The 142016-nt window shown below is 48.3% G+C and overlaps 3 protein-coding genes across 9 annotated transcripts; 1 reads left to right on the forward strand and 2 right to left on the reverse strand.

Moving 5' to 3' along the window:
* The first annotated feature begins 13752 nt into the window (after positions 1-13752).
* ZNF362 (zinc finger protein 362) lies at positions 13753-50890 on the forward strand. Of its 4 annotated transcripts, none has more exons than XM_036885152.2 (8): positions 13753-13916; positions 32677-32740; positions 32851-33097; positions 35998-36319; positions 37062-37286; positions 45626-45704; positions 45839-45997; positions 49133-50890. In XM_036885152.2, the coding sequence occupies exons 2-8, from the start codon at positions 32678-32680 to the stop codon at positions 49247-49249; spliced, it is 1212 nt and encodes a 403-aa protein (XP_036741047.1). In that variant the 5' UTR covers positions 13753-13916; position 32677; the 3' UTR covers positions 49250-50890. The 4 variants fall into 4 exon arrangements, with proteins under 4 accessions (XP_036741047.1, XP_057355956.1, XP_036741048.1 ...); XM_036885153.2 differs by lacking the exon at positions 13753-13916 and adding an exon at positions 14024-14116; XM_057499972.1 differs by lacking the exon at positions 13753-13916 and adding an exon at positions 32207-32225.
* Positions 50891-54213: 3323 nt separating this feature from the next.
* On the reverse strand, positions 54214-68189 carry A3GALT2 (alpha 1,3-galactosyltransferase 2). Of its 3 annotated transcripts, none has more exons than XM_036885326.2 (5): positions 67074-68189; positions 58636-58719; positions 58351-58440; positions 57928-58065; positions 54214-55505 (listed from the first exon to the last, which is right to left on the reverse strand). In XM_036885326.2, the coding sequence occupies exons 1-5, from the start codon at positions 67094-67096 to the stop codon at positions 54818-54820; spliced, it is 1023 nt and encodes a 340-aa protein (XP_036741221.1). In that variant the 5' UTR covers positions 67097-68189; the 3' UTR covers positions 54214-54817. The 3 variants fall into 3 exon arrangements, with proteins under 3 accessions (XP_036741221.1, XP_057355957.1, XP_036741222.1); XM_057499974.1 differs by having other exon boundaries at positions 67333-68188; XM_036885327.2 differs by lacking the exon at positions 58636-58719.
* A 1442-nt stretch (positions 68190-69631) lies between these two features.
* Positions 69632-117163, reverse strand: PHC2 (polyhomeotic homolog 2). 2 transcript variants are annotated; one of them, XM_036885329.2, is made up of 14 exons: positions 116960-117163; positions 114415-114573; positions 113261-113338; positions 112684-112848; positions 110743-110829; positions 109282-109594; positions 96898-97289; positions 96463-96628; positions 79104-79306; positions 77374-77503; positions 76442-76556; positions 75150-75291; positions 74214-74490; positions 69632-71046 (listed from the first exon to the last, which is right to left on the reverse strand). In XM_036885329.2, exons 1-14 carry the CDS (start codon positions 117107-117109, stop codon positions 70892-70894), a joined length of 2532 nt encoding a protein of 843 aa, XP_036741224.1. In that variant the 5' UTR covers positions 117110-117163; the 3' UTR covers positions 69632-70891. The 2 variants fall into 2 exon arrangements, with proteins under 2 accessions (XP_036741224.1, XP_036741223.1); XM_036885328.2 differs by lacking the exons at positions 96463-96628; positions 96898-97289; positions 109282-109594; ... (3 more) ...; positions 114415-114573; positions 116960-117163 and adding an exon at positions 92125-92414.
* Positions 117164-142016: the final 24853 nt, after the last annotated feature.

Below are 142016 nucleotides of genomic sequence, written 5' to 3' on the forward strand. Positions count from 1 at the left end.
CTGGCTACATTTTCTATTGAACATGAGCATACAAATAAGATCAATTCTGATGAAGTCAAGAGAAACTTACAGTTGTGAAGGCACAAAATCAGAAACTGTGAGGTTATTTCTGTGACAGAGCAATATGGAGGTTGCATTTTTCTTCCCCTCCTAAAGCTGTACTAATGTAATTAAAATCATTAATCCATTGATTTTTTTCCTTTTGTGTCCTATAATATTTTATTTTTTCATATTTTCACTGGCATGTCTTTGTTTAGTTTCTGAGCCATTATTATCATTCACATAGTTTCATGATTATTTCTGAAAATAACTTTCTATTCTATAGAGGGAGTGTTAATTTAAAAGAGATCTGTTCTGGGGGTCAAATGCCCTGGGTAAAACACTGGGAAGGATACAACCTTCAATGGTAAGCTTACAAAAAATGTATAGTCTGATTCTCATTATGAGGAAACAACAGACAAAGTAAAATTGTAAGACATTTTATAAAATAACTAGCCCATTGAATCTTCAAAAATGTTAGGGTCAAAAAAGACAAAGAAAGGCTCAGAAATTGTTTTGGGTTAAAGGAGACTAAAGAGATATGACAATTAAGTGCAATGTGTCATCCAGCATTGGATGCTGGATTGGGGAAAAAATAGTTATAAAGGACATTTCTGGAACAATTGGCAAAAATTTGAACATGGACTGTGGATTAGACAACAGAACTGTATTAGTGCTAAATGTCCTATATTGGTTGATTGTATTATTGTTCTTTAAGAGACTTCTTTTGTTCTTAGGAAATTACTCTGAAATATTTAGTGGAGCAGGGACACAATGTCACCATATAAATGTATGTGTGTGTGAGGATACAGATAGATAAACAGATAGGGAATAACCAAGTCAATGAATCAAAATGTAAACAACTGGTGAATCAGGATAAAGAGTATTTGGGAGTTCTTGTACTATTGCTGCAACTTTTCTGTAAATTTGAAATTATTTCAAAGTGAATATTTACCAACCCCCCCGCCTCAAGCCAAAAAACCTCCAAACAGGTTAAGCTGGACCTAGTGGTGTGTGGGGTAAAGGAGGACAGATGACACCAGGCCATCTATAGTAGGTGAATGGAGAGACTGACAGAGGATGCATCAGTTCAGCAAGAAGAATTTGGGGAAAGGTGATAAAGAGGCTGTGGACAAGTGGAATCTCAGATTCCTGAGGGATAATCAGGGTGCGCCACTGGGTGTATGGTTCTGGGGCTGGAGGGACAGCGCAGGGTGGGAGAATTAACCTTACAAGTCATGGGAGGGATGGAAGAAATTACGTTGGGAAGAGAGAACCACAGATGAATCCCATGGAGACCAAGATTTAATAGCTGGCCTGGGAAGAGAAGTCAAACTAAACAGAACCAGAGCGATCAGAGAGGCAAAGGGAGAGTTAAATGACAACCATTTCATAGAAATGAAGGAGGATGAGAATTTTAAGCAGAAGGAAGTGATCACTGGGGATAAATGCCATGAAGTCTATAAATAGGATAAACACAAACTTTGAAAGAGGATTCCAGCGAGCAGTTAGTGATATATCCACAAACATACCTATGAAGACTCAGAAAAAGTCATGAAGTGAAAAGACAAAAAATCATTAAGACATCGAAATCCAGGGTTGAAAATCAATCCATGGACAAGAACTGAGAGTTCCCACTGATTAGAAAGTGATAGAGTTGGGTTAAGAATGGAATTAGCCAGACACCTGTGATATTTGATATGAAAATGCAAGTTGTAAATATCTCATCCTCACTCTTTGCCCCTGGGTCAGAAAAATGAGGTAGTTGCAACCAGAAAAATGGGCAGCTGTCTCTTAGGCAAAGGTGTGATTCTGGGGGAAGCCAGCGTGATTCTCTCCTCTTCCACATCAATCTAAACAAAAAATCCATGTAAAAACTGCAAATCCTAGAAAATGACTGAGCAGGAGGTGGAGGGAGGGACCTGGGTGTACACTGTTACTGAATTGGGAGATTCTGGCTAGTATTTCTTTCCCTTTTTCTTCATGTACTAATTTTATTCATGTATTATAATTTAAAAAGAAAGCTATTCAAAGTAATTACATATAAGTTTGTGTATTCCCAAATGATCACATCTGGTAAAAATGCCTAGCAAAGAAAAGATTGGCAGAGAATATATCACAATATTATTAGCACTAGGCGAGAGGCCCAAAGGAGACTTTTCCCCTTTTCCTTTGACTTTTGCATATTTTTCAATGTTTCTGTCATGAGTATGCATTACTTTTATATGAAAAATAACTGCATTTGTTTTTTTTAAAGGAAAAGAAAAATGAAAAAGTATCCATGGACTTGGAGATTGGTGGAAGAATTGTCAGTCGGAGGATGGGATGGAGGGGGAGCAAGTTACTATGACTAATCGCTGAAGTTTCTAGAGCACTTTGTGTTTTGTAAGGTGCTTTTATAAACGTTACCTCACTCTGCAGACTTTGCCGGCTGGATGGGACCTGGGGTCATGAACTCCAACACCATAGTACATGGGAGACATCTCTGCTCCCCGAAGCTCTAAGCCTCAGGGAGGCCTGCATCCCAGCATCCTCTGGGCCCCCACACCTCCAACCCCTCTGGGCAGTGCTCTGCTCACTGGGTGCACAGTCGTAGCCCTGAGGTTGTCTCAGGTGGGTCTGCCTGCAGAGCACCAGGGACCCAGGATGCACACGAGCCTCAGTTCTCAGGTCCCAAGATCCCTCTGGGGTTCTCTTGTCAGGGCCCTTCGGCATTCTAAGCTTAGCTTTTGCTTCCCCACTGATTCTCCTTCTCCCTCCCCTCATTCCCAGGGTGATGGTTGTCTTTTCCAGTCTCAGGTTTAATCACATTTTCCTAAATCTTTGGTCTTATGTCTGGGCCTAGGATTTTGGCACTCAGAAGTCCAGAATGTGAGCCCTACGTTATCTGTGTTACTGTGTCATCCCTTCCGTGAGGCACTAACCACAGGAAAGCCCTTGTTAACTCAATTACTTCACTCAACAAATATTTACTGAGTGCCACCTCTGTGCCTGGCACTGTTTTAGCCACTGGGCATACAATTGTGTTGGACAGCTGATGGAGAAAGGACTGAGGGTATAGCGCATTTTGGGGGCAGGCGAACCCCTCAGTTAACCTTTCAGAATGCTCCCGTGCCGCTGTGTGTGGGGAGGAGACACTCAGGGGCCAGTTAGCCTGCTGAGGTGCCGGGGTGGAGGAGATGGACACAGTACATGGAGGAGACAGACACAGTACATGGAGTCTGACCAGGTTTCACAGTTCACTTGCTGTGTGGCCTTGAGCCACTGACTTCATCTCTTGGAGCCTCAGCAATGTTGTTTGTAAAACGGGAATCGCCACAGCTGCCCCACAGGTTTAAAGTGGGGTCAAGGGCTGAGTGTGGGGCCTGGCACCGAGTGTGGAGGAAGCACTAGTGGGGAATAGCTATCCATATTGTGTTTTCTTTACCTTTGGAATTCTTCCAAGTGGCCGTGAACCTCATTTTGTCAACCTTCAGATTCCCATCCTTTTACAGGGCTCTAGCCAGTAGCTCTGCAGAAGCAAAAATTTGCTTTTGTTGGGTCCAGAGGGTCACTCTCTCATGAACCCACTGAATGAACCATAAGTCACGTGGCCGCTCCATTGCAATGATCTGAGTGCTCCGTCCACCACCAGAGCTGAAAAGACAGGCTCAGATGGAGTGTGGACTCAGGGACTCGGTCCTAGGCAGGATACTGCACTTAATCCACTCAGCAGCCCTGCGGACAGGTGCCATTTGCCCTATGTTTACAGGGAGAAGACAGAACCTGAGGCCCAAAGAGAATGTGCATTCCCAGAAAGGAGTTGGAATTAGTTTTCCAAATGTTGCTCACAGTCCAGGACCAGAACAAGGAGGAGAGGACAGATCCATGCCTAACCCTGACACATGGCTGAGTGAGGAATCTTTTGGTTACAAGAATGTAGGCCTATTGTAGTGGGTAAAATGGGAGCCCTCCAGAAGATATGTTAGGTCCTATGCCCTGAACCTGTGAATGAAATCTGACTTGGAGAAAGGGTCTTGGCAGATGTAATTAAGTTAAGAATCTTGAGATGTGCATTTGTGGAGTGTAACAACGAAGCAAAACTGAATGAACAAAACAGCAGCAGACTCACAGACTCCAAGAAGGCACTAGCAGTTACCAAAGGGGAGAGGGGTGGGGGAGGGTAGGTGGGGAGGGAGGGCGAAGGGGATTGAGGGGTATTATGATTAGTTCACAATGGAGGGTCACAGGGAAGACAGTGTAGCACAGAGAAGACAAGTAGTGACTCTGTGCATCTTACTCACTCATAGACAGTGACTGCAATGGGGTGTGGGGTGACACGATAATATGGGTGAATGTAGCAACCAAATTGTTTTTCTTGTGAAACCTTCATAGGAATGTATATCAATGATACCTTAATACAAAAAGAAACACCCCAGAATCTTGAGATGAGATCATTCTGGAGTATCTGGGTGGCCCTAAACCCAATGAGAAGTGTCCCTGTAAGAGACGGAGGAGAAGATGGCTGTGTGAAGACACAGGCAAAGATAGGAGTGGTGCAGCCACCAGCCAAGGGATGCCAGGAGCTGCCAGAGGTTGTGAGAGGCAAGGAAGGAGTCTCCCCTCAAGCCTCAGGAGCGAGTGTGGCCCTGACTACATCTTGATTTGAGACTTCTGACCCCCCAGAGCTGTGAGAAAAGCGATTTGTCCTGTCCACAAATAAGCCAGCACATTTGTGGTAACTTATTACAATAACCCTACGAAACTAATACACCTGCCCAAAAGGAATTTGGCTCATTGTAGCCAAACCACGAAAGGGGCTGGCCTTAGGTCACACTCTGGGGTGACCCAGTCAGGCATGGGGATGCTGCCAGGACCTTCTTCTCTGGACTCTGCCCCTCTCAGCTTGGGATTTCTCCTCTCCTGGATGGTTTCTTCAGGGGCCATGGTCTTAGGTGCCCAAGGAAAGGCCAGGAGGATTCTGATTGGCTTGGCTTGGGTCCATCTAGTCCCCACTAGAACCACCTGGTTGGAATAAGAGGTGCAGCAATTCCCCCAGAAGGGGGCTGATGCTGCCCCTAGAAGGAGGGGCCCGGTCAATGTCCACTCACAGAGTATTTCCCCCAGGCCACGAGAAGCCTGGAAACTACTTCTCCCCATGCTGGGGAAACATACAGAGGGGATGCTCAAATAGGACTGGGCCCCAGCTCAGCAGGCTGGGGTCAGAGGCCAAGCTTGTCTAGCTCTCTCCTTCCCCCTCCCAGGCAAGCCTCTAGTATTTCTGCATTCCTGGTGACTCATACCACTGCTCTGATTTTATGACATTGCCCTTTCACTCATCTAAGGCCATGTGTGCGGATTTTGTTTTAGTGAATCATTATTATTTTGCCTGCCTAGTGCCCCCTACCTCTTCTGGGTCCTGCCCCTTCTCTTCCTCCATCCCTAACAGTCCCCTTATAGATATTACAGACCCTGCCTTGCTGGCTGCAGTTGACTGGTCCAAGGGTGGCCACCTGGCTCGAGTAGGGCCAGTGAGATCTTCCTTAGGTGGCTGAAACTCTGGACCGCAGGTTAGGGGAGCTGTTGGTGCCCTGGTACTCCGGAGGAAGGTGGAGAAAGAGTAAAGTTCATATTTGAGGGAGGTGGGAGGAGGGAGGCCTGAGATATCCTAGTCTTTGGTGTGATTGTTCCCAAGACCCCTGCTTTTGCACAGCTTGGCTGTTCAATCCTTTCTTGGATTCTGTGAGCCAGGAACCCCTTTTCCTGCTTATTTGCTAGCTTGAGATGGATTTCTATCTTGTGCAACCCAAAGTGTGCAGAAAGAATCACTCGGTGTAGTGCATGAATGGAATAAAACCTAGAACAACAGACTCATGTCAGGTCAAGTGTTAGCTCCCTTTCATTTTACATACAGGAAAACTGAAGCCCAGAGAAGGAAACAAACCACCCATAGCTACACAGCATGTGAGGAATGGGGCTGGGACCTAAAACACAGGCCCCCAACTGTCTGCCACTCTGAGTTACTTCTTTAAGGGTTGGTTAATGACTCTGGCACCCTGATGTGTGTATGACTTAGGGTCGCTAGCCTTATTCCTTTCTTTGCCTCAATTTCTCCATCTCATCCCTGTGGCCATGCAATTCCTGGTGGAAGAGAAGGGAACCAGATGTTATGCATGTGGGCTGCTTTGAGTTCTCAGGCCCTACAAAAGGCTATTATTATTTAATTACTGCAAATGGTAATTATAAGGGAAGGTAACTGTCTTCCCCTTCATTATGGCACTTCTCCCGTTTCCTCTGGCAGCCTCCAGGCCAATCACAAAAAAGAGTTTGGTCCAGATCTGTGGTGACAGCCCAGCACTGGAGGCCTGTGGAGACCCGGCAGGGTAAAGGCTGTAATAGTCACTGCCACCACTTTCTGAAGGTGATTTGCGGGTGATGATGCTCTTCCCTGCCCATGTGCTCCTCAGATCCTGTAGGAATAGGGGAACGAACGCTCCTGGAGCACTGGCAGCTCTGGGCACTCTGCTGGGCACTCTCCGTTCTCCAGGTGAGTTGATGCCCATGAAAAGCCCAGCAAGACGCCTCACTTAGAGTAAATCCTTGGTAAATGGTGGTATATGCAATTTCTGATTCTGACACACTTTCCTGTGAAATAAGGATTTTTCTTCGCACTTCGTGCATAAGAAGACTGAGATGCCCTCAGGTCCTAAACCAGCACGTGAACCCTGTGTATCTGAGCTCCATGCACTTTTGTTTTTCACTTGCAACTTGCCACAGGTACTGTTGGCCCACGTCACAGGCCCAGGGATGCGAGGTGGCTTGTTGAACCCCTGCTCACGGAGGGATTTAACAGTCAGGACCCGGATCCACATGGCCTGCCTGCCTGGGTGGGGCTCTGACTTGCTGCTGGCTCTGTTCTGCCCCCACCCTGCCCTCTGCCACCTCACTCCACCCCACTAGCCCCAGGTCACCACGAACGGTAGAGACACAAAAGATGACTAAGACGTAGTCTTGACCCTCTGGCTGAGTGAACACTAAGCTAAATTGCAGACCTGGGAGCCCCTGAACAGGGCTGGCCTAGGTAACCAGCTGTCACTGCTCATGCTGGACACTACTGATCAGTCACAACATCCTTCTTGTTTAAAACCCAGATTCCTAGTCCTTTGAGATTTAAATATAAATTGACTGGATTGTCCTATCTTACATTTTGCAGAAATCCAGTGATGTCCCCAAGATTTCTTCAATGATGTACGAAGGTCTGGTCACTTCCTGCTCTGCCTTTATATTCCCCATACACCTTCACTTTCTTTCCTGTGTCCATCTTTCTTCTCTGCTCAGTGCCAACCCAGGCAACCAGTGCCAAGCCAACATTCGGCACGTAGCTCATTTTACTACACGTTGAAGGAAGCAGAGCGGGGCTGTATCATAGGAGTGCAAGGGTGGAAAGTTGACAGGCTAATCCCTGTTTTTCTAAGTCCTGCAGCCACCTGTGCACTGGCCACCGCTCTGCTCAGGCTCTCATTTTACTGGTCACACCCACATTTCAAGAGAGTGCCCACCTCTTTCAGTTTATTCATTTTCTGAGCCCCCTCACCTTCAAAAATTCTATCCCCATCATTTTTTAGTGGATGAATGAGTGACCAACTACGTATTGAGTACCTAGTTTATAGACTGATGTCAAATCATGGGATTAGAAATCTGAATGCAGAATTACAGCTGGGATAAATGTGCAAAAAGGAAGAGGTCATGGAGCTGTGAGAGCCTCCTGAAGAGAACAGAAAGCCACCCTGAGGATGTGGCTATGAGCCAATGACGTGCCAGGTGAGTAGGAGTCAGTTAGGTGATGGGAGCAGGTAGGGGAGCAGACGGTAAGGGGAGGTACTGCAGAGGATGAGTGATGGGAGGGATCAGCATGCCTTCCATGAACTCACAGGAGGCCTGCATAGCTGGAACACAGTGGCCCCAGGGGAACAATGGTCCTGGCTGAGGATGGAGGGTTTTGGCAGGGGCTAGACCATGTAGAGACTTGGGAGTCACAGCCCCATCATTTTATCATGTAGAGCAGTTTCAGGTTTCATCTCCTGCTCAGCTAATGGACAACCTTGGTATAAGCCCAAACTACATTAATATCTCTGCTTACAGATGGCCAAATATGCAGTATTTCCAGAGAAACTGGTAGAAAATTTTTCTTCTCTGCCCTACCCCTCAAAAAGTGGAGAGTACAGACAGATGCAGCTTCACACTGATATGAATTACACCACCACCTTAAGAAGGTAATGTGGCCAGTTTGGGATTTCCATGACACTTCCTCCGCTTTAGAACTTGGGTGGTGCAGGTGAGAAGGGCTTGGCTGGCTGGGGCAGGGAAGTGCGGGCTGGTGTTCTAAGGGAAGATTTTCCAGGGGAGGCGGAGGGAGGTGGGAGTGGGTCCCTGCAGGGCAGGTAGCCACATTGCTATGGCCCAGCACATGATCTCATTTAGTGCTCACCCTAAGAAGTAGGTGTTATCATGCTCAGTTTGCCCAGGAGAGACTGAGTCCCAGGGAGAAGGAGAAACTTGCCTGAACCATCAGCCTATAAGTGACAAAGTGAGGGTCCAATTCCAGCTCTGTTGGACTCTTAAACCCAATCTATTAACTTAAACTCTATAGTCTGCTCGAGGGAAAGAAGATGAGCATAGTTGAAGAAGGTGGGAGGCCAAGAGCTCACATGCTAATTCATTCTCTCTCTCTCAGCGATGCCACACAGAGCCCACCATGCACCAGGTGCCTCAGTGAGAGGAGCTCTTGGCCAGGAGTCAGGAGACCTCATCTGGTGCCTGGCTCCAAGATCTAGCTAAGCATTCACCTTTTTGGGGCCTCAGTTTTCCCACTGTGAAGTGGGAGATGACATCTCTGCCAGCCCCCTTCCCAGGACTCTAACTCTCTGATTAGGAAATATATGTGTGTTGGTGCTTGAGGGTGTTTTACTGCTGATAGGTGGTAAGACGGATGATGAGGGGGCTAGCTTGAGTTGAGGGCAAGGAGAGGAAGATGGAAATTTGGGAGCATCAATGTCCCTCTGTGAACAGGCTGGGGATGCAGTGCTAGGAAGCCAGTCTGGGCTTGGCATCAGGGGAGCTGCAGAGCCTGGGACTCACCTGGACACCTGCTTTCTCACTGCCCACATCTATCAGTCACCAAATTCTGGTGACCCCAGTCCTTAAGATGTCCCACATTTATCCACTTCTTTCCATCCTGCTAATGCCACCATGTTCACCTGGAAGACTTTGAAAGTCTCCTGCTGGCCTCCCTGCTTTTCTACTTTGTCCCCATTCCAGTCCATTCTTTCCCCAGCAGCCACACGGACCTTTTGAAAGGAAATCTGATCCCTTCACTCCTCTGCTTAAAGCCCACTGCCCCCTGACTTCCTATTGCTCTCAAGCTAAAACCCTAAATCCTTACCAGGGATGGCTGGGATGCCTCGCCCCCAGTGTCATTTCACACTTCCCCTCACTCCATTCCTCCTCCGTTGTCCTCTGGCCCTGCCACACGCCGGGCTCCTCCTAGCCCCTTCACACACTGTTCTCTCATCTCTTCCCTGGTCTCAGCTTAAATGTTGCTTCCTCTGGGAAGCTCTCCCTGATCTCCTACCCACTCCCCAGATACCTCAAACCTCTCCTGGGCAGTTTTTATGACTAACTAAGTAATTATTTGAGTGATTATTTGTTAAATTCTGTCTCAGGGAACACTGTGGGCAAGCTCACCAATGTCTGCTTCTCCTCTCCTTCCAGAGGAACACTGTACTCCCCAGCTTCCCTTGCAGTTGGGCAGGACCATGTGACTAATCTTGGCCAATGGATGGTGAGAAGTAATGCATGTACCTGTCCGGCTGAAGGAGTGCAAACCCATGCATGATCCTCCAGTCTCTCTTTTCCTGTTGTGGTAACTACGAAGGTCCATATGTTCCAGAGGAGGCAGCTTCAAGATGGTAAGGATTCCTCAGCCTGGGTTTTTGAGTGACTAGAGCAGGGGATGCATGATGGGCATGTGACACAAGTGAGAAATAAACTACTTTTGTGCTATGTCACTGAGGTTTCAGAGTTCTTTGTTACTGCAGCATAATCTGGTTTCTCCTAATTATTTATCCTAATTAGAGCAGGGCCTGGGTCTTACTCACTGCCTCTCCAGTGCTTGGGACCCGAGCTGCTGTGTAGAAGTAGGTGCTTTGTCAATATTTGATGAATGAGTGAATGAGTGAGTATGAAAAAAACAGTATGTAAGACATGGTTCCTTCTTCAAAGAATTTACACTAATCCAAGGGACAGATGCTTATACACACAACAGTTAGAATATAATCAGGAGCTAAGTTGTAAGAGTTAAAGAAGAGGGAGGAAGGTTAGTGGGTTGGAGCAGTCCTAGAGGGCTTCCTGGAAGACAGTAAGGAGGATTTGAAGAATTGGAGATGATGAGAGCGGGCTTGCTGTCCACCCCATCACTTGTCCATCCATTCAGAAACATTTCTTCTAGTGCATCATGGTAAGTGCTTCACCAGCAGTGGGGCTAGAGGACCACAGCCCGAGGAAAGCATGAGGAAAGTGCCTTTTCCTGTGCAGAGGCTGTAGAATAGCTTCATGAGAAGGTGAAGTCTGAGCTGAGCCTTGATATGTAGGTGTCTGATAAAAAGATATAAGATGGGGAGAAAAAGACGAAGGATCCCAGGCAGAGGGAAAGCATGGGCAGAGGCTGGGAGGCATGAAGGTGTATGGTGTGTTCAGGAAAGGGGCAGCATCTAGTGTGGCTGGATTTGGGGGGAGAGGGAAATGGGTACCAGTGGCAAAGAGATGAGTTCAGTCTCTCCATCTTTGGCTTCTTGCACCTCAGCACACAAAGGCTCCATTTAGACCACATTAACAGTATCTTAGAAGGGCTGACAAGGCTTTTCAGAGAATGTCTAAGATAAAGCTGAAGGATGAGTTGAAGGTGACCAAGAAAGGTGGGGTGAAAGGGCAAGGGAGAGTGTTCCAGGCAGAGGGAACAACACGTGCAAAGTCCATAGAAGGGATAGCAAAGAGAGAGGGCAGCTTATTGTCTGCCTGGAGCACAGTGTTCCTGGTGGTTAGGCAGGAAGTTGGTGAGGCAGAGATGGGCTACAGCCTGTAACCTTCCCCCAGAAATCCCTTATAAAGACCCTAGCTCAGCCTTCAGGATTCTGTTTCCCATCTCCCTTTCCACCCTAAACTCCAGTGCCTTTGCATGTGCTAAGTGTCTAGACTTACAATGATGATGATAAAAACACAACATTTGTTGTGCTCTTAGAACTTGTTCAGTGCTGTGCCAAGCATTATTTCATTGAACAACAATGACATCAACGATGACAAGGGTTAGTACACTTTTTTAGGATATTTTTTCTTATTTGTAGACTTCACTGGAATGGTTTCATATTTACAGAAAAATTGAGAAGGTATTACAAAGAGTTCTCAAATATCCCCCACCCAGTTTTTCCTATTGGTAACATCTTACGGTAGCATATTTGCATAATTTGTTACAGTTATGGATAAGTACTTTTATTGGTGTATCATTATTAACTAAAACCCATAGTTTAAGATGTCCTTAGTTTTTACTTAATGTCTTTTTTTTTGTTCCAGGATCCCATCTAAGGAACCGCATTACACTTATTTATGTCTTTTTAGGCTCCTCTGGGCTGTGACAGTTTCTCAGACTTCCTTTGTTTTTGATGACCTTGACAGTTTTGAGGAGCACTGATCAGATACTTTTTAGGGTGTCCCACTATTTGAGTTGGTCTGATGTTTTTCTGCAACAAGATGGGGAGGAAGACCACAGAGGTAAACTGCCACTTTCCTCACATAATATCAGATGTACATAACTGTCAACATGGCATGTGACTGTTGATGTCAACCTTGATCACCTGGCTGTTAGAGTTGTCAGGTTTTTCCACTATGAAGTGGCTCTTACCCCTCTCCCTTCCCAACTGTACATTTGGAAAGGAAGTCATTACGCGTAGCGCACACCTAAGGAATGGAGAGCCGTGCTCCCCCTCCTTGAGTATCTACATCAATTATTTTGAGTTCTTCAGCATAAAAGATTTGGCTCCTCTCCCACTTACTAATTTATTACCACACTGAATGTCTCAACAAGGGCTTGATGCTTTTATCACCCCCACTTTCCTGGAAACTGGAAGGCCCTCCCCTCTTCTCCACCTGGCTCACCCCAGATCTCATTTCTGAAGAATTTCTCCACCGCTCTGAGCGAAAGAGTGACCTCCTCTGCGTTCTCCCCCCTGCCATGATTTGTAATTCCAACTATTCCCGCTACACAAGTGTGTTGTGTCCCACTCTGCGCCAGATACTGTGCTTGGGGCTTGACAACACATGGCCATTGTGGGCCCTGCTCTCCACGTGCTCGTACAGGCGCCTTGACAGTGTGTTAGCCTGGAAGCTCCACGAGGGCAGGGACTTGGTCCAACTTGTTCATAGCTGTGTTTCCAGCCAACCAGCAGGGGCGTCTGGTAGTAGATCCTCCATCACTATTTACCCAATTGGGGAATGCTTCCTCGAGGATCCCAAACTCTGGCTGGTGATTGTTTATGTCTGTGTCCTGCCCTGGGGCCTGGATGCTCCCTGAAGGCAGGGCCAGCTTTCATTCACCCTGGCCGAGAGGCTGGGGGCCAGTGAAAGTCACAGAAATTGAGCCCGTGAAAGGACCCAGGGGACTGGTTGCCTCCACAGGTCGAAGTGAAGTTCGGACGCTCACTCAGCCCGGGAGGCCGAATCCGAAGGACTTGGTGACTGATTGGCTGGGGAGGGTGAGGCTGGAGGAGGAGTCACACACAGATGGCTCGGAGGTCCGGAGCTGGGGGACAGCCGGTGCCACCTCTGAGAGACTCTGCGGGGAGAGCCGCTGACAGCCTCGGGCGGCCCCACCCTCTGGGGGCGCGGGCCTAGGGCTAGGGAGGGCCGGAGCCTACGGAGGGGGAGGTGGCCTGGCCTGTACAAACTTCTGCCCCCTACTCCCCTGTCCTCATCTTAAAAAAAAAAATCTCAGCCTGGATTTTGAGCACCATCGTTGGTTATCAGGTGTGGAGGACCACTCTAGGGGTCCTCTCCTGCGTGCCGTCCGCGAAGGAGACCCCCGGGGGCAGCCTGGCCCCGCGCGCGCCCGGCCTGGTCTGGGCTGTGGCCCGGCGGGCCCAGGGCCCCAGTCCGCCTTCACCGGGGAGGGGGCGGCGAGGGGGCGGCCCGGCCTGGGCGGGACAATGGCCACGGCCGCCAGGGCCCCGGGAGCCCCCGCGCTGGGGAAGGGGCTGGCCTAGGGCCGGGCGCCGGTGCCCTCCCCGCGCGGCTCGGGCGAGCGGAGGGGGGCGAGGAGTTCCTTTGTGGCTCTGCCTCCGGCGCGGCGCGGGCGGGGGGCGCGGCGCAACTTTGCGCGGCGGCGGCGGCGGCGGCGAGCGCGAGACGAGGCCCCGGGGCCCGAGGTGGGCCCCCAGCGCGCGGCCCGCCCCCGCCCCCCGCCCGGCCCCCTCCTCTCGCGCGCCGTCGCCAGCGCCCGGCGCTGCCCACTCGCGGGAGCCCCCGGGGCCGGACGGGCTGCGCAGCCGGAGAGGCGGGGGCCCGACGCGGCCCCCCCGGAGCCGGGCGCCTGGCGCGGGGGCTCGCCAAGCGCACGGGGGGCCGCGCGGCGCTGCAGACCCAGCCTCCCGCTGCCGCCGCCGCCGCCGCCGCCGCCTCGGTGCTTGCAGAACCCAGAAGTGAACAGCAGGCGACCCGGAAGGTTTGCGCGCGGCTCCGCACCGAGCCGGAGCCGGAGCCGAAGCCGGAGCCCGGAGCCCCAGCCCGGCCCTGCTCGGGCCGCCGGGCGCGGGGCTGCGGCCGCGTCCCGGAGCCGCCGCCAGCACAGCCAGGTCCGTGCGGGTCCGCGGCGCGAGGAGCGGGGCCGGCGGCGGCGGGAGCCCGCTGGGGCGCCCGCCCGCGGGAAAGTTGCGCCGAGTTGCGGGCGGGGGCGCGGGTGCTGTCAGCGCGGGCTGGGCGCTCCGAGGGCCCGGGGCCGCCTGCGCCTCGGGCCCGGCCCGGAGCGGCAGCGGCGGCGGCGGCGGCGCGCGGGGTAGGAAGTGTGTCCGCGGCGTGTCTGTGTCTGCTCTCCGAGTGTGTGCGTGTGTGTGCGCGCGCGTGTGTGTGTGTGTTTTCTTAAGCCGGGCTATTCAAACCTGCTGCAATTCTCCGGTAAACAATGATTCATGGGGCTTAATGCAAATAAACGGATTGCAAACGGCGCGGTTCGCGCACTTTGCAGCCGGCCCGGTGGAGCGGCCAGTGCCGGATTTCTCCCCTTTTTTGCAGATCTGCAGAATATGGCGTCCCTGTCCTGTTTTAAAAATAAGCCAGGCTGCCATTTTTGTTTTTCTTTTGTCTGAAAATTTTAATAAAACTGTCTGAGAATGTGGGAGAGGCGGCTGGAAGCAGAGGGGGCACCCGAAGGGTTGGCTTTTTTTCCTTTTCTTTGGCGAGAGCCGCGAGCCTTTCGGGGAGGTGAGACACAATGCAATTGCACTTTAAAGGAAAAAAAAAAAAAGGAAGCCGCTGGGCGATTTGGGGGGGAGGGCTAGGAATTTAAAGTTAACTCCGAAAGTTTTCTTTTTTTTTTTAAGCGCTTTTTTTTTTTTTGGAAGGCAGTGAAATGCCGCGAAAGGATCTCAGGGCCCATTTCTACCCCCAGCCAGCTGCCTTTGCAGGATTTTTGGGAAAAAGTTAACTGCTGGTTTCCTCAGAGCTACAGGAGGGATGTGGAGGGTTGGAGATGTGGGTGTGCGGGGACCAGGAAGCGTCTTTTGGAAGAGGCTCTATAAAAATGGCATTGTAAGGACCTGTATCACGAGGTTTGGAGGAGAGGACTGGCAGTAGAGGATCTGAATGAGCCCAGGGTCCCCAGTTAAGACCCCCCTGGCATGGGGAAAGAATCCAGCTGGCCCCCTCCCTGCCTTGGAGCTGTGTGTGTTGGGTGGCCTGTCTCCTTCATGGGTGGCCAGGTGCTTGTAGGCAGGAATCCCTGCCCTGGGCTCTGGAGTGGCTCCTGGAGCCCTCCGCAGGTGTGATTGGCGGTTGGCAGTGGGAGAACCTCTTCTCGCACCTGGTGGGCCCCCTGGCCCCAGAAAGGTGGCATCTAGTGGTGAATGCCCCTGGGTGGTGGGCTCTTGGCTGGGTGCAGGAGGGCAGCCCCGGTGAGCCCTATCTGAGGGGAGGGGCAGCAGAGGTTGTGTGGTGGGAAGGGGAGCTGGTTTGCTAGCAAGAGTGTTAGTCTAAGCCTCTTACCCCTTTCTGATACCCCTGTTGGCATCCTGAAGGCTCCTATGTTAGGACGCAGTTCGAACTTTGGTGAAGTTCCCGAAGTATCTGGCTGGACAGGTCAGGGCCTGCTGGCTTTGCAGGCTGCAAGGGTTTCTGAAGGCCAGGCCTACAGGGTCTGGAGTAGTTGGCGCTGTCCAAGGCACCAGGGTAGGCCTGGTCTCTCCCCTTTGTGCTGGGAGGTTCAGATAGCCCCCAGTCTGTCTAACCCCTGCCCCAGCATCTCCTGGAGGGGAGACCTCTCTAGTTTCCTGGCTGGTCTGTGTCCTGGCTCCGCCAGGTGGTGTGAGCTCCCCAAAGGCAGAGTCAGGGTTGAAGGCTGTGGTTTAGGGGTTCAGGGATGCAGAACTTGGCATGCCCGGGCCAGAGAGTACCAAGGTAGGCATTTTTTGAATGGCGAAGCTAAGATCCAGAGAGGGGAAGTGACTTGCCTGAAGTGACACTGCCGGTTAGAAGGAGAGGCGAGGCAGGGACCTAGACTTCTGAGCTCTTGCCACTGTTCTCTCTTGGGTGCCCTGACCCCTGGAAGGGTCCCTGGGATAGGACTGGAATGGGGCAGCATAGTCCCCTTCACTCCCCACACCCCACCTTCATAATCCTTCCTGAATGAATGGAACTTTACACTTTGCACGATGTAGTGCATGGTTATCAATCAGTCTCCCCCAGATACTCAGCTGGGTGAAATTGTTAAGATGGGGATAGTTTACAAATTCAAATTTGTTTTTCATTTCAAAATTTAATCAGTTACTAAAATCAGTTAAGTAACTGAGACTTGAAGAAGTTGAGCGGTAGCAGGCGAGGTCTTACATGCAAGCCTTCAGACTCCTTGTCTGAGCCCTTTCCTAGCTGGACCTTGGTGCGTGTGGACAGGATGTTTCCCACCTTCTTCTTTTGGGTTTCTCAACTTTTTCTGCTGCCCCAGAGAGTGTGTAAAAATCTAGAGGTCCAACTCTACAGAATGTCAGAGCTGAAAAGGCCCTGAGAGGTCATCTAGGTTCAGAATGGGTAAGACACTGGCTTAAAGTCACCCAGCAATTCAGGTCCCACCTAGGACCAGAGCCCTGGTGTCCTGTCTCCTTTCCGTTGTGAGATACTCAGAGCAAGAGTGAACCACTCTACCCACTGCCAGGCTCCCAGAGGGCAGTGATTGCTGCTGGTGGCAGTGGTGATGGGGCTGTGGGTACTGTAATGGTCAGCACGTGGCAGAGACATGGTTTGCCCCTGGGGCTGAAGAATAGGCTCTCTGTGGTCTTGGGGCCCCAGGTGGACAGGAAGCTGGTGTGTGGGTGAGGTGTGGGCTGGTTTGAAGCTAGCCTGGCCCCAGCGTTTCTCTGCCTTGCTTCTCTGTAAAGTGGGAGTCGTTTGTTCCTTCCTTCTGTCATTCATTCATTTGCCACTTGTTAGTATGCTCATTCATTGGTTTGCTAGATCATTCTTTTATTCTTTCATTGTACATTCATTAGTTTATTGGTTAGTCATCTCAGTAGTCCATCTATGCACCCATTCCATCCACCCACCTACCCACCCATTCATCCATCCACCCACCCACCCATCCATCCATCTATCTATCCATCCATCCATCCATCCATTCCCTGGCTCAGGTGGGATAGCCTTGTGAGATCCAAACAGTCCTCTGGGACTCTTAAGACAGCAGGGAAGAAAGTATGAGACCACAGGTGCGGAAAGCACTGGCGGCGGGGCAGTGTTCTTGGGAAGGTCTCTCAGATGAGAGGAGGCTTGAAAATACCAAGAGTCCCGCAGACCATCACCATGGTGGATCTGTGTCCTGGGACCAAGTCCCACCTGTGAAGTGGACTTTATAATTTGCACGGTGTGGTGCCTGGCTTGTCAGTTTGGACACATTCTTTCCCTCTCTGAGCCTCAGTTTCTTTATCTTTAAAACAGGGTATTCTCTGTGAGTCAGGGGTTTTGGGGAGTGATAGTAAGTGCCTGTGATGTCTCCCAGTCATGGCCAGGAATGTGGTAGGAGCTCAGTATATACACCAACTGAATTAAAAGGATTGTTGATCACCAACCTAAGTCCCACCTTGATTTTGAAAACCATTGTGGTATTTGCAGGATGGGCCTAATGATCTGGGGACCCTGAAAACTCTGCGTGCCTTGTCATTTCCCTGCTGAAGCTCTTCTGATGTTTCCTAGGCATTTTGAAGAACAAAAATTTGCAGGCCTACAAGGCCCTTCATGGTCCAGTCCCACCCACCCCTCCAACCCCAGCTGCCTCCTCCTCCCCACCTCCAGCCATACTGGCATCTTTCTGCACTTCAAATTTTCAAAGCCTGTTGGCTGCACCTTTGCACAGCCCCTACCTGGAATGCTTTTCCTTTAATGTTTGCATGGCTGGCACCTTCTTGTTTCACAGGTTTGACTCAGTGGTCACCTCAGAGGGCCTTCCCCGACCACCTTCTGTGTAATAGCTTCCCACTGTACTCTTGGTCACATCAGCCCCTGTGCATGGTCTCTTGCGGCTCTTACCAGTATCCAAAACTGTTTCATTTATTTGTTTTTTTGCACTCTTGCCTGTCTCCACTACTAGAATGTGCTTAAATCCTCTGCAGGTGAATGGGCAGGTGATTCCAGCATGGTGTGGCTAGGGCTTTAGTGGAGGTGAGGAAATGCTGGGGAGCCCAGGTGTGGCGGTGGCTGGGTTTCGAGGAGGCTCCTGGGAGATGAAGTGACACCAAGCTCTCTCCCCTGTTCCCCTGGGAGGCTCTGCACTGTTGTTTGGAAATAATGAGATGATCAAATTATAGGATCTAAGAATCCCAGTCTCTTCCAATCTCAGAGCCTTAGCATCTGAGAAACTTTCTGCCTCAGAACCATTGACACTGAATCTTCCAGTGATCCAGTCTGGGATTTAGACTCTCACAGGGGGGCCCCTCACTGCCTTACTTATTTAGGGGCATAAAGCTCTTACTTTGTGCTGGGCCATGTTCCAAAAGGCTTATAAATGTTAATGTATTCAGTCCTCACTGTGATTACCCCCATTTACAGGTGAAGAAATCAAGGCACAGAGAGATTAGGTAATGTGCCTGAGTCCATGGAGCTCATCAGGGGTGTGTGGGATTTGAACTCAGCACTCAGGGACCCCTTAGAATCCCACAGCTGTTTAGGGGAAGCCCAGCCTCACCTGAGCACTGCACAGAGCAGGAATCCCCTTGACAGCCTTAACAAAAGGGTCTCTGGTCTCTGCTAGAGTGGTGGAGAGCTCCCTCCTCGCCATGCCCCGCAGTCCCCTCTTGTCAGTCGCTTGTCATTGCTGGGAAGATTTTCTTAACAAAGGATGAAGTGCTGTACCTTCCTTGTGAATAACACTTGGGAAGTTATGTTAGTGTTGTGGTTTCTCAGTACTTTTGACCCTGTGCCTTCATGATTTCAATAGCCTCCTTCTCCCCACTGGGTCATGAGTTCCTATAGGGCAGGCAGCTTTCATGCATGATGTTGAATGAATGAATGAATGAATGAATGAATGTGTGTACACAGCATGCATCCTGAGCTGCTGCCTCTGTAGCACTATGCTGGGCACTGGACAGGCTTGGTATACTCGGGGAAAGGGGAGTTCTTTCTCCATGCAGCCCCAAGAAAGTCTGCCTCTGATGATGTTTATATACCCAATTCTTGGTGAACCATCTGAGGTCTGAAGTCCTGCACTAATTGGAGTGAGGTAGACTTCACAGATTATCCAGTCAAACCTCATTCTGTCCATTGAGGAAACTGCAGTGGGTAGGGAGAAGAGCAGGCCTTGTCCAAGGCCATGTACACCTCCCTGGGCTTTGCCTGGTGGGCCTTCTGCTCCCCAAGTTCCAACAGGCTGTCACTGTCTGTGCCTTGGGATCAGTGGCAGGAGCAGCCCTCACTGGGGGAGCTGCTGCCTCCAAAACACTGTCTCCTCAACCTCTGCAATGGGGATAACATTCCTGGATGCGCAGGGCTGTGCGAGAGCCCAGTGATGCACCTGGGCTTGGGTGGGATTGAGGAAGAAGTGGGCATGGTGGACGCGGGTTGGGGTTGTGGAGATGGCTCCCAGGAACCTGGGCTGGGGCTGGGCTTTGGAGGCTGGTGACGATTTGCAGAGGGGGCCAAGTGGTGTCTTTAGTGGTAAGGTGTGTGGGGAAGGCCAAGAGATTTGTCCTGCCTTGTCCCCCACTCATCCCTGTGGTCACAGGATATCCTCTCAGGGCTCCACACCATCTGGGTCCTTCTCTGAGCTTTGGGCAAAGGCTTCATGCTCCTTGAGGGGACAGTCTAGCCATTTCACATTTTGGGGGCTAATGGGGAGACACCTGGCTAGGGTGGGCACATCCCCCAGACACACTCAAACACACACACTCATACATAGTCACGCTATCAGCCAGCCCACTACCACCTTTGGCCCTGCTCCCTGTGTACCACTTTTGCAAATTTGGGGTGCTCACCTGCTATTTCAGGAACACCACCAGAGATACCCCTAGCTGGGCCTGCAGGAGCCAGGATTTGAGGAGGCATGGCAGCTAGAGTGAGCATCCACATATATGGTATATATGGTACACACATATCACATAGGAACACATGCAGACACATGGCCACCTATGGGATTACACACACCTGCATGTACCCATGTGCACCCTCTAAGGAAATGACACACAGATGCATGCCTGCCTTTCCTCTATTTTCACACTCATGGTATACACCATGTTTATCATCTGCATACAGCCATGCTCGTGTACATGTCATGTGTGTTTCATACCTTGTATGTGAAGATTCACTTATACCCCTGAGGATGTAGCCTCACATTCTGGGCCTTGCACATTACACAAGATGTATTTTACACCTTGTATGTGAAGATTTATTTACATGTATTCTGGGCCTCATGTACAATCCCTCATGCACATGTTTGCACTCACGTATGTGCCCACACCCTACTTGGATCTTTCTGCCGTCAGTGGTGGAGCAGGCTGCTTATTTCCATTTCCTACTTTCATTAAGCAGTATTTCTTGAGCAAATACTATATACCAGGCTGTGTACTAGATGCTGGAAATAGAGGTGAGAATGTAGTCTCTGGTCTGGTGGGGAGACAGACATTATGCAAAAGATCACACAAGTGATGATGTGATTACAGATTTTGGCAAATTCTAGGAAGGAGATGCTTTTCTATGAGGAGGGCTTCCCTATGGCTTTGTGCTTTTAGATTTACATTAATGAGTGGTGATAAAGGTGTGTGTTGGGGAGAGATGCTTCTAGGAGGAACTGAACTGTGACCTGAAGTTTCCAGGTGAGGGGCATTCCAGGCAGTGGAAATGGTCTGGGCAAAGGCCAAGAGGTGGGCAATCAGAGAACATGGAGAAGGTGGCAGCCCTGAGACCTGGGGAGGGGAGGGTATAAGAGCTGAGGTGGACAGGCTGGTTTGGCAGGGCCTAGAGTAGTCTCCCTGGCCTGGTTACTCCCACCCACAGGTCCACCCCAGGTCCTCCCCTTCCATCTCTCTGGCCAGCCCAACTCTCCCTTTGCTGACCTGCCCTGCTCAGGGCCCGCTGTCTGCTGGCCTCTGTCCCTGGCCTGAGCCCTCTCTGAGCAGCCCCCCAGCTGAGATATGGTATGAGAACAAGCTTTGACCACTTGCCAGGGGTTCCCAGCCCAGAACCCCAGGCTAGTCCAGAAAGCTTCTGCGGGCCAGGCCAGAGCCAGGGTTCCGCAGCCGGCTCTCCTGCTTTGAGTTAATCCCAGACTTGGCTTTCCACCAGTCAGTGGAGCAGCACCTGCGGGTCCTGAAAGGCCCCCCCAGAGCTGCTGCACCCCCAGCCCCCCAGCCCAGTTAACATTGCTGGTTGGTCAGATTTCCACATGGGCCTTTGGAATGCTGGGAAAGGCGCGCTTATGTCTTAGAGAACCTAGTAACGAAACAGCAACAGCTAAGCACTTGCAGAGTCTTTCCTGCATACCAGGCACTGTTCTAAATGCATTGATAGGTATTAGCTCCCTTAAGCCTTAGGACGACGCTGGGAAGATACCATTATCATCCCCAGTCTGGTAACAATCCCAGGGGCCTGAACTGGGGCTTCCACCCAGGTTGTCTTGTTCCAGAATCCATACTTTGAATCCCTGAGTTGCCACATTGCCCTTTAGAGGGTCCAGGAACTCAGGCTGTGATTTAGCCGAAACTGTGTTTTACAGAGGAAGGAACGAAGGCCCAGAGAGGAAATGGACTTGTTAAAAGGTCACATACAAGCTGATGGCAGAGGGTTCTAACTCCCTGTGCCCTCACCAGTTGCATGATCTTGGGGCAGGTTCCATACTTCTCTGAGCCTAATTCTTGACCCCAAACAAGTATGAGATTACCATAGAGGCCAGGAGGGTGGGAGAAGGGGCTTCTTGTGTACCCTGGCTCTGCATTTTATAATAAGTCATTAAGCCACTCATTTATGTTCTAAGCATCTTTCTGAATGTGTGCTGTATTTCAAAATGTTGACAGCATCTACTTCACAGGGTCATTAGGCGCCTGAGTGAGAAATGCTTGTAAAACATCTCACAGTGCCCAGCCTGGAAGAAAATGCTCTGCAACTTAGGAGGAGGAGGAGGAGGAGGAGGAGGAGGAGTATTTTTTCATTTCATGGCAGCAGAAGGAATTCCCTGTAGGGATGGGAGCTGGGGTCCCCAGGGAAATGGAAGTAGAAAACAACGTGTGTTCAAAGCCTGCAGAACACTGTCTCAGCCTGAGAAAGGGTGTCATGGCCCCTTCCCTACATGAGGGCACCGAGGCGCCCAGAGGTCATTACCCTGAGTGTCTCTGCTGGCTGGCGGTGGGGGGAGGGGGGACAGGGAAGGCGAAGGGCAGCTTCCCAGCTCCCACTGACCCCGGCACAGACCGCAGCTCTCCACCTCTGATCAGCCCCATGTCACAATGAACACAGCCCTTTCCAACCCCAAGGGCTGCGGAAACCCAGCCTAATTGGATCCAGGACCCTCGGTAGCCTCGGTCCTCACAGGAAGTTCCCAGGAGCAGGTTTCTGAGGCTGGCCTGGCTCTCAGGGATTGGTGTGAGTCTCAGCAGCTGCGGTTCAGAGCTCTGGGCTGTGTGGGGTGGGGGCACATGGAGGGCAGAGGGGCCGTGGGAGGCAAACTTCGAGCACATGGTGGTCTCAAGGATTTGGGAAGATGGGGAACCCCAGCTTCTCTTTCCTGGACCATCTCTTGCTTGTTGCCTCCAAGCCATCCTTCTGGCCCATTAATCACCTGTCCTTTGAAAACTTTGACCATGAACTTGCCCGGCTCAGGGACCTCCCAGGTCCTTGCATCCAGGCACCTTAGCCTGGGACTCTGGCCCTTTATGAACTGCCTGCCCCCCTTTCCCTGTGAATTCCTGCTCTAAACCCACCCCAGGCCAAATGTGATGCTGCGGGCTTTCCTCTGGGCCTTTGCACATGCAGGTCCTTCCATATAGCCTACCCTTTCCTGGCATCTCCCTACTGACATCTCCCCTTTACCATCAGTCAGTGTCAGCATCATGAAATCTCAGTGGGCTGAGCTCGTCTTCCCAGGAACCCCTCATCCCCCAACCAAGCTGTACACCAGCAGAAGCTTACCACCACTCTTGGGACAGGGAATGTGGAACCTTTGCTGTCATAGGAAGCGAGCAGCTTCCATATCTTTGCACACACTGCCCCTGCTGGGAATACCCTCTCCACCTCCCTCTCCTGGCAAACTTCTCAGTCTTCAAGGCCAGCTGGAACAGACCCTTTTCTCTCACGGATACTTTCAGTGAATATTTATGGGGCACCTAGTGAGATGGAGGCACTCGAGTGCCCCCCTTGTGTCCAGCACTTGGTGGCCCTGTCCCTGTGGGTCATGCTGGAGGGAGTATTGAGGGTATATAGAGGTGGGTTAGGGAGAATGCAGTAGGCCATGGGCGTGTGTAACACGCCGGCCTAGTCCCTGGGGGAGAGGGTCAGAGAGTGACCTTTAGCTGAGACCTGAAGAAGAGCCAGGTGAGCTGTGGGGCTGAGTTGGGTTATAGGGTTGTAACCAAGAGCCAGACCCAAGCCCTGATCGCAGGAAGCTCACAGCTACTTGAGGGGTTGGGTGGATAAGTAACCAGCCAACTGGTGGGATCAGTGCTGTGGTGGGGGAGGCCCAGAGAGCTGTGGGAGCTCAGGCGAGAGGCTGCAGATAGAGTCATGGGTGGGGGTGGCACTCAGGAAGGTTGCCCTAAGGTGGTGACAGCTGAGCTGACTAGTGGTTGATGGGAACCTGGAGGGTTCCAGCTGGGTGATGGCTCCCAGATAGAAGGGCACAGCCTGTGCAAAGGCATGGTGGCACGAGAGAGCAACTGGTATGGGGGGACTTGCAGGTGGTGTAGTGAGGCTGTTGGGATGTACCCACTGGGATGCAAGTGGACAGCAGAACCTCCTTGGCAGGGGCCCCTGGGTGCTGCACTGGGGTGTTTGAACTGTACCCTAAAGTGGTGGGAACTCAAGAGGGATTTTAATCAGGAGAGTAAGTGACCTGGGCAGCCTCTGGCCTGGTTCTTCCCTCCAAAGCCCACAGATAGGAGGGCAGGTGCCTTCCTGACTGCACTCCCGGCTGGGGGCTGGGGTGGGGCTCAAGGCTCACTGTTGGACTTTGAGCAAGCCCCTGCCCTTCTCTGAACCTTCTCTCTTGGGTAAACCTTGCAGGGCCTGAGGCCAGATCCTAGTGGGCCATGGGTAGGGGTTGGGTTGTCTTGCTTAGCCAAAGCTTGCTGAACATTTAATTTTATTAAGAATATTCCTTAAAAGTATCAAGTATCATATAACCACCCTGCAGAAAAGTCAGAGAATAGGGATATGAAATAAACCAAAACCTAACCATTTCTGCCCTTACCCCAAGCCTGAAACATATACCCCTATTAGCATTTCCGTATTTCCTTCCCCTTTTCTCTTAGAACCTGTTGTCATTGCTCTGTTTATACAATTTAAAAAACCTACCCCCCCATGTTATATCATGATTTTTTTCTGAACAAGTGCAGGGTGTTTTTAATTCTTCTTTGTAACAGACCCAGTGTCAGAGGAGAAAGCATGGGCTCTGGAGCCCAACTTTCTGGATTCAAATTGTATATTCACTGCTTGATTTGGGGCAAGTTACCTAATCTCTCTGTGCCTCAGTTCAGTGTAAAGTTGATATGAGTGTTAACTGAGTCATTACAATGCCAGTAAACATTGGCTATTATTGACAACTGTAGACTATGTCACTATGTAATATAATTTACAGAGCCATCCCCCTATTGTTTAAAATTTGGCTGGTCCAGATTTTTGCTATTGTTAAAAAACCATTGAAGCAAACAGCTTTGTGCATAAAACTTTGTCTATATTTGGGTTATTTTCTAGGGACAGATGATCAAGAATGGGATCACTGGGCCAGGATGTCTGAAAAAAAATTTTAAGCTCTTGACACATTATTGTCAAATTGTTTTCAGAAATGATTGTTCCAATTTACACTCCCACCAATAATGCGTGGAGTGCCAATTTTACCATACCCTCGCCATCTAGGGGTGCTTCATTTTTTTCTCTTTGCTATTTTAAGAAGTGTAGCTCATTTAATTTTCACTGCTAGGGGAGCAGAACCATTTTCTGTGTTTATTAGCTGTTAACATCCTTTTTGGTCTGCTAGTCTTCACAGAGCACACAGCCCCTTCTCAGATCAGTCAGGAAGATAGGACTTAGATAAAGGAAATACAGAATAGTGGAACTGGGGACAATACAGTATGGGGGTGGGGCCGAGGGAGGGATGGCTTTCCTCTGTGCAGGCCATGACTCAGTTCCCTCCACAAAAGTAGCCATCCATTCATTCATTGAAACATTTTTCAGGTACTGTGCAGGGCTTTAAAGGTAAATGACTCAGCCTTGATTCTGGCCTGATGGAGTGCATGTCCAACAGCGGAGATGGACAAGAAAACCAACAGAAAATAGAGTGATGAGTGCTGTGACGGTGGAAATGCAGGACACAGAGGAGTCAAGAGGAGAGGCACCCAGCACAGCTGAGGGTGGAGGTGGGACAGTCCCAGAAGGCTTTCAGGAGGAAGTGACCTATAAGCTGGGGCAGAGGGCTCCAGGGAGAGGAGGTGGCCTGAATGGAGGGAGGGGGGAAAGCTGAGCACTGGGGGAACTCAGTGTGGCTGGGCAGAGTATAAAGTGAGACCCATCAGTGAGGCCAGAGAGGTCAGTAGGGGCTGGATGGGTAAGGCCTAAGGAATCCATACTTTGAGGGAAGTAGGGAGCCATGGAAAGTTCTAAGTAGGGGAATGCTGTGATCTGATTTGTATTTTGGAAATATCACAGTGACTGCAGTAGAAGAATGAACTGGGGACTGTGGGTAGAAGTGGGGAAACCTGTGTGGAGACTTGCCATAGCTGAAGGAGCCTGGACCAGGGCGGGGAAGATAGGGGAGACCCTCTTCTTTCTCCACCCTGTGGAATCCTAACCAGCTTCAAAGTGCACACTGAATGTCACCTTGCTGACACTCTCCACCCCCTACCCAGATCTTAGGTGCCTGGAAGATGGGATCTGTGCAGGGCCTGGCATGCGCTGGTCAACAGAATGCCCTCCATCAACTTACCTTGACGTCTTTCTGTCCTCCATGTCTCCAAACCCTCTATCTGTTCCTCCTCTAGCCTTGGGCTACCAACTGCTTGCTTGCTTTTTTTTAAGAGTAAATTTATTGTTTTCATTATAAAAGCAACAGAACATTACAGAGAATCTGGAAGTCAGAGAAACAAAGACAGAACTCCCGATGAGCTCCAGCTGCCTCTCCCAGCTCTCCTAGCTGCCCTCTGGGTGGGGTGCCCAGCAGCTTCCTTTTTCTGACCCAGGTTTTTATTTTTGCCTCCTTCTAATCATAGTGTCCTACAGTTTTGGACTCTGCTCTGTCCCACTTGCTTTGTTGGGAGCTGGCTTCCCTGTGGCATGGGGTCTGGGCAAATCTCCATTTTTAATGTCTGGACCGGCTGGGAATGGGGGGTGGGACATAAGTTGCTTTACTGCAGCCCCCTGCCCTGCAGTAGGCAAGGCTAGTCTCATTCCACCTGAGCTGCCTCCGTCTATCTAGGCTGGAACTTCGCAGGTGGGAGGGCCTGGCACCTGTTCTTCCCCTTCCTCAGTATCCTCTTTCTCCCCTTCTCCTTTGTGGAGTTTGCAAGACTGGCCTCAAAGGCCACACACCTGAGAAAGGGCAATGGACAGACCTGATTTCAAATCTAGACTTGGCTTTGTGACCTCAGGCAAGTTACTTAACTTCTCTGGACCTCAGTTTCCTAAACTGTATATTGAGTCTATTGCAACAGTAAAATAATTGCTATAAGGTGCTCTGACATAGTTCCTGGCCCACTGTAAATGCTCACACGAAGATAGTTGATATTATTGCACTTTTCATTCTACTAAGAGTTTCTGAGACTACCTTGGGTTAGATGCTGGAATGGCAGAGGTGAATGAGCATCAACTCTACCTGTGAGGAGCTCTCAGTCTCATGGGGAAGTCACCCAGAGAAACAGATAACTGATTGGCCCTGTTGTGCTGCCAGTTTAGGTGGCGTCCTAACTCCATCATGTGCCAGCTGTGTGACTTTGCGCAAGTTGGTCAACCTCTCTGAGCTGCAGTTTCCTTGTCTGTTAAATGTACATCTCACAGATTATTGGGCAGTTTCAATGACATGATGCATATGACCTACTCAGCACAGTGCCTGGTACATAGTAGGTATGGAAATCAGTGGTAGCTGCCACTTTATTATTACTGTTATTGTTATTCCCATATAAAAGGTGCTGTTGGGAACACAGAGGAAGTGACTGACTGGGGGTTCAGGGAAAGCTCCGTAGAAGAGGGAACACTTATGCTGGGTCTTGAAGGATGAGTAGAAGTTCACCAAGTGGGAAAGGACACTCTAGGTAAGGAGCCTCTCATTCCAGGTTGCAATCTGTCAATGAGGGGTTTGTTCTTTGGGGGAGTGAGGCATTGTGTTCATTCCAACTTCACGGAGTGCCCCTCACTGCCTCCATCTGGGTCTACTCCCTCTCCTGTAACAGCATCCATTTGTGACCCTGTGTCCTGGTGGCTCTGGCTTCCTGCTCCCAGGAATTGTTGTGTCCCTGTCTGTCTACGTGTAGGACCACAGGTCTGTGTCTGTCATATGTGTCTGAGTTTAGTGCTGTCTGCTGTCTGCATGTTCCTGTGACCTTGTCTGGATGCATGGATATCCAGACGACCTCCCAGGTCACACAGTGGGGGGCAACCTGCAAGCTTCCTTGGCCTTTGGCCCTCACCAAGAAGCCCAGCCTCCTTGGTCACTCTGCTCCCTGGCCAGGAGAGCCCCATTCGTTCCCCAGGGGCTCTCATGGGTGACCTGCTGCCTCCTCTCCCAGCACCTCCAGTCCCAACACTCAGCAGTCAGAGGGGTCTTTCTAAGCCACAGATACTGCCCCATCACCCACTGATTCAAGTCCAGACTCCAGGCCTAGGATTCAGGAGTCAGCCTTCTAGGCCTGGCCCTGGCTGATGGCTACAGCCTCATCCCCATCTCCTAGTCCACATGGAACACTTTAGCTCCCTTCACTGTGTTGCTTCTCCCCTCTGGGCCTTTGCTCAGGTCTCTGCTTTTGCCAGGAATGTGCCCCACTCCTTCTTTGCCTGGCTAACTCCCACTCATCCTTTAAGACCCAAAGCAGGCATCACATCCACTGGGAAGACCTCCCAGACCCTTTCTCTCCATCCTGGGTCAGGTCCCTGGCTCTGGACTGCTCAGCCCTTACTTGGGGGACAGGAGCAAGTGACTTGCCCAAGATCACATAGCTGGTGAGTTGGAAGCCAAGATTTGAAGCTGGGTGTGTTGGGCTCTAAACAAAGCAGGCTGTTCCATGGTCCTGGTGAGACGAAAGAAGCTAGGACTCATGGAGAGGAGTGAGTGGATTTGAGAGAGATTTTAGAAATGAAATCCTGAGGACATGGCTGGTGGTGGATCTGAGTTGGGAGGGCAGGGGGGACGTGTTGTGGATCAGTGTGTGTCTGTGGCAGGGATTTATGGGCAGATGGGGCTGCCCTGCTCAGAATCGGGGATGGCTGGAGGAGGTGCACATTTTAAGGACAGACCAAGTCCAGTTTAGGCCTTCTGAGTCCAAGCAGACTATGATATGGCAACAGGCATGGCAGGGAGGGAGTTGGAAAGGTGGGCCTGGGGATCTAGTGGGAGGCCTGGTCTGGGGGTGGAGACTTGGAGATGGGCTGGTATTTGAAGTCCTAGAGGGGATGGGCCACCCAAGGTCTGAGGCCAGTGGGAGAGGAGGCTCAGCCCCACCCTGAGGAGCCCTGCCTGTGGGCAGGAAGCTGTGAAGGAGACAGAAGATGAGGAGCCTGGGTCACAGCACACACATCTCAAGGGGCCCAGGTGGCAAGAGGCCATGAAGGATGGCCCGGAAGGTGGCTTGCAGCTTTGACTACATGGAGGTCCTTGGTGGCGTGTAGCAGGTTTCATAAGCAGAAGTTCTTTTTTGTGGAAGCTTGTGGGTCATGTGTCTCCTTCCTTCTCTCAGCTTGGGGCCCCCAGAGGGCAGGGCTCCTCCGTTTGCCTCAGATTTCCCAGCACTGGACCCCGGTGCCCAGAGGACGTATCCAGAATGAGTGGCCGGACAGATGGGTGACTGGGTGGCTGGGCTGGCTGCCGTCAGGATGCTGTTTTTCAAGGCAGCTCTAGGAGGTAGTTCGTTCATCACCCATCCAGCTTCTCTCCCCTTTTAGAGCAAGAAAAATGAAATGATAGCTCAGAGCACAGGGTCTTGACCTCTCTCTGGGGCTTGAAGCCCAGGCTTCATGTCCTGCCTGACCACCAGCACGTCTCCTCTGCCCTTCCCAGCAGGCATGCTCAGCCGCAGCCCACCTAGCCCCTCTGCCCCAGGCACCGCCTGCAGGCTTCTCCTTCTGACCTCAGTCCCCTTAGCTCCACTGCTCCCCTGGCCCAGCACACTCTCAGATAGGCCCTGCCCCCGGCCCTCCATCCCCACACCTTGGCCTGGCATTCAAGGCCCTGCCGACTGGCCTCTGTCTCTCACCCTCCCACCACTCTTCAGAGCTCTTTCTTGGGTGCTGGTGGGCGGCCAATCACTGTCCCAAACCTGCCTTGGACTTTAATACCTCCATGCCTCTGCTCAATTCATTGCCTCTGCTGAAGGTGCCCTTCTGCCTCATCCACCAGTGCTAAACACACATCTGACCAGTCTTTCTCCTGCTTAAAGTCCCTCCCTCAAGACAAGGTCTGAGCAGCTTAGTCCAGCCTGGCCACCTTCCCCCTCACCTCTTGCCATGGCCCTCCGTGTCACGCAGGTCCCAGCATTTGCACAGGGGGACACCCACCTTGCAGGCTTGTTGGGGGGGCTCACATGAGATACTCGATGCACACCCAGCAGTGTGCCTGACACTCAGTAGGAGCTCAGCAAATGTTCACCCCCATCTGCCTTCCCTGCACCTGACACAGAGGGTGTATACCAGGGCCAGAGGCACTAACCGAATCATTAAATCAGTTAAGACTAGTCAGAGAAAGATGCAGAGAATTAGGCAGAGGCTGTGTGGATCAGATTAAATGACCCAGGGTAGACCCTTCCCTTTTGTGAGCCTGTTTCCCCCGCCAGGGTGAGGGTTGGGCCCTGCTTGACCAGTGGCAGAGAGGATGCTCTATCCCTGCTCTGGGCCCTAGGCAAGCCACCCTCTTCCCCATACCTCCCTGACCAGGGTGGGGCTTTAAGAAGCCTAGACTTGGCATTGAACTGAAGAGGAGGAAGAGAGGACAGCTCACCAGAACGGTCTGGGGAATAGCTGGGTGCAGTGGGCAGAGCCCTGGGCCACAGTGGGAACAAGGCAAAACAGCCTGTTTCACCCCATTTTATAGACAAGGAAAAATGAGGCTCAGAGAGCTGATGCCCCACGTGCTCCCTTCTGTTCACCAGCCCTGTGGCCTGGAGCCGGGTGCTCCCCTTCTGGTGCCCTTGCATCTTTCTCTGTGAAGTGGCGGGGACCACGTTCCCTGCTTCCGCCGGCTCTGATAATGCCAGTGGGCGCAGAAAACCTTTGTAAGTGGTCAGCGGTGCTGGGTAATTGTGTGGGGTTGTCTTTAAAATAATTCTGATTATTATTCCTTTATTTATTCCTTCTGCATTGAAACTCATGTTGTTGATAACCTCTGGGTCTGGGTGCGGCGGATACTGAGATGAACAAGACAGGTGTCTCAACTTCCCAGGCTTCTCTGAGGCAGCCTAATCCTGTCACCCAGCTTCCCATCCCCCAGCCCTGGAGCCTCCTCACCTTGACTTCACAGCTCAGTCCAGGGCCCTTCACGTTTTCCAGGTGACCAAAAGCAGGAGAGGGACAGGTCCTGAGGCTGCTGGATGAGTACATGCCTGCCCTTGCGGCCATGGCCACGTCATCCTAAGACAGCGTATATTCACAAGCCTGCAGTCAGGGTGCCTTTTCCTTTCTCTGAACAGGGAAGGGGACTTGTGAGTTAGATTTAGGAGTCAGGCACGTTAGAGTAGGAGTGTCAGCTCTCTGCTTGCTTGCTGTGTGACTGACCTTGACCACGTCACTCTGTCTCTTTGAACTTCAGTTTCCTTGGTTGTAAAATAGGGATGATGAGAGTACCTGCCTTTTAAGTGTCAGTGTGCCTGATACAAGGTGGGCAGTCAGTAAGTGGCAGCCTCCTCACCATTACTATTGCATTGAGGTCTTTCTGAGAAAGGTGGCTTGCCACCTTTCAGAAAGGTTCCAGGGGTCTGGAGCAGTCAGGGAGGACTGCAGGCAGGTAGTGCACTTGTGTTGGGCTGTGAGGGATGGGCAGGGTTGGCTGGGGGGAGGGAAGGGCCACAGGGGCGTTTGTGGGGAGGGAAGAAGCAGGAGGGCTCTTTGAGGACAGGGTCTGTCCTGGACACCCCTGAAGAGGATACCCTGACCCCTAGCCTGGTCAGGCTCAGACCCAAACTGGCCCGCAGACTGGGACTGAGAGGCAGGGATTGCTGTGTATAGGTATTGAGCCATTTGCATGTGGTTATCTGCTCAAACAAGGACGGGTTTGCAAAGCAAATTCCTCAGAGGAACCAGCTTGAGCAAATCTGATTTCTAGTCTTGACTTTGGCACCCTAGCCCTGTGGTCTTGGACAGGTCTCTTCCCTCGCAGAATGGAGTAATAGTATCTCCTGTGCCTACTTCTCAAATAAAGATCACAGAGATACTTCAAAGAGTTTTCTTAAAGTGTTGAGATTAGATTATATCCTTATTGAGGGTTTTCTCCTGAAACCTGCCTGCAACTCCAGTAGGGCTTCTCAAGCTTGACCTGAGACCAAGAAAAGAAGTTGAAGACACTTCATTTTGGTTTTGCCTGTCAAAATAAACAATTTCATTCAAGCAACAATACCAGTAGGTATTTAGTTAGTGATTTCTGTAGAGGAGACATAAGAGAAATTTGATTGGCAGCCAGACTTAATGGACTACTTCTGCTGGACATGGTCCCTCTAAGTCACTTCTAGACTTACTCTAGGGCTGCAGGGCTGGTTGAAAAGGCCTAACTGCACAGACCTGCCATGGAACTTGGCAGAGGTGATGGCCACCAGACAGATGGTCACACACTTCTGCTGAAGAGCCCCAGACTGCCCTCACCTGAGGCCTCCTCACCTCCCTCCTTAAGCACAGTGTTCTGACACATCCTTGCAGGTCAGATGTTGCACACATCCATGCTTGTTTCTTGAGGGTTACTTTCCAGAGGTACAATTTCTTGGGTCAAAGGGCAGTAATCCTCCGGGTCTCCGTCAGTCATCCTGCCACACTGCCCTACGGAAGGGCTGTATCTGATGCCCCTCGCTGCCCCCTGTGTTCTGGTGAGGATGCCTGCATTCAAGAGCTGGGATCTGGGTGGGCAGTTGCCTCTGCTCTGTGGCCATTTACACAGTTACCCCAAGACTCCCCAGTTTGTCTCCAGATGTGGGGGGTTTCTGTGTGGAATTCACAGCTCCATGGGGTGGATGCTGCTGCCTGGGGCCCTTCTCAGGAATGGGGGTTGGTTTGCTGGCATCGGGGTGATGGAGGTTGCTGGGAGCACTCTGGTCTAGATGTGACCTTTGCCCTTGAGCCCACTGAATTCCAGACTTTTCAGCCTGGAGATGGGGTTCCCTGGGCCGGGTAGGAGGCCTCCTCTGCTTGGGAGTGAGGGTCCCTCGGGGGCAGGGATCTCATACACTGGCCCAGACCTGAGAGGGTATAGCTGACGGGGACTCTCCGCAGCGGGCGGGCAGGGCCATCTTCCCTGTAACAGTCGCGCTCTCCTTGCAGGATGGCCGAGCCTCGATTTAACAACCCCTACTTCTGGCCCCCTCCTCCCACCATGCCCAGCCAGGTAAGACCCAGCACGCCCTTCACCGCCTGGAGCTGCTTTGCTCTGCCGCCGGAGGGATGAGGGGCTCGGGGCCCAACCCGCCCTCAGGCCCTCTGCGCTCCCGCCCGCAGCTGGACAACCTGGTGCTGATTAACAAGATCAAGGAGCAGCTGATGGCCGAGAAGATCCGGCCGCCTCACCTGCCGCCCACGTCGGCCTCGTCGCAGCAGCCGCTGCTAGTGCCGCCGGCGCCGGCCGAGAGCAGCCAGGCCGTCATGTCGCTGCCGAAGCTGCAGCAGGTGCCGGGGCTGCACCCGCAGGCCGTGCCGCAGCCCGACGTGGCGCTGCACGCGCGGCCGGCCACCAGCACCGTGACGGGTACGGCGGCCCGCGGGGACGCTCGGGGTGAGGGCGGGGGCTCGGGGTGCCCGGGCTGGGCCCACCAGCGTAGCCACCAGACTTTCTCCCACCCCGCTACATCACCCAGTGTAGGGCGAGTCACTCCCCACTGGGGGCTCAGCGGGGAAACCAGGTCAATGTCGACAACTTCAAGAATCCAGGGAAGAACCCTGAGCCGACTAGGGGTGAGGGAAGGAAAGGTGGGCAGCTAACCAGGGAACTGGAACAGGAAGAGGGAACAGAGTGTGCAAAGTGAGTATGTGTGTGGAAAGCACGAGTAGGGCAGTCTGGATGGAGAAGGCCAAACGACCCTGTAACAGTAACTATCATAATGTGGCAGCCGACTCCAGCTGGCCCTTGGGTATGTTTACCAATACTCATTGATTACTCCCAGCAGCCCTCTGAGGTGGGTAACATTAGGTTGCCTGTTTTTGACTAAGGAATACAGCAGTTTCATGTCTCCTTTGAGCAGATGAGGAAACTGAGGCAGTTTCACAGTAAGGTGGAGGCAGGCAGTATGGTTCCAGACCCCATGTGCTGCTTGCTCTACCCGGTTCTGCAGAGTCGCGAGAGGAGCAGGGCCAGGTTGTGAAGGCCCTGTGGCCACACTCCACCCGGGGGACTTTGCCCTCTGGTGGTGGGAGCCAGAGCAGGTTTTTCAGTAGGGAATGGAAATGCTCAGATTTGGGTTAGAGAGCTGGGTCTGGCTGCCGGGAGGTGGAGGCTGGCTTGGTGGGAGACAGCATGAAGAGCTGCAAGAGAGGACAGCGGCCTTAGGGCCGTGGCAGCGGGGACAGGGAGGAGTGGGCAGATCCGAGATTCTCGGAGGGGAAGAATGGGCAGGGCCTGGTGCTCAACCAGATACAGGCGTGGGGAGTGGCAAGAAGGAAGAGCACCCCTGGCACTGCCGGTGAGGTGGCATCCCAGGAGGAGGAAGGGTGGGGAAGGGCTCCATCCCGGAAGGGCTGAGGCTGGGCTGGGCCTGGCGTGTGGCAGGTGTCCCGGAGCTGGGGCTGCCTGCTGCTGCTCTGCCCCCTTCCTCCCAGGCCCCCCGCTGCCCCCAGCCAGGTGCCTATGCCTTTCTCCCACTCCCTCTGCCTCGCAGAGATGCCCAAGAATTACGGGGCCTGCTGAGCCTCCCCAGGCCCCAGCCACACTGCACATTCCCCTGTTATTATGATTTTATTGAATTTATATTTTTCATTATAAAAGTAATATTAAAAAAGCAATATAAGCATATTAAAGGAAATATGGGAAAAGGAGAAACTAAGGGAAAAAAAACCTCATAATCTCCAGCACCTAATCCAGCAGGGCAGCACGCCTTTGGGTCCATTTCCTTCCTTTTCCATCTTTCTGTTTGTTTTTTAATATGTGCGTGTGTTTTGCTGAACTTGTGGTAGGGCTGTAGTCATGACTGTAACTTGTTTTTATTTTACTCGCTATTCCATCATAAATGTATTCAGAGCATTTTTTATTATAAACATAATAATACATAGTCATTATAGAAAATGTAGAAAGTGCAGACAAGCTGAAAGGAGAAAAAAAACTAGCCCCAGTCCTACGACTGTTAGCATTTTCATGTTTTCTCTCAAATTAATTTTGTCCTTTGATCACTGATAAAAAAAAAAGGATGAACCCACCAGGTAAAAAGTTCAAATAATATAGAAGCAGATAGGCAAAGTATAAAAATATCCTTTTACCAAAAAATTCTCTCTTCCTAGAGAGAGCTGCAGTTTACACACAATTTAATTTGGTGTGTCTCTTCTCAGATCTATTCCTGGGCATTTACACACACATGCATATTGCCTATATATCCATATGCAGCTCGTGTGTGTGTATCTTACATAGGTAGGGTTCACACTGTGTGACTGAGGACATTCTCTCTGCAGCACTGCACTACCTCTAACCTCTTTGTGGCTGCCCAGTAATGAGGGCAGACCCCATCTCTTCACACAGCCCTGTTGGGGACAAACAGGTTGTGTCCAGTTTTGTGTGTCCATACACACAAATCGTTGTGCTCATGTGCAAATATTTCTTCATGGGTAATTTCTAGAAGTAGAATTGCTTGGTAAAAAATTATATACATTGACTATTTTGATGGCTATTGCCAAACAGTCCTCTTTTAAGGTTGAATATCACTCGCACCAGTAGTATATGACACAAAGCATACTTGGGCCAACTCTGGATATTATCTTTTTCAATGTACGTGTTTCTTGCTTTTTTTTTAAAGAATAGTTTTAACCAGTTTTAACCACATGATAGATAACCATTTTTTGTCTTTTTGTCTTCTTAACCTGATATTGTGTTTCTAATCCCCTTATTTTTAAAACAATTTTTATTACAGAAGTAAAAAAAAATTCATTGTCAAAGAACCAGGAAGTACAGCCAAGCCAAAAAAAATTTTTTTTAATTACTCCTAATTCTGCCAGCCATGTCCTATTTTGGTACATCTTCCCTTACTTACCTTTTCTGTGCATATGTATAATTGTTCTTCTTTTACTAACATAATCTCCTTTTCAGTGAGCAGTTAATGTTCAGTAGAGGAGATTGATCACAATTATTTATAGATCCATTCTCTAATTTACAGATTTTAGCTGCATCTAAGTTTTGCTATTATGAATAACACTGGTGAACATCTTTGGGCCTCATTTGTTTCCCTGTGGTTTGAATTATTTCCAGATGCCTCTGTCCTCCAACTCAGTTCAGTCCTTAGATATGGGAGGCATCTTACACTTAACACAAGCTCTCATGCAGTTGCCCCTGGGTAATAATTTACAAAGGGAAGAGGGGGCTCAGCATGTCCCACAGCTGGGTGACCAGGGCTGGGCCGGGCTCTGCAGCGGCCCCTCACCCTCGTCCCCACCCCCGTGTCCCCGCAGGTCTGGGGCTCTCCTCGCGGACCCCAGCAGTGAGCACATCTGAGTCAAGCACGGGCACTGGTACCAGCACCCCGTCCACACCCACCACCACCAGCCAGAGCCGCCTCATCGCCTCATCCCCCACCCTCATCTCAGGGATCACCAGCCCTCCCCTCCTGGACTCCATCAAGACAATCCAGGGCCACGGCCTGCTTGGCGCCCCCAAGTCCGAGCGCGGCCGCAAAAAGATCAAGGCGGAGAACCCAGGGGGGCCGCCTGTCCTCGTTGTCCCCTACCCCATCCTGGCCTCGGGCGAGACTGCCAAGGAGGGCAAGACATACAGGTGGGGGTCTCGGCAGGAGGGTGCTCGGGGGGTTGGGGGCAGAGGGTTGTGCCAAGGGCTGCCCTGGAAGCCCACCAGCTGGGGCTGAGAAGAGGGGCCCGAGGGCCGAGGGGGCATGAATGGCCAGAGGGGCGGGGTCTTACTCCCCTTCAGAGGGTCTGGGCCTGTCCCTTGTGCAGCTATAGGGATGCTGGGGGTGGCCCCCACCACAGCCTGGGGCTGTGAATTCCTCCCTCTAAGGAGTGTTCTCAACCTCAACGTTAGAGTCATCTGGGGAGCATTAAAAAAATACCAGTACCAGGATCGTACCTCCAGGAATTCTGATTTGTGGGGGACATACAGAGGGCCAGGTGTCAGCCTTTCTTGAAAGCTCTGCAGATGATTTTAACGTGCAGCCACTGAGAGCTACTTACTCTGGGTGTGAGAGACCCTGTCCCCAGAACCATGGGGTGTGGCCCCAGATAGACCTGCACCAGGGTCGGGAGGCCTCTCTTCCCTGTGAGGTGTAAACCTGCTCCCCAGGCTGCCCATCAGTGTGCCCACAGGTGAACCGCTCTCACTTCCAGGTCCGAGGGTGTCTAGGCTGGGAGGCTGCCCCCATCTTTCCCAGGTGGGCCTGGGACCCCTGGACTCCTCCAAGGAAGCTCTGTCCCAGGTGCAAGATCTCTTGTAGGTCTCCCTGGGCTGTACAGGTGTCGGGGTGGTCAATGGTCCCGGTGTGACCCTTGCCCCTTGCCCACAGGTGTAAGGTCTGCCCGCTGACCTTTTTCACCAAGTCCGAGATGCAGATCCACTCCAAGTCGCACACAGAGGCCAAGCCCCACAAGTGCCCGCACTGCTCCAAGTCCTTTGCCAATGCCTCCTACCTGGCCCAGCACCTGCGCATCCACCTGGGCGTGAAGCCCTACCACTGCTCCTACTGTGACAAGTCCTTCCGACAGCTCTCCCACCTCCAGCAGCACACCAGGTGAGTGGCCTGCGGGCGTTGCCCTCCCGCAGCCGGTTTCAGCTCAGCGCCTGCGCCTGGTGCACGGACCTGGTGCAGGGAGGGCAAGGGCCTTCTCTAGGCGTCCACTGTCTTCAGGGTCAAGGTCAAGTTCCTTTGCTTGAGACCTTTTATGATCTGGCCTTTGTGGACCTCATTGGCCTCTGCTCTCACTACCACCCTTCCCACTGTTTCTCATCTGCATGTCTTTGCCCAGGCTGTGGCCTCTCCTGAAATACCTGCCCCCACTTTGTCCTATTTCTCTGGCTCTCTCCTCCCCATCTCTCAGTCCAGCTTCCTCCAAGAAGCCCTCCCTGGCCACCTTAGCGGGTTCCACAGACCCTGCATGTCCCCATCCCAGCAGTGGTAGGCTATCATACTTGCCTGGCTATTTGCCCTCCGCCCCCTATATATTGGTAGCCCTTGAAGGCAAGGGTTTGAACTCTTCACTTCCCACATCCCCACTATGTGGCACATAGTAGGCATCCAGGCATTTGTTTAGTATTTGTGGAGTAAATAGAACCAGCTTTTATAGGGCATATGATTCATCCACTTAACAAATATTACAGAGCTTCTACTATAACCCACACATGATTCCAGGTGCCAGGAACACAGCAGTGAACAAAACAGACAAAAATCCCTGCCCTCATAGGTATACATTCTGGCCAAGTGTGTGAAAGGGAGATTCAGAGATATAAATGCTTTAAGGAGAGAATAGGTTTTTGCGGGGGAGTACAGACATCAGGAAGATGTCCCCTGCCCCGCCACACAAATGCCCTAGGTATTTAAAGAAACAAACCAAAGGTTCCCAAAGTCACAGTTCATCTCTTCGGGGGAAGAAACAGCAGTTTGCTCACAGGACGATTATCGTGTCTATAAGCATTGCCAATATCAGCTCTATCCAAGTCAGGAATAAAATTGTGGAGTTTGTAAGTTACAGAAAGCACTCAGGTTTTCTTTATTTTGGGGACTGATGATTCACAGAGGGGCCCAATTTTTTTTTTTAATTTTTCTTATTTATTCATTTATCTCCATTGACTTTATATGCTTTATCCCAGAGTGCAAATATCTTATTTGTCTGTTTCTTAGACTTTGGGGTGTGATACATCGGTTTGATAGTAAGAAGGAAATGACAGCAAGTGCTTCTCATTCTTATACCTCCTAAGGCGTGGATTTGACCACATAAGTTTGTTTCAGCAATTTTCTGACTTCTGTCACGACTTTGATTTTTGTAAGTTGGGCCAGTTTTATGTACACAGGTGTATGTAATGAGATGTTGATTAATAAATGAAGTCATCCTGGCTGTAGGGTTATTTAAATTCGATCACATGGTACTAAGGTTTGAGGGTTAATTTCAATCAGGAGGCTTTGTATAGCCCCTGGGTCATACTTTTAATGTGTATATGTGTGTGTGGACAACTTTCTTTATTATCTAAGGTCAGAAACCTAGAACCATCCAATTCACCTGTCAGTTGTGCCTATACAACCTGTAATGGGAAGGGTACTGTCTTCTGGGAAAATCTACAAGTTTGTCATTATTTCTGGGCTAGCAAGAATGACTTTGTTCCATAACCTTTAAGGCTGGGATTCCACAAGCCATGGAGCAAATCAGTACAGTTTCCTGGAGGCCTGGGGAGGCTTCATTCCCACATGTGAAGTACAGATCTTGTTTCTTACTATCAGGCTTCTCATGCCTAATGAAATATGTCTTTAAACGTGATGTTTCTGGCATGGTCATGGTTACAAATTTGATTTACCCAATTATATCCTGTTAGGAAGAAGGATAGATTCTTATTTAACCTATTTACAGAACTAAAGGTCATGACAAGAAAAGGGTGTCAGGAAGGCACTTTGTGTATTTTTTAAGCAATTGTTCTGAGTGGGTCTATAGATGAGGTCAGTTACCTATGTTGTTTTCAGTAGTACTCTTATTTTGAGTTCCTTGATAATGCATGAGTTAATATGGATGTTAAGTTCTTAGTTTTTTTTTTTTTACCCTCCAGAATTATGGAGAGTTAGTTGGAAAAAGGCACCATTTAAGAAATACTTTATTCCAGTTTGTTCAAATATAGCCGACTAAATTGAGGATTAGGGATAGATCAAAGAAGAAAAGGGTTTTCTCATATGCCCTTTAGAAAATAGAACATTAACCACAATTAAATCACTTTCATCCACTCCTAGATTGTAATTCCTGTTGCCCTGATCTTGGGTAGTTAGTCTGCTTTGCAGTTACTTGCTTCTGGACCAAAGACCCTCCAATCCTGCCTTGGCCTCGGGCAGTGTCTGGTCCTGGTGATGGTGTCGGCTTGGAAGCCTGTGCTCGGCATCTATTCCCGGAAGGGTAAAGAGCCAAAAGCAGGTGGTGCAGCCCTTTCCTGAGGCGATCATCTCGTGATGTTTCTTTCAGAAGACTCAGTTCTGCCCTGAAGCACAGGCCTTAAGCCAGTGCGAGGGGGGAAGACCCAGGTGCAGGGTCTTTTGATTTATTTCATAAAGCTGTTTGATTGTCACTAATTGATGAGTATAGTTTCATCTAGAAAAATCTTTTGAAGGATGCTTATTTTTTATTCTTATTGTACATGGAAAGAAGTTGGGTTTTTTCCTCCATCTTAAGAAGTACATATATATATATATATATATATATATATACTTATATGGGATATACTACATATTATATTTATATTATATATAATTACATACATTATACATATGATAAACATAAATATGTAAAAAAGATATCTATACCTAAAGTTAACATAAAATGAACACAGGGAAATTGAGCTTCTCTGCCTTTGATGCTAGAAACGATAGGACAGCTCTCTGGTGTTCAGCTGATTAAAAATACAGAGAATACAAAACATGCCCAATGATTCGGAAAACCCCTTTTTATAAAGCAAAAGAGGAAATCTTTGGTGTTGCCCAGTGGCCACCTGGAAACTTGAAGAGCATTTGAATGTAAAAGATATCTTGATAATTTAATTTTTCTGAATTTGGGGCCTGAATTTGAGAAAGGCTCTATAGTACAAAGTTGGCAACGTAGGCAAGGTGCGAGCATTTGTTTAGTAGAAAATAAACACAGTAGCCAGTAATGGTAATTACTAAGAATCCTAACCTTTTCTAAAGTATACCTTTGTTTATGAATATTATTTAAGACCACAACAAAAAGGGGACAGAAAGTTAACAGGCACTTGAAAAGGAGGGTATTTTGTCAGAATGTTCCTTGACCTGGCATTGTTGTCTATTCCCGAGGGGACAGATTTTTGCCTCCCTTTTTTTTCTATTGAGTGCTTTGAGTTGGTAATGGTGGGAAACCATACAAGCAACATCAGAGGAACATATTAATGTGAGAGACAAATTATTAATTAGGCAGTGGCACATTCCTAACCCAGTATAAAGGGGTGGGTAGTCCAAATGTCCCCAAGTCCCAGAATCCTTCAGGCTAACAAACAAAAAAGCCAAATGTAATGAAGCAACCAGATTCCAGGTTTCGTGTTTTCTGCCATTCCACAGAAACTCTTTCCAGTTTTTTGCCCTTCGGTAGAGAACCAGACAATCAGGGAATCTAATCAAATCCACCTTTCCAAGGGTTGCTTCCAATAATGAAGGGAATAGAGGAAGGTCATGTCCAAAACTGAACCAGCTCTGTAGCAGAAATGGAGTTAGAAACAAGTTAAACAAGATTCACCTTGGCTGTAGGGGAAGATGTGCTGGGGAGCATTTAGGGGTCAAGTTCAGTGGTTCTTGTGCATCTGGGGCACCTTGGTGGGACCTCCATCTGGGAAAGGAAGGCACAACAGGTAAAGAAAAGCAGGTGACAGGCAGTGTCGTAGAAGTACAACTTCGGAAGGATCAGCCCAGGAAATAATAAATACCACATGTAGTTAAAGAGAAAATAAACAGAACTTTGTAGTGAGTCTGTTCATCTTAGAAAAACAGCAGTTGTCTCATGCAGTTAGCATGTGAATCAGACCACATATCTGCAGATATCAGATGCCAAGGGTGGGATGACACCGTTTGGTCAGAGTTAGTGAGGTATGTACAGGAAAGGCATCTAGTTTTATCCGTTTGGGGAACTTGTTCAGGACAGAGTGACTCTGGGTTTGTTTGATTATTCAGGCTGCAAAGTGTTTTATGCTTCCGGTATCCTTGTCCTGGCTGTGTGAGGTTGTGTACACATGTAATGATCGTCTTGGCCGGGGCAGGTGTCATTCTGTTTTCACAAGTCTGATGAGAGTAGTCGTAATAAAATCATAACAAAACTATTCCTTATTGAAGGGTGCCTGTGCACCTGACTGCATAAGGTGTATATATACAAGGTGTCCGTAAAGCCCTCATACAGTGTGACTGCATTTCTAAGCAAGAGATAACAAGTCTGAAAAATGCCACGGAGAGGGAGTCATCTCGAGGAAGGTTCACTTTGACTGTATCCACCATTGTTTTAGTCGCAAAGCACAGCATGACTGAAGCCATTCAATATCATGTGCTACTTATTACCTGGGAAATAAAAGAAAAATGATAACTAGTGAATCCTCAATCATTTTATTTAAACAGTGAATAAATTACCTTGTTGTTCTATATAAATTGTTTATCTTAAATAGAAATGTATTAAAAAAACTGCAAAAATACCTTATGAGCACTCTTTATATGCCACTGAATCCTTACGGTCTTTACAATCCTTATTATTATTCCTGTTTTAGAGACGAGGAAACTGGGGCTCAGGGAAGCAGTGTCACTTGCCCAAGGTCACTCTGCTAAGAGGAGGCAGAAGCAAGATTGGAGCCCAGAGCACTCAGGAGCGGTGTGTGCATCAGAGGAAGGAAGGGGCTGGGGATGTCAGGCTGCAGAAGCAGCTCCCGCTGGGGTGGAGGTGCCAGGCAGGGCTGCAGGGCGGGTCTGTGGGGCCCTGAGGCAGTGGGGGTGAGGAGCAGCCCAGGGGTACCATTTTAGCTGCGCTTCCCTGTGCTGCTGGAGACCCCGGTGAGCTCCCCACCACTGCAGATGTGGGAGCCGGGGCTGGGTGCTCCCCCAGTGGGAAGGAGCCCAGCAGAGGAGGATTCTAATGTTGGAATCGAGGGCTTGGTCTTGACTTGAAGAGCTTTGGGATAGGTACCAGTGGGAGCAGTAGCCTGGCCCTTCATTTCTCCAGAGTCATTCCTGAAGCCCCTTCTGAGCCAGTCCAGTGCTCGGTGGCTCACACAGAGACAAACCAGTGGCCAGAGGCAGGCTCTGGCCCAGAGGAGCTCCCACTGTGACCCAGGAGGCTGGCGGATACAGAAACTTCCATGCAGGAGGGAAGTACATGGTGGTGGAGGTTGGGGAGCATCCTCCCGGCCAGGTGTTGAAGGGTCCATGGCCCTCCCTAGTGAGGGGGAAGGTGCTCCTGGCAGGGGGAATGGCATAAGCAAAGCTCAGAGGCCCGCTGGGGGATATGTCTGATCTGTGTTAGGGGGAGGTTGGGGAGATGCCCTTTAGGGAGAGCAGTGACGGAGGAGGAGGCTTTAGAGACCGAGGCCTTGAATACTGGAACTGGGGGTTTGGACTCTGTCCTGGGAAAGGGGAGACAGTGAAGGTTGTCAAGCAGGGTCGTGGCAAGGTCAGCTCCCTGTGCTGCTGCTGTGGCAGAGGTCAGGGAGGGAGAGGCTGAGGCTGGGAGATCAGGGAGGAGGCCTGGCACTTGGACTGGAGGAGACCAGAGCGGGAGTCTCCTGGTCAGGAGGGCTTCGCTGGGTCCCTGAGGGAAGACCTGAAGTCTCTGGAGGGCTGTCAGTCAACAAACACTTGTGAAATAAAGCTGAGGAATGGACACTGTTGATTAGTTAAGCATATTACTATTGTCAATGACAGACTTCAGAAAGAACTTACTTGCCTTCATTCAGTCTATGACTATATGGCGCGTCTTCTCTGCTGAGCCCGTATGGGGCCTTGGGGTGATGGCGGTGAATGAGACTAAGGGAGCTCTTGCTCTCCAGAGACAGCCAGGAAAAGTGTGCAGTGACAACATGCAGCCACACGCCTCTGCCTGGGGAAGTGCTGCAGGGCCCAGGTCTGGGGGTCAGGAGAGGCTGCCCTGATCCGGGCTTTTATGCTAAGAACAGGAGTATGGTTTTAGCTTTCTGTTAGTTGAGGGCAAAGTGCACCTGGAAGAGGGCACAGCTGGTGAAGGACCAGAGATGGGAGGGGACTTGAACCACTAGCAGAGCCAGGGGAGGGGGACAGTGTGTGGGAACTTTGGGGCAGAGAGGGGCAGCAGAGGGAGGCAAGGACTACTGGGGTGGGTGCATGTCCTGTGGTCCCTTAGTCCCCTCTGCCACCTACCCCTGGCTGAACGAATGCTTCAGCCATGGAGGGGAGTGGGGATGGGATGAAATGGAGGGGTTCTGGCATGAGGCAGAGTGGGTCCAGATGATCCTTAAGGCCCTTCTGTTGTAGAGACGGTGCAGTAGCTGGGATAATGTCCCCAAACCTGTGACACTAGAAGTACACAGGTAGAAGAGGGATTCTCAGAACCAGGCCAGCCCAGCTCCACCTGGCAAGTCCCGACGCAGCCTGTGTGCTGGGCCCTGGGCCTTACCCTCAGATCCCCCGACTAGTAGAGAAGTCAGAGGACGTCATCTTCCCTTGCTGAGGACTCAGCCAGGGCACAGGTGTGGTGGGCAGAGCCATCAGACTTGGCTGCCCAAAGAGAAACGCATCTCTGACCAGGACGTAGGATGCGTAGGAGAGGGGAGGTGAGGCGGGCACACCCAGCGGAGGGCCTTGAATGACATGCTAGGGAATTCGGACTCTGTCCCTGTTGATAGCTGGCAGCTGATGTCGTGGGCTGACAGCAGGATGTGTTCGTTATTCAAGCGTGTCAGCGTGGCACCTGGCCAGAAGGGCCTTAGTGCGTCTGATGAGTTTTGACAAGCAGAGCAAACCCAGTGGAGAGGTGGGCTAGGGTGTCAGGGAAGGAGCCGACCCTGCAGCCAGAGCTGATTCTCCTAACACCTGACACTCATCGGCAAAGCAGCAAACAAGGGTCAGCCCAGCTGGCTTGTCACCGCCCACCTGCTTGGCATAGAGGATTTGCCAGAGTAGGTGATGGACGACAAGCCGAGCTGAAAGTAAGAGGCTCGCGTGGAGAGCAGGGAGGTCCTCCCATCAGGGCGCCAGGCTCCTGAGCTCCACCCATGCATTTCCTCTCAGCCCACGTCCACCCTCACCTGGGCTGTCAGACAAGCATACACTGCAACACAGACTTGAACGGAAAACAGCCATCAGCCTTCAAGTCATCGCTCAAAGCCCCTCTCTCAGGGAGCCCCCACCCCAACGCCTGTTTAAAATCACACCCTGCCCTCCCTGGCACTCCTGCTCCCCATCGCTTGGTTCTCTTCTCACACACTCACTACCTTCCACGAGTGATGTACTTACTTATTTCAGGCTCATTGTTTCCTCAAGGTAATGGTTTTGTTTGTTTTGTCCACTGATATATTCCAAGTATCCAGCATGGTGCCTGGCACACGGGTACCTGATGTAATAAATGTTGAATGAATGAATGAATGATAATAATGCTGGCAAGTGTCTATTGAGTGCTGACTTTGTGCCAACACTTGGCTATACAGGTATTATTTAATGTAACCTTGACAAAGGAGGTAGTGCACACTTTTATACCCATTTTGCAGATGAGGAATCCAAGGCTCAGTGGTTCACCCAAGGTCACCCAGATAGTAAACGGTGGAGCCAGGATGAGAACCCAGAAGGAGGGACGGAAGGGGCTCACAGGAAGGACACAGAGGGGCTGGCGTTCAGGCGCATCCTGTCCTGCGTTCTCTCAGTAGCCGGGGGCACGATTAGCCATCATGGATGTGTGCCTGACATGGGAAGGGGCAGGAAATAGAAATTGGTGGCTGGTCACAGGGAGCTGTCTCCTGAGGAAAAGAGGCCCGGTGGGCAGGGAAGTTCCTGGCAAAGCTGTGAATCTGGTCAGTGGTGGGCTGCAGGTGGGTTATTTAGAAGAGAGGGACAGAAAGCAGCCAGAGTCAGCCCCATGATTAGCTGGCGGCCTGGGCAAGGTGTCCGAGTGGGTGCTGAGTGGGGTTGGGTTCAGCAGGGACCTGCGGGGAGCAGGGAAGCTCTGGTCACAGACCAGAGAAGGAAGGAGAAGGGCTGGCCTTTGATGTCCCTAGCTCTCATCTGGGGCCCACTGTGGGGAGAGTGTGTGCACTGGAGCCTGGGAAGCTTGGGGACCAGAGGTATGGTGCAGGCCAGCCGCGGGCTTGGGGGCTGGAGCCGGCTTAGGGGGATCTGTCAGGGACCCCATCTCACTGGGCTGCCCACTGCAGAATTCACACAGGCGACAGACCCTACAAGTGCCCACATCCTGGCTGCGAAAAGGCTTTCACTCAGCTCTCCAACCTCCAGGTGAGTGCCTGCCCGCCTTCTGCCCGCCAAGTGCACCGCCGCCTCCCCCCGCCTCCCCCGCGCAAGGGAGCATGAGAAGGGGGTGGGGCTGGGGAGCCCTGCGCGCCTCCTGACCCCTGCTGTGCTCCCCGCAGTCTCACCAGCGCCAGCACAACAAGGACAAGCCCTACAAGTGTCCCAACTGCTACCGGGCCTACGCGGACTCCGCCTCCCTGCAGATCCACCTCTCGGCGCACGCCGTCAAGCACGCCAAGGCCTACTGCTGCAGCATGTGCGGGCGGGCCTACACCTCGGTGAGTGCCCGGCTGGGGCTCTTCCTCTCCCGTCTCCACTACCCGCGTCTGCTTTTGGCTGCTCCGGCCCAAGCTCCCAGCCTCGTGAGGGCCTTTAGCCTCGGTTTCCCAAGCATAGTTTCCACCAGGAACTGGAACACATATGGCAGTGGAGGGGTGGGCAGGGGAGGGGGTCTGGCACCCGGCTCTCCAGAGCCAGGGAGCGAGAAGGGCCTCACCACAGGGACGCTGCAATCCCCATCATGGCCACAAGGTGGCGCGGTGACACGGCCCAAAGCCACCCTCGTCTCTGGAAAGGCCTAAATTGCACCAGAAAGGTCATCTATCTCTTCCAGCCCCTGTTCCTGGGTGGGAATTTCCCTAAACAAGGGTCTTTCAGCACATAGAAGAAGGAGTCTAGGTGAGACATGTGTGTGTGCTTCTGGCTAATCAAATATTCTGGTTAACAGACCTCTATGTATAACCAGGTAGAGATCACTGACCTCAGGTACAATGGAGGAGGTAACAGTTCCTAACTCATAGGGCTGCTGGCTGGCAGAGTCAGCACCTGGAAAACGTTAGGTAACACAATTATTTATTAACTCAGTGTTTACTGAACACTCATGCCAGGTGCTTGGGAATCAGGATGAATCTTTTGACATATTCTTTGCCCCCACGGAGGTTGAAGTTTTCTGCTGGAGACAGATAATAAAACAAGTAACACAAATAAATATGTGATAACAAATAGTAGTTACACAGCGTTTCTCAATGTTGATGTGTCTGCAGGATATCTTTCTGCTGGGGGCCTGGCCTGTGCACTGTAGAATATTTAGTGACATCCTTGGCCTCTCTCTGCCCACTAGCAATCTCCTCCCCAAGTTGTGACAACCAAGAATGGCTCCAGATATTGCCTGTGTCCCCAGGGGTAAAATTGCCTCTGATGGAGAACTACTGCTATCAGGGAAAAATATGTTTTGACAAATAGCTGCAGGGAGGACGAAATGGAGTTGGGAAAGGGAGAGAGAGGTGTGGGCAGGCAATCTGAGAAAGTAACATTTAGAGGAAGGCTTGAAGGGTAATAGGCCAGGTGAGGAGGTGAAGGGGTGGGAAGAACCTTCTCTGCAGGGGAACAGTAAATGCAAACACCCTGAGGTAGAACAAATACGGTGTGTTCCAGGAACTGAAACAAAATTAGGTTACACAGGGTTTGGGGGCCCTGTTAGAGAGTTTGGGTATTTTTCCAGGTGGAGTGGGAAGCCAATGGGGACCATTTGGGAGGATATATTTAAAAGGTCATGCTGGCTGGAGGGGGATGGATCACAGCTGCGGTGAACAGCAGTATCTGTCAGGCACCAGCCACGGCTACTGCTTGCTGACCGAAGGTAGATCCTTCTGTGGAGTTCAAAGGTCAGAGGGTTGAGAGCCTAAGAGGACAGAGCTCCAGGGATGAGGGCCTCAAGAGAGTATGTGGGGTACCCCCGAGACCTAGGAGGCCTGCTCAGCTGGCTCACAGTCAGTCCTGGCCTCAAGCTCTCAACACTGCCCTACATGCACCCATTCTCAGAGGAGGCCACTGTGCACACGGCTGTGGTTCTTGGAGTCTGTCAGGACTCTGGAGGGACGGGGTGTCAGAGCTCACCTGGCCTGAGGCCTCACCCTGAACTGGGCCTGCCTGGACTCAATAGAACAAGAATAATTACTTTTTTAAAAAAAGGATGTTAATGGATTAATTTTTTAAACCACTCTAATACATAAAAGAAACATTTTCAAATAGCAAGCCTTCATGTCCTCATCAGCCCCCAGAATTGTCAGCCAATCCTGCCTCTTCCATATCCCTTGTTTTTTAAGTAAAACTGAAATTATAATGTTTCATCTGAAAATGTTCACTCTCTGTCTCCAAACATTAAGGACACCTTTAAAAAAGCAATCCACAATACCTTTACAATACCTTAAAATAATTCACTGTAAGGCCTTAGTGTCATCAAATACCCAGTCAGCATTCACATTGTTGTTTGTCTCACGAATGCCATAATTTTATTTACTTACAAATTGATTTTGTAATCAAGGTCCAAATAAGATGCCTCCGTTATACTGGGTCAGTATATCTTTTAATCTATTGGTCACACACACCCCACCCTTTTTTCATGGTAACTTTTTCACTGAAGGTAGTTTCCTAGTTTGGATTTCCAATCGCTTCCCTGCGGTGTTGTTTGATAGCCTGTTGCCACCTTCTTTGAGGGCTTCCTCCACCGGATTCTGAACAGACTGAGGTTGGAGTCCAGGGGCCCCTTCCTCCGGGGTGAGAGGTGGCTCACCAAATGCTCTGTCACCTTGCAGCTTAGTGCGAGGGCCTGGGGCCTGCAGGTGAGCCCTTGGGTCACCTCGCCCACCGAGGCATGGGTGACTCAGGTCAGATTTTGCAGAGCCTGTGGGGGCTTCAAGGGGTGAGCTGAGCATGCCCAGTGTGTGCTTCTCAGAGTCACCAATCCAGTCAGGCCTGGCTTCTACCCAGGAGAGGATGGCGTGTGGGGGTACAGAGGCCCACCACCTGGAATGAAAGGTGGACACTGGGGAAGGAGTGGTCCCCTCAACCCTTGATGCATGCTGAGCACCTCATCCATATCACCATAGCAGCCTTTGAGGTTGTTCCTTACAGAGGAGGAAGCTGAGGTCTGGAGACGGGAGCTTGTCTGAGGCTGCACCACTAAGAGATGACAGCCTGAGTTCAAACGGAGGCTGACTGCTTCTCCCTCACTGGGAGCACCAGCAAGATGGGGGCAGCTATGCTCAGTCTGGCAGGCGGGCTGAGGGCCAGCCAGCAGACCCCATGAGAGCCTGTTGGTAAATGGCACTGGCCTGACCCTGGGAGTTCCAGGTGGGCATTGCTGAGGGGTGAACTTAGTGCCTGCCACCTCTCCCGCCGGCATGCCGTGGGCCCAGACTCTGGTAAATGAGCCTGCACCCACCCCGGGTGACAGTGCAGCATCCCTGGACCCAATGCCTGGTACCCATCTGACCCCCACAAAGCCACTGCTGCTCCAGGCTAGGTGGCCCCCCTGCTAGGAGCCCTCCAGTGGCCACTTTTGGGAACTGCAGCCTCTGCAGCATCCATTGCCGGCCCTTGGTTCTGTGTCTGAATCTCACCCCTGCCCACAGGAGACCTACCTGATGAAGCACATGTCCAAACACACAGTGGTGGAGCACTTGGTGAGCCATCACTCGCCCCAGAGGACCGAGTCCCCGGGCATCCCGGTGCGAATTTCCCTCATCTGAGCCGACCCAAGGCGCCGCCCTGCCCTGCCCACTGGCAGTCACAGACCCAGGCAGCACCAGGCCCCAGCTCCCTCCAGGGGCCCTCCAGGAACAGCCGAGCTCTCTCATGACTTTCCTGAACTTCCAGAAAGCCTGGGCCACGAAGCCCTGCCCAGTCCAGCTCCGTGGGCGGCCCGGCCAACTGCAAGATTCTGGACTGTTCTGGTGGCATCCAAAGACGATCTCAGAGCACTTTGAACCTCTCTGTTGGGTTTTCTTTTTGTTCCCCAACCTTCACTTGCTTCACTGTTTTTTTTCTTTTTAAGTTTGTTTTGGAAATTACAAAAAGATATTTATTGGCCAAGAAGTTGGTGCTGCTAAGACAGAGAAATGAAAAGAATCGGACAGATGGACACAGAGAACCAGAGGGCAGCGTGGGACCTTCTCTTGCCTCGGCCTCAAGCCCGAGTTTCTGGACTGCAAAGGGGTCCCCCAGGTGGGAGGGGGCAGGAGGCAGCTGGAGTGAGCCACTCACCCCTGGGCGCCCAGCTTGAACCTCTCGAGCTGAGCCCTGGGCGTCACTGGGCAGAAGGATGTGGCAGCTACCAGGGCTGCCCAGGCTTCCAGAGGTGAAGCAGAGAGGGGCTGGGAGATCCACAGGACTGAAGGGTGCCACGCTGGACTGGGCTGGGCACAGATCCAGGGAAATGGGGTGGGGGTGGGCTGGGTAAGACCTGGCCCCTCGCTGTCCTGAAGACCACCCCAGTCTACCTCGGTGCTGGCCAGGAAACCTATTGGCTACCTCTCCCGTCATCCCAGGCCGTGGCAGGGGGATGGGGAGGGAGTGGGCCTGGGGTTAGGATCGCCCCCTCCAGAATTTCCTCCAGATAGGGCAGTGCCCAGGGAGGGGTTATTTGTCTTCCCTGCCATGGAGGGGGCTCCCCAGCCCAGGCCTCCCACCCCTTGGCAGGGAGGAGGGGTCCAGGAGCAGGCCCTGCCTCAGCCCCCACAGACACACCCCAATCTGAAAGCCATGCGTGTCCGTGTATATAGGAACTATGTACAGAGCCCGGAGAAGCCCCCTACATCCCCCGGGAAAAAAAAAACTAGACAGAAACTCATCTATATATTCTGTATCTGGAGTTCCGTTTTGAATATTAACTGTGTTATTTTTATACACTTTTTAAGCCTTAACTCGCCATTGATTTACCAGTTTAATGTTTCCTGGGGTTTCTTTTCCCAGGGGGTTCTCTGCCCCCACCCCCACCCCTTTGTTTGACTTGCGTCGTCTGATACTCAGTATTGTAGCTTTTCGTCCGCATGTTACTATCCTGTAAATATGCTGTTAAACATACTGTTAACACCCCTTTGCTTTTTCCTATGGGACCTCCAGGCCACCATATTTAGAACTAGTTACCTTATTAAAAAAGAGAAAACAGTCTGTTGGCTTCTCAGTCTGCATCTTGGTGGCAGGGAGGTGAGGGCAGGTGCCCCTCAATGCTTCAGGAAAGAAGTATGCATTATATTTAAGACAAGGGGTGGGTAGCAAAATAAAAATCAAATGTGGGGGAAGACACAAAAGGGGGCAAGAAATGAAGGAATTCCAAACCCTCTGCTCTTTGTATTTCTCTGTTGTGAAGAATAAACTGTACCTGCACCTGGGTGGCGGCCGTGTGTGGCGTGCTCTGTGCGAGGCCGGGGCTGGGGGGCACCTTTCCACTGCTCCTCTCCCCTCCCCCGCCCCCCAGACTTGGGGAAGAAGGGACATGGCCCTTCCCGGTGGGCCAGCCTCGCTCCAGCTGCTGCTCCAAGTGCATGGTGTTGATCACCTCACCACCCCCTATGAAGTGGGCAGCAACCCAGGGGAGGTTTCTCGCTGAAGATCCTGCTGCCATTTAAGTGGCAGGGACCTAAATTTAACCCAGGTGTGCAGTTCCTGAAGGCTTTTTACATGTTTGGGGTCCACCAGTGAGGTTCACTGCCCCTGTTCCCAGAAGGGCAGCCACTTTGGGGATCTTTGGGGATCTGTCATGAGTGCCCTGCTATGTGAAAACTATTCCGGTGATTGAGGGGACCAAGTCCCCTTCACATACATTGTCGCCATGGGGGTGCCAACATTTTGATAGCCTAGGAGGGAAATGCAGGTATCAGTTCCCCTAAAATATATCAAGGCTGGCCCTGTGCTCACATCGAGGGAAAGACAAGTGACTCAGCCAGGAGCCACCGTCGAGCTCACCATTGGGAACTCAGTCCTCTGAGAGCTCACAGTCCTTGTGTGTGTCAGCACTTGGCCCTAAGTGATAGAAAGCCCGCTCCAGAAGAGGAGTCATTGGCTTATGTAACAGGACAGTACAGGGCTCCAGCCAGCCTCAGGGCTCATTATGTGTCTCTAGTTCTCCACTTGGCTTGGTTCTGAGTCAGCTTCATTCTCAGGCTCCCGCAGGGTCAGCAGCTCCAGTTTCACACCCCCAGGCTTCCAGCAGGCAAGCCTCTGTCTCTCTCCCAGAAGCCCCAGAAGAGTCTAACTGGGTCTTCCTGGTTTGGACTGGGCTAGGGACCATCCCTGAACCCATCACTGACCAGCATGTCTGTACTGACTGGCTTGAATGTCTGTACTCCAGCTCTGAGCCTGGAGCAGATGGTGAACCCCCATCTGAAGTCCATCTCCTCAAGAGGAGACCAGCAGGTGTTACCATCAGAAGGGGAAGTGGGAGTGGAGGAGGTAGGGACATGTCTTGAGTAATCCTACAGGCCTCATCTCTTTCTCTGAAATTGACCTCTCATAGCCTGCTGTGCCCTGAAGGGATGGGCTCCTGTTTGTGTCCTGTGACCCTATCCCAGCCACCACTGATTGGGCAGGGGTGGGCACCTGACTCAGTGACCTGATTCTTAGGCCAGTGGTGCCATTGGTGTGTGCTGGCTCCCGGAACGGATTGTGTGGATCACTTACCAACTCCACACTCAGCGTCCTGGTTTGAAATCAGCAACGGTTTGAATCAGCATCCTGGTTTGCAATCAAACTACAACTTGAAATCAGATTGTAAAAACATCATGGGATAATAGCAAACACTACAAACCTGGGCTTTCTGTTCCCTCAAAGAACCAGTTGCTAAGCGTTTACCGGCACATCGGGGCCTGACTCTTGAATCAGAGTCTCCATTCCATAAATTAGGAATAAGTGAGGAGATGGTGGGCACCTGAACTGGAAGGCTGTGGACTGGGGTTGGGGTGACTGTGCTGGACCAGAAACACAAATGTAAGGACGAAGGAGGCAGAGAGAAGTTGACGTGGACAGAGGAGACCAAGAACCAGGGACAGCTGGTTCCTGACTTTCTGTCTCCATCTCTGGCCAGGTTTAATTTCCTGCTTGTGCTCCCATTAGTGAACTTCGGTTGCTAGTGGTGTGACATTGGTAAGTTACTTACTTAACCTCTTCGTGCCTGACTTTCTCATATATAAAATGAGGGAAATAATGGTAACCAATTTATAGGGCGGATGTGAGGACCAAATGAACCAATATATGTTTAATGCTTAGGACTCTTCCTGGCACATAGTTAAGTACCCAATAAATGTAATCGGTGGTACTGTTATTATTTGATGTAGCCATGGTGGATCGATATCTCTTATGATCAATGAACCCTGACTAGACAGCTGATAATGTTTGGGAATTTCTGATGGTGGCGTCTGGCATGGCAGAGTGGGGTCGCTGGCACAGGTAGATTTTGCATGTAGCAATCAGATTTGGGGAGTCTGATTCTCACCTGCTCACCTGGAAGCCCTCAGGAGCTTCCACTGTCCCTGAGGGCTCTAGCTTAGGTGGAGCTGAGGAGTGTTGATTGACAATAGCACTGACGGAAACAGCTGCAGAAGGAGTTTATCCCCCCTTGTTATTGCTGCTTCTGCCACACGCCCCTCTACTACCACCACATCCACCCTGGGCCTTTGGGTAAGACAAAGGAGGGAACTGCTCCCAAGAGGCCGTCCACTCCGTTCCAGGAGGCAGCTTCCTTGGCCCCTCCCCCTCTTCAGAAAGGTCCCCACCCACAGCATCAGGCGGCCCCAGCCAGCACCTGGAAACCCCTGACTGTGGCATCATTTCCTCCTTAAAACAGGAAATGGCCATTCTTTGGGGAATCCTTTGTGCTCCTTGAACTTGTTGGAAAAGGGGCAGGCAAAGGGAGGGAGAACGCAAGGGAGAAGACAAGCCCTGCAAGGAGGGAGATTGGCAGCCGCACTTTACAATGAGAAAACAGACTCAGCAAAGGTAAGGAAGTGTTTGTAGTCACACACAGAAAAGGAGCGATTCCGTTCCAGATCGTACTGGCTGGTGCTCAATTCTCTCATGTCCTAGGGGTCATGAGTGTCAGTGAATGAAGTGGGGTGGGGGGACATTTCCCATTAGAGGAAGGGATGTGCCAGCTCACAGTCATCAGGCAATAACCTGTTCTTAAGCACACCTGGCCTGTTCTCTCTAATCCAGAGTCCAAAGGTCTTTAGGGTTTTGCTAATCTAGTTTTGGAAGGAAGCACTGGAAAATTTCAAACTCCCTATGCCAGGGGAAGATCTCTTATCTCACATCATCAGTAATTGGAACCTGCTTGTAAAAATGATAAGATTGTAAAAACTATCAGAGTTGATACTAGCCAGAACTGCTGTCCTACCTGGGAACAGTGGAGGGAAAAGTGCAAAGTCTATGAGAATACTATATAAAGGATTCAGGAGACCTGGAGTGAAATCCCACCCTCTAAGGGCCTCAGTTTTCCCAACTGTCAGACAGTCTCTCAGGGGCTTCCAGGGGTCACCTTCCCTGTCTTCTTGGCTCTGTGACCACCTTTCCTGGAGCACCTGATGACTTCATGCTTCTGTTTGAAGCCTGAGTTTTACCCCCTTCAGGGTGAAGAAACGTGGCCAAACAGCCCTATGGACTTCACAGCAAGGAAATATTTTTGTGGACTCTGACTCTCCAGGAGAAAGGACCATAAGAACACTTTAGGAATAATTTATTATAATATTTCTTAACTGTAATTTCATTATAATATTTCTTAAATATGAAGTATGCTTGAGGGGAGGGGAGAGGAGGGGAAATGGCCAAACCGGATGCCGCTAGCATCTCTCCCTCTGTGGCTCAGGCCCAGGGGCAGCTCTGTTTGGCCTGAGGGCCATTGCTGGCTCTCTAGCTGCTGACCTTACACATTGACTCAGAAATCCTGTGCCCGAAGGCAGTTATGTTTCCTTTTTGTGCTTCAGTCTCCTTACCAAAAAAAGGGTGGGGGTCAGTGAGGGGGCTAAACATCTCTTTGGGCGCACCAGCTGAATTCAGTGAGGTCAGAGGTGAAAGGGCCCTAGGTACCTTGCCGAGGCACCACTGCAGTGAGGGAAAGGGGATCTTCAGTGATTAGCTCCCCAAAGGCCAGGCCTCATCCTCCCACCCCGTGGCTGGGCACACCTGGCAGGGGTTGGGCTGTTTCCGCCAATCTCTCTCCTCCCTCCAAAGTGCCATGCTGCGCCCAAGAGGGGCGCCCCTGCCCCCAGGGTCTCTGCTGCCTGCCACGCCCGCTCCTGCCTTCCTGGGGACTCAGGGCGCAGTGGCTAGTGGCGCAGCAGGGCGTACTCCTTGGGCGCCCAGAGCAGGCGCGGGCGGCGAATCTCGGCCCGCTGGCCGATGTCCGGGCTCCAGCAGAACTCGGGCGACAGCACCTTGGTGGGCTTGTGCAGCCAGAAGAACTTGTTGAGATGGCTCTCGTCGTGCCAGCGCGCCTCGAGGCCGCGCGCCCGGTCCCGCTGCAGGCCCTGCGCGCAGTGTGCCGTCAGCCCACGCAGCGCCGCCACGCTGCCCCCGAACACGGCCGCGTGATAGTAGAAGTCGCCGTCGCCTGGGGCCAGCGCGGCAGCCGAACGAGAGTCGCGCTCGAAGGGCAGCAGCCACCGCGGCCAGTGGTAGTGCCAGGCGTGCAGCTGCGCCACAGACTCGGCCAGCGCCTCAGGTCCGAACGCGCTGCTGAAGTGCTGGTCCACGTCCATGCAGAACACGAAGTGCGCCTCGCGGCCCAGCCGCCCGCCCAGCGCCTCGTGCAGAGTGCGCATGCGCTGCATGGACACGTCCTGCCAGCGCCGCGCGCGGACCACGCGCTTCACGCGCAGCCGGCGTCCGGGGCCCAGCGCCATGCGGGGCACGGCGTCCGGGCGCTCGGTGAACACGTAGTACACCACACGCTGGCCCTCCATGAAGTGCTGCTCGGCGGAGTCCAGGAAGCGCGCCAGGTACTTCTCCAGGTACCTGCGGAGTGGGCGAGTCAGCCGGCCGCGGCCCCTCCCCTCCCCCACTGGGGCTTCCTGGCTGTCCGGCAGGCTCAGTCCCCGGAACTCCAGAACTCTGCAATCCCAGAACCTTCCAGGCGGATTAAAGATGACTGCAAATGGCTTGGCACTGCAGCTCTGAAGGCCCTGTGATCCCTCCATTGAACATGGGCTCTCACTGACTTCTGTGACCAATACAGCACCCCAGACGTACTGCTGTGCTGGCCCTTTGGTGGACTGGCAGCATCAGCCTTTGTCTCTTTAGAGCTCTGAGACTTCACTTAAGAAGTCCTAGAGCTTTGATGTTGCAATGAAGTGAGGAAGGAAGCTCAGGCTAGCCGCGCAGAGAGGCAGTGTGGAAAGAGGTGGCCCCGCAGTCTTTTCAGCAGTGGGCGGTGCCAGTGGAGAGCCAGACACTGGGGAACAGTGGGGAACCCTTCCTGTGGAGCCTGTGCGAATTTCTGCCCACAAAATCATTAGCTATAAATAATATGCTGTTGTTTTAAGTCACTGGGTTTGTGGTAACTCCTTACATGAATAAGTGGAACGTTTGAAATACTGTAAACTTTATGTTAACAGACTTTGAGATCCTAGGGTTCTAAAATAATAGTGATAACACTTAATATTTTTGAACATCTGTCATGTGCAGACTGTTCTAAGTCCATATGTGTTATCTCTTTGAAACCTCATCGTTTATTATGATCTCGCCTTTTCAGATGAGGAACTGAGTCATGAAGAGCTTTAGTAACTTGTGCAAGCATACACACAATTGGCAAATGGTGAAGCCAGGACTTGAACCCAAGCTCCAAGGTTGGTATTGGAACCTATACACTGACCTGCCTTGGTCTGTTCCTGGTGAAACTGTGAGAAATTGGTATCAGAAGTTTTGGGAGCCTCAGCATCCCCTGGTGTTGGGTCCATGGAACCTTGGAAGTCAGGACCTCAGCACCCTGGAATTTCTGGACCTGGAGCCTCTGACCCCTAGGGCTGGTGCAGGGATGACATACTCAGCATCTGGAGTGGAAGTGAGGGCACCACGGCCTTAAGAGAGGCCAGCAGTTCTGCCCACTGGTTGGCTCTTGGTCCTGTTTGCCCCGGTGCCTCCCTGGGGCCCCCTCCTGGCTTGCTTTCCCTTCTAGAGTGTGGGGATAGAGTTGGAAGAGCCCTGAGCAGTTGTCTGGGGGTATCTGATAAAAGAATTCCTTCCCCAGGCTTCTGGGTCTCTTTTCCTGGATGCAGAGTTCTCACTACTGTCTCAAAGCAGCCTGCCCCATTATTACAGGCACTTCTTTTAATTGCCCTGAACCCTGTGTCTCTACCTGAATATGGCAGGGTCTGATTACCACTCCCAGCCAGGAGTTCACTTTGCATCACTTCTGGAAAGTGGATACCAGCATGGCCACCCCCTGCCATCCATGATGGGGAATCAGTGCCCCTGGGATTCTTCACCTACGCTCCAGGTTCCTTCTCCATACCTGGGACCCATCCATTGCCCAGGCCCCTCAGCTCCTCCACTGACTCTTCCCCTGCAGTGAATCCTCCTCCCCATCCTCACTGTCCCCTGGACCACTCCCTCCACTTGGTCATCATCAGCCTGTCTCCCCTCCCAAATCACCACCTCCCTCATCGCACTCTCTGAGCCAGCATCCTTCCAGCTGCTTCCTGTGATACCAGCCCCAGCAGTCCTACCTCACTGAGTCCTCAGGGCTGCTGACTTTACCACTTTCTCAGTATCCCCCTCCCTCTCTTCACTTCCCTCTTTTTTTTTTTAAGTGAAGCAGAGTGAAAGCTTTATTTCAATACACTTCAAGGGAGGAGCAGGCCAGAGTCAAGGTGGACAAAGGCCTTCACTTCCCTCTTTACCAGCTCAGATTCACTCCCATGCAAAGCTCCCCAGCTCCCCAGCCCCTCTCCCTCCATCAGACTGGTTTGGCAGCATCTGACCCCCTACCTCTCCCCACCCTCTGCTGCCCCTTATCTGTGTGCCTGCACCTGAAGCCCTGACCGCCAGGGGGCCATTCCCTCTATTTACCCAACTAGCCTCACCTCCTCTCACCACTCACACCTGAGAGACTCCATCCAGCATTTTCTCACCACAGACCCAGTGCCTCCACATGGACTGGCCCCAGCCCCTGGGCAGGTGCCTTCTAGGACATGGTTCTGAGCCCCTCGCAGCCCGTGCTGGCTGGGCTCCCTGGTGTTGGTGTCCAGGGAGGAGGGGAAGGGAAGGGATGGTCCTGCCCTTGCCCTGGGAGTCTGGGAGAAGGGATGCTGTCTTTGCCTCCTGCTTCCCTTGGGATCCTGTGGTACAGGAGGACAGTTTGTTGCCCCCCTTCCCTCTCCCACAGGTACAGCCTCCCCCCCCCCACACCTGGACACCCCTCCCCACCTCCAGGCCTTACCTGCCCACTGCAAAGACAGTCAGACCAATGGTGAGGTTCTGCCGTACAGCCTGTTGCTGGGCCACATCCGGGTCGAAGGTGCCATCCCAAATAATGGGGGCTCCCCAGGAGGTACAGGTCAGGACTTCAGGCCGGGCCCTGACCAGGGAAGGAATGGGGAGACAGGTCCGTTCATCCACCTAGTTGGTGCATGTTCACTGCCACCTTCCCAGTGCTGGGCCCTAGGGACTCACAGATGGGTCAGACCAGTTCCTGCCCCTAGAATCCCCAGCCCAGACCCCACGCAGAGCCCTGGGAGATGTGTGACCTGGCGGGGCCCCTGGGCTGAGTGCCTGGCCCTGCCAGGTGGGGGATGTGAGGGAGGTAGGGTTCTCTGTAGGATATATGGGGGCTCTCAGAGCCAGAGGGATGGTAGCTCCTTACCAGGGACGCAGGAGACCCGTGAAGTTGTCTCTCAGCAGGGCCATTCTGGCTGAAGGGCAGACACCCATGGGGATGAGCACTTCCAGATGCCTGCGGATGGGGGCAGCAGAGAGGGCAGCCAGCCATCTTAGGAGCCCCCTCACTTGCTCCTTGCAGGGAGGGAGAGCCCACAGGGACACTTGTGTGGCGGAGATAGCTACCACCCTCCCTCCCTCGAGGCATTTGGGAAGAGCCACGTTAACCCTAACCCTGCTGGTCCCCCCTCGAGTGCTGGAGGAAGTGTACCTGACTATATGGAGCCTGTACAGGAGCAGCCCTAGGAAGCCAAGTGTAAATAGAATCAGCCACCAGAAAATTCTCTTCCAGGTCCTGGACAGTGGGGAGGCGCATCAGCAACTCATATATATATACATACAAATGAAAAATTATGTAGTTTAATGTTTCATTTGATTTTTTTGAATACAAATATACTCTACATGGTAAAGACATTCAGAGGTTATAAGAGAGGCAATACAGAGCAATGTCTTCCCCGTTCCCAGCCCCGTCAGCTCCTCTGCACGGAGGTGGCAGAGCTGCTAGTCTCCTGTGCATCCTTCTGGGGATGGTCTGTGACTATACGGGCATGTATCACAGGGGAGCGGATTCCTTCTCTCCCTCTTTCTATCTCCCTCTCCCACAAATGATAGCACAGTAGATAAATACATTGCATTTTCCAGTGGTATGTCTTTGAGGTTATTCTATCTCAGTACTTAAAGTGCTTCCCTGCCTTTTTCCCCTAGCTGCCTAATATGCCACTGACTGGAGATGCATAATGTACCTAACCAGGCCCCTCCTGATGATCATTTAGGTATGTGACCCTTAGCTTTTCCCAGCAGGGCTGTGGAGCATCACCTTGGGCAGGTTTGGGGGATGATAACCTTCTGGATTGGGTAGGAGATAGATCTGACCTTGGACAGGAGGAGAGACAGGGAGGGGACACGGGAAGTGTGTGGCTTGGTGGCTGGGAGTTGAGCACTGTCTGGGACTTAGGGATGAGTTGCTGGGCTGCATGAGGGCCAGCTGTGGTCAGGGACTATGTGTCTCTGGTGGCTCCAGTTACCACGTTGGGTTTCTCCAGCAGTGGCCCCATTCCTGGCTTAGAGGAAGCAGACTTTGGGATTTGTCCATGGTTGGTTGTTTTCTGGAAGGGCCCCCGAAGTTGAATGTTAGTAAGTGCCTCCTGGGGATCTCATGCCCTCCTGTGTGCCCATGTCTCCAGAGAGGCTGGAACCATAAGGTGAGGTGCATGGGCACTGGGGCCAGACCCTGGAGTTTGAATCACAGTCCACCACTTACTTACTAGCTGTCTGACCTTGGGCAAGTTTCTAGGTCTGTGTATTTCAGCCTCCTCATCTGTAACATGTGGGTGATAAGGATACCTGCCTCAGAGGCCTGGCATGGGTATTGAGTTAATACATGCTAACTGATTAGAAGAAGGCCTTGTGCCTAGTGACAGCTCAGTAAATGTTAGCTCTTGTTATTATTCCTGAACGGACCCTCATGATCCTGGACATGCCCCTGGATGACCTCCCAACTCCATTCCTTACCTACAAGTCCTTCCAAAATCTGGCTCCCCAGTCTCTTTTAAGAAGAGACTGATCCATCTTACTACACTGATGGACAGTGACTGCAATGGGGTATCGGGGGGGACTCGATAATAAGGGTGAATGTAATAACCACATTGTTTTTCTTGTGAAACCTTCATTAGAGTGTATATCAATGATACCTTAATTTAAAAAAAAAAGAAGACTGCCTGCTCAGACCCTCCTGCCGCTGCCTTTTCTGCTACCCATCACTGTCCCTCAGCAGGTGCATCTAGTAAATAGCTCCGAGAGGCATCTTGCAGTTGTGCACGTGGGTGTGTGTCCATCTGTGTGCCATCTCAGCACACACCTCCTGTTCACTTGGCCAAGCCAGAAGCCTGGGGCCACCCAACCCTTCTCGCCCTTGCCTTTGCCCACCATCTGCCGTCAGTCCCCAGGTTGGGTTGACTTAGCCTCCTCGGTCTCCCCTCTCTCTGTGCCTGCAGCCCCCACAGTGACCTTGCCTGCTCAGCTCTCACCAGGACCACGACAGCAGTCGCCCCTCTGCTTCCCGTCACTCCCCAGAGTCAGCTCATAAACATGTCCGTGTCACACGACTAGGTAACTCCTCCAAGCAGAAGGGCCTTTACCAAGGGGAGATAGGGGAATTGTTTGCCTGCTAGTTTGCCTCACTGGTAATCGAAGGCATGCAAATTAGAACAAGGTGGTGTTTTGCCTATAAAATGAGCCCATTTTAAAAAGAAAGAAATGAAAGTAGCCAAGCTGCAAGAATACAGTGAGGCAGGTGCCCTTATACTTGCTGGTGGGGGTGGGAATGGCTACAGCTGTTTGGGAAGCTACAGCATTTTGAAATTTTTGGTATTCATTCCCTTTAATTCAGTCACCCCAGCTTCTGGGAATCTGTTCAAAGGAGATCATCTTCAGTATGGAAGAAGTTTACACATCAAGATATTCACTAGTTTTTGCTCATTCATGCGTTCAACCTAAATTTATTGGACACAGCTCAGCATCAGCAGTGTGCTAGGTCAAGGATTCAGAGAGAGCAGGACAGACCTTGTCTTCCGGGAGTGGAGTCAAGAACATGTGGGTGGCCAGGAAGAGAGGGATGGGTCAGATGACAGTCCACAAACAGATGAATGGAACACAGCACAGTGAAGGCTGTGATCAGTATAACACAAGATATCATGAGGGCAAATTGGAGAGTGGCACCTGAGCCTTGATAGATGGGGAGGAAGTCAGGGAGGCTTTCTGGAGGAGGTGGCCTCTAAGTAAGGACCTGAAGAATGAAAAATTATCCGGAAGGCAGTGGAAGAAGAAGGGAGGTCCATGCAAAGGAAATGGCAGTGTGCAGAAATGAGGTGAGAGAAATTTGGAATGTGCACGGCACTGCAGCTTATCCTGCATAGGGAGTGCAGAGGACATTGGAGCTGGAGGTAAGCCAGGGCCAGATCATCTGGCCCTCATTCCAGGCTGAGAGGTTTGGACTCTTATCTTGAGGGCCAATGGGAAGCCCCAGAAGGTAATTCTTCCAGGGAATGATGCAGCCAGGTTTTTATTTGGGAAAAAGTACTCCAGTTGAACTATTGAGCCTGGATATAGGGATGTGAGGGGCATGGCTGAAGGGGGAAGAAGGGTAGAGGCTGCTACCAGCCCATGGGAGGTAAAGGGGTATGAACCAGGGTATTGACAGTGGAGGGCATTTGGAGGAGTAGGTGGTGAAGGGCTGTCAAGAAGGTGGGATGGGTAGAACTTGGTCACAGGACAGAGGGATAGGGCTGGGGGACAGGGAAAGGAAACAGTGCCTGATTGGTTGAGGGTAGGGAGCTCGGAGCCCAGAAGGCAGGCAGGCTCTGGATTCACCAGGAGGGCAGGGATATCCTGGGGGAGAGGGAGAGGAGCCAGGCCCAGGCATCGAGGGTTTGGATGGGAATGGGCAGGGGACCGAGTGGGTAGAGGGTAAGCGGCCAAGGTCAGTGGTGGAGGCACGGGCAGTAGGAGACTCTTTCCAGAAGTTTGGCTGTATAGACAGGTAATTGGATGGGGGTTAGGAGGTTGTGGTTGATGGAAGTGTGTGTTTCTTGTGCACAAGGGAGACTTGAGCTTGGTTGAACGTTAACTGGAAAGCATCGTGGAGAAGGCACGTAGGCTGCACAGATACAGGTGAAAAAGGCCCTGGCATCCGGTGGAAGGGACCAGCCAGACCAACTTGTTAGGAAGACTCTGCAGTCACGTGGGAAAAGTGCTTACACAGGAACCTTAAGTGAAAAACGCAGGTTCTAAAATTGATGGGCACTGTGATTACAATTTAGCGAGAATAAAAACATGCACCAGAGAATAAGACTAAAAGGAAAAACTTAGGTGGCTCTGCAGTAAGTTAGAGTAGGTAGCCCCCCAGCCCCACCTCTGTTGTCTGTAATGGCTCAGACTGCTTTTTTTAAGGAAAAATACAGTGAGCAATTTAGAAAAACAAGTCATTGTGAGCCTTCTTGGTGACTGCAAGATAAAGTCCACATCTTTTAGCCCTAAGAAAGCTTCAAAATCTGGCTCCTCAATTGTCACCTTTTAAGCGCTCACACCTGATCCAGTTTTCCCACCCCTAAAAGTGGAGAACTTCATAGGCCATCGATGTTCTTGTAGCATTGCTTGAAAAAAGCAAATAGATATAAACAACCCCAGGGTTCATCAATAGGAGATTGGATGAAAGAATTATGCATACCTGTACAACAGAAAGCAACATGTCTGTTAGAAAGGGTGAGGCAGATTTACATGCTCTGGGAAAGAAGTCCTAATGAATTAAATGGAGAGAGAAAGAAAGAACAGAACTCAGGAAATATGGATATATGGCAGCTGATCTCTACCTGTGTGTCCATGCATCTATAGACATGAATATCTGTGTTCTTTCATAAACATGTAGGGAAAGATCTAGAACAGCATCGTCCAATAGAAATATAATGTAAGCTGCATACACAAGTTAATATTTTCTAGTGGCCACATTAAAAAAGTGGAAATAAACAGCTAAAATTAATTTCAATAATATTTTAATATAACCAATATATCCAAAATATCATTTCAACATGTAATCAGTGTACAATTATTGAGATATTTAACATTACTTTATACTAAGTCTAAATATTAAATCCAGTGTGTATTTTAGATTTACAGCACATTTCAATTGGGATTAGTCACATTTCAAGTGCTTGGTAGCCACATGGGGTGGTGGCTACCACACTGGATGGTGTGGAGTCAGGAGACACACCAGTTAGTGGTGGGTTGAGATTAGAGGGAGGAGGGAATCTCAACTCTTTACCTGATATAGTTCTATAATGTTGATGAGTTTGTGTTATTTTTATTATTGTTAAAAAAGAAACAACAGGCCCCAAATGGAGTCACTCATGGTAAGTCCCACATTAGCGAACCAAGACTTAATACCTCCCCTAACTGCAGTTTCAGCCTGCTGCAGGACTGGAACCTTTCACCAGTCAATCTGGAATTACCTGGCCAGCTCAGGAGGTAAGTGCCCGAGAGACCCCCGCCTATTGCTAAAGGAAGCCGACCTTGCCTGAAACAATCCACTCTGCTAGGAACTTCATTTTACTACTTCCTTCTGCCTATAAGAACTTTACATTTTGTACAAAACTTTCCATTTTGGAACTCCTTTCTATCTGCTAAGAAGAGATGCTGCCCAATTCATAAATCATTAAGTAAAGCCAATTAGATCTTCAAACTTACTGTTGAATTTTGTTTTTTAATGTTATCTAACAGAAGAAAATGATGTCTGTTTCTTCATGCTCATCTCTTGCCCAGCATCCCCTTAGGCCTAGGCACCCTCTGGAGTGTTTTCCAGTACCAACAACCAGTTCAGTTCTCCAGCATCAGGTGGATGTCTAGCAATTCAGTTCAATTCTGATACTGTCTTCCTGGAGTTAGCGTCAGATACCACAGGTTAAAGAGCTCAGTCCCAGAAGACCACCTCTCCTTCAGATGCCAGTTGTCAATCCCAGTCACCCATACGTCTGACTGACTGGCTGTAAATCAGATGCTCCCACAACACCCCCAACCCGCCCCAGTTCAATAATTTGTTAGAAATGCCCAAGAACTCAGGAAGGCATTTTACTTACATTTACTGGTTATCTCCAAAGGGTACAAATAAACATCCAAGTGAAAAGGTACATGGAATGAGGTCCCGAGCTTAGGCGCTTCTATCCCCATGGAGTTGGGGTGCACCAACCTCCCAACACATGGATACATCCGCTAATCTGGAAACTCACTGAACACCGTTTGAGAGTTTTTGTTACCCAATCTTCAGCTCTCAGCACCCCCACTGAGGCTGGGGGGTGGGGCTAAAAGTCCCAGGCCTCTAGTCACTTGGTCTCTCTGGTGATCAGCCTGCCTGGAGGCTCAGGTGGGACTGATCCGGGCATCACCAGCACAGTATCAGAGGACACTGGGGAGGGCGCTGCATTGGTGTCACCCATCTTTCCACTTGGATGTCTCACAGACATTTCAAATTTATATCGTCAAAAAGGAACTCTTGATTTTCCTTAGCTGCTCTCCCACTCAGGCCTCCTCCACTGCTGTAAATGGCATGACAACGACCTCACCTAGTTCCCAAACTGAAGACCTCGGCGTCCCCCTTGAGCCCTCACTTCTCTCCTTCACCATATGCAGTCCACCAGCAAACCCTGTGGGCTTGCCCACAACTCCCACCCAGTCCACCTACCTGCCTTCACCTCTCAGTCCCCTCCAGCTGTTTCCCCCTGCGTCTGCTCTTGTCCCCAACAATCCACCCACCAGAATGATCTTTCCAAAACGTGAATTAGAACATGCCTCTCCCCTTTTTAAGACTTAACAGTGACTTCTCACTGCCCTTAGAATGCAGTACACATCCTGAGCTCTGGTCTGAAAAGCTCTGTGCCTGCTGGCCCTGCCGGCCTCTGTCTCTTCCCTTTCACTCTTGCCCTCACCTGCTGCCCTGCGGTCCCCAGCCTTCTTGTTCCCCTTTGCATGGCTTGTCCTTGTGGTTTGGATTTCAGTTACAATTCCCATTAATCCTCTTTCACCCCTTGGCTTCTACCAGTGACTCTGAAGTCTTTGTCTCTAGTCAGCCCCTTGCTGAGCACTGGACTCAGGAGTCACAGGTCTCCTGGGCAGCTGTGTCCACCTGGGTCCGAAAGACTCCTCAAACTCAGTGCTTCTCAAGCTCCGCTTTGTATTTCCTCTGATCTCCTCTTCCCTCTGTGTTCTGTGACTGCTCCCAGTTACTCAGGTGGGACCCTTTCTCCCTCCCTGCATAGCTGATCAGGTCAGCGAGTGCTGTGGCTTCTGCCTCTCCCTTAGAGATCGAAGCTCCCCCTCTCTGTGCCTCCAGGAGCCATTTGAGCCTCCCTGTCTGCCGTCTGGATTTCTATGACCATCTCCTGACTTGCCTCTCATTCTTGATCCCATGAAGTTTCCTAAACTCGCCACAACTTTGCGTCTACCCCACCTATCTGTCTTTGCCTGTATTGCTCTTTTCCTACCGACCACCACCAAACTCTGAATATTTCTTCGATACCCAATGTCCTCCTTTGTGAAGGCTTTCTTGACCTGCTCCAGCCACCACCCCCTGCCCCAGTATGCTCCTCTGTACCCATGCACACCTCTGCTCTAGCACCTGCCAGACTCTGTAGCTGTCTGCCCCACCAGGCTGTCCGGTGTCATTTATTAGACTTTGTATTCTCAGTGCCAACCTGAGGGCCTGCCTTATAGTTGGTGATGTCAATTATTCAGTAAGAGAATGAAGCAGTGAATGGGTTCCTTCTCTTCATTCTCTTTCTCAAACTGTTATTCCTCCACTTAAACTCCATTTTCTCCAGGGTTAAGTCTGGACTTGTTATGAATGATCCCAGACATTTACTGAGGCAGACACTCTGCCAAGTGTTTGATTTCTCTATCTCATTGACGCCTGACCACAGTCCCTTAAAGGAGATGCTGTGCTTATCTCCACCTTACAAATGAGGAAACGGGGGCCTGAGCTAGAAAGGCTAGATCACTTGCTCAGGGTCACACAGCTGGTAAGTGGTGGAGCTGCGGTTTAAACTTAGGTCTGACTTCCAAGCCAGAGCATGGCACTGGGGCTCCTTGTGGCTGGGCCCCAGCTTGACCCTGAGGCTTGTCTCCCAAGGGCCCCTGGCCCTGCTCCCCATGGGCTTGGCTCCTCCCAAGCCACCTCACGTTCCCTACTGGTCAGCTTTTCTTCTGCAAGGGGTCTTTCACCTCACTCTCGTGCTCCATGCTGAGCTTCCGGAGGGGCTGGCGGCAGCTGGGCATCTTTAGCTCCTGGAAGCAAAACTACCCCAGGAACTACACTATGGGAGGTACTGTTTGTGCTGCAGGGGCAGGAAAAGGCTGGAGGGAACCTCTCAGCAGCTGTCCTGACCCTCCTAGCCAGCCCCCTTCCAACCAGGGTAGGGCAAGCGCATCCTTTTCTTGGGCACTGGGCCTCAGCCAGGGCAGCCAAGTATAGCTGATTTCAAGTGGCCCAGGTGAGTGTAAACTGTTGGGTCTGGGAGGCACCTGTCAGCAACTGCCATGCCCTCCCATGCCCCAATCTGGGAGCACTTTGTTCATAGAGGCCCCTGCCTGACCCATTCTTCCACATTCCTTGCTCAGATATTTTCAAAAGGACCCCCTCCACCTGTAGAAGGTGGTCCATCAAGCCGACCCCATGCTCTGCTCCACAGGCCCTCACTTTCGAGAAGGGGTTAAAGATCAGCCATTAGTTTTTAGGTGGGAATAAGTTCCCAATCCCAGACAGTCACTGCTGTGGGACTAGAGAGCTCTGTTCTAGTGTGGGGTACACCCCCTTTGTCTTTGTTCTCTGGCTCACCAGAGAAGAGTTAAGGGAAGCAAGGATTGCCCATTCTTCACAGACTCTGAGATCGCCCAGGATGCAGTCTTCCCCCCCCCCACTGCCCGCCATCCCCTTAGGTGACGTTCCTCTCACTCCCCTTCTCCCAGGACCTCTGCAGCTCAGCTGGTGCTCAGCAGGCTGGCCTGGGTGCCTCCTCTTTGACTAGTCTGGCTAGCAGGCTGGGATCCTCTCAGGTCAGACGTCCCACCCCACCTTCCCCCAACACACCAGCAAGTGTCCCCACTCACCTGAGTCCCTCCTTAAGAGCCATGTGAAGAAGGTGGTGGGACAGACTGCTAAGATCCTCTCAGCTCTGAGCCAGGGGAGAAATGACCTGTTCCTGGTGACCGGAACAAAGCTGCTCCCAGCCCTCTGCCAGATGCCACACCAGAGAAGCCCGCCCAGATGGACTGTCCTGAGAGGGACCTGCTTGGGGTGTGGTGCCTGGGGGAGGTGGCTGGCCCCAGGATGGGGTGGGGTCTGGGGGTCGCTCTTGACGCCTGTCACCTGGAAGAAGGTGGATCTGCGGCAGGCGAGCTCTGGTTGGCCAGAGGCTCCGAGCTCTTCTGTGCTGATTCCTTTTGCCTGCCTAGGAGTCCATGTGCCCCTCTTCAGTGTCTTCAGGTCCTGGGAACGGTCCACGGGCCAAGCTGTGGTGTTTGCCACCCAGGGAAAACCTGTTGTGGACAGAGCTTCAGCCAGATTTCAAGGACATTGGTCACCTGATTGTAACCTTAGACAGGAGCTAATCTTTACTTCCTCAATAAAATGGGGTACATACACCAATCACTGAGGACAGTGTAAGAGCCATAAAAAGAGAGTGGGTACGGCAACAATTCTCTCAAGTTTACACTGGGCAGGGTTTCTAAAAGTGCAGGTTGTGATCCAACATAGGGCTGTGAAATCAGTTCCAAGGGTCATGATCAAGATTTTACAAGTATAAACGGGAAGAGAAAATAAAATATTAGAATGTATTGTACATAAAGGTAGGTATTTTGTGAAGTTTTTGTTTCAGATCTCTAAGTATGTATATAAGGGTGGTAAACATTTTTTAAAACTGGGTCATGATCAAAAAAAGGTTTACAAAATTCTGTGTCAAGTGTAAACAGGAAGAAATACAGGCTTTCCCTGAAAGCAGTGTTCCCGTGAAGCCTTTCGTAAGCCAAAATGGCATAAAGCAATGATCATTAATTTATACGGAAAAATTTTGAGCCTTCCCAGACCCGAAAAATAACCTCTCCTAGGCTTTTGTGATACCTGAGGACACAGCTTTGCTAATGGGATGCAGAAAATAAATTGGAGACAAAGCACAGATGCCCACACAGTTCAAACCTGTGGCGGCCTGATGCTGACATGCTGAGCGTAGTTCAGGAAGGAGTGTGTGGCCACTCTTGTGCTTGGGGTGCGCAAGCCTGGCTCGCGGCAGAACACAGAATGCTGTTTTCCCTCTTTTTGTAAAAGCAAAGTGGCTTATGTGGACTTTCAGAAAGGCTGGGGATACCTACATAAATTTAAGGACACATCCTTCAAACTTAAAATAGGTTGGGGGCTTTCACCCAAAGTAAAATAGCACCAATGTTTTCCTATTTCGGTCAGTCCCCTCAAATTCACCATGTGGTCTTTTAGTAGTAGTTTTGGTTCCTTTTCCACCAGACAGATGCATAAAAATAAATGCAGGTGGGGCCTGGCTTTCACTGTCTTCCTAAAGGGAAAAGAGAGGTCTGGAGTGAGGACACTGCCCAGAGCCATCGTGGCCTCAGTATGCCTGCCCTGTAGCCTGCATTCCTCAGGGAAGGGGTGGGGATGGGCATCACCACAGGGCTCCTGTTTCTCCTCCAGGTAGTAGCTACATTTTAATAGGCTTTCCAAAGAGGACTTACTAATGTTTGAGTATTGGCTCTTCAAAGTCAGAGTGTTTCATCTTCCCAGGTCTCACCTTTAGAGACCAATTCAGTAGGCTGGGGCTTGGGCTTCAGGCCCCCATTTTAAACAAGAGGAAGAAAACACTGCCTTAAGGAGAAAACTAGGGAAGGGCAAGGAGCATGAGGCCAGTTGCCTCTCCTCCTTTCCTCAGGATAGACGACAGGGAGAGGTTAAGCTCCATGCAGAGCATGGGATTTTTGCTCTCCACGAAGGCTTTGTTTCTAGCACAAGGCCTGGTTCACAGAGGTACAAGGTCAACACAAGCCACTGTTGGCTGCATACACCTCGTCCAACCCTGCCAGCTCCCATCGTACTAACCTGCACTTGTACTTTGCATAAGCTGCCTGGGTCTGGAGTGCCCTTTCTCCTTTCTCCGAGGCTTTGAAGTCACGATGACAGTGACTCTCCTATAATTTGCTATCCCAGCATCCAAAAAGTGTTTAGGAAGTGCTGTGTGAACCAAAGCTATCCCAGGGGCTGTCCTGGCCCTGAAGGCGCCTGCTGGGGGATCTGCCCCAAGTGTTCCAGATATTCCTGGACCAACAGTGTCCTGTCTCCAGAGGGAGTGGCGCTCTGGGCCCTCCCACTCCGAGGGACACCCGAGTGAAGAAAAGGGGAGGCATGTGTTTTTCTCCTGTGCTCTGGGCCCTCCCACTCCAAGGGACACCCGAGTGAAGAAAAGGGGAGGCATCTGTTTTTCTCCTGTGAACTGGGACCAAGGTCGCCCACAAGTGATCTGGCCCCAGCAAAGCATGAGGATATGATGTCCAATTAAGTTGGGCATCCCTCCCCCAACCCAGGGGCTCACCCCTCTTTTATGGGTGAAAAGTAGCCATTCAGAACCGGAAACAGGCATCCCCAGAGGAGAAAGGCACAGAAGAAATAAATTTTACAGATTTATTTTTAAAAAACAAAAACAAAAGGATAAAAAAGTCCTTCATTTCCAACCCTGCCTGGGGGTGTGAGTGGGGAATGGAACAAACCAAGAAGGATGCCTACCCTCTGCCCAGGGAGAGCCCCTCTCCCCCAGGAGCTGTGGAGGACAGGGCAGGTCGGAGGCAGGCCCTCGCCCTTCCTGCCCTGCCTCCTCTGCGGGCAGCTTGAACTGCTGCTAGCAAGTTCAAGAGGCAAAGCGGGGGAGCGGGAGGCCAGGCTGCCTGCCTCACTCAACGGTCACTCCAGCTCTTCTCTGCCCTGAGATGCTCTCCAGGCCCAGCCTCTGGGGCTCCCGGGGCGGGCAGCCAGGAGGCTCAGCCTGGCCCGGCCCACCAACAGCTTCCTTAATGCAGTTTGTGACACAGCAGGGCACTCAAGGGACTTCACAGTGTGGGGACGGGGCTTCGGACGTCTTGACGAGTCTGCAAAAGAAAATCTCCTAATCTCACCACTTTCTGACCTTGCCTCTCTGCACTGAGGCTGCCTTCTCTGCTCCCCATCTTGAGGCTGAGTGGAATCCAGGACAAAGCACTAAATGGCTGTTTGCTACAAAACACCTGGAGATGCCAGAAGCTGGCCCTTGGCCTATCTGTCAGTCCAGGCTCCCACACGTCACACAGTCACACACACAGCGTTAAGGCGTCTGTGCCGGCAGGCGGGGCCGAGCCGGGCCCAGCTTCTCCCTCTCCACCTGCAGAATGTGAAGGGGCAGGAGAACCCCAGGCTGCTTCAGAAACAGGCTGAAGGGGGAGAAGCTGCAATGCAACAGTTAGCCAGGCCCAGAGACAGGAGCGGGAGGAAGGCAGGCAAGGGCTTTCCAGGCCTCCATCCAGGCCTGATGACTGCCCTTGGAAGTGACCCAACTCAGGTTGGGGAGCCCTGACCATATACCCCCTGGAAAATGGGGGACAGAGAGGGGAAGAGAGTGGGGCTAGAGTATTGGGACTTTGGAGGAAGCCAGTGCTATCAATATTTACAAGCGTAAAGCCCCATCTTCGGTGCCACCTACCTCTCTGCCCCTCCCACAGAAAGAAAGGCCCCTGAGAGCCACTGAGGAGGTGCCAAGACCTCCTCACCAGCCACGCCCCATAGGGAGAGCCCCTTCCCACCGACCGGCCCGCTACCGGGCCCCTCAGGAATGTCTGTGTGGCTCTGCTCAGTCGGGAGGAGGAGCCCTGGGCCAGGATCCCGGCCGCCCAGGCCAGCCCTAGGAGTCCTTGAGCATGCTGATGCGGGCATAGATCTTCAGGGCAGGCCCCAGCTTGATGTTCATAGCACTCATCAGATGATCCTCCTTGAGCAGTAGCAGAGCTTGCCCGTCAATTTCCTGGGCACGGAACTCCTCTGCTATCTCCTGACAGCCTGAGGGGAACACCGAATACAGCATCAATTAGAGCTATGAGCATTCACTGCATTTCAGCCCATCAGCAAATTTACCCTCATAACTACACACTGAGGAAGGTGTTGCTGTTCTCTGACCACTTGCAAGAGGCTAAGGGACCTATCCAAGGAAGCCAGACTCCAAGGTGGCCCCTTATTCATGCCTGTGGTTGTTCAGACTCCCTCCCCTCAATGAACTGGGCTGATCTGGGAGATCAGTAAGGTGCTGCGGAAGTGATAGCACATGGCTTCCTAGATGAGATCACAAAGGGCACAGCAGCTTCTACCTTGCTCTTTTGGATAATTTTTTTGGAGTAAGCCAGCTACCATACTGTGAGTACAGTCAAGCAGCCGCCCAGGGGGAGAGGCCTCCTCTTAGCCAGCACTTCTGCCATGTGAGTGAGGCACCTTAGAAGTGGATACCCCAGCTCCAAACCTTCAGAGCTGCAGCTCTGGCTGCATCTTGAGTGAGCCCTCATGGGAGACCCAAGCCTGAACTGCCCAGCTAAGCCTCTCCATGTTTCTGACCCACTGAACCCTTGCAATAATAAGTGATTGTTGTTTTAAGCCACTAAGCTTTAGGGTAATTTGTTTCACAGCAATGGAAGACTAATGCCAATTTTGGTAGTGAGAGGAGGGGTACTGCCATAACAAAGCCCTAAAAATGTGGGGATGGCCTTGGAAACAACAGTGGGTAGGGCTAGAAGGACTTTGAGGATCATGTTAAGGAGTGTCTAAGATGCTTGGAGAGACTAAGTAGAAGTCTGATGGCCTTTGAGGAAAGTGAGAAAACTATTAATGGAAATTGAAAGAAAACAGATTTCTTATTATGAAATCGTGAAATATTCAGCAACACTGCTGCTAGTGGTAATATGGTAAGTTTAAGATGCCTAATGGACTGCGTGATCTAGCTAAGATTTTCAGGCAGCATGTTGAAGGTGTTGTCTAGCTTCTTGCTGCTCATAGGAAAATGAGAGAAGTAAAGCAAAGGAAAAATTGTTAAGCTGAAAAGAGCCAGGATGTGCTAGTTTTGAAAATCCCTCGTCTCTCCAGATGGCAAATGATGCTAAAATTAGGAAATGGTTTCTAGACAAAGATCAGATCCAGGACACAGTCAAGAAAACATGGTCTACACATGAAACTGAGGGTATGCCTGAAATCTGTTAGGATCTCAGGAAGATCTAAGGTGCTACCTTAGAAAACTGCCTATCAGAAGGCTCAGGATTCTGTGGGCATGCCTTGTAGAGCCTCTCCACTCAACAGCAGGGCTTCTAAGACTAGTCAGGACATGGTCCTTCAGCTTCAGAAGAAGCCCAACAGAGAAAGGCCTCTCCTGAAGACATTTCTGCGTACGGTTCAGTTTTATCTAATGGGAGTGAACCCCAACAAGATTCATAGGAAATCCAGGAAGATCTTATGAGAATCATACTGGTACAAACACTACTTGCTTGGACTGAAAGGCAGTACAAAATAAACAGCAGCAGGAACAGGCTGAGAAAATTGCTCCATTGCAAGCTCAGGCTTCCTTTCATGGGAAAGGAAGCTTGACTCAGGGGGGAACCAAGAGTGAAAGAGGATCACTCCCAGCTTTGAGACCTGATCAAGGAAATGCCAACATGTGCTCTTCAATTTCAGAACTGGTATGATGAGTGACTCCTGTATCCTCTGTACTTTTTCCATTTTGAATGGGCATGCTCACAGTGGTTATCCTATTCCTGACCCACCATATCTCGGATTTGTGGAGGGAAATGGAGAACCTGCTTCCTGTTCTCAGGTCTTCAGACTAAGAAGAATCACACTGAGGAGCTGGATACCAACGAGCCTCATCTGTGCCTGGACCTGAGTTAGATGACAAGATCCTAGACTTCAAGCTACTGCTGAAATGCGATGAGACTCAAAATACTCTCCTCTCATTTGGTAGGGGGTGCGGGAGGGACATGAATCACTGGGGGCCAGTGGTGAACTATGGTGACCGGCCTCTGAACAGCTCCCAGTAATTCCTGCTTCCCTCTCATATCCTGAGTCCCCTCACACAATGAACATGGCTGACCCATGTGACCTGTAAGGTATTGCAGAAGTGACAGTATGTGACTTCTGAGGCTACATCAGTAAGGGCACTGTGGCTCACACTTTGCTCTCCTGGATCACCATCTGTGAGGGAAACTGGCTACTGTGTCATGTTCTGGAGAGGCCCGAGCAGAGAGGAACTGAGGCCTCTTGCCAATAGACACACCTTACTTGAGAGTCCTGCAAGTGAGGCACCTCCTAGAGAATCCTACAGCCCTAGGCAAGCCTTTATATGACCTCAGCCTTGGCCGGCAGTCTCACTACAACCACTCAATAGACCCTGGGGCAGAACTGCCCAGCTAAGCCACTCCCAAATTCCTTACCCACACTGACTGTGTGATAACAAAACTTGAGGATGCAGCCATAACTAATAATGCTGGGTTAAGTGGCAGAGCCAGGATCTGAGTCCAGTTCTGTCTGACTCGGAAGTCTGTGCTCTTAACCACTATACCACATTCCAGTCTGAGTAACAGGCTTTTGGTTGCCACCAATACCTGACCAGGTCAGTGGCGGGGTGAGAAGGGCAGGAAAAAACAGTTGTGAAGCTTTGGGGTTCCCTGAAAGCACCAGTCATGATGGGATTTTATCTTTCAAGGTTCATTTCTGATTCTAGCCTTCAAAACTACTTGCATTCCACTGCACAGGGTTACATGCAGTTCCCAGTGACATGATGGACTCTCACATCTTCACACCTCTGCTCAAGCTGCTCCCTGATGCAAACTCTTGATATGGCAAATGCTGCTTGTCCACTGTCATTCTTGACATACTCTTACACTCCCACTTGACTCCCCTCCCAACCTGCCCCAGGAGAGACACAAGGTTAACGGCATTACTACCCCTTCACTTCATATAAACAAGTTATCATGCCAGTAAATATATCAAATTATAGCTCCAGAATATCATTTACAGTTTGTGTTCTGTGCTGAAATCTAAACTTTTACAGGCTGGAATCTTGTCTTCCTCATCTTTGCATCCCATTCTTGAGTCTGAGTCAGTAACCTTTCCTGATGGTGGGAGGTGAGGTTTCACTTTCTGGCATTCCTTGCTACTCCAGGCAGGCATGGAATTTCCCAGGGCCTTACCTGGCAGAGAGCGGATGAATTCGTAGACGTCTTCTACATTCCATTTGGTGGGCTCACTTGGCAGGAAGTGGTGTCCCATGCCCACCAGGTCCCGCATGTGCATGTCTGGGAGCTCCAAGTCCCGCTGGCCTTGTCGCCGGCGCGAGGTGGATGAGCTGGCAGAGATGGGTGACAAGGGTTCCTCATAGCTTGAGTTATCTGAGCAACGGCTGGAGTCCTCCTGGCTGTGTGTTAGCTGCAATGCAGCAGTAACTGAAAGGGGGGCAGCGCCTGTTGGCTGGGAGCAGAGAGAAACAGTTTCTTCATGATGGTGGATAAACCATCTCTAGCAGAGTGATGGGCAAAGGCAGGTGTCCCCCTTTTCTACCTGGTCTACTGTCACATATATCTGGATCCCTAATTCCAAAATCATCTTCTGTGCTATCCCCTCTGACCCTAAGCAGAGTTAGTCCCTCCCAGGATTGCAGCATGCTATCTGCAGTTATCTGATTATACGTCTATTGCTTCCTCTAGACATAGGGTTTTGAACCAGGGCTCCTGGGTCTCAGGGGGTGGTCTAAGAAGCACCTGAAATAGCATGTAAAAGTTCTTGAGTTTGTACATTTTGGACCACAATTCTCACCAGATTGTTAAAGAGGTTTTTGACCCAAACCATAACAACGAGCAGTGGAATGAATACACGTTAGGTTCTGAAGCATCACACCAGCCCATGAGCTCTTTTGGCATAATGCAGAGAGCCGTAGAGCCTGACAGAGCTCATCAACAAACACATGAACTTGGGGAGGGCTTGATCTGACAGGTTATGAGAAATGAGAACATGGCAGAGTATACTGAAGTCAGCAGCAGAAATGGAACGCTGGTGTCCTGGGCCAGCAAGGAAGGGAAGTTTGTGGGGACTTGTGACAATGGGGCTTCAAGCTCTGCCAGCCATCTCACCTGCTTCTTGGTATCCTTGGTAAGTGTTGGCAGACTGGCTTTGCTGGCCCGACGGCGGTTGTGGGTTGTGGCTCCTGTCTTCTGCAGCTTGCTCCGGTCTGAGTGGAAAAGCCCCACACGTTTGGTGCATCCCACATTGTACCTGCCACAGTGAGGGGAACGAGGGAAGTCTGAGCAGTTGTAGGGCATACAGGTCCCAGGTAGAATAAGGGCAGCTGAGCTATCTGGCAAAATCTGAGTCCCTCTATTTGTTCCAGTCCTAAGACCATCACTTACTACTAGCTGTGTGACTTTGGACAAGTCACGTAACCTCTGAGCCTCAGTTTCCTTATCTGGAGTTGGGGATGAGACCACTTGCTTTCTAAAACTGGCCTGACAATTACATGAGTTAATGCATGAAAGCACTTGACACAACAACTTGGAACACGGTAAGAGCCACGGTTGGCAGATCCTACTATACTGCCTGTACTAGGAGATGACTGCCCACTGTCCTGCTGGAGAGTAGCTTGGCAAAGCTTCACAAAGGCGCCTGACAGCCTGCAGCACCACTGAAGGGAACAAGGGCTGAGCGCAGCCTTACTCTAGTTGGCATGCAGAGCACCTCCCCCTGGGGGCCTACAGAGTTCTCTTTTGGGGGTTGAGGCAAGCTGCCTCTTCCACCTTGGTACAAAGACCACATAGGGCTTATAGTCAGTGAGTCGAAATCCCCCAGCTCTGTGATATTAGGCCTAACTACTTATCCTCTGTGCCTCAGTTACCTAACACGTATAAAGGAAATAATGCAATACCTGCCTCGCAGAATTATTTTGGAGATGACACAGTACATATCCACTGCCTACCACTGCCTAGCACAGCACCTAGCACCCAGCAGGCTCTCAGTAAATGATGCTGGTTTTACTGTGATCGGCAGGCTTCCAAGCTGGGTGAAAACTCACAAAGGGAACATCTGGATCTGTGCAGTGGTTCTGGGCAAGGCTTCCAGTGGGGTCTCACCCCACGGAGATGGCAGCTACCAAGGGCAGGAACAGGGAAGCTAAAGCACCACCTCCTGTCCTTGGACTCTGTTGTCTGCTCTCTGGTCTGCTCGTGGGAGCCTGGTTTCTCTTGCTTGGTGAATGAGTGACATGATGCTGCTTTCAGGTAGGCCAAGGAAACAGTAAGATGGCTAAGCCACAGTGAGGGCCTGTTGGGATGCAGTATCACCCAAGGGCACAGCATGCAGTGCAGAGCACAGACGTACAATCCTGGGAAAGGGAAGGAACTGGGAGAGCACAGGGACTGAGGGCACTCACCTCTTTGCACAAGCCATGGAACAGAAGCGCTTGGAACGCTTGAACTTGTAGGCAAAATCCACCCGGCCACAGAGCTCACACTTGAGTTTGAGGGGCGCTCCCTCCTCTTTGGATTCTGAAAGTATGGAAATCCTAAGTGCGGAGAATGACTGTGGACAGCCGCCCACAAGACCTTCCCACTGCTCTGCTCTTCCTCCCGTTCCCAGAGCTGTGACATGCAGCAGCAGCCTAGCTTAGCAAGCGCTCAGCTGCTTTCATCTCTGTTTTGGGAAGGGCTTCTTCCCCACTGGAAAGTACCTGAAGGTGTCTGGTGGTGCCCTTTGGACATTGTTTTAAGTGCTATGAGCCTGAGGCAAAACACAGGTGGGAAGAATGAGCACCCCTCCTGGAAGCGAGTAGGAGGGCCAGTGGGAGTGCTCCAGATGCTGCTGTTAACTGTGCTGCAGTCATCCTGCCCACCTTGATCTGTCTTGTTGGCTGCTGGCTTGGATAACACAACCCAGGTGCTCTGTAATCTACACAGCCCCCATCTGAGCAGCAGTCCATGTGGCAAGAGCAGCCCTCACCTGACCACTGCTGTGCCTTCCAGCCGGCCCCAGGCCTGCATGAAGAAAGGGCGCCACCTGCCGGGTGTTGCGAAAAACAACTCTTGGAATTCTGTGATTGGTTGACACGGGGATGGAGGAAAGGCAGGGACAGACAGTTCCCCAGAGGTAGGACTTCTCCCCTCCTTGTTTTCTAGGGATAGGGACTGAGGAGGGACGGGGGTGGGGGGGAATGTTTAGTGGACTGCTTCGTTTACACATTCTCTGGCTCAAAATTCCTCCATGTATACCAAGAAAGGAAGTCTGTAAGGCCTGCCTTTCCAGCCTTGCCTTCTCCCTGTTCTGCCCAATCAGAAGGCCTTAGCATTCAGAATCTGAGATGCCTACCTTGCAGATAGGGCTCCTCCATCTCGGAGTCAGTGGTGGTGGTATGATCCTGCTGTGGAAGTTTCTCAGGCAAGAACCCCTGTGCATACTTCTTCTTGAGATTCCCCACCAGCAGGGACGAACGTCCCACCTAGAGGACAAGGTGACATAGAGGCCATGAGGGTTAGGTGAAAGATGCTTCATTACTATCCAGCCTCATCAAAATTACATGTATGAGCATCCAGGTGCAGACGCCAGTCTCTATATCATCATCCCCACGAGCCCTGCTCCAAGCCCCATTTTGCCACGTAGCTTATGAGGCAAGATGCCAATGGGCACCAAAGTACAGAGACAACCTCAATCCAGGACCAATGGATGACTTAGGAGGTTAGGAAAATGTCTACTCTTCCAAATGTCTATGGGGCAGAGATGGAGGCAGAGATCAGTTTTCCCACACCACAAGGACAAGTGCCAGGACACAGAGCTCACGTCACCAGGCAGAACACAGCTGAAGCCATGTGTGTGAGCATACACACAGAGAATCAGCAGCCATTTTTCTATGTCTTACTCTTCTCCACCTTACCACTGTCCTACCAAAGCCAGAGCCATGGAGGAGAGCAGGAAAAATGGACTCTAGGCCAAATGCCCTGTGTGGCTGTCAGGCCCCCAGGTTGGCTTATTCATTCTCTTGGCTCTCCCTTTGTTGCCTTTGTCTAGGCAGCTTGATGGCCAGATCACTAGGGCCATGCTGGGGTGCTATTTAATCTGCACTTACGGAGCAAGATCAGTTGGCTTCTGGTGTCTCTCCAGGAGGCCAAGGGAAGCACCCAGTCTAACAAGGGAGGGGATGTGACAAGGCGAGATCTACTTATGGCTAAGGTGCTCCAGGGGGAGTCCTCCAGAGGGAAGGAGGACCAGGCATTTTAGAAGGGTAGGTCCCCTGTTACAGTTAACTAAGCTTAGCGTCTTCTGCTGACTATTCAAATACTCATGGACCCAAAGAATGAGCAAGGGGCAGAGGGCATCCTGTGAGGATGGGATATCCCTACCAGTCAGGTGATTTTATCTCAAGAGAGGCTCGTGTGCACTTGGCTCTGGGCTTCTTCCACCTACAGAGTAGTCCCTCCCGCCTCACCCTTCCCCTCACACAGAGTCAGCTCTGGGTGCTCGGTCTATAAGCCATTTCCCCTTAGTCTTCTGCTTGAATTCAAAACATTTGACTGAAGTACCCCTCACTCCTTCACTCACCTCTCAAGGCTCTGGCCCAGAAAGGAAGCTTCAGGCTGCAACCCTGTTTGCTTTTTTTCATTTCAGACTTCTCTTGAGAATTCTGTTCTACACAGGTTCCTTTTGTCCTCTAACAGGCTAAAGTTTTGCCATTCAGAGGTGTCAGCATTTAAAACGGAATGAGGTCTCATCACTCAAAGCCCATCTCTTGCACCAAACACCCCAGTGTGAACCCACCTCTAACCAAGAGAGTCACACATCACCAGGCAGGGACACAGCTGAGTCTGTGTGTGGGAACTTATAACCAAGGGGTCCTCCCAGTTATTTCTAATCACTGACCCCTTCTGGACTTTAGAAAGACACTTAATACTATAAATGGCTTTGACATTCTTTTGGGGGAAAAAATTAGCAAGAAAAGAGCAAACTGTTCACATTTTTGGAAATTTTACATGGAAATGTAAAAATATTCTAATATACATCCAAAATATACTTAAAAAAAAAAGGGGAAAAGAAGTAGTCCGTACCGGGAAAGGCTCCGCCCCCTCCTGGATCACAAACCCTTCGATAACATGCGTCAGGATTTGGGGTTTCACAATGGCCTGTGGTGGTTTATTCTCACCATTCTGGGGGGCAGTGCCGGTGATGCTGGAGGCAGAGTTTCCGTTCCCTGAGGTCATGCCGGGGCTGCTGAGGTCGGTCAGTGCATGAACAATGCCCTGCCCTGTCTCTGTACAAGGGAAAAGTAGGAAAACACAAACAAGGGAGGTCAGAACCAGGTCCAAGCCAGTAGAAGGAGAGCAGGGACTCAACATCCATGGAGCCAAACAACACAAACCAAGCAGTCCCCTTCCTCGATGACCTATTTAAAGGTGGTACACCAAGTGTGGCATAATCAGCTCTGAGATAATGCAGCTAATCAGCTAGTGGGGTTTCTTAATTTCCCAGCTGTGCTCAGAACATTCAACCACATTAAAAAGACAAAAAATTCAGTCTTTAAGGAGTTAAGACCTTGGTCAATATTGATCTGGACAAACAAGGTAACATTAAATTCAAGGAGAAAATACATTTAAGGTGACATCTAAAGCCAGAACGAAAAGCTGAAACAGGTTTTGGGCTTGGGGTGTGATGGGGCATGGGGGAGAGAGGTTAAATGGACCTTTCATGAGGTTCCTTGGAGATAGATTTGAAGCATCTTGTGAAATGTCAAAGTTTTGAACTCCAGAAATTAATGCAGAGGGAATCCGAGGGCTGAGCCCTAGGTACACACTGTACGTCAGTAGATCTGACTATTCAGAGACTGGTTATCGGCGTCCGCATTAAGATACACACGCACTATATTTTTCCACCACGGAAGCCATCAGTAGAGCAGAGGTTTTCTATGCTATTTTTGCTGCTTCGGTGCTCTTACTCAAGCCACTTGTCCTGTTCTCAGCTCCGTATCGAATGTGATCCTCACCAGTCACAGACTCCTGCCCTCCATGGACAAATTTTCCTAAGTTTTCCTCTCCAGGGCCTGCTAGCCTTCCTCTGAAAGGCCCAACAGAGTGCTCCGCAAAGTGTGCTCCAGAGCCACACTGCAAAGGGGCCTCCTCTTCACTTCCAACAGCACCTCTCAGGAACTGCTTCCCTGTTTTAGAGGTGCAAGATCTCATCACCTCACTTTTGTAACTCTCTCTCTACCCCCATTTCCAGTGCCATTTTTCTACCACCACCAACTGTGTCAGCTGAGGTTGCCTTTAACCTGGAACTTCCTAAAAAAGAAAAAAAAGAAAAAGCCATGTCTTTATTGCAACAAGCCTATTGATATTAAGCATAGTACAGTGCGTGTGTGCACTCATGTTATATATTTTAAAATCATTTCAGTATGTTAGTTCAGTAATTTTTTGCATAAAATTCTACATGAAGATGGTCTTATTTCATGTTAAAGATGAAAAAATTCCACCATAGAATAGGAATTCAGTGTCTAATTATGTAGCATGGAGAAATATAGGTAAACTCATTTTAGAAAAGGTTTATAACTAGTTCATTTTCTTACTAGACCTAATGCTCAATAAACCAGGATAAATCTTTTTTGATAAAAAGAGTTGGCTATGACACATGACTTCAGTACTCAGACCCCCATAATTTCACTCTAATAAAACTTCAGAGCTGAATAGGAGTCATCTAAGAGATATGATTGATGAGATTTTTTTAAATTAATTTTTGTCTGAGTCACACCAGCAACTTAGAAAGATTCTCTTAAGGGTTTATAGCCATTTGAAAAAAAATTTTTTGACAGCTTATACTTTTCTGTAAAGATGGAAAAATTTCCCTTTGGAATTAATCTCTCCAAATTGTAAAGGTGTTTGGGAGCTGGAAAAAAAAAATCTTTCGTTAACTGTCACTGAATAATTAGAAGGACTGAGTTAATTACAAAATCAATCAAATTTCTCTGCTGTTAAATTTCAAATATTTAAGCCTACATTCACAATTACACTTCTAAATGTTATTAATGTTATGCTATTAAATAATAAATGTTATTAGGTATTATTAAAAATGTTATTTTTATAACATTTATATATATTATTAAAATAAATATTAAAAATAAAGCTTACCATGTAAGTTTATTTTTAGATGATGGTATTTTCTATTTCCTTCTAATTAGGGCCTAGTACAATATTCTCTGATTTCTCTTTTGAACTACAGATTATAGAATAACAAGATTAGAAAGTCTGGTTCAACCCCTTATCAGTGCCGCTGATGACAAGTAATTTTCTGGCATTTGTTTTGAGAACCTATAGTGACAAAGGAATTGACCACTCCTGAAGTAGTCTGCTCCCATCTTAGGCAGTTCAATTAAAAAGTTCTTCCTCTTAATGAGCCAAACATCTATCTTTTGCTTATTTCTACCCACTTACTCTGGTTCTGTTCCTTAAGACCACACAGAACAATGGGCAAAAACACAGGCTTAGACCTGGCTTAGATGCAGGGCTCCATCACTCAAGCAAATTAGGGGCAAGTCCCCACCTCTCTCTGAACCTCAGATTTTCTGGCTGTAAATGAGGACAATAATAATGCCTACCTGACAGTATTGCTATGAGGACTAATGGGTAACAGATATCAGCATGGGGCCAGCACACTAGGAAACGCTCAAGAAGTGCACTTGGTGTGACTCATGGCCCCACTATATCATCTCTCCTCCAGGCCAAACTCTCTCTGCTCTTCCAACTATTTCTTATATAAAAGGTTGCAAGTTCATAATCATCCTAGGTCTTCTTTGCCTACACCTTTCAAGGTCAGGTACCTAGTGAATACTAACATATCAAGTGTACTGATCTAAGATACCTTGTGAATATTTGTGTTTAGTTTTTCTTTTAAACAGTCACATGCCTGACTACCAGCACAGGTGGAGAGAAATGAGTGACTGCCCTGTTTTAGTTTATAATACCTCTACAGAATTAACCCATTCTTATCTGAATTCTGGGATCACTCCCATCTCCCACTTTTTGCTGATACTCATCACCCAACAGTTTCTGATACTTGTCTAATTTTATGGGATTTCCATCCTTGCTCAACTCTTCTCTTGACCCTTCCTGTCTCTCAGATTTCTGCCTATTAATGTACACTGCAAGATTGGGGGGAGGGGAGCAGAAGTGGATTACTCTTCATGTTGGATTCTTTCCTCATGCCAAATACAGTAGCAAACATCCATTCAACCAGTTCAGAGCCTACAGGGCCAATGCTAACTCTGGGGAGCAAAGACTTTTTGGAATCTATGTTTAAAAAAAGGTTCTTATTAAGCAAGAGAACAAATGAATTAATCCTTTCACCATACTAGACACTATCACTCTCCATTATAACTCTGGGGCAGGTCACAGGAGAGACAGAATAGAGGGACAGAAGGGAGTGTTTTATGAATATGCAAACGCTGGCAGCAATTTTGCTTTGCAGTCATCTTGTAGGGCAATACATCAGCATCTGCCTTAGCAACAAAGGAGTCTGGGCTATTTTTGGAATGACCAAACAAAATCTCATCCCCCTACCAAGCTCAGCACACCGAGATTAATTTAATCTGCTTCCCACTCTCCCAGACTGCTTTGCAACCTGCTTGCAGGAAAACAGCTTAATAGTGAAACTTGCAGAAACCTGCCCTGCTGGCCCTAAGGCCAGATAAAAGACAAAGACAAAGAACTACACTATCTTGGGAATTCTTCCTGAATTCTCTTGACTAGTCCTGAGGCTGTAAGTGCTACGGGGATTCCTAGAGGTTTAAAAGCCTTTTCTACAGAGCTAGGCACCTGAATTTGAAAGGCAGAGGCTGGGACACTGAGAGTACAAGAGGCTGCAGGAGCGAAGAGAAACCAAGCTTTAACTGGGTGGTGGTGGTGTGTGTGTGGTGTGTACGTGGGGTAGGGGGGAGAGTAGAGGGGTAGAATCTAGTCTGTAATTGAAGCTGACCATAAAAGGCCAAGTATTCGTATCAGAATGAACCCAACGGTACGTTCTGCTGGAGTTATTATGTATGTCTCAACCTCTAGGTTGCTTCTCAATTCTGGTCTCATTCATAGGTTTTGGCAGAAATACCCCTTACAAAGGCTGGATAAAATAGGAAGGACCACTCAGTGGCCATATTTGTGAAATTATCTGCTTTGGAGTTAGTCCCCTCCTCTAGGCAGAACAGGTTTCTCTAGGCAGCAGTTATGTCTTAGTTAGCTCTATATATTCAGGAGCTAACTCAGTGTTCCCTATGATAGCTATTTAATGTCCATTAAACTGCAATGTATGGAACCCATGGTCTCAATCTTCATAAACAGTACTGCCAACATAGAGAGTACAGGTTTCCCTAGTCTCAAAACAAGCAACTTGGCACCATCTGAGACTGTAACATTACTTTCTGACGCTGTAATGGTTTGAGAGCAGCGAGGCTGGTGCCTGCCTACAAGAATGGCATTTCTGGGTACCTAGCTATAAAGAAGAATAAGAGCTATTCCTTGGCCCATTTCTTCCTGTTAAAGAGGGGATTTCTTCAGTAGAAGGCAGTCAGCTCTAAAGGCTGGATGGAGCTCTGAATCCCCTGGCCCCTTTGAAACATTTATGCAGGCTCCAGGCATTTGGAAGGGCATGATGACACCTCCAGGCAGAGGCTGGGAGGTGCCTATAAAAATGGCCCCTTCCTCAGGGCCAGTCAGTAGGTGTCCAGAGGGGCTGAGCTACTCTAGTTGCTGAAGATGGAGGTCAGGCCAGCCCCAGCTATGCAAAATCTGGGCCCCTTCAGAACCAGCTCTGATGTTCGTTATGGGCACAGATAAGTAACACAAAAATCATCCGTCATGCTGGAATATGGTTTAGAATTAATATTTATTATGGGTATTTCAGATCCCTAACCATTCATTTTACTTCATTCTCTCTGCCCCTAAAACAAGTAGCCCCGAAGACCTGATTTCGGAGGAACTGGAGGGCAAGTAGACCTTCTGCATCCCACCTCAGCTTGGTCAATGGTTCATTTTCATTATCTCTAAACATGAGGAGAAAAAAGTACTTTTATTTACAAGACTTCCAACTACTACTGCTTGGCTGTAGCAGAAGTAGACAGAGCTAATGAAGTTAATAAAGAATTTAAGGAAGCAGAGTAGGTGATAATATGGATCATTTGCCTGCAGCAAATCCTGCTTGACAAATGGTAAAACAAGGTCGCTTATACAACACAGAGCGTTCTCTTCAGGCCTCTGGCTCCAAAGTCACGCTCACTGTGCCTAAGCTTAGCAGGCCCAGTCATGTGGCCAGGATGGGTGACAGCAGGGTTCCTAAAGAACTGCTTGCTCTAGAGGGAGCCTGAGAGAAGCACCTGCAAAGTGATGTCCAGGGAAACCGTATCCAGGAGGAGAGCAGCTGACGCAGGCTGCACCTGGCCTGAGAAGCAGGCAGCGGCACCGTGTGGTGAGAAGAGGTGAAACGCACGGTGGAAAAGTCTGCCGGCCACCCTTTACAATCCCTTCAGTTATATTTAGACCCCTAAAGAAATTAGTGCCACTCTGAAAGTGAGGGAGGTAAGATATTTCATATGCACCAATTTGCTGACATTTTTCTCTCTGTCCCCCGGAGGAAGGTAAGAAAGTGAAGTGGGGGGAAGAAGTGACGGGTGAGAGGGAGAGCAGGAGGGAGAGAGAGGGAGGGAGGGAGTTACAGAGGAGTGGCGGCTCTATCCTTGGACCCTAACAAGTCCACCAATTAGATTCATTTGGTTAACAGCTGTCTTTGAAATGCAAATAGTAATTCACACCTTGCTGTGAATCACTTGACTCAGATAAGCAGACAGCTTTCCTTCCAATTTAGGGACCAAGGAGAGGTGTGGTGGTGGTAGAGAGTGATAATTTTGGATCAGGGGCAGTAGATCACAGAGGATTAGAGTTAGAAGAGCCCTGAGCCTAACATCTTAATGTTCCAGATGAGAAGTGTGCATAGTTACAAGTGTGCATTTTAGAATCCAGGCGAGAGACGATGCCATCTATTTGGAAGACGGTATTTTCTAAAACTTGCACAAGAACTCCTACTGGTGGGACAAACTGTGGGCCGGTTCCCACCCTGTGTGCCCTGAGTACCAGAAGGCAAGAGGCACCAACGCCAAATGTTTGTAAGCTTCTCAATACTGCTAAGGACTGAGCTGTCAGACACACAGAAGTCCTTGCCTTGAGGACACAGAGCAGGCTGTGTGGCTCTCACACAGTTGCCATCACCATCCTGCTCTCCTCAGAGCACCTTCGTCCACTCTACAAACAAGAGCGGCTGTTCCGAAGGCCTCTCCCAAGAGGGGAAGAGGTGGCTGTGACAGGAGGATCCTTCTGGGGCACTCTGCTGAGCAAGGTGGTGAGTCTTTCTGTCACAAGAGGGCCAGACCCTAAGTCCACATCCAGGTTCCTGCTGTGGAGCTGGCAAGGGAGGTGGCTCCAGACCTGCCCTCAGTGTCACTGCCAAGATGACCTGTTGAGTCTCAGTTAAGCGGATTGGAGAGCAGACCTGCTTCTTGGATCTTAAGCATCTGGGCTGAGCAACTCTGGTTAAAGCATCTGTTGGGGGGGCCTCCTCCTCCTCTCTGGCAGCCATTACCATACAGCTGACTTTCATGCTGTCTCTGAGGACACAGGCAAAGAGAGCCACCCTTCTGACTCACCCACAATCCCCAGCTGAAGTGTACATAAGCTGAATTGTAAATAGCTGAATGTTTTCCAAGCTGCCACCCCTGGCTCCTAAGGAAGAAATCAATGGAGCGAACAGTCACCCGCCCCCGTGCAGTTCAGGACAACGGGAGCAAAGGGGGAATTCCAGACAGCTGCACGAACTGCTTCCAGCCCACAGGCAGAGTACTGCAACAGGTCCTCTGGCGACCTGATCAAACTCAGCAGCAGCACCTGCAGGACCAGAGCGTGACTTCCAACAGACAGGTCAATGTGCCTGGGAAAAAGAGCTAGCTCTGACTGCAGGGAGTCAGGGAGGGTTTTCAGAAACAGTTCTACTTAAATGGAGCCGGTCCTATGGTATTCAGTGCCGCGTCTGAAGGGCCCCAGGTATTCTCACATCACAGCTCTCCAGCAGACACTGATTTCAAAAGGCAAAATGTCTGGAACCAATAGGAAAGGCTCTAAACCAAGACATCAAGCTCACAGGGGATGAAAGAAGGAAGAACAGCAGAGTGGAAAGAGCACTGGCTCTGGGTCAAACCTGGGTTCATATTCTGGTTCCATCTTTGATTGCCTATGTAGCTTCACATACTTAGTACCTGCTCTGAGCCTTAGTTTCTCCAGCTATAAAAATGAGGATCATACTGTTTATCTTGCAAGGTTATAGTGATTAGAGCTTATATATGTTTTTGCACTGATTATATTTAGAAGTTGAGCTACATGGCAGTTAGGACTTTGGAATCTGAAAGACCCTAGGCTGAAATGCTAGTCTGAATCTAAGCATTTTGGCCTTAGTTTCCTCATCTGTAAAATGGGGTTCTTAAATCTGTCTCATATGGCTGGGTAAAGATTAAATAAGACAATGCAGGTACAATACAGAGGCACAGGCCTGACTTGGCCATGGGAGGGCTAACATTACTGAGACTTGAGACTCAGAAATCACTCTAATCTCACTCTCACTGAGCCTGGCCTGCTGTAGCCCCCGAGCTGAGCTATTCTTTCATTGGCCCAAACTCAGGTATCATTCATGTTCCTCAGATGCCTTGGTCTACTCAGGTGTCCTGTCCTTGTACTCTTGAGGTGAAATGTTACTTCCACCCTGACAACGACTGCAACATAACAGAAATGTGCCTGCACTTCAGGGCCGACCAAACGTCTCAATTCACCATCAACAGTGATTATCCAAAGGACAAGACAACCATCAGACCCCCTTTCTATTTAGTTCTTTCACCAAGAATCCCAGGGTATCAGGCAGACAGTACAGAAGAACCCCAGGAACCAGAAGAGAGAGAGCTATGGAACAAATAATGAACCTCTTTACCTAGAGAATAATAAATTTATGGAACTTGTAATGCCAGGAGATGGTTTAGCTTGTGAAAAGAAATTGGTTTAAAAGGCTGAAGATAAACTCATGGAAGATGGATCTGTAACATTTAAAAAAAAAACCTAGAAATGTTTAGGAAGTTCCCTCATTATTTTCAGGTTGACAACAAGGAAAGGCCATCATGGTGCCTGCTACATGCCTCATTTATTTATTTATCAACTGCAAGGGCACTAATATTCTTAGATAAATGGTGGCAAGGGGAGCCCACGGTTGTGGGGTGAGAAAGCTAAGCCTCAGTTTTCTTGCCTATATAATGGGGTACACAGTACCCTGCAAAACAAACCTCATGATAATTTCTGCTCTGGGAAAAACATTACCTCTTTCCTTCCTGTAGCCATTGTCTAAATTTTCAATCACCCTACTTTGCTACCAGTCAGCTGATAGAACAGATTAAAACTGATTAATGGAAGCTTGGAAACGTGGACTTAACCGACTTCTTAAAAAACAGTTATTTGATTCATGTTAATTATATTTGAATTTAATGTGTCATTTGCTTTGATTGTTTAAAAATCTCTTAATATAGCTGTGTGGATTTAGGCCACATATGGATGGTTTCAAATATGCTAAAGATATCAGTAACAAGGGATAATTACACAGCATTTGAGACATAATAGCCAAGCAACTAGAGCTTTAAAAATAACTCTCAACAGTCATGAACTCTCATTTTCTTGCCAACAGTCTCAATATTCAGTATCAGGGCTGTTCCTCCTAATCTACTGGGGGAGCTGGTTGTGACATGGCATCTAACAGTCATCTCTTCTTAAGAGAAACTATAATAAATTCAATCGCTAAAAAGACAATCATCCAATAAACATATTTACTTTAAACAAAGTCAAAATAACAAACGAACTCTCTTCAACATCTGTGTTCATCTTAAAACACTGGCAATCCCTGTTTAATAGCAATCATTTCTTTGGCAGATGTAGAAGGACTTATCTAAGCTAAAAAAATCATTTGGAAATTGAAAGAACAGGAAAGCACAATCTTTTTAACAAACCAGAAATAATTTGGAAGGGAAGTAAAAAAAAACAACTATTAAGTTTATTATGCTGGCCTAGATGGTCTTGCAATGAATCACACAGCACCAATTCATTATTTAAATTATATGCTATGTTTCTTAATATACTTATCTTCAAAAACTAACATTCTTAACTGTATAACTTTTGATTATAAAATAACCCATTTCTTGATCATGTCTATTACATTCTACTTTTGTTATTGACAGGGAAAAAAGCCCAGAAGCTGTAAGACTGTGTCTTGGGTGAACAATTGGTTATTTTCCTAACAATTCCCAAAAATGTCATAAAATTGAATTGAAGATGGTTTGCTTCTGAGTTTCCTTACAAGTAGCAAGTCAGTTTTCTGATGTAGCTAGTAATTCACATTAATTATGTTTGAAATTTTTAAATGAGCTAATGCTTAAAATGGAACGTGCATCTGTTGGACTCGTGAATAAGCAGTTACATTAAACAGCTACACTTTTTAATTTTTTAACAGAAAACAACCTTTTAAAGTGGTGACTCACATTGCTGTTTAAACCATGCCATAAAAACACTTAAAACATGAATCTACATATGTTCATACCTCGCCCTTGAGGGGTAGTCCAGCTTTGATTTCCACCAAACAAGGTGCTAAATCACCACAGAGAGTAATTTCTGTTACTGGCACAAAGGCCTCATGAGAGTAGATTGCATAAGGCGGCCAGTCCTCACCCTGTTTTTCCACGGGGGTGGAAAACACAAAAGCATCTCTCTACAACCACTTTTGTAGGATTCCTTCTAACCACAGAAAATCATCATCTTCATCTTCCAGTTGCAAAATGGCACATAACAAAGGGAAGAAAACAAAGTCATTTATGAAGACTCCTCACTTCTTTCTCTACTCTCACTTCTAGTTGATGCATCTTTTCGGAAGACAATCTTTTTGAGGATGGGATCAAATCTGTCTGGAGACTAAATGGCATTGAACAGCTGGGAGAATTTTAATATAAACTTGGACTGACTCCAGAGGAGGGGAAAAAAACCCTTGGGAAATATCATACTGACATGGAGCAGTAGACATGAAGCAGTATAACCAGAACTGGAACCACCATCCTATCCTCTAGTTTACTTAATTCAAATTTTATTTTGGCTTATTGATCTATGCTAGCTAAAAGCGGAGGACTTTGATGGGAAGTGGGTGAACTTAATTTGGCAAATGGTTACCAAAAAAAAGCCTAGCACTAGGAGGAAAGAGACTTAGAAGAATCAGGCAGTCAAGTTATCCTCTTTATATATTCACAGCAGGAAAAAACAGAAATAAGAAGACACAAACTCACAGGTAGAGATAGTTAATTCTGAGACTGCAGTTTTTTTTTTTTTTGTCTTAAACAAGAAAACATAGGGAGGGGACAGCCTATGTAAGAGCATGTTAAGACCAGAGGCAAGAACAGTTCAGTTTTGTGAGATCATCCATTTATTCCTCCTCTTAGTTTACTCTCACCCCCTCTGAAAGATCAGAACCAAGGGATCCAAAGTATCTGAGACAGGAAATGAGTAAGGCAGGAAAAAGGATGTGGTCTGAAAAAGGGTGGATTCTGGGGCTGAGCCAGAGCAAGTAACAGGCACAGGGTCATAGATGGGGGAGGGGGCCTTGGTAGCAGGAAGAGAAGTCTCAGGGTCAGTGAGTCAGACTGTTAAGTCAGTGACAGAGAAGGTATGCCTGGAAAAACCTACCACCATCTTCCTAAAAGGTTTTCCTACACTGAAATGGAGAGAAACAATGGCTGAAGATACCTACAGCTAGGAAAATCATTACCAGGACGTAAGGAAGAAGAGCTGAAGTTTCCTCCTTACTTTAAGGGAGGTATAAATCATATATATTGAGGGCACTTGACAAAGATAAATTAGAAATTAAGCCAGGACTTGGAAGAGAAGTGGAAAGGGCTGGGAGGTAAGTACATGATGAAACAGCAACATTTCATTTAGCATCTGTGTGACACACATCAGTAAAACAACAGCTAAAAAAAGACAGAAAGGGGTGAAAATAGGAGACTGCTCATGCAAATACAGGGACAACTGAGAAACAAGAAAGTGGACTAAGAAACTACCTACTTTCTCAAGATTAAGGCTGGAGAAAAAAGGCATCTATTCTTCCCAGGATGTATGGACAAGGCTGGAAACAAATCTTGGGTGAGCTGAGGCAAAACTCATGTGATGAAGAGTGCCTGGGAAGGGCAGGTGCCAAAAGAGCACCACTACCCATCTGCTGGACCTTCTGTGAAACAAGCCAGCCCTTGTGAATGAGCCAAACCAGAAGCTCTGGTTCTCGCTTTGCAGGAACTGGAATTTAGGCACAGAAACAGTAGGGAACAGTTTATCCGCTGATTAAAAAATGAGTATTTCCAAATATAGATTCAGATGTTGGGGACTATGTGGAAAAATCACTTATATATTCTCCATAGTGCCTCGGACAGTGCTTTACATGATACAGGAGCCTAATAAAGGTGTGTTAAATGCGAGTGAAACCAAAACTACTTAGCTGTCCAAGTCTCTCTTCTCCTATAACCTAAACAGTAAGATACTATCTTTCTATTCTAGAGTCAAAATGCTATGAAGCCCTTCATCCCTTGTGCTCTAAACCTAAGCCTGATCAATACATACTGCCACCTAAGCCTGGTAAAGAGACACTGCCGTAGGCCTGCTGCCCTGAAGTGGAATAAGTGGAGAGGGCAAGGTGGCAGAACTATGAGGAGCAAGAAGGGACTTCCTTGCCTCATTAGCCTTCAGACTCACCTAGAAATCCTGGCAGATCTAACATTTGGGCTGACTCAGGAGGGGAGAAGAATCCCAGGTGAATGATAATTGGATTACCCAGTTATGCCCCAGAGCCAAATGGCTGGAAAAGGCCAGGACATTGGGGTCTAGGAGTTAAAGTGGCATTATTTTCTAAACCAAAAATCAAGACACTTGGACTGATAGACAATGGGATGGAATATTTTAAATTGGGGCTGTCCTGGAAAATCAGGGCCATAGGGTGGATTTGGGTCGGTAGCTTATTTCACAATGAGGGATCCTCTGGGCCCAATATGCAAATAGGAGGGGATTAACGATCTAGGATGGGAGCTCTTTGAGGGGTAAAGCTGTCACTGATTTGTAAAGCAGGAAAAAGAATAAAACGTGTCTGTAGACAGCACAGGAAGGAGGTAAACATTCTAGGTATGGAGTAGGAAGGAACCAAAAATTGATCAGAAGTGGAGGTATGAAATCTCTTTAGGTGTCAAAGGCAGGGACGGGGGGGAGATGGTGAGGGCTGGGTTTGTGGGGGTATCACTGGCAGACTGGTACCCTACAATACAGGAGTCAGGGGCTAGAGTTCAGGTTGTAGCTTCACCATTAGTTTGCAATCTGCCCTTGAGCAAAGTATTTTCCCTCTGCAAACTTTAATTTAGAGAAATCTCACAAATCCCGATTTTAATATAAAGAATCAACAATATAGGATACCCTCATTTAGCAAGAGAAAGAACGCTCTTCTAAAAATGGAAGAGGACACAGAACAGCTTGTCCCTTTCCATCTAATTAAAAACCTCGTGAGACTGAACTAGATTAAAAACAAAACTCTAGAGAGCCGCAGGCCCTCCTAGGTAGTCCCCTACCAACAGGGCAGAGCGGGTGCCAGTAGCCTGGCCCCAAGGCGGACTGGCCACCCCCGGTAAATCGCCCGGAGGAGAACGGAGCCGGGGTGGGGGTAGTAGTGCGGGGACGCGGACACACGGAAGCGTCTGGCACGCCTAGGTTGACACCGCGGCTTCCGGGTGAGTGGAGACGGGCAGGGTCCCCGGCGAGGGCGGGAGGCGCAGGACACCTCCCAGGCGCCAAGAGGGCGAGCGTCGCGGGCTGGCACGGTCTGGCAGCCGAGTAGGCCCGGGCTGGGAGTGGCACCGGAGGGCGGTGCCCAGCTTCCAGTACGACGAGCGCGGGCCGCGGACCCCTTCCTGGCGAGAACCCCTCCCCCGCCAAGGGCACTGACCTGTCCAGGGCCCGGCTGGGCCTGGCCGGGCGGGGCCTACGCAGCCCCACGGCCGGGCGCCGCCTCGCGCGGGGTCCCGAGCCCGGGCGGGCCGCCTCCTCTCCGCCGGGAGCCTCCGAGCCGGGACCCGGGGCTGCCGCGGCACACCCGACCGCACCGGCCTGGCCGGCGTCAACAAAGGGCGGCGGGGGCGCGAGGCCGGGGCGGGGGCGCGGGCGGCGGCCGGATTGCGCGCGCGCGGCGGGCGCTCGAGGGCTGCTGCCGCCGCGGAGACAATGCGGCGCGTCCCGGCAGGGCTCCCGGGGCCGCCTCCGCCGGGGGCGGGGCAGGCGCGGGGCGGGGCCTGGCTCGCGTGGGCGGGGCCTGCGGGGGGCGGGGCGCCGGCGCGGAAGCTGGGCCGCGCGCTTCCTTTGTGCTGCCGCGCCGGCCTCGCCCGCCCCGCCGGAAGGCGCAGAGGCTCGCGGTGCGCGGGCGGGCCGGTCTCCAAATCTCGAGGCGAGCGTCTGGCCTCGCTGCGTCACAGGTCCCCGGTGGCGCTGTGGACTGTGACTCCTGCCTTGACCAATTGGAGGCAGTAATAATAACGACTACCAGTAATTGAGAGCTTAGTATGTGTCAAGCCTACACGCAAGCACTCCCACTTAGCGTTCACAATAACCCTACAAGTAATCATTATTCTCCCCACTGGGAACTGAGGATCGGGGAGGTTAAGTAATGACCAAAGTGGCCCAGTTACACCTCCATAAACGGGGATAATGTCTACTCCTCAGGCTTGCTGTGAAGGTTAACTGAGGACATTAACGCAGATAGCTGTGCCTGGCACACAGTTGGAGCCCAAGAAATGTTACTTTTCTTCCTAAACCACACTGGTTTAAACTAAATTTTCATGGCGAAGCACGTCCATTCGGTAGATAGGCTAGGAGCTGTGGGGGATACAAAAGGAATTGGTCTTTCCCACACACTTTTCTTCAGGCCTCATTCCTTTCTGTTTCCACATTTTACACGTATTTTGTATTCCCTGATTGTTTACTTCTCTCTCTCTTTTCCCCATTCTCTTTCTTTCCCCATTTTTCAAAATTTGAAGGCCTCCCTTCATTAATACTCATATGTCCTTCCCCTTTCTGCCTTCGCCTTTCTTATATTTTGTTTGTAAATGAAGGTGACATGGGATCAAATACCCAACTTCTCTCTATTCCCCAAACATGCCCACATTTCTCTGCCTGCCTACCTTTGTTTCTACTAGTCCCTCCTGGAATGCCCTTTCCCTAACTCTGCATGTCCAAGGAAGGTTCTTACCTGTCCTTCAGGTTTAGACTAAAAAACAGTGGTTGGCGGACTCGTTCTGTAAGGGACCAGATGTAAATACTTTAGACTTTGCAGGTCATACAGTCTCTGTTAAAAATATTCAACTCTGCTGCTCAACGGGAAAGCAACTGCAGACAATAAGCACATAAGTTAAGTGTGGCTATGTTTCAATAAAATTTTATTTATGGACACTGAAATTTTGGATTTTTCCCTCTCATGAAATATTCCTCTTCTGATTCTTAAAAAAATTTTTTTCTAATGTAAAATCCTTTATGTTGTGGGCTGTACAAAAACTGGTGAAATGATGGATTTGGCCCTTGGAATGGAGTTTGCCAGGCCCTGCTCTAGAATAATGTCACTCTCCTTGCAGTCTATCCTGATAATCTCTACTTGGTAGTAACTTTACCTTCTTAACTTTTAAAGCACTTGTAATCTTATATTTTACTTAATTATAATTATTTTTAATATGGCATTTATCACATTTTAGTTTTTCTTATTTTTTCTCATCTTTACCGCAGAACTTAAGCTCCCTTGAAGGGAGGGTACAGATTTCATTTCACCTCCCATCCCACTGCTTTGCATGGAGCAGGCATTCCAACATATACAGAATGGATAAATATTTAAGTCTTGAGTAGTTGGCAACTGTTTATACTATGCAAAGCCTACTTCTTGCATGAGATAAGACCTCAAGGGCAGGATGCTTCTTATGTGTATATCATCTTCATTAGATTTCAGAAAGATATTTAAGAGCTTTACAGGCAAAATGGATAAAGACAGGCAAATGTCGGTTCATTTAGGGGTTGTTGTATAACAAATACTTGAGCAAAGTAAGTTGATTATCACCAACCTGCAGTCAGAGTATGTGTCCTCATGAGGTCCTATTCAGTATTTCTATCAGCAAGTAGGTTAAAGGCAAAGAAAACATGCTATATAATTTACAGATGGCAAAGTTAAGCAGAGGAGTCAGCAAAATGAATTTAAAAATTCAGATATAAAACATTCCTGCTCCACCACTTATTCTGTCCCTCTGTTTTGTTATCTTTAAAGTAGGGATGATAAAACTTCCTACTTCAGAGAGTTGCTGTCAGGATGAAGTGAAGAAGTATCTGGAAAGCCCGGCAGAGAGGGCTCAGTAAATGTTAGCTATTAACTATTACCATTTTCTCACTAGGCTGGAACTATGGGCTAAATTCACAAGATAACATTTTACTAAGTCTAATTAATTATATTTTGGCTCAAAATATAAATAACACAAGTTTGAGACTGAGGAAACCTGGAATGATAGCAGTCCATGTAAAAGGAGACCTTGAAAACAAACACAGAAACAAAAACCAAACCCAGCCCTCTGGAATTCAGGTGACACACAGTGCTCTGTGAACAAATGGCACCATTCCCCTTGGTCCCCTGGGTTAAACTGGAGCCCCAGGTGCAGATTCCTGACGAAGGAAGGTGAGGGAGTTACACTCAGAGCCAGAGTCATATTGCTGCCCTTCTCATAGCTGTGTGACCTGGAGTCTCTTCAAGCTTTTGTTTCCACCTCTGAATAATGGGAATAGTAATATCTATCTCTCAGGGTTATCATGAGTGGGTAAAGGAAAACTGACAACAGTATGTGGCACATAGTAGGTATTCAACAAATTTTAGTTCCTTCCTACCATACCATTCAGATCCAGGAAACAGTCCTGCTCCTTATAAAGCTAGGTTCAGCTGCCAACCTATAGTGAGTGATTAGTGGCTTTTTATATTTGGAATTACTGTGCTTAATTTGGGGGATCACACTTTGTAAGAATTAATGGAAAGGTGGAATGTGGCTAGATAAGAATGACTAGAATGGTGGGAATGGGAAGTCTTGACATGTAATAAGTAAAATATGAAAAAAGTCTCAGATACTTAGCCTGGAGATTCTCTTTTTTTAATAGGAGGGAGCAGAAAGAGACATACTGTCTACAAACACCATAGGAGATGGACTCTTAAAATTAATGAGACAGAATCACAACTTGTGAGAGTTTAAGGAGACCAGGTTTTGGCTTCATTTGAAGAGCCACTTTCTGGTAACCAGAGCAATTCCACATTGCGTTCCAAAATGGTGAACCCCTCATTGCTGCAAGTGTGCCAAGGAAGCAGATGACCTCCTTTTATCTTTTAATTCTTCTAAGGTTCTTCCTCCATATTTTTTTGCTTCTCTTTTCCTTGATCCCACTCTCCATTTCTCACAGGACATTTATAATTTTTTCTCCCTACTCTCTCCCAAAGTACTTTTCTTCCCATTTCTCCTTCTTCAGTTTCCAAACTCTCTCTGGCTCTCCCCACCCCCACTCCCAGCGCCCATTTAGTGCAATGATTGGCACCGCCTGCCTGAGTTGAAGAGGGCCCATGGCTCAGGATGTCACTGAGGTCTGGGCCAAGACTGTTGCACACTGACAGAAGGGGAAGGAATGCAAATGGATGGCTGTGGAGGCAAAGGGACTGCTGTGATTCTCCCGCCATGGTAACAGGGCTAGCAGACTCCCAAAACCCAGGTCATGGAGAAGTCCACCTGTCCCTGGGCACTTACAGGCAGACAGATGGGAATCCCAGAGCTGAGCAGTTCCATAAGCTGAACTCCTGCATCCCCTTTGCAGCTTCTCTAGGCATTTCCTTTATCTTTGAGTGACAGCAGCCCTCTTGTCATATTTCCAATGTCAAGAACTCCCTCTCAAACCAATCAAAGCAGAGAATCAAGACAACTCAACACCTGCCTGAACACTCACCTTGGTATATGGATATGCAGATACACCTGACGGCAATGACACGTAGGCCTCAGAGTCTGCATCTAGAACTTCCAGTTCTCCTTTCTCTCTCTGTCCTTTGGGTCCCCTTTCTTTATCCTCAGTTCATCTGCTCATTTCCCGTCTCCTCCTACCCAGCTGCCTTGTTGTCTTGCGGAGCCTGCACTGTTATACCCGCCCATTCTAGATGGCCAGGGATGTGCCAGGGGATGGCAAGCAAGGCTGACTTTTTCCCCTCCCCCAAGGGTCCCTCTATGCTTCATACCGTGAGCCGGGGACTGCTGGATGTTAGGGCTCTTAGGTACAGGCAGGCCGCCAGGCATGGCAGTGATGATAGCTTGCTGGTGTGCTGACGGGCCAGACTGAGTCTCAGGCACGCTCTTCTCCTCAGGCACCACTTCCTTCCACTCATCCAGGGCGCACTGCTGGGCCTGTTAAGGGATGGGACAGAGATGGTCTTCTCATGAGTTGCCTCTACATTTGTGGACACTTCCCCTGTTTCTTGAGGAGTTTGGGTAGCAGGAAGGATTTTAAGATTCAGCCAGCCTCAAATTAGGGAGAGGCCCCTTTTCTTCCCTGGAACACCCAGAAAGGACTACAATACCCAGTCCAGACAGAAACATACCCAAATGGCAGCTGTGGGATTGCCCGAGCTGCGTCCTCCCGTTTTGTTCCCCAGACCTCGGGACCAGTTACTCACCACTGGTGAAGCAGGCTGTAGTTGTAAGATGACAGCTGAGGCATGCTGGATCCTGTGTTGAGGGGGGTGGGACAGGCCTTCCGGATATCCATTGTGAGGCCCAGCGTCTGGCGTGGGAGGGTGACACTGCTGAGTGCTGCCAGACTTGTGCAGATTGGCAGTGGGGCACTGGAGAGGCAGGGCAGATGTAACTGTGCCTAGTGGCATGGCATGGGCTTCGGGGCTGGGCTGCAAGGCCAAGCTCGGAGGGACTGAGGCGAGCTGGGGATGGGAAGGGGCTTGGAGCGCAGACCGTGATTGCTGTGGCTGCTGCTGCTGGATTACAAACTGGGGCTGCAGATGCTTTGAGGATGGCTGTGAGAGGAGCTGGTGCGGATGCAGCTGAGCGTAGGCTGAAGGGGAAAGACAGGTCAGGTGGCACGGCTTGACCTCAGCTTCTGCGGCATCCCCAACGGTGTCCCCTCCCACATCCACATCAAGGAGGCTTCCCAAATTGAAAGTCTCCTCATTTTCAGCTCTTTTATCTTTCACTTAGAGCCTGCACTGCTCACTGCCAGGGCCCACCTTTCTCTCTGTTTTGCTTTCTTCCCATGCTGAAACACTGGGCCTTTGGGCTGTCCCTCAAAGCCAAGTGCAGCCTTCTTTGTGAAGTCTTCCTTGACCATTTCAGCTGTTCAGAGAAGCACTGGATTCTATAGTGTGCCATGTTCTTTCCACTACATGCCCTTCACTCACTTTTGTCCATGTCTGCAATATGTGCAGCCTACCATTGCCCAATCCAGCTCTGTTTGGCTAGTTCCCATTCACCCTGCTGGCTCTGCCCAGGCTAGACCTCCTCTAGAAAGAGCCGACTGCACACTGTGGCCCCACACTCTGTTAGGAGGAGGCAGTCTAGGGCTGAACTACCAGATCCTTCTGTTACATACTGAGGGACTGCAGGCTTCTTCGTCCAAAAATTGGAAATAAAAATAGTTTCTGCCCAGAAAGTTGTCATAAGGATGAAATGAGAAAAAAACTGTGTGAATAAAATGAGAAAAAATAACATAATATGCATAGCACAGTGCTTGACACACAGTGAGGCTCAGTCATTTCTAGCTGTAATTCAAATTGCTGTCTCAATCCTGGTTTAGGTTCTCAAAGCATCCTGGGCTTACCTTGATCATGAGAGTATGCATTGCACTGTCTTACAATTGTTTCCCAGCTGTCTTCTCTTCCGGCCATGAACCCCCTGTGATTAGAACTATCCTGTATCTCTTTATCCAGAACTTCTCAGTGTCTGACATTAAATGGGTGCCAAGTGAAAAAATTTATTGTCTTGAACTAGAATTCATATGTTACATGTGCTGTTCATTTTCTTCCTCCATTTCAACCAGGCTGACTCTTTGAAGTGGGGAATCTTATACTTTTTAGTAATCCCTTCAGCATCTAGCTCATGCCATGTCTACAGTAGGGCTGCAGGATATTCAGCTCAAAGACTGACTGTCCTCACATTGCTCACTCTCTAGTACTATCTGGGCCAGCGTGGCATGAGGGCCACTCAGCCAAAACTGTCCTGGTTAAAAGTGGGCCTCTACAGAGGCTCCCACAGCTGGAGAGGCAGCAGGAAGAGGCTGTGTCAGGAAAACGCAGAGGGTCATAGCTGGAAGCTCACAAATAGATTCTACAACCAAGGGTCTCAGACAATAAGGATAAAGGCAAATTCTGGGTCCTGAGCTAACATTTTAAAAGGCCCCTATGCTACTTATAGGTGCTAAACAAGCAGATTTCAAAGGAGGGAGGTTCCTTTCTTGAATTTTGCCTATTTACACTCCAGTTTCCAACTATCTCACCATTGCCCAATATAGTTCCAAGAGGAATGGGAATGGGAAGGACAGGACAGAAATAAGAGGCATTAAGAAAAAGCAAAGTGGATGTTAGTGACTGACTGCTGTGGGCAGAGGGAGAGGGAACTTGGGCGGCCCACAAGGCTGTAGTCTGGGTAGCAGTGAATTACAGAGGAAGGCAATGCAGATGGCAAGGAAGTCTTAAGAGATATGTGTTGTCCTTGAGTTGATGGTGGAACATCCAGATGGAAACTGCTAGCAGGCATTTGGTGATTATAAGTTACCCCTCATCCCAACCTAAGCCTTACCTCCTAATTCCACCCAGAATAGCTCAAAACTTAACAGTCAGGCAAAGACTGTAATCATGCAAACTTGATAATCAGGAATTTTAAAAATGACCGTTGCTGAGGCACCTGAGAGATACTGCAGATGTCACACAGGTCTGTTAGGTTCCAGCAGCCAGAATGATCTGCAGGATGTGGGCATCATCACTGAAAACTCAAACATATAAAACTTCCCTGTCATATAAAACTGTGAATTCCTGCCCCAGGGACAGTTGTTCCAGGGGCTGCCCATCTGAGGTGAGAGTGGAGACAGGCAGGTCAGGGAAGCTATGAGCATCAGCGGCATGTTCTCACCCGCTGGCTCTGTGGCCTGAGACAGGTCCCTTCCTTCTCAGGGCTTCAGAGTTTGTCTGTGGAACAAGAGGTTTGGGGGAGATGATAACACAAGTCTCTTCCAGCTCTACAATTTGATGGGGTGGCTACCACAAGAAAAGAGTTTAAAATTCAGGAATTTATAAGGTGGAAAAGAGAAGGTTAGGCAGGAAAAAGTTCGAAATCTGTAGTACATAAATAGTTAGGGACAATACATGTTTAGTTACCAAGATTGTGCAAGGCAATTGGTGGCGTACTGGTTCTCTGTCCCTGGGCCTCCCCTCCTATCCCACTCTCTCCGCTCTGTGAGGCTCATGGAAAGTCAAAGGCAATTGTTTTAGAACAAATGATGCTACTATATGCCAAGGCTGGAAACAAAGCTCATGGGTGCTTAGATAAGTTCATAGATCAAAGACCCCAGGGTATTTGGGGCAGTGTACATCCCCAGCCTTTTGAGTTCATAAAAAGTGCAGACCATGATCTAACTCCGGCATTATCCTGGGTCAAAAGTCCTTTTATTTAAAGTATTGCAATAACTTCATAATTGGTCTTTCTGACTCCAGTTTCTTCTCCCTATAATCCATCTTATTGACAGCACACTAATCTTCTTTTACAAATTAATTAATCTAGTGCACAGATCTGATCCCAGATTAGAAACTGCTGGGGACTCTCCTTTGTCTCCAGTTGTCTAAAGTCTGTTCAAGATCTCTTTATGACCTTTTAATTTTTACAATTTCTTTGATCCGAGCAATCTTTACTGTTTCACTGCCCCCTGCACGGAGTTTATGCCTTGTCTCATCCTGCCTAGAGTGCCACACAAGTCAAATCCACATTATTCTTTTGCTGCCTTTACAGATGACAGGACTCTCCCCTTTCTCTGAGCTGTGCTGAGGTCCCTCTGCTTTGCATTGCTCTGAGAGAGACAGTGTATCCAGCAGTCGAGCATAAGCTCTAGAGTCAAAATGCTTGGATTTGAGCTCTAGCTCTGCCATTTACCAGCAGTGTGATGCTGTGTAAGTTACTTGGCCTCTCTGTACCTTGGTGTCATCATCTTTAGAATGGGGATAATAATGACACTTATCTCAGTTATTTCAGTAAATGACTTCTTTCTGTTAGTAGGCAGAATTTATGTGATTAATCTATTTCCTCCAAAGTCCCTTGAATTTAGTGGGTTCTCAATCAGTATTGCTGAGTGGAGGAATGAATGACAACATGGTGGGATTCCAGCTTGTTTGTCCCACAAAACTTTCCTCTTCAGAGCCAGAACATGAATGAGATGGGTGTAAGCAGACCACTTTGGTTTTAGCAGTGCTCTCGTTTATTGACGATGCTCCTCCTGTCCCCCTGCTCACTATCTGCCTACACTAACCCACAACCCACCCCAACTGCTCTACTCATTGTCCATGAAACCTCATATCCCATTGTGCCTTCCTGGCTGGATTTCCTTTGGGGCTTCCATTTGCTGGAATGCCCTCCTGCCGCTTCAGTGATCTAAGGCTTGAGTTTCTTTGGCTCAGGCTCAGCTCCTGTTTTCTCCCTCTTTGTTTTAACCCTCAATTGTGGGTTTTCCTCAGAATTCCTAAATGCTTTTATTAGTTTGATTCATTTGTGACTTAGCATGTGCTATCTTGTATGTCTTAAAAATTGAGCCTTATCCCCCATACACATTTTAACATCTCTTGAATTGAGATGCAAATTACAGTTGATGTTGGTTTAACTGGAAGTGCTTTTCTTTCTTTGAGTTAATAAAATGGTGCATCTTGTAATCCATGGTATCTGAAATTAATGAAACGGGAATACTTTTATTGTTTTGTGTGTGTATTTTCTGACTATCCAACTAGACTATATGCTGAGTCAAAGACATGTCTTACATGTTCCTTTGCTTTTCATTTAGAAGATGTGTTTTAATTTAGCCGGAAGGTTTTTATATTTCTTTTATCTTCCACATTATCCAACATAATACACTACATGTTTGTAGACACTTGGCAAATGTCTAACCATGGTAAGATCAATTAATTTTTCTCACTCTCCCATGCCCTCCCAGCTCAGTTTGGGTGTTGAAGGAGGGCATTTCCCACTGAATCTGTGATGCCAGAGGAAGCCATGCCCCTCTTCCCTAAAGCTATAATGGGTATATCAGTTTATGAGATACTAATGCACAGAAATCTCTGAACCTTTGTTCTTATGTTTTTCTAAGGCCCAATAGTTTCATGTTTCCCCCTGCACCTATTTTGGCTCTGCTATTCTCTGCTGCTGGGAAGTTTATTGCTTCTAAAGAACAATAGGTTGGCTCCATGAGGCCTCAACCACAGCCTTGGAGGACCCAGGCAGCCCTTTCTGTTACAGAGTAGGGAAAGGGCAAGCCCAGGGCCTCCACAGATTAGGGCCTCACTGAAAGAAGAGACTCCAGGCAATGCTTCATCTTCCTGTCTGGTTCTCTAACCTCTAATAGCTGCCTTAGAACCTGAAGAGGCCAATTCACTGCTCCCAGGCCAGTTGGTTGTTTGCAACAAGAGGATTTAGGTCCCCTACTGCAAGGGATACAGGCACACCCCCTTCACTGCCTCCACTGTCAGAATTTAGCAGTAATGGATCTCTATTGATCTCAAGGCTTCAAGCATGCAGGAAACAGCTCACTGCCTCAGAAATGCTGCAACTTTGTCCCAAAGTATGTGGGAGCTGCAAGCAGGCCAGTAAAGGTTGCAGGCTTGCTTATACCCTTATTTTTCTAGGTATCTGCTATATTTAACTACCTGGCCTACGGGTGAGGAGAGGATGCCTGTGAGAGAGGATGGCATAACTCCTTACTAACCACTACTCCTCAAGGTTTAGAAAGTTAGGGGGAGAGATGCTGTCAACCATTCATTCAATCAACAAACATTACTAAGCACCCGCTACAGACCAAGTACTATGTTTGGTGCTGGCTAAAACATGGTCCCTAGAATAGAGTACAGTCTAGTAAAACAGACAGATGGTAACAGATACTCAGCATAACTTGACAAATGTTATGATAGGAGATAAGCACAGAATACTGAGGACACAGAAAAGGGGATTCCACTGAGGAGAGCAGAGAAGGCTTCCCAGAGAAGGTAAGTGCTGGACATGACTCAGAGTTAGGAAGATAACAAAAGGAACAGCACATGGGAAGACCTGGAGGCAGAAGACCATGGTGCATTCGGGAACCTATAGGGAATCCTGTACAGCTGGACCCTATGGGAGAAACCAGAAGAGGAGGCAATTTTAGGTTGGGTCTAAATTACTCTGGCACCTGCAGGAGGCTGCTCATCTCCCAAGATGTCTCATGAGATGAGGCCTCAGGGAGTAACTGAGATTGAGGTTGATTCTAGAGGTCAGAACCCCACATACACATAAACAGACAAGGAAGCTTCTTTTAGAAGCTTTTAGCTTCTAAAGCAATAGCCTCATGAATTTTCTGTGATGCAGTCCCTCTGTGCTGAGGGCTAGGACTTTGAGAGAGTACATAGAGCTAAGAAAGTTTCCTTGTAAGAGGAAACTAGGTTATAAAAACAGGGCTGCCAACTGCAGGGGTGCTATATGTTGGTCTGTCGATGCCTTAATGTCTTTAGGCTTGCTCTGCAGCCACCTGGCAAAACGACCAAATGTCCTCTGTGAGAATTCCTTATAAGGTAGCTTGGAGCATCAGAAAAGAAACTGGTTTCTGCATCTCTGCCCACCCTTGGCAGGGGGATGGCAGTATAGTGTAAGTGGCTCAAGGCATGGGTTTTAATCAGACAGACCTGGGTTTGAATCTTGATTCTGTCACCTAATACAAATTAGTTAACCTCCCTGAATCTTGACTTCCTGTTCTGTAAATGGTGAACATACTACCTAGAGGAGTTGTTAGTATCAAATGGGATATTATCTTTAAATATCACAAAGAGTTTCACTGCTTTTGCTCTTATCTAGTAGATGCTCAACAAATAGTAGCTATTCTTGAAATGCTGTCTACTATTTGTATGTTCCTCTGAACTCAAAACATTTTTACAATTTGAATGTCTTTTATTCCTAACAATAAGCCTATGAGGCAAACAGGCAGTATTCCCATTTTACAAGAAGAACTTAGTTTCCAAATGACTTCTATAATGCAGTAGGTTAATGGAAAATCAACTTCCTCTCACAGATGAGGCATGGTGCTTAGCATTAACAAAGGCCCAAAAAATGCTGATGGCTGGATGAGTAAGTCAATAAGCACAAAGGAAAATGCCAAGCCTCAGAGTACTCGCTGGGGAACGCTGAGAACTTTGGAGGTGATCTTGGAGGGAAGGATGATGAAAAGAGTGTGATGACAGAAGGTGGGGAGATAGAAGGTATGTGACAGGCTGAATAAGTCACATGGGGAGGAAGCGGGGGTGGGGTGGGGAGAAGGGGCAGAGGATCTGAGTGAGGAAGCCATGAGCAATTAGAGTGGTTCAATGGACAATGTCGGGAGGACCTGGAGGGCTCCCCGCTGAGAATCAGACTCAGTCTATCAGAAGTCATTAACATGCTGTTTATTGAGTCCCTCCTGTAGACTAGGCATTGCAATGGATAGAGTAGGAAATGAAGACACGGTGATGGTTTCCAAACAGGAAAGAAGTAAGAGTGTTTGAGGAAGATGACTAGCAGCTTGAGTAGGATGTCCTGGCCATCAGGTGAGGATCGGGTAAGCCTCATCAGTCAGCAGGCCTTGAGCAAAGCAGGGAGGTACACAGAGGAAGTGTCATCAGAGCAGGGTGATAAAGCTGGGTGTTGACGGAGGTGAGAGTACAGAGGGAAAGGGAACTAATGTCCACCCTGAGCCTGCTCTGTGCTCGTCACCTCTGTGGGCCATCTCACTCATCTTTACAGCCTGTGGTAAATACAATAATCTTTGTTTTATAGATGAGGAAATTGAGGTTTACAGAGATTAAGTAACTTGATGATGGTCATAAAACCAGTAAGTAATGAAGCTGGGGTCTGATACCAGGTCTAACTCTGAAGCCCATGCTTTTCGCACTGTAACATCCCACCTCCCAGGTGAGTGAAGCCACAGTAACCCTGAGATTGTGAGCCTTGGGATCAGGAACACCTCAACATGTGGGTACGGGTTGGGAAACTGGGAAAGGGAGCTTTCCATAGAGGAAGACTTCTGTGGTTTTGTTTTGTTTTTGTTTTATGAATTCTCCAAATTCAAATATTTTATGCAGGTGGGGTGATATCCAAGTGGGAATGTCCTGGGGAGAGGAACGAGGACAGGGATGGACGAATATTGAGAAGTCATTTGAGGACAGGCGGTAGGTGTCTGAAACATTAAGACGGACTGTCTCCTCTAGGGGTAAGTGTTGGACTAAAACACAAGGGGGACGGGACTGTGTCTTCAAGGAGACTCACAGCTAACAGCAGGGAGTGGAAAGGAAGGAGAAGCAGGTCCCAGCTATCCGCTCAGGTGGTCACACGGCCGTCCTGGGCCGTGCTTCCCAGTGCCAGCTGACAGAACCCTCTTCTGTTCCATTCTTGAAACTTATTTTCCCAGGCACAATTGAAGTTTCTACAACCCCTCTTAGAATTTAAACTCATATTCATCTCTAGCTCCCATATGGTCAGCACTATGCTTGGCACATAAGAGGGCTAAATGAGTATCTGTAGAGCTGAACTAAACAATCAAAGAGACCGAGAAAAACTATTTGTGGATGACAGTTCATTATTCTTTCTGAGCCAGATCTTCTTCACTGGTGAAGTGGAGTAATCATTGTTAGGATTACATGAGATATGTAGATAAGGTAATTATTACAGTGCCTGGAACATGGTTGTTCACACGGGTAATTTCTATGTTAGCTGGCAGTGCCCCTAGAAGTAACGTCATAGGAGGCTAGAGTGAAGAACTTGAGGAAAGAAGGAATGCTCAGCCACCCCAGGACCTCTCCCCCTCACACTCACATTCTCTATCTGTTAAGCAAAATATAAAACTCCTCTACTGATGTCCACTAGCTTAGTACTCTAAATTTGGCCCTATCGTGGATAGTTGAAATAACCTTCATGGCTGGTTGCATGATTTTAACATCAGAATTGTTGGGAATTTTGATTCCAGCTAGATAACAGGTCCACCTGTATGTTTTGGTTTTTATTGGATTTTCTCAGTAAAAGTGTGTCTACACTGCAGTTTGGCAGCTGCTCTGGGAGGGAAACAGGGTACCTGAGAGTTATAGAATCAGCAAGCATCACATTGTCCAGCTTATAACAGACAGAAATCACGACTCCCTGACACAAAATCCCCTCTGTGATAAAACAATGCCACTATGTGGCAGGCCTTCCTTACAGAGGATTCTCTCTCTGTGATGAGACCTGAGGAGGGATGAGGGGACAGAACAAAGACCTAGCATCTGGAGCACAATTGTGTGAAAAGACCCAGGACTTTCAACGACCTGACGGTTTCCATTTACGACAGTATCTCCCTCCCTGTCAGCAACTTTCTCCTCACCTTTGGGCCTGAGTGTGCACCGATGGCCTCAAGTTTATCCACTAGTATGAGGACTCCAAGAACCAAGCCTCCTGTTGGGAGCTGTGGCCCAGCTTCCCTAGGACTCGGCTTCCCTGGAGGTCAGGCCCAGGGAGCTTGCTGCCTGCCCCTCCTCTGCCCTCTGTGGTTCAGCCCTTATATCTCGGAGAAGCCCAACCTCAGGCTCTGCTCTCCGCCCCTCACTCCCTTCCCCCATCTACCAACCCACCCCTTTTCAGGGCACAAGGGACCTTTTCTATTTGCTGAGCCTAAAGAAGCCGGTTGCCAAGGTGACAGGAGCAGGAACAGCAGGGAGCTTGCCATGGGGGAGGGGCTTTGCCCTCAAACAGCTGTCAGTGGGAGCAGTCCCAGCTGGGACTAGAGCATTTGCCTGCTCTGGGAGGAAAGAGCCCCCAGGAGAGCACATTCCTTTCTGCCATAATCCACAGCCCCCTGCTCCCCCAACCGCAAGTCTCCACTGGTTACTTTCCCTGGGGGCAACCAGCCAGCCAGCTCAAAAAATGCTCCAATAACAAACAAAAAACGTGCGGCCTTCTGCCCCCCTCCCTCTCCTCTTCCTCCCTCCCTTCTCTCTCTCTCTCTCTCTCTCTCTCTCTCTCTCTCTCTCTCTCTCACACACACACACACACACACACACACACACACACACACACGCGCATGCACGCACGCATTCGCACAAGCTCTGATCCCTCAGTTCATTCACAGTGGGACGGTGGGTTGGCTGGGCAGGAGGCCAGAAGTTCTCTTTGCCTGGGGCACTGCAGAGCCCAGAGCAGGTGCTGCTCCAGGCTGCCCTGCATCAAGTCTTAAGGATTATTTTTGTTTGCTTGGCTTTGTATTCCAGAGGCCCTGATTGGGCCTGCAGCACCCTAAACTTCCCCACTCTCTTCCATATGGGAGGTGGGGGTGGGAGAATGGAACCACAGGGTTTACAGAAAGGGAGGCTGGGAGAAGAAAGGAGGAGTGGGAGGGGACGTTTGGAGGCAGAAACAATGCAAAGCCCACTGATTTGTGTCTCTGGGGAGAGGGTCTTTGTGATCTAGATGCAGCTCATAGCTCCTCCATGAAAGTTCTGTAGAACCACTGGTCTCTGTACTGTGCATAGCCATATACTGTGGGTCTCAGGCCATACCTGGGGCTCTGGACCTCAGCCTGTAACCCATTGGTGTTCACCTTTACAGGGTTCAAGAAAAGAGCACCCTCCTCTAGACTCTACGAACCCCTAAACAATCTTAGAACCATCAGGCTCTTTGAGCTTTGGGTCAGGAACAGGAAAGCCTAGGAAGCCCCAAATTCCTGTAAGAACTAAGAGGGGGACATATGGCTGGATGATTAAGAACACAGGATCTAACTCAGCCAGACATGGAACTGGTTCCCAGCTCAGCACTTAATACTTATGTGACCTTGAGTGACATATGTAGCAAGTTCTCCTGTAACCTCTCTGAGCTTCAGTTTTCTCATCTGTAAAATGGATAATAACACCCATATTACAGGCTTCTTTCAAAGGTCACAGAGGAGGTATGTATAAAATGCCAACCATATATCCTGTAAACAAAAGGCATTTTATCAGCATTTTATCCCCTTTCTGTCCAGTTGCCTTGAGACCCCAGGGCTGCCTAGAAGCTTTAGGAAGAAGCAAAGAAAGGTCTTTTGAAAGGTCCTTGTCCTTAGAATCTGTGAGAGGAAGGGGCGCTGGCTTAGACCTAGGGAGAGGTTATGTTTTGGCCTGGGCAGGGCAGGAATGGGGGTTCTCAAGTCCTGAAGTGTTGATATTGCTCTAGGGTTCTAGGTTGAAAGAGAACCTAGAAGGAACACTAATTTGGGGTCCTATCTCTAGTCCAAGCTGCTACCCACTCACTGAATGATCCCCCAGTCTTTATTCTTCTGGGCTTCAGTTTCTTCCTCCAAAAAAGGAAGAGTCTGGGGTAAGCTCTGGAGAAAGCAATGCCAGACAGCGAGAAACGTCTGGAACTGCAGGGCAGTGAGGCCTCTCTGCAGGGAGGTACTTTCAGCTCAGTAGTGATCACTGAGAGGCAGGGACTGAGCCTTTGCCCTTCAAACCTCAAAAAGGGGAAAAAGGCCTTCAGCTAAGATTCTCCCCAGAGCACTGTCATATGCTCAATTTGTGCCCCCTGTCTTGAATACCTTTCCCTACTTTGAATGCTGGGTAAACACTCATCTTCAAGACCTGTGTCATTTCCTCCGAGGGTTAGCGTCTCTGACCCATCCTGTTTGGCACTGAGTAACCGCCTGTGCTCACCTTACCTTGCACTTATTTCTATGATATAATTTATGAAATTGAATGGAGTTGCTTGTATATTTGGCCCCCTCCTCTTGACTGCATACTCCTTTAAGTAAGGAATCATACTTAGACCATCTTGGTTAATCTGGTAACAAGTATATATAGATTCTCAAGAAAAAAAAATGCAGGTTAGACTGGCTGGTAAAATGGTCTGAATGAGAACAGAGAGTTAGTGATTGCCTCAGGGATGTGACCTGGGTGAGTCTCTCTTTAATGCAAAGCCACATGGTCCACTACATTTATTTCTGTGGTATAACAGCTTGGTCATATTCCCAGATAGGTCTGGTTTCTAGGGCTCTGGCAGATTTTCTCATTAAAGGTTGCCTACAACACACAGCCCTGGGAGAACTGCACAGGTAGAGAATGGAGCCTAGCTCCATGGAATGCTGATTCATTGCCTTCACAGAACTTCCTAAATAGGCTGCTGGATTTTTTTTTAAGTCACTAGATTTTTTTCTCAAGCGTCACCCTCACTGGCAAGCCTTTCTTGGCTTCTCTCCCAAAGCTAGATAGCTGCTTTGTGCTCCTGCAGTGCTCAGAGCTCACCCACAGTACAGCTCTTATCCAGCTGCACTGCACTGTACTTGTCTGTCTCCCCAGGCTGTGCCCTCCTTGGAGGACAGGCTCAACTCTTATTTACCTGCACATCCAGACCTGGCAACATAACTGGCACATATTTGTCAACAAATGTCTGATGGATGATGAGAAAATAAACTCTCCACTATCTCATCTCCCTGTGTGGTTCTGACATGCCTCTGGCAAGTCCTTTTTTGCCAACTCTTAAAGAACTTCAAAATAGTCCAACTGTCAACCTCCACTCATTCAAGGTTAAGAGCTATGATTGTGTGCTTTGAGATTCACCATTGTGCCTGCTGTGAAGAGGGACTCTGCAGTTCCACTGATGTGGCTTCCTTCTTTGAAGCGGACTAGAAGCATGAAACAGAATTAGGAGCTGAAGAACATCTCAAGATTGGAAGAGGGGAGGGAGAGACACACACGTGGCTGGTATCTTGTGCCCCTGGGAAAAAGGAAAGTTTGAATGTTTTCCCCTGACCCACAGTCCTCCTGAGTTTTCTAGGATGGAGTCCTTCTTCTTGGAGCCCTTACCTGGTGCAATGAGGGGGTGGGTAGCCACAGTGGGCACCATCCGGCTGAGTCCAGCCCGGCCCTCCATGCTCCCTGCCACACTGCTGTTGCCATCTCCTTTCTTGAGTGGCTCCATCACACTGTCAGTTATGCCAGGCTTGGCACCTGCTGGGGAACCCTGAGCAGTGTTTCTGCTCTGTGATGGGGTAGGCAGAGGCTGGCTACTGCCTGGTGTGGGTTTCAGGGCCAAGCTGGGCAGGACAGGCTGAGTGGGGGAAGGGCCCGAGGCTGCTGCAGCTGGTGTCTGCTGTGCTCGGAGGGTCAAGTTCTGTACCTGGAAAAGAAGGGTCTATAGGAGTCCAGAGAATGTGGGTTCGAGCAATGCCAACACACAGTTAAGATAGGCACAGAGTTAGGTATGGATCCAGGAATGGCTGGACAGGATGGTGGGTTGTAAAATCAAAGAGAAGAAAGAATGAGTTAGGGCCTTAAAGAGGAACCAGGAGCAGGTAGAGTTTCTAAAGGAGACAAAAAAGAGTGCTAGTGCTTGGATCCATGAGCAGAAGAAAGTGAGTTCTGAGAAGGGATGACTGTGCAGGCTGGGGCAGGCCTGGGCAGGGAGGTCAGGCTCTCTCCTTTCCATCACCTCCCCACCTCCCCTAAACTATCAGGATGGGATTCATGCCACTTAGAAAGAATTCCCAGATACAGTGGGGCATGGGGCTTCCCACACTGGAAAAGGCCAGGGCAAAAGGGAAAATTAATTGGCCAGCAAGGACCCCAGGCAAAGAATTACCTTGTTATACCAGGGTGGGCATGTTTATTGAACCTGGTTCTATAAACTCTGTTTATTCAACCTGGTCCCTGGTGCCCTCTGCTGGACACACAGAGGCTGTGCCTGACTCGTTTCTGACGTGCTTGCCACTGGGTGCCCATTGGTAGCTGGGGACTGGTTGCAGGGAGTGGGAGACATTCCTCCCCTGCGCCCACCCACAGAATCTTTGCCACAGCAGTCTCTGTGCAATCCCAGCACAAGGCAGGGACCCAGGACTCATCTTTGCTCCCTCACCTACGCCATCATTCCTGATGCCTGGAGGCGCTAGCACATGTAACCAGAGCGGGATTTTCCACTTAAAAAGCAACTACAACAACAAAAGTTATCCTGGGGAGGGTGTATGGTAAAAAGGGAGCCATTACCACCCAGGGCTGGCCATCATTCTTGTCTCAGCATGCTGCTGTCTGACTCCTGGCCTTGGTTTGAAGGAATAAAACAGAGTCAAGAGTGGCTGAGGCCTTTTCAACAGGGAATTACGGAGTAAGTCTGGGAGTGTTGGGATGTCCTGTCTCCCCACTGCTTTCCTAGAAGATCCCAACCTTTCCAAAGATTCAAAGCTTCTCCAGGGCTTGTGCCCATCCCCAGTATCAGTACCCCTCTATGGAGGTGCCCACCCCCCTGCCCTCCCATAAGCATGGAATCCTCACCTGGGCGGGGGTGGGGGGCCGGGCGGGGGAGCCAGTGCCGAGCTCAGGCTGCACAGTAGCGACGGTGGCCGTGGGCGTGAAGATGAGCTGAGGGGACAAAGGAACAGTGCCGCCTAGGCTCCTAGCTACCTGCACCAGGTTACCTGGCTGGGCCTGGAATCACAGGAAACAAGGCGCCTTTTACCTGCCCAATGTGGGCTCAGCCACAGGACAGAACAGTTTAGCCAGCGAGCAGATATGGGAAAATGGGGGAAGTGACAAAAGGAAGGAGTTCAAGGGGAACACTTGAAACTCTCAGAAGGCTTGAAGTGTCCTGGCCCAGGTGGGGCAGTGAAGGGAGTATGGGGGAGAGCCATTCTAGGAACACACTCAAGTCAGGTTTACTTCAGAAGCCTCTGTGAGGACCTTATCCTAGAGGCGACCAACATTCCCAGGATACTCTGAAATCACTCTCTCCGCAGCACCCTGGGGAGCAGGGACCCCAGGCTGAGATAGGTGCCCTAGGACCATTTTCCAGGTCTGACCCACTCCTGACTCCAGGTCTGGGCCACAGCAGGACTCTCCTCCAGAAAGGATCAAGTTAGACGTATTCTTTTGGTCCTTTTTAAGTCAAATTTAGATTTGGGAGGGGTGGTGCAGAGGCAACAGCAGTGGAGGAACTGGAGCACACAGAGTCAAAATAGGGCCTGCTCCTCCTCCCGTGGGGGCAGGCTACACGATGGTCTCTGCATAACACTTCCGCTCCTCATGGCTAGCTTGGCATCAGTGTGGACATGCTGGTGTCTGATGGCGTGCTTTCCCTAGGACTCTGTGCTACACCTCTGCTTGCTCCTCTGCGCCTGTATGCCCAGCTCTGGGGAGGGAGGCAGGCAGGCTTCAGGAGGGAGGCAGGTGAGTAGGACAAGGGAACAAATAAACAGAAGACAAAGGCACATCGGCGGGTGGTGTCACGATGTGGCTGTTGGTTTCCTAGAGAGGTGGAAGTCTCTTCTACATGGTGTGTCTCAGAGGCTGTTCCCTTGGAATGGAGCTGCACCTCAATTAGCTTAGAGTCAAGGGCAGAAGTGCCGTAGCTCCAAGTGTCAAGTTCTGGAGCAAAGGGAGGGTCAGGACTGTATTGTCTTCAGGCTAGTGTGTCAAGGAGCCCAACGGAGAAGTCTTAAGAGTGGGAGCTTTGAGATCAGACTGACAGTGATTTGAGCCCAGCATAGACTAGAAGTTATTGCCTCCTGCAGAGTGTGCTATTTTCCCAGGAAATTCCTCTAAATCTTAGGAAACTTGAGGCTCTTAAGGACTTGTGCACCTCTCAGGGACAGGTATAAAGAAGAGATTCTGGATCTCCATATCCAGGGCTGATGACATCCTGAGTGCATTTGGCCCAAATAAGCCCACCTGATCAGGGGATGATAGGGTAACCCTGGTTAGAATGGGGGCCTGGCTGGGAGGTCAGTGGAGGCAGAAACATGTCCTGATGCTGGCTGCACCTTCACCACTTGGACTGGAATGTGCCTTTGGCCCTTGAGCCAGTGGTGGCTAGTCCTGAAAGGACTGTCACAGTGGGGTAAGACCCCATTTCTGTAGAGTACATGGATGTCTGTGTGTTTGCTTATCTTACGTGTCCAAGTGTACAGGCCAATTTGGCATGGAGCCCTGCATTTTCTACCCTAATTAATCTTGGAAAGATAACAGTTTCTGATAAGAAGAGGAAAACTGGGGAAGGAAAGGAGGCATCATGGGAATCCCACCCGTCCTTGAGTCTCCAAGCCTATCCAAAGCTCCCCTGCAGCCTTTCATTTCTGCCCCTTTTCTCTTGCTGCCTGTCCCCTAGTGCCTCTTCTCTTCACTTCTCCTATCCCCTCCATTCTCTGCTCTCCCAGCTCCCAACTTCTCTGCCTCTGTCCTTCTGGCCCACCTGAGCCATGGCCCAGGCTGGGTACTCACCATCTGCGCCCTTAGATACATCTGTGCTTGGCTTGCAGTCAGGGCTGGAGAAGAAGTGTTACCCAAGAGCACAGCCTGCTGGGCGATGCCGGAGGCTGTTGCTGAGTTGACACTCTGAGCCCTGTTGATGAGCTGTGCGGCTGCTGGGGAGGCTGCCAGGTTGATCTGATGAGAGAGACCCCACAGTAGGAAATAGGAGGTTCTACTGGTCCACTCTGTGCCCCCTCACCCACTCCTTTCACTCCCCCTCTTCTGTTCCTTGGTGGATTCAGCCCTCTTTAGGACCATTTCTGGTCCCTGGGCTTTGGAGTGTCTCCCAGCACTGCCCCATCTCTGGCTTACATGCAGGGCTGCTGGGAGAATCCAGTGGGGAGAGAATGGAGCTGTATAAGAGAGGTTTGGCACTGGAAACATGCCAGGGAGTTATTTAAGTCAGGGGTAGAAAGACGCATGCACTTTTTTTCCTGCAAAGAGTAATAGATTCCAGCCATGATGTGGCTGTGGATGCCCCAGCTGGGTCTGGGAGCCAGTGAACATTTTGGGCAGCCAGGAAGGGCCTGGTCCCCACCCTACTCACCGAGGGAGACTGGGCTGGGGCCTGTGCAGTCATGCTGCTGCCTGAGGTGCTCCCTTGTCTGTTGGCCACCAGGCTTGCCTAGGAAAGAACAATTCTTATCCCTGGAGTCTAGATCTCTCCCATTATTCCATCAGGCTCTCACAGTCCAAAGGGAGCTTCTACAGGACAGTGGTAAGGAACCAAACCTCCTGGAATCAGACCCCCGTTCTGCCTCATCTGTGTGACCTCAAGCAAGTGCCTCAGTTTCTTCTTTTATAAAGTAGGGATAACAACAGTATCTCCTTAATTTTGCTGAAAGGATTAGAAAGGTGAAGCACTTACATATAAGCACACGAATCATCAGCTGTGATTCTCTCCCATGTTTCCAGCTCTCTTTGGCCCTCCGCTCTACCCTGCTCTGTCAGATCTGGCTCACAGGCCCCCTGCAGAGAGTCTGGCACACGCTGTCTGGAATGTCCCACCTGCCTTCCTGTGGCCAGCTGCTTCTCATCTTTCAGGTGTTGCGTCCACATTACTCCAGCAGGTAGACCTTCCCTGACTGCCCACCCTAGATAATCCTCCTGTTATTTGGTTACAGCATCCCGCTTTCTTTTTCATAGAGCTTCTTACTTAAGATATTTTGTTTCCTTGTCTATTTGGATTTCTGTTTACTTGCTGTCTCCACACTCTAAGCTCAGAGAAGACAGCATCCACAGTATACTCAGTGCCTGACATGAACTTTGGCATAAAACAGGCACATAAAAATTTTGTTGAATGAATAAATGAATGCATTCTTCTCAGCCACTAACAACAGCCAGGCAAGCTGAGTGGCAATGGCTTCTCTGTGGACACCTCCTTGGACGCTTGGTCCTTTCCCGGTAGTGCAGTGATGTGGGGAGGAGGCTCTCACAGCCCTTCCTCATGGGGTGAAGTGGCTGAGCGCTTCAGCGGCCCCGCTCATGAGCTGGGTGACATTGGTCAAGGTGCTTAACCTCCCAGAGCCTCCTTCTTCCTCTGTCAGACATGAAGATGACAATTGTGCCTCCTTCACAGGGTGCTGTGAGGACACAGTGAGAGAAGCCTGGGAGCACTGGGGCAGGGGCTGCCTCTTCTCCCTCTCACTTCTGCAACTACCACGACCCTCTGTGGCATGAGCGGTGTGTCCATATTCTTACCTGCTGCACAGCTGCCAGGCTCTGGAGCTGGGCGCTGCTCAGGTGCTGTTGCTGAAGTGCAGCCGTCTGCAGCATAAGATGCTGTTGCTGTGCTGCGTACATCTGCTGCAGGTACTGGGCCGCAGTGCTCGGCTGCCTGTGCAGGGCCTGCTGGATCACCTAGGGAGGGTGGAGAGGGGAAGACTTCTGCTGGCCAGCTGGGGAAGTCAGAGCAGCACGTGCTGCTCTCATGGACTCAGGGGTGGCAGTAAAGCTCAGGGAGGCAGAGGCCTTTAAGACTCCAGTGACACGAGTCCCATCAGCCTTGTTTGGTCTTCTCCTTATCCCCATTCTTCCGCCTTAGATTAGGGTGACTGCACCAGGGGGCCATGGTGACAGGAATGGAAGCCCAACAAGGCAGAGCACAGGAAGGGGAGGGAAAAGGAGACAGGTCGGAGAGGGGCCTAAACCCAGTCTGCTAAACCAAAACTCACCCAAGGGCAACACCCTTCCAGCTGGGGCCTCACGGCAGACTTGGGGCTGCTTCCCAGTGTCTGGCCCAGCTACCTGGGAAGTCCTTTCAGGCCCTTAGAAGCAGCAGGACACACCACAGGGATGATGCATTCCTCTTTTATTCTTCCCCTCCCTCTATCATTCCCTCTTTTTAGCCACCTCTCCCATCCCCTGACCTTACTGCTTTGCTATTACCTCTATCCTGATGGGACTGTCTGAGCTACAGTCTCTAGGAAATGAGTAAATATTCCCTCCCACTCTTCACTCCCAACCCTTCAAAACCTCCTGTATCCCCAGGAACAAAGGAAAGTGCGTGCCCATCCCCTAGCTCTGAGATCCTTGTGTGACTTCTTCTAAGCCCTGGAGACATTTCTCCTCCCTTCTCCTTGCCTGGTCACCCTCCTGCCATCTCTTTCTACTTGATATCCTACACAGGCCCTGGACAGGCTTTGGCCTAATTCCTCCACAGGGCTGCTCCCAATCCCTGGCAAGGGAACCTCCAGTCTAGATCTCTCCAGCTTAGCATGATTTCTTAGGGCTGGTGGACCTAGGACATACCAACCTCTGCACTCAGATTTGAGATTCTGTGAAAACAGGTAGATAGCACAGATTCTCCCCACCTACCTGCACCCATCCCAGCTCTTCAGATTCCACCCCCTTCACAGTGTCCTGGTTTACATGAACTCAGTGTTTTTTATTCCTGCTCTGCCCAGAATTCTTTCTTCTTATTCCCATTGCCTAGGCCTCTCAATTTTCCTTAGACTCCTAAAAGTACCTCCCAGTAGTCCAGACAAAAAGTAGAGGTTCTGTGACTCTTTCTCCCTATAGCATGGCAATGAGTAGAAACAGGAGGAACCCCTAATGGTTCTGTTTGGGTGTGGAACATGACCTTGGGTCATCTCATTTGCCAGAGCAGACACCCCAAATTCTTTTGCCTAGAGTTGTGATGAGGGGCAGAAGGAGGGTACATCTTAATGTTAGTGGCTAGAGACTAGAGCTAAAGCATTTATTGCAAAGGGGCCAGGGGAAGAGGCTTGGATGTGTGTGTGCCAAGGGTGGGCACAGGAAACATGGTTTTATTAAGTGTGAGGCAGAGATAACTGGGACAGGGAAGATTCCAGAATATCTGATGGTGTCATCTTTTGCTGATTTGCAGGCCCTGCCACTGACTGCTGTGACTTCTCTGCCAGTCCCTAGTCTAGGCCTAGGGCCAAAGCAGGATGAGGTCACTTGTCTCATACATCCAAGCTGTAACTAGTGTTACTTAGAGCAAACATTACTTGGCTGCGGTCACTTTCTGCCTGCTTTACCTGGGACCCTTAGTGATTAAGAGCACAGTCTGGGGGAAGAATTAGGTTCAGCTTTTTTGTCTTTATCTAAAGGACCTGGGATAAATTACTACTTTCTCTGAGTCTCAGTTTTCTCAATTACAGAGTTGTGCCTACTAATAAGCATTCTCAGCTAGAAGAGAAGATACATATGCAAAATGCTTCATACAGTACAGGGCACACAGCAGATGGCAATACATGGTGACAAATGCATTTGGAACAGTGTGTAATCACCTGGAAGGTCTCATGGATGACACTTTGCAAAGTGCTGCTTTAGGGAAGAAGATAAAAAGCTGCAAAGGCAAAGGACTGGTTTGATGGTTCTTTTTGGTCCCCTGTCTTTAAGAAACTTGAATTGTTATAGGGCAATGATCTATAGTGGGTGTAGGTTGTGGCTAAGCAGCTCCCAGACATTTTTTCTGCTTGTTATTTTTACTTGTCAGCCCCTTACACTTTCACATGCTTATCCTCCCAAAACAGCACTCTGGGACCTGAATCACCAGGTAAGAAAGGAATTTTCTGGATCTGCCTAGTAGCCCCACTTTCCCCAAACTTCCTTGATTAGATCCATTTAGTATCATTTCTCCTCTCTCTATATAACATGTACTATATAGCAAACATACACCTGCTAACACACCCACTTATCCCAGTTATCTGCACAGACCACGCCTAGCCAGCTGTAGGGTGATTACAGAATACAATCCCTAGGTGAGTCGGAAGCTTACCTGCACGGTCTGGCGGTCAGGAATGCCACTGTACACAGAAATCTGGGGCCCCGTGGGGCGGCCACTTCCACTGCTGCTGCTGATCCCGCTGGCACTGCTGGCGGTGCTGGCACTGCTAGATGTGGGGGGGACTGGCAGCTCATTCTCCATGGCGGAGCGGATGGCGCAGGCAGGGCACTCAGATGGCAGAGGAGCAGGCGGATGCTGAGAGGAAAGAGGCAGAGTGAAATGTTAAGCAAGCACTTAATAGAGAATGCACAAATTTATGTCAGCTTCCCATTAGCCTGAAGTGGGACCACTTCTGAACTGAGGTCCTGAGACATACCTGCCATCAGGTCAGGGCCAGGAATGATTCACTAGGTGAGACTTGAAATCAGGACTGCCTGACTCTAAAGTCTGTGACCTGTTATTCCACTAGAGGAGGTAAAACCAGGAATGGCAGTGGTCTTAGGGACCATCTCTCACCCCATGCACCTCTTCATCTTTGGGATGGAGAAACTGAACATTAGAGAACTTATTATTTGTCCACATGTGTATAGCCAGTTAGTGAAAGAAATGGGATTCAAAGTCTGCAGAGAACAGAATGAAAGAGGCCAACAAGGAGGTGATAAAATACACGGAAGTGTTTTATTTTCAAAACCAGAAGAGCTTTAAGTATGTTTGAGTCTGTGTTTTCTTTATGAAGTACTTACTGAGTGCTCTCTGATTTAATGCTAAGCAGGATACCATGTTGAGCAATTTGGTTAAAATAGCAGGTTTTGGAATCAGAAAGACTTGGGTGTGAATCCTGGTTCTGCTACTTACTAGCTGGGCACCTTGACAAGTCAGATTTCTCTAACCTTCTGTCTCAATTTGTCACATGTAAGAGCATATGGGTTGTAGGGAGGATAAAGTAAAATACTGATACGAAGTGCTTATAGCGTGTCAAGCATATACTGAGTGCTCCATCAGCACTGGCTGCCCTTGTGGTTATTAAAATCGTCCCCAGCCTCATTCCCACTGTCAGGGTCCAACAGATCAATCCTCTTCAGAGGTAGAATTGGCAGAGCCTCTTGGAATCTTCTATCCCAGTCATTAAGAAGAGCCAGAAGTTACTTCAGGGACCATCCTGTGATCTGGATTCAGAACTTGACATTGCACATCCTCTTGAAGCATGTGTTGAGGAGTGGAGTGGGGTTGGGAGGGAAGGAAGAGCTGATGGGAAAGGCATACACAGGTCTGAGGTCAACTTCCACTTTTTCTCATGCTATTCATAAAATCGTCATTTCTAAATATAAGCTTTTCCTTCTATCCATTCCTTTCTACACCTAAAATAACACTCCTTTGTCATCCCATCATAGACAATCAATTCTCTGCTTGAAGATTATACCAATTTAATAAATGCAGAAAATATGTTTTTTTCACACTAATGAGAGCAGTGATGAGTGTCAAGAACTAGAATTGTCATTAACGTCCTGTTCTCTTCCCAGTGCTGCTCAGTTTGGAGGTTGTCAACATTCCTCAGATAATCCTCTTCAGACTGGGTGGATTTCCCTGTGGCTGAAAAAAGTGTTGGTGAAGTCTAAAAGACAGGAATATGGGGGCTAAGGAAATCTGGGCCATTCCAGGGTGGCAGTCAGCAAGTTGAAGTTCAGAGGCCTATGGCTTCCAAGGCAGTGTAAAACCTGCCAATGGCGCTTGTGACCTGGGTCCCTAAGCAGCGGTTTTCCCTAATGTTTCTATGTCTGCTTTTACTGCCACAGGGCAAGGCCCTGTCCATGAATTCCTTTTGTCCTGAATGGCAGCTCAGTTGTGGGTCTCACTGGGCTGCTCACTTGTTAAGGATGTTTATGGCGATAATGATGCAGGAATCAATGAAACAGCAAGGTCAACAAACATTGCCTGTGCTCTGCTCAGTTGAAATCTATCTTATATTCTAGGGAGGGGAAGGTAGGCTGGATATAAAATAGTAGAAGCTGATGTAAATTCTGTTCTTGCAGAACCTGACACACTAGTTGTGGAGATGAGGTTTGAGTGAATGTTAAAGACCACTGAGCAACAAAATTGGCAAATGAGAGTTGTGTTTGATCATGGAATATCCCATAGAATCTCAAGGTCTTCTCTGAGTTGAATGCTTTGCTTCCTTTTCCCAAAATATTGATCACAACTGGGTCTCAGTTCCCACCCTAGGAAATCTCTGCTGAATTCCTTATCAACATAAAACACAAAATAGGAAAACAGGACAGCAGCCATAGCAAATTGAGGCAAGGATAACCACATCCTAGATGATGAAGCCTCAGCTATTCTTTTCCTTTTTGCAGCAGCTAGGACAGATCTTGTGCACAGTACATACTCATCCTTGTTGACAAATAAAACAAGACAAAATTCTAAAGAGAGCATAGCATCCCTGTATAGAAAAACTTCACAGGCAAGGATGGCAGCTGCTCCCCATGCAGAGACTCACAGCAATGCGGGAACACAGGCATAAGGTGTTTCCGGATTCTCCTGCCCACCTGCCTCCTTCCTTCTGGGGTCAAGCATGTGTTCCCTTCTCTCTCCGGTCTCTCATTCTTACTTCTGCCTCCCCACCATCTTTACTTTGCCTGTTCTGTCTCCTTAATTTTTGAAACTGAACCCCTGGTTTTCCCACTCCTGTTCCAGACCCCCATTCCCTCCCATCTCCGTGGAGTGGATTGCACTTTGGCTCTTGACACACACTCTCTCTTTGACTCTTGAACATGTGATTGTTCTCCCCCACTCCTCTCTCTTGCCCTCATTCAGCTGATCCTGAGTGGTCACGCCAGTACTCTAATGGGCTCCTCTCCTGTTCCTTACCTCTTTGCCTGACCCCTGCACTCCCCCAGCCCTGCTGCCCTTGACTGACCACATTCTGAAACTGCTCCCTCTGCGTCTTGCTCCCTTACCTCACCTGCTCCAGCTTTCTCCTCACTTGTGGTCTCCCCTACTTGAGGATTTCTCTGCCCAGGCCTGATGGTGCACATGCTCTCTTTCATTCATGCTTATTCTCTAGGAAGTGCATACTCCCTCTTGGCCCTCTCTCTGCCCCCTCTCCAACTTACACCGTCTGTTCTAGCTCATGCTTTTGCTAGCCACAGCTGCCTCTCCAGTGTGCTCTCTCTGGCTTTTTCTCAGTCACCCATGCAAAGCACAGAAGAGGGAAGGGAAGACTGCCTAGGAGATTAGAGAGCCCTTCAAAGGAGAAGTAATATTTGAGCAACCTGAACCCACACCTTCTCTGCTGTCACAGCATAAAGTTGCCCTGTGACACCTTCCACTCCTTGAACCTTCTGTAATAGGCAAGTTCCCAGGTCCTTACAATCTGAACATCTATTGAGCATATGCCATATATATGCAGGGTATTCTTGCTAAGTACTGGGAATAGAAAAGAGGTAGAAGACATGAATCCTTAATTTAAGATTCTTAACTTTTGGAGGCATATCAGAAATGGCAAAACTCAAGTCCCCCTCAAAATGCAGACATATATGAAAATGTGCTTACAAATACAGAGGTTAATGAATCCTTTGAAGCCTGTGCATTAGACTGTCTAGATTATGAAGCTCTGCTTCTTAGCTAGGTAGGGGTTGGGCATGAAGTACAAATTAAAAGATAATAATAATATTACCTACTATATGTCGAGTTCCAAATGAGTGATTGAGACAACATTTCCAGTGTTCTGAAGAGTGTGAGATATTAAGGACCTTGTGCAATGTGAAAAATGGAAAGTGAAGGTGGGCTTTCTGACTGCCAAAGGCTCACACCGCTGCTGAATAAACAGTTACTGCTGTAAGATAAACTGGTCCCCAGCACTCCCTCTGGGCTGGTGGCTCAGTTTTCCTAGGAGAAGCAATGTCCTAAAGAAGGGAGAGCATATATTTAGGAGTCAGATAATCCTAGCTTTGGGAAAACCAGCTCAACTGTTACTAGTTGTATGGCCTTGGGCAAGGCAGTTTACCTCTCTTAGTTTCCTAATCTGCAAAACTGGGTCATAATACATTTTCTGGGTGGTATATGTATGTAAGGATCAATCTCTTCGCCTCATTCCACTTTTCTAACCTTATATTCTATGATGTAAGTCCACTGTTCGGTCTGGTGGTCTGCTTTCTTTCTCCCAAATACCACATGCTTATGATTACCTCGGCTCCTTGACTTTGATGAAGTTCAGTTTATCTATTTTTAATTTGGTTGCTGCCATATGTAAGAAATCAGCACCTAATCTTAATTTATGAAGATTTATACCTAGGTTTTCTTCAAAGAGTTTTATACTTTTAGTTCTTACATTTAGGTCTTTGATCCATTCTGAGTGAATTTTTGAATATGGTGTGAGGTAGTAGGGTAGGGGTATAACTTCATTATTTCATTTTCATTTTTTTGTCATGGTAAAAAAATAAAATAAAATTTTCCCATTCACAATGTTGTGAAACCATTACCACTATCTATTTCCAGAATTTTTTACCACCCCAGGCAGAAACTCGGTAATCATTCAGCAATAATTCCTCATCCCGTTCTCCCCTCCTAGTAGCCTCTATTTTTTTTGTCTCTATGAATTTGTCTATTCTAGATATCTCATATAAGTGGAATCATACAAATTTATCATTTTGTGTCTGGTTTAGTTCATTTAGCATAATGTTTTCAAGGTTCATCCATGTTATAACATGTGTCAGAATTTCATTCCTATTTGTGGCTGAAAATATTCCATTTATATACGTATATATCACCCTTCGTTTATCCATTGATCTATTGATGGGCACTTAGGTTGTTTCTACATTTTGGCCATTGTGAATAATGCTGCCATGATACATGCTTGCAATGGTACAAGTATCTGAGTTCCTGCGTTCAATTATTTCAAAACTTTTTAAGGAACCACCTTTCTCCAACTGCTTTCCCCAACCTCATTCTTTTGCATGTGGATATTCCTGTTGTCCCTGCACCATTTGTTGAGTAACCTCTGTTCTTAGCCCACACAATTCTTCTCAGTATGGCATATGAACCCACCATGAATTGATCCTGCTTATCTCCCTGGCCTAATTTTCTACACTACACCCCCATTGCTTTAGTGTTATTCCAAACATCCTGTTTGGACACCTTGCTGTTTCCTACCTCTAAGTTTAAATATGTGGTTAAACTCATGCTGCTCCCTTCCCCTGAAATGCCCTCCTTCCATTTTTCACTTAACCAACACCTTAGATCTTTAAAACAACTCAAGTCTCTCCCGTGAAACACTCTGAATGCAACGTCTCTTGCTTCCTTCAAACTAGGTCCTAATTTCTTCCTTTAAGCCATCTAGTTGGATGGTTTATTCACATATACGTTGTGTTTATCCCTCTCCTTGCACTTGGAATGCAGTATCACAAGAAAATGATTGGCTTACGTGTGTCTTCCCCACTTAACTCCGATCCTGGAGAACAGGGATCATATATTTATCTATATATACCTAGTGCTTCATTCTGGAAATGTTTGTTGAGCAGAATCGCCTGAAAGGTACCACACTTTATCCTACTTCTCATCTGAAAGTTTAGCTCAATTTCTATGTCATCTGAAAAATTCTCCCCAACTACTTTAAAACAAACACTATAGTATCTTCCATCAATAACATCTATGCTAATAATAGTGATTATTTATTGAGCACTTTCTATGTCTTCCACCAATATCACTTTCAGTATCTTCCATCAATAACACCTATGCTATTAACAGTGATTATTTCTTGAGCACTTTCTAAGTGTCAAGCACTATAATGGATGCTTTATATATACTCACGATCTCTCTTATGGGGTAGGCATTACTATTCCAATTTTGTCAATGAGGAACTTATCTAAGTAACTCTTCTAAGGTCGTCACCAAACTAGGATTCAAAGCCAGGTCTTATTGCAAAACCAGAGCTCTTCCCACTAAACCCCCTGAGACTTTACCCATAATCTTATTTTGAGCCACTAAATGACATTGGACAAAGCCCACATCAGAGCATACGAGATTTTTGGAGGTGGAATAGAACTGAGATCACTGAATTTAATCCCCTAATTATGAAATGTTTATTAAATATTTTATACTTATAAAATAATATCTATGTATAAGATATACATAAAGGATCACATGCATGTGTATCCACCAACCAGTTTAAGAAATCCAACATTACCATGTCCTTTGTTTTTCCTATGCAAAACCTGAGGTCCAGTGTTTGGGTGACTCACTGAAGGAGCTATAGCTCCCTAGACTTTCCTCCGGTAGCATGGACGTGGAAGGCAGTCCCAGGAAACTTCCTGGACTCATGGTATTGGTGATTTACTCAGCCAGAGGGTTAGAGTTTGCCTTGAGGAAAAATCAGAAGGAGAAAAATCATCCTACCACATGTCACATTCTCATTGGTCTCCTCATGGAAGGGAACTTAGGTTAGAAAGAAACAGAATTAAGTAGGAAATGTGGACCAATACAGTAGCTTTCAACCTTTATCTTCTACAGTTCCCCTCTTTGAGCCCGAGCTTTCAGTGCTTACCCACTCCTGCCTCCTTCTGCATCAAAGCTCTGGTCTGTGGGAAGGTATCTGTGGACTCTCATTATGCCCTAGGCCTAGGGGCCCACATTAGAAAATCTGAACCTTTTAACTTTCTTAGCATCTAGGCTTTAAGCATTTTATACAGCTCTATTTAATTTCCTTTTAATTCCTACTCTTATTCCTCCCTTCACTTCCTTTTAACTAGTTCCTTATTTCTTCCCCAGGGCCACTGATCCCCGTGGACTCCCACTACGAACCACAGCCAGATCTGGTTAATGGCATATCCAGCACTGGTCTGTTTGAATCCAGGTGCCCACTCACTGTGTGTCTGTATGAGCCCAAGCTCTGAAGGCTGTGATTCCTACTTTAGTCAACTCTCCTTTCCTAACCGCAAGGGACCATTTTGAAGGATGTGCTGATGGTAAGTGGCTTGGATAGTGATCTTATTACAGGTCTCTGCTGCCCACAGGGCCTGAGACTAACAGCTGGAGAAATGCTGATGGCTCTGCCCTCCCAGGAGCCACTAAGTCTAGGAAACACTAGGCCTTTGTCCCCAGGGTCAGAGAAATCCATTTTCTGCAGATTACTTCAGTTACAGAGGTTCCAGCAAAGTGAAGGGGAAGAACGCTGAAGACAGCTCCAATCCTGACCCTAAAGCCCTAGGGTAAAGTGGGGTGGGGTTTTTCCTAATGGACTCTGGAGACTGACAGGAAATGAGAGGTCCAGTGTAGCCAACAAGGCTGCAGGCATTGCCATCCCTGTGGTGGCATGGGTGTGCAGAGTTTGAAAAGGCAGGGTGACAGTGCTCCTCTGCTGGGGCTCTGCCTCTCTTTGGTCCCTTCTCTGTCTGAGGTGTAAGTCAACAACAGCAAAGCGCTCAGGTTCTTTAGTCTCGGGGACCTCGGAGAGATCTCCTTACACTGCCGGGTTGCTGCAGTAACGTAAGTATACTGGTTTGCCCCAGTCTGATTATGCCTCTAGCAGTTGTCTGAGGCTACTGATCAGTGGAAGCAGTCCAGACGGACTCAACTCAAATCTCAGAAAGTTCCCTCTCTTCCAGTCCTCTGCATGTTACCTCTGTTAGTGTCTCTAGAAACCAAAGTAAATAAATGAAGGCTAACAAAGACAGAAATGAAGGATAAGTTCAAATGGATCATATGGTCCTAGCACTCAAAATGGAATGACTGCTTTGTGAAATAGAACTGCATACATTTAAATGAATAAACTTTTTCTGAAACCTCATTGTTTTCTTCCTAAATTATAGAAGGCAGATTATGCCACTAGTGCTGGTTGGCTGAAGGACATGAAGAGAAAAAAGAAAGACTTGATATTTTTTAGAAGGAACATATAGTTTAGGTCATTATGCAAATGGTGTTTGGGGACTGAGGCACAGGACGAGTTTGTCCAGACTCCAGCAGCTCTGGTCTCACTGCTCTGTGGCAGGGCCAACTCTACAGCCTGTATCTTTTATTGCGGGGATTGGCACTCTTTCCCGTAAAGAGCTACATTGCAAATATTTTAGGCTTTGCAGGCATACAGACTCTGCCATGATTATTCAACTCTGCTGTGCAAAAGCAACCATCGATGGCATTACTGGAGTGTGGCTGTGTTCCAATAAAACACTAGTTATGAAAAAGGGGGCGGGCTGGATTTACCCACAGGTTGTAGTTTACAGGACCCCTCTTCCATGACAAATCCATTTTTTGTATGTCAGCCACCTGTCTGCAGTGTACCTGCAGCATATTAGTTAACAGCATGGGCTTTTGTGTTAGAAAAAGACCTGGGTTGAAATTCTAACCAGGCCACACATTAGCCGTGTATCCTTGAGCAAGTTATATCATCTTTTGGGCCTCATTTCTTCAGCAGTAAAATGAGATCACATTTCCCCCTGGAGTGGTTATATGGGTTACATGAGATGTCCATGAAGCACTGAAGACAACACTTAGTGAATAGGAAGCATGCGATACACTGCGAGGGTGTGAGCCCAATTTAGGAATTGGAAAATGATTCTTTTAACCATGGTAAATAGTGAGAATTCTGTAAGTTATTTTTCATCATTGGTCACAGGTCACAGTCACACTTAAACTTCTCTTGTAAAAACCCATGGTCCATTTTACCAGTCTAAATTTTTGTCTCTTTTTTAAAGTGCAGTTTTCCAGAAGGCTGTTTAGGAGCATAAGATTTAAAAGAGTCATCTAGAATATATGTTCTAGAGCCATACTTCCTGGGCTCTAACTCTAGCTTCCTAGTTGTGTGACTCTGAGAAAATTACAAAACCTCCTTTAGTCTAGCTATGAAATTGGGATGATAATACTATCTTGTAGGGTTATTGTATTGGATGAGTTAATACATGTCATACAGTTAGAACCATGTCGGGCACTTAGTAAGTACTTAAGAAATTTAGCTGCTATTACGATCATTATTTATTACTATCATCATTATATCATTACTATTGACATTATTAAGGGTTCTTCAGAAAGAACATTTACTCCAGGGCTTAAAGAGGAATGCTATTCTACTGGTTTCTCAGAAGACAAGTACATATACAAACTTGGAACCAATCATTATGTTAAATTGGAGCCTAACTTTAAGACATCCATTTCTTTAATTTCCCCGCTAAACCATCACACACTCTATCAATGTCCTTTTTCCTCCCACTTAAATACTGCCTGTAACAGGCTGTACTGTGTTCCCCCCAAGAGCCCGAATCCCCCAAATGTCAGAATGTGACCTTATTTGGAAATAGAATCATTGCAGATATAATTAGCTAAGATGAGGTCATACGGGAGTAGGTGGGCCCCTAGTCCAATATGACTGGTGTCCTCATAAAAGAACGTCATGTGATGAGACAGACACATAAAGAGAAAGATAGCCACATGAAGATGGAGGTGGAGATTGGAATTATGCTATCAAAAGCCAAGGACAAGCAGGAGCCACCAGAAGCCAGGAAGAAGCAAGGAAGGATTTCAGAGGGAGCATGGCCCTGCTGCCACCTTGATTTCAGATTTTCTTTCTCTAGAACTGTGAGACAGTATATTTCTGTTGTTTTAAGCCTTCTAGTTTGTGGCATAGACTAGAAAGAGTAGGTTGAGGTAGGATGGAAGATTTCCAGAGAAAAAGATACCTTTACTTCTGTCAATAACCTCAAATTTAGGATAATCTATTTTTTAAATCTGGTGACAGAGTAAATTCTTCATGCTCTGGTTTCAGCCAATTCTTTCTTGCTTATTCTAAGCAGAGCTAGGCATTCCTGGAATTTGTACATAGAAATCTCCAAGGCCAAGGGGGTATAAAAGACCTCATAAAAATCTCTCCAAAGGTACAAACTTGCAGTTATAAAATAAAGAAGTCCTGAGGATGTAATTAAGACAGCATGTTGACTACAGTTAATATTGTACTCCATATTTGAACACTGCTTAAAATTTCTCATCACAAGAAAAAAAGTTCTGCAACTACCTGTGGTGATGGATGTTAACTAGACTTATCGTGGAGATCATTTTGGAATATATACAAATATCAAATCTTATGTTGTTCACCTAAAACTAATATAATAGTGAATGTTGATTATACTTCAAAACAAAAAATCCCTCCATACTAAGTCTCTCCACAAAGCACACCTGTGCACATACACACACACACACACACACACACACACACACACACACATTCAGAGCATGCCATTTTCTGCCACTCCACCTCAGCCTTGCGTGATAGGCTAGTCTTTCTGCCACTGCTACTTTCTGACAGACATAACTAAGCCAGGACAGGGACCATGGGAAACAGCCCAGCTTTCAAAATAATTCAAGGGCATGGAAATGCATTTGTAAGTTCTTCACGAGCCCCCTATTCCCTTCTTGTTCTACCTCTCCAAACTGGGGTATTCCTCAGACCTACAGAGCCCTGCAGGTATCACCACCTCTTTGTAGCACCTGGGGTTAAGGAGTTTGCTCACTTTTATGAACACTAGCTCAGAGTGACTCGGAGAAGAAGGGACTGTATTGGGTGCCCTGTTTTCCTGCTACCACCTGGGCATGTTCCCCCCAGAGCTTATTCCAAGAGAGTTTGCTTCCTCCCTTGGAGTTTTCCTTTATATCCCCTATGAGGAGATTAGGGAATGGGGCTTTATAGACTTTTGATAAGTTAAGACATAGACTGCTGCAGATAGAAATCTTTTGTCACAAAGACTTCTGTTCTGAATGTAAGTGATCTTTTATCCATTAGGAGGCCAGTGGTCTTAGGCCTGGTACTGGAAAATGATCATTCTTGCCATTTATTGGGTACTTGCTGAAGGATAAGGGTTTTATATGCATGAGCTCATTTATTCCTTACAATAACCTTATGATACAGGGATTATTTCCTCAATTTTCCCACAAGAAAATTGAGGCTCAGAGAGGTCCAATAACTTATCTGAGGCCATGGAGCCAGCAAGTGGCATGTGTAGGAATTGAAATGAGGGTTGCAAGCCCATGCACAAGAGGCAGAATTATTATGCTTAGACTAGACTAGACTAGACTAGACTAGATTTATGCTTAGGCTATGCCTAGACTAGACTAGGCCTCTGTGGGCTGGTGAGTTCTTATGAAGTTAACTAGGCTCCTATTGCCTTCTGACAGACTACCTTACAAGAATAATCTCAAGCAGGGGGGCAGTCTATGGTAAAGTTGTCAACTGTGACTCTCCCAGGGCCTGCCTTGTATCCCAGAAAGTATACTTGGAGTCATCAGTGGGGCTTGTCTAATATTTGTAGGCCTTTCCTGTTCATGAGTATTTTCAGATATCTTACCTACCCATAAGGCTGGTTCTTTTAGCAGTGTTTGCAAAACAATTTTTAACTACTTAAGCGAGAAGAGATACAAAACAAAAACAACTGCCCCAAAATCCTTTGGAGAGAAGGGGTGAAGGGACAACTACCTTTCCTAAATGCCCACTATGTGCTGGGCACAGTCTCAGGAAGGCAGCATGATTTAGCAGAAAAAGGAGGAGCTTTGTGTTAGAGATAAAGCTGTTTTGATTCCTGCCTTTACCTCATTTGGTAGATCTGAGGCAGGTTATTTAACCTCTGTGGGCCTCAGTTTCCTTATCTGTAGATTTTTAAGAGTTATTGGGAAAAAGTAAATAAGTAAATGCAAGCAAAATGCCAAGTGCAGTGTGCAGCACAGAACAGGCATATAAGAGTTATCAGCCTTCTGCTGCCTGCTGAATCTTCTACCCTGGTTTTGAAGTAGTAATTATTGTTGAGGAAACAGGTCTGAGTGGTAACTTGCCCAAGGTCAGAAAGCTATTAAGTGGCATAAGCCAGAACCATCTGAAGCTAGAACTCAGGCCCCAGTTCTAATATGGGAGTGCCTTGAAAGTGGACAAGAAAGACTACAAAATTTGGACATTTAATCCTTTGCAGTTATTGAACATACCCTTAGTTCAGGCTTGATTGTGAGCTTTTCACCAGAGTCCGAAAAGCCCTATTTTTAGATCTTAGGAATTTTCCTCCTAAAGAAAGAAAAACAAGAAAAAGCAAAACCCACTTGCAGGTGACACTGTAAGAAGTGATAACCAGGGAGGTTAATCATGGTGTGTATGTGGGAGGGGTGTTCACGAATGTGCACTCATGTACATGTGTGCGTTGGGAAGGGAGGGCGACCCACAACTCCAAGCTCTGTGTAGTAAATGTGCTTTAGAAATCCAGAAAGTAAGTGATCAATAAACATTCTTCTTGGAGGTATTTTTCAGGCAATGGTTATCAGTTCTCAGTGTGCCTGGATTAATATTAAGACTACATGACATTGTTAACATGCATACAATCTGAGACTTTAGCTTTCTTTCTCCACTGCCTCCTCCCACCTTCTTGGGGCAGTGCCCTCCCTGGGCCCTCACTGCTTTGGCCCAGCCCACCATTTAGAGGACTCAGCCATTCCTAAGAGGCTTTCTCTTGCTCTGCTTCTGCCCTAGCAACTTGTCATGGCAGCTGTTTCAGAGCTTTGGAATCACAAAGCAATTCCAGAGTTCCCCAGGCACAGCTCTGGGGCCTTCTTTCCCTCATTTGTCCCAAATAATGGCCTCTAATTGCTATTAACATTCCTCTCTAGCAGAAACATACTGTGTCTGTGGTCAGACTATGATGTACTGTGACCACCAGCCTTTTGCTTCCTATTGTATTTGGAATGTTATGTTCTATTTCGTTTTATACCCAGACGCTTTCTCTCTCTTAGCATACCTGTTGGCTTTTAGCTTCTTGTATTTCTAGCCTGTCCTGCTACTGTTTGCAGGGGAAAACTATCTAAATGGAGTAGATACCCTCAATCTTTACCCAAGTATAACTTTACCCTTCTTCTTTTCTCATACTTACAAAACTTATTAGCTAATTTCGATAGGTAGAGTGGGTACAAGTAGGACCACAAAGTGGAAATTGTAAGTAGATAGATTTCAACTCAACAAATAAAAGTAGTAACAACTGGAATTGTTAAAAAGGGGAGTGGGCTGCTTTGTGAAGTGAGTTCCTGGTTGGTGGAGAAGTTCAAGCAGAGGCTGAACCACCACCTCACAGGTGTGATTCATGCAGTGCTGCCTCTAGGGTCTCCTTTAACACTCGTAACGTATAATTTCAGGAAAATCTTTTACTTAATGCCAGAAACACAACTGTAATTTTACGTTTTTTGCTTATTTTTAAATTCTTCCATTCATGAATGTTGTAAATGCTAATCTGGTTTTTCAAGCTGCAGGACAGATCCTTACTGGTTTTCCTCATTCTAGTTACTAAAGAAAAGAATAAATTCCATTAGTATGTACTTACTGATTCTCATCATCTATTCAAGGTGGAGGAAACTATCTTTTTTACTTCATGGATGGGGCAGCCACGAAGTGGCTAAGTAGAAAAACTGATCTCTTTTGGAATCCCAGAACATGGGTTAACTACCCAACTAGCTCACCCAACCACCATCCCTCCACCCATCCATCCTTCCCACATTTATTGAACAATTATTATGTGCTTGGTACTGAATGGAATACAAAAATAATTCAGATCTTGACTGTTCTTAAGGAGTCAACATTTTGAGAAGGGAAATAAGAAAAGTACATGAATAAATATAATAGGAGTAGGCAATCTTTTTCTGTAAAGGACCAAACAGTAAATAGTTCAGGTTTTGTGGGCCACATATAGTCTCTATTGCATATTCTTATTTGATGTCTACAACCCCCAACCATTTAAAAATGTGAAATCCATTCTTAGTTCTGGTACTTTACATAAACAGGCTGTGGGTTGGATTTGGCCCATAGACCCTAGTTTGCTGACCCCTGAAAATGTAATAAGGCAAAAAGTGATAACCTTCGGTTGCATCAGTCAGAGGTTTCATTTGGGGTGGGTCTTTAAACATGGGTTTGATTGGGATTGTAGAAATGAGGAGGGGGCATTCTAGGTGGAAAGAGGACAATTACATGTGGTCCCTTGTTTTTGAATCTTAGAGCAGGGGTTTTCAAAGTTTGGTCAGTATCCTTTGGGAACTTAATAAAAATGCAAATTTTCAGGCCCACAATGGTCCTCAAACTTCAGCATACATGAGAATCACCTGGAGGGTTTAGCAAAACAGATTGCTGGGCCCCACCCCCAGATTTCAGATGCTGCTGGTTCAGGGATGACAATCTGAGAACCACTGTCTCAAAGAATATCTTTTTTTACATCTGTACACAGGGAGTGAATGCTTTGCACAGCACCATATTCATTCCATTTGGTGCACGTATTTAGAAAGGGGTTTTGAGCCATTGTAAGTTGGTAGTTGGTGGTGACTTCTTTCCTCCAGGGCAGGAGATATGCATCTTGTCAGGCTCACCCATTGGAGGCAGCATGCTATTGTGGGGGCTGTATGGTTGCAAGCATATTCCCTTCTGAATATTGGCTATTGTCTTGACCCTGATATATTTGTGTATTTTTCCCACTGCTACAAAATGGTACCCTCTGCATTATGGCAGGGACTACTTCTTTTGACTGGACAAAAAAAAATTATAGTTCTTCTATTTTAGCATTTAAATTAAATGACTTCTAAAAACTTAGATGTGGAGCTCAAAGAGGCTGAGCTGAGGAGGTGGGGAAAGAGAAATATGAGGCAGAGAGAGTACACAGAGGAATCTCAGAGGAGACTACAGGCAACCAGACACAGGAGGAGTCATTAATCTGGCAGACAATGAATGGCAAAAGGCAATTAGCTTGCCTGGGGTTGTAGCAAGCCAATGAAGTATGCAGTATGGCAACTGAGGGCCTAGTGTAAGGGCAGGGTCATTGCTAGGGAACTCAAAAGGAAGACAAGATAAGGGAGGTTAGAGGTGGGAAAACCATCTAGGGCCAGTAGAAAGGGAAAGTGCTCATGGTCTCCATGGATGTTCATCACTCAGTGGAAGTGCCCAGGTATAGGTGGACACTTCCAGGGCTCTACATGCTAGGATACAATCTTAAAAATGAACTAGGTGCTTCAGTGTGTGTGTGTGTGTGTGTGTGTGTGTGTGCGCACACACACACACACACACACACACATGCTCTCTTCATATTACTCTTCATCCACCTGCCAAGTCTAACCAGGCAGCAGGGTAGGCTGAGGATTACTGACTGAGTATCATCAGCAGTACCACATGCCTAAACATAGGCAGAGTTTTAACAGACACAATCCTAAACTTCAGTTCATGGGGCTTACTTCCACAGTTTAAAGCATGCTTGTTTTTCTCTGTCACACACCTCATTCACATGCACATTCTCACATTCTATTCCTTGCAGGCGCTCTGTAGCCATACAAATGGATTCTTCTCTGATATACACGTTCTCCAGACACATTCACTTACTCATCCTCACTTGGAGTCATTTTTATATATTAAGCACTACCTCCTATCTCTAAAAAAATCACTTCAAATGTCAAAGGTGCTTCCAAAGCTTCTGTTTCTGCTGTCTGCAGGAACTGCTAGTTTTGTCATTCTTATAAAAAAGAAAATGTCCCATTATCAGCTTGACTGAGTAAAGAGCCCAACCCAAAGCAGATTGTCCTACCGTGGGATGCAGGTTTGTGGCTGTGGTGTCCCCGCCTTCAAGACCATCCCATTTATCTCTCTTTGTTCCACTCCCTCTCTCTTCCTGCTCAACGCTGCAATCACACACATACTCTGGGTTGGAAAAAAAAGGACAGCCTAATTTCCTGATGATTATGTTGTTACCTAGCAACAGCCAATCAGGGGCTGGGCTTTTTGCCTGCAGTATTTCATGCAAATAGTTTGGAGAAATTGCAGGGTAACCCAGCCTGCTTAGTCTGTCTTCTCAGGGGACACATTACAGAATAAAACCAACCCAAAAGGGGACTATTGAAGCCAGGCCCATGCCTCAGATAGAAGGCCCTCTAAGCTCTTTCCCTCATTTTCTCTGTCCTGTACCCTCTAACAAAAGCATGCGGGTTCCATAGCCAGACACTCAGGGAGGCTAAAAAGTTGAAAATTAGCAGCCATCATTTACCCTGGATCTCGGTACTGGTAACTAGAGCCTAGAGCAGCCTCTGATACTCTGAAAATCCTACCTTCTCGGGAAGGCAAAGAACAGCAGTTGTCTGCAGAGGACATGAAGGGGGATCCTCCACGGTCCTCCTGTTTAGAAAGCAGCTAAAGCTTGGCACTTCTAGCCTGATGTAAGAGCCTTACTGATGCCCATGCTGGCCTATCTCACATGGGAAAACCCATTGTTTACAATTGCATGCTTCCTGATACCAGCTGGCAAATCCTCATTCAAATAGTTGAACAATGAGAGAAACCACATTACTCATAAGACACTTAGAGATGTTTTTGTTGTTGTTTTCCCAACAAGTACTGCATTTGGTGAAAAACACTGTCAGGAGCCACATGTAACTTTCCATAAGGTCTGGGGTCAGGTCACTCAGGTCTGGACTGGTACCATAAAAGATGGACACAGAAGACAGAGTGTCCAGGTCTGTCTCCTCTGGGGAAGTGGGCCAGGCTTCTGGGGTAGGGATCAGATTTCAGCAGTTTGTTTTTTTTGTTGCTGACTCAGTGCTCAGTAATCCAACATGAAGGCAAGAAAACACTATGACCCCAGCTGCTGGATAGCTCCCCACTGTGCTCCGAACAGGAACTCCAGCCAGTGTCTTGCAGAGGTGTGTTGTTGGTTACATGGGGACCATGAATAGACAGACCAGCCCAAGTTACCATTAGGATGGAAAACCAATTCAAAGCCCTACCCTATTGACTTGTAGCTTTTACATATTTGTAAGACAAGACATAATTATACTCCCATCTTTATAGGAAGTTGGTGACATCTCTCCAAGCTCTGACCTTCACAGCCTCACCATCCAGAGCTGTATTATGGAACCAAAGGAAAGAACTGTCAATCTGCCTGTGTTCAGAAAGGCAGAGTTAAATAATCCCACTCATTTGGGGGATTGGAAAATTCTACTCCCATTCCAGTAAATTTCAGAAAATTCTTTGAGTCAGTCACTTTTATCCTCATAACCTTGGAATACAATGGGTTTTACACCCCATTTTACAGGAGAGGAAACTGATGAATAACTCGCTCAAGTTATACAGTTCGAAGTGGCAAAGCTGGGATTAAAAGTCAGGTCTTTTTACTGTAAAGTCTGTACTGTGATGTTTACCTCATCCTTAGACCATGCCCAAGTCTTCATAGCAGTAAAAATAAAGGAAAAGGGGGATGGGAACAGAAAGCCACTTTTCAAAGTTAAAGTTTTTTTTGTTTTTATTATAGGTACCTAGAGATCCCACTGGGGTACACTGACCTTCAGTGACTTTATCTCTGGGCCTACATTAGAACTACCATATGAGCATGTCAGAAATTCTTATACTTGAGTCCCACTCAAGACTGGTTAATTAATTGAGAATTTCTGGGAGTTGAGGGAGGAGCAGTGTTTTTAAAAAGATTCCCAGGAATAGCACAGCCACTTTGGAAAGTGGTCTGGCAACTTCTTATAAAACTAAACATACACCAACCCTTTAACTCATAAATTCCATTTCTAGGAATTTACTCAAGCAAAATAAAAACATACATCCATAAAAAGTCTTGTATAAACATGTTCCTAGTAGCTTTATTCATACTAACTAAAAAACTGTAGTATATCCATACTATGGGATACTCAGCAATAAAAAGGAACAAACTATTGATATATACAAAAACATGGATGAATCTAAAAAATGCTATGCTGGATAAAAAAACACACAAGAGTACAAACTGAATGGTTCCATTTATATGAAGTCCTAGGAATAGGAAAAGTTAATCTATGGTAGAAAAATCAAAGTGATGGCTGCTTCTGGACGTGGTGGGTGGGGAGGGGAGTGGCTTGGAAGGGGGTATGACATGGCAATATTCTAAATGTTGATAGAGGTTGTATTAGTGCATGCCTCTCTCAAAACTTACAGAATAGTAGACTTCAGATTTGAGCATTTCATTACATGTAAATTTTATCTCAAAAAGAAAAAAGAAATATTGAACTCTAGTTAATGATATGTATGCTGAAGTGTTTAGGAGTAAAGTATACTGATGCCTGTAACTTACTTTGAAATGCATAAGAAAGAAATAAAATAGACTAATGAATGGATAGAAAGATGGGTAGTTGGATAGATATTGATGAGGCAAATAAGGTAAAATGTTAATTGTAGAGCTTAGATAGATACATATAGTATTCACTGTATAACTTATTCAACTTTTTGGTATGTTTAAAAATTTTCATAATAAAATTTAGGGAAAAGGCCCCCAGATGATTCAAATGAGCAAGCATTGGAGTAAAAAACAAATTTCAATGATTTTAGTTAGAAAGTATGAAATGATTGGTGCTGTGCCCCTAATCACCAGAGATGATTGCTAATCACTATCCCCTAACACACACACACACACACACACACACACACACACACACACACACACACACGCACACAGGAAAAGAAAACATTCTGAAACTCTTGAGTAAATGTCCTGTTGAAACAAGACTTCCAAGAATTAGGCTAAATCTTGTGGAGACACTATGGCCTGTTTGACACAGGAGTTATATAGGACACATCATCTGACATATGGTTTGATGGGACAAAATATTTGAAATCAGGACAGTTCTGGAAAATCTGGGCAATATGGTAATTATGCTCTAGAAGTAAAAAACCTTAAATCAGCCTCAGCAGGTGTGAGAATAAAGTGCTACTCACTACTCAGTATGGCTTAAAAGCTGCTCCTACTTAGCCCCTGATTCTCCTCCAGGGCTATGTCTAGTCTTCTCAGACTAATTTTCCCTAGCTCCATTTCCCTCTGGAGGACCACAAATCCACAGGGATAATGCAGGCTCAGGTATTTAGAGAGGAAGAAGCCGGTGCGGTGTGCCTCGGAGGATCTGAATGGACAGTTGATTCCGCCGGGTGGGATGAGGGAGGAGCGAAGGGGAAATAATGCAGTCAAGTGCAGTGTGGAGCCCCTACTCCCTGGGCTGCCCCATTCACTCTGCCTAATTGCTTCATTTCCACTGGCAGTGCATCTCAAAATGAATTTCATTACGGGTGCCTTGGATATCATATTGATTACCAGTTTCATCGATTCTTATCTTGCTAATTAGCATATAAATTAGCCATTTGGGGGAGGCATTAGGCAAAATTGAATTTTCTTCTTAATGTTCTTTCAGAAGGTAAATGAAAATGGATGTGGCCTGTTAAGGCCCATGGCCTTCCTATGACACAATCTAAGTGCTGTTCACAGCCAAGGGACCCTCTTGTTGAGGGAGAGAGAGACAGCTCATGGAAAGAGCCTTCCTACTCCAGGACTGAGATTGCTGCAGTCAGAATGCCTTCAGAGTTATCAAGAAAACTGAGGCAGAGGATACGTTTGCAAGCTGAGACTTGTTTCCTGGGAAGAGATACTATGCGCTGAGAGACAGCAGTGTCCCCTTCCTGCACAGGAGACTCTGTGATGCAGCAATCCCTGTGGAGTTCTTTTCCAAGGCTGGAACCGAGAATGCCACTGTGCTCTTTGGTTTAGTGGTAAGATGTAGGGTCTGGAATCAGCTGGTCTGGGTCTGGGTTGGAAGGCCTTGCTCTGCCTCCCACCAGCTATGTAATCTTGAGCACTTTAATCTCTCTAAGGCTTATGTCCTCATCTGCAAAATGAGGATAATCACAGCACTGACCTCACTGGGTAGCTATAAGGATTAAGACAGAGAATGTATTTGGAGCACTTAGCACATAGTGCCTGGCACATAGTAGAGCTCACAGAAGGTCAGCATTCTTCAGCAGAGAAGAATCTTAGGAAACTAGATGCCAGGGTTCTCCAGAGGGAGTCGCTCAGCTTCAAAGTAATTGTTACTCCAAACTCCGAGGTAGTTAGTCCCTCGAACAGGTCACAGGCCATCAGTCAGGCCAACCTGGCCCTTGCTCTCAAGACAGGGCCCTCAGACCAGCAGGATCACACCACCTGAGAGCAGGTTGATTCCCCAAACGTCTGCCCCACCCTAGACCTGCTGAATGAGAATCTGCATTGTAACAAGATTCCTAGGTGATTCATATGCATATTAAAACTTGAGAAGCACTGTTATGAACTGAATGTCAGTCCCCACCCCGTAACCCCTCCACGCACATTTCATAAGGGAAACCCTACACTGCAGTGTGATGGTATTAGGAGGTAGGGCCTTTGGGAGATAATTAGGATTAGACGAGATCATAAGGGTGGAGTTTTCGTAAGTGGGATTAGTGTCTGTATAAGAGCTTCAGAGAGCTCGATTCCTCTGCTCTCTGCCATGTGTGTCTACAAACCAGACGGCAGTCTGCAACACCGAAGGGGGCTTTCACCAGGACTTCATGATGATGGTGGCACCCTGATCTCAGACCTCCAGGCTCCAAGACTGTGAGAAATAAATTTCTGTTATTTATAAGCCACAAGTTTATGGTATCTTATTATAGCATCCCAGGCTAAGACATCCTCTTAACTAAAACCTTACATGGTTAGAGAAGGAAGGGATTTGGAGATTACCAAATTAAAAACTGTGGCTCAGAAAGGTTAGGTAATGGGCCCTGACAGAACCCTAATAAGGATTTCAGCCCCCTGACCTCAGATGAGCCCGGTTGCAGCCGCGCCTTCCTGAGGCTGTTACCTCCCCGGCAGAGATGCTCTGCTGCTTCTCCTTGCTGTGGTTTCCTGCCTTGAGATCACCCACAACGGGCTTTGGAAGGAGTAAATTTGGTTCCATCTGGAATACTGCTGGGGGTTTTGAGGCCCGGTTACTTGGATGATACTGATGTGAAGTGGGAAAAGACTGAAGAACATTCTTTCATCCTTGCTAAGTTCGGCACACTCCTGCCCTTTGACTCAGAATGCTTCGAGTAAGGACACACAGAACTGTTAATAGTGATACCCCAGAGAGGGCAACTAGTGGCTGAGGAACCCGTGGCTGGGAGACAGGGTGGGAGAGGGGCCTGTTTTTCACTGTATACCCTTTTGTTTCTATAAAATTGTGTTCCCTATGTATGTAGAACATATTCAGAGATTAATTAGTCAATAATCATTTTGAAAAGAATGCCTCATATACATATACAATTAGAAACAATCCCCCATCTGGCCCAGCCATGAGATCATGTAGCTCTACTTAAAATTTTACTGCTTTTTCTCTCTCCTCCTGAAACTTGAAACTTTAAAGCATCATGGAAAACTGTGGTGGAAAGATCTGAGGCTGGCATGCAGATACAGACTCTGATCTTGCCTCTGTACTATGAGCAAAATGAATTTGTTTCCTCATTAGGATGCGAAGTGCTTTGCAAATTTTTAAATGATATTAGGAGTGACTATGATCTAATCCCACCTCTACCCTGCTAAACCAGAGTGAGAGAAAGGAGAGGACTTTTCTCTAATGGGGCTTTCATGAGATTTGTACTAACTAGCTGAAATGGAAGGGGACTAAACATGTAAACATTATATGCATAATATAATCCTATTTTTGTTAATTATACACATTACTAGCTGGGTGGAAAATGTTAATAATGGTTACATGGAGTGGTATAGTTACCGCCAATTTTTTTTTGTTTGCTCTTTTCTTCACTTTCCAAATTGTCTCTATTTTTTAAAGTATATGGACTTAAACACCACAATATTCTTAGCATAAGACACAAGTGCAAAACGAAAACTTCAGGGAAAGGACACTTATCTTCTGAACAGTTCCTGGTCATTCAGCAGCTGGTGGTACCACTCTGCCCACATGGCTGAACTAGGGCTAGAGGCACTCCTGGTTTCCTAAATACATATTCCAATGGATTCAGGGACAATTTGGTATTTTTTGGAGCACTCAAAGATGGGAGGCACCAAATGCCTTGGGTCATATTCCAGCAGAGAATGCAACTGCTAACCCAGATACTGACCATGAAGTATTCCTGGAACAAGTCATTCAACTCAATTCACCTCCATGGCCTCTCTGCTCAGAGAGTACTTGAAAAAGACACCATTTCTGCCTTTAAGGACTTCGACAATAGTGTAAGAATGATAGAAACATGTCCAAGGAATTATAATGCAAAGCAAAACATGAAAAATTCTACCGCAGACCCACAAAATGAGCAGTGGAACAATGCAGTGTGGTGCAGTAGCTTTGGGGTTACCCAGGCTGGGGATGGAGCTCACCTCTGACCTCTGTCATCCACTGCCAGGGTGACCTGGGACAATGTGCTGCACCTCACTGCATCACTACCTCCTCCTATCCAAAGAGGGAATAACACCCTTGAAGGGACACTGTGAGGAATGGACAGGATGCCTGGAAAGCTCGCAGAAGAGCACTCACATATGGCAGGCTCTCCCAGAAGTTACTGCAGTTACTTTTTTTGGACACTGAGCTGACAAGGGCTATGAGGGCCGTGTTACAGCCACACTATCATTGCTGTAACATGCTTGTCTTTGGAGATATGTAAAGAGCCTGTTTAACGTAGCCTGCTCTGGACAACTTCTCTTGTTTTTCAAGCCTTACATGACCCAGTGGATGCTTTATGTCTTGGGATTGTGACTCAGTCCACTCTTTAGACATTTTACAGCAAGACCCCACTAGCAGTCACTGGATTTAAAGAAGGTGGTGCTACTGGGAAAATAGGGGCCAGGAAAGGATAAAGGAATAAAAGTCACAACCTTGACCCCAAGAAATTTTAGGTGGGAATTCTCAGGATATATATGGTGAGGGGGAAGAAGTTTAAAAATATTTATATGATAATATTAAGTGAAGGTGTAATTCACAGTTATACATAATTTTCCCAATAATTTTGTTTCTGAAAATTGATGTGTCAGTATTTTTATTTATAAGGTCCTGGGGGCTCATGGAAATCAGTAAGGAAAATATATAACTTAGTAGGAAAATAGGCAAAGGAGATGAACAAACAGTCCACCATCATTTGTAAAAAAACAATTACAAATGATAAATCTATAAAATGATGTTTAATGTCATTATTATTTAAAGAGATGCAAATGAAAATAATATCTATAAGATTGGCAAACATTTAGAAATTTGGTAATATCCAGGGCTAATGTAAGGTAGATAAATACATTTCTTATACCTTATAAAGTGGGGATATAATTTGAAATACCCTTTTCAGAGAGCAATTTGGCAATAGATATCAATGTTTTTAAGCACATTCCATTTGATTCAAGACTCTGCTTATAGGAATTTATCCTTAGGGATATGTACCCCCAAAAGTCTCTCAAGATAAATGTAGCAGGATATTCACTACAACACTGTCACAACAAAAAACCAGAAATAAACCACGCATTCATCAGCAGTGCCATGGTCAGAAAAAAATACCAGCAATGATAAGAATAAAAACAGTAGCAGTTAATATTTATTGAGCACTTGCTATATGGCAGGTGGGTTCTGATGTTTTACATGCATTATCTAATTTAATCTTCACAGCAAGTCTGAGGTAGCTATTGTTACTTGCCTATTTTATAAATGAGGAAAATGAGACTCACAGAGGTTAAGAACTTGTCTAAAGTCACACAGTAGGTAGCAGAGCGGGATTCTGAGATAGGTAGTAGGGTTCTAAAGCTCATGCTCCTAACTACTATCTCAGACACCACCCCCCCACACAAACATGGAACACTGCTTGGTAAGTAAGAATTAGAATTGTATGTGTTGAGATGGAAAGATGTCTTAAGATTTTTACTAACTGAAAAGATCCCAGTTAGAATAATGTGCTTTAGTTGGCCCTCCTTTGTGTTAATAAAAAAGATCTATCAATGACCATTATAACATTTTTCTTTGTATTTTAAAAATAATAAATAAATAAAAGCATCAGGGGAACTGTCTGAAAGTTAAAGGATTCCAGTCCAAATGTAAATTCTTTCCTAATGTAAAAGCTACCACCATTTTTGGGAAGAGGGCTGGTCAATGTAAGTTTTAATAGTGGGTTTTCCTAAACTAAATGATTTCTCTACTGTAGTAAGAGAATGAGAGTGGAAAGAATGAGGTGGAGGGTGATAAGGGAGTTGGCATTGAATCTTGAAGGCCAAACTAAGGTCTAGATTTAAAATGAAACAGAGCCAGTGTGGGTTTGCTTATAAAAAATATGATTATATTTTCGAGGAAGCTTATTCCAGTGGCTGCGTATGAGACAGTATAAGCTGAGGAAACATAAGAAGAGCAGGCGAGGAGGTTATATTAACAATGTGAACATGAGGTTGATAGTCTGTATCAGTCTGTAGGGTGTGGATTTTGATAGGAAATGTGGTACAGCTGATGTGTATCTGAATGAGATGTTAAGTTACATTGTGGTTCTTTGTGCATCTGGTAGCTACATGTCCAGTTTCTCCTTTTTCCATTATTTTGCATTCTGATTGCCATCCCCTTAGCCTGGGTCATCATAGTGTGACTGAGTTCCTGTTCTTATTCTCACATGTTGTCCCTATTTCAATGTCACCTCTCCTCTAATACATTATGCCAGCTCCACTGGTTTAATGTCTATATAAATCTAAATTTCTACTGACTTCTCAGCCCTCTCCCTTAAAGACCTTATGGTTAAACCTTAGGAAAGAATTCACGCAATTTAATGTGACAAAAGGATCCTCCAAAGGATGTTGGCCCCACCCATCCAACGTATCTGTTCATTCACTCAACAAAGTATTGAGTATCAGCCATGTTCCAGGCACTGTTCTCAACACTGGGGATACAGCAGTGAACAAAACAAAGTCCCTTCCTTGTGGAGTTCACATTCCAGTTGTGGGAGACAGAAAATGAATATCAGAAAAGTATTAAATGTTTTAGAGAAAAGTAAAGTGGGGTCAAGGCGCCAGGGGTCCTGGGGTGGGAGGGGAGGTTGCTATTATATAGGGTAGTCACAGAAGGACTCCCCACTTAGGGACACGAACAGAAACCTGAAAGAATTGAGGCAGTGAGCTATGTAGCTACCTGGAGAAAGTACATCTGAGGCAAACAGAAGAACAGCTGAAAGGCCCTGAGGTTGGACTTGCTTCATGCGTTCAAAGAAGAGTAAAGTTAAAGAAGAAAAAAGTATAGACCTCAGTGTGGCTGAGGTGGGGTCAGAGAGGTAGAATGGAGTACAGCACAGTACAGATTGAACCCTGTGGGC

Source organism: Manis pentadactyla, chromosome 4 (assembly GCF_030020395.1).
Source record: "Manis pentadactyla isolate mManPen7 chromosome 4, mManPen7.hap1, whole genome shotgun sequence".
Taxonomy (NCBI): Eukaryota; Metazoa; Chordata; class Mammalia; order Pholidota; family Manidae; genus Manis; species Manis pentadactyla.

Bases quoted from the DNA above. Each gene is read 5' to 3' on its own strand.
- PHC2 (XM_036885329.2), bottom strand. From the start codon at position 117,109: ATGGAGAATGAGCTGCCAGTCCCCCCCACATCTAGCAGTGCCAGCACC. The intron at 77,504-79,103 runs GTACGGACTACT...CTTGTCCTCTAG, and splicing joins AGGGGGCGGAGCCTTTCCCG to GTGGGACGTTCGTCCCTGCT. The intron at 71,047-74,213 runs GTAAGGCCCTGG...TGTTCCCCTCAG, and splicing joins ATTCATCCGCTCTCTGCCAG to GCTGTCAGGAGATAGCAGAG.
- A3GALT2 (XM_036885326.2), bottom strand. From the start codon at position 67,096: ATGGCTCTTAAGGAGGGACTCAG. The intron at 58,441-58,635 runs GTACACTTCCTC...CCCCATCCGCAG, and splicing joins TACAGGCTCCATATAGTCAG to GCATCTGGAAGTGCTCATCC. The intron at 58,066-58,350 runs GTAAGGAGCTAC...TTCCCTGGTCAG, and splicing joins ACGGGTCTCCTGCGTCCCTG to GGCCCGGCCTGAAGTCCTGA.
- ZNF362 (XM_036885152.2), top strand. From the start codon at position 32,678: ATGGCCGAGCCTCGATTTAACAACCCCTACTTCTGGCCCCCTCCTCCC. The intron at 33,098-35,997 runs GTACGGCGGCCC...GTGTCCCCGCAG, and splicing joins GGCCACCAGCACCGTGACGG to GTCTGGGGCTCTCCTCGCGG. The intron at 45,998-49,132 runs GTGAGTGCCCGG...CCCTGCCCACAG, and splicing joins GCGGGCGGGCCTACACCTCG to GAGACCTACCTGATGAAGCA.